The sequence below is a fragment of the Strongyloides ratti genome (genome assembly GCF_001040885.1).
Source record: "Strongyloides ratti genome assembly S_ratti_ED321, chromosome : 2".
NCBI classification, from domain to species: Eukaryota; Metazoa; Nematoda; class Chromadorea; order Rhabditida; family Strongyloididae; genus Strongyloides; species Strongyloides ratti.
The window spans coordinates 14256007-14400185 of NC_037308.1; the positions used below are offsets into that span (position 1 = coordinate 14256007).

Below are 144179 nucleotides of genomic sequence, written 5' to 3' on the forward strand. Positions count from 1 at the left end.
TTCGATGATTAATTTTTAGTAGTTTTAAATGAATATGTTAATTAAAAAGTTTAATATATTAGTATTTTTTATCATTTTTTTTTATTATTTTTCTTCATAAAATAAAAATAAGATATATATGTATACATTTATGAAAAATTTATCAACTACTCTAGAAGCATTCTTTGATTATTAGTATAAAGACATAAATGGGAGGTCCATATACCTTTCTTGAATAAACACATTCCATAGATAACAAATTATGAACTAATATATAAGTGGATTTTTTTTTCTATAAATACCATTTTACTATCCTAGAAAAGGTGTGTTAAAATAAAAGAAGTTTTTTACTATTATCTAATTATGAATATTTATGGAAAGGTTTTATTAATTTTCTTGATTACATGTTACTTATCAACAATCAATTTTGTAGAAAGTTCTCCTATTTTTTTAAAACATCAATACATTGATGGTATGTAAATTATTTATTATAAAAATCGTCATTTATATATATATATAATAAAATTAATTTTTTTAAGGAGGAAGAAGTAGAAGAAATGTTGCTCAATTAGAACGTTTATTACTTCAAATAGTTGAAAATAACAGGGATCATATTTCAATAAGACCAGGATAATTTTACCCATTTCAAGAAATAATTTTGATTATTTTTATATTTAAACATTTTTATATTATTAGAACTACAATTACCTTTACTTTTTTGACAAATATAATTTATTTTTTTCAACAAAAAAAAATAAATATCAAAAAATGAAGCATATATAAAAATATTTTAAAATACCCTGCGGGTGAAGAAATGAAGATCTCTGTTACCTAAATATATATGCATATTAAAATATCTATACAATTAAAGATAAATAAAAATTTAACTATCTATTTTTATCATATTTTTTCATTCAAAATATTTTTTTAAAAAAATAATAATTTTTTTTTAAATTATACATTAAAAAAATAAACTTTTGTCAATAAGGACTAATTTTTGATGACACCAATAAAAGTATCTATTTATATAAAAAATATATATTTTGTTTTTTTTTGCCTAATTAATACTTTATTGTTTTTAAATATTTAAAAGAAAAAAAAATTATTTTGTTATGATGATATAATAATAATATGATTTGATTATTATATATTTCTTCATAAACTATTTTAAAGTTAATATATTTAAAATATGAATAAAATTTTTATTTTAAAATGTTGATAAGAAGTTAAATAACATTTTTTCTTGTTACTTCTTATCAACTTCAATGAAATTATTATTCATAGCCAATTAAAATTTTTATGAAACTTTTATATTTCATTGTACATAATTATTTCAAAATCTTTAAAAAAAACATAAAATTTTTTATTATTCTTTTTTTTTTAATATACAACATATAATATAGAGTAAAGTAAATAATTATATTTATATATTAATGTTTAAAATATTTTCTAATAGATTACAATTTTGTACAAAATCACTAATTTTTTTTTGTCATAAAACAAAATAACAATTGATGACGGTAAATGAAATTAATAATAGAAATATAAACCAAACTTTAAAAGATAAAGGCAACTTTTTAAAGATAGAAGCACTATTAGATGCAGCATTACAACGATCCGTGAAACATGTACAGAGACGAACATCACCATAAACAGGAACATCCATTCCTTTTGGTTGATTAAAAATTAATGCTCTCGGAAGCATTCTACAGGTTGGTGTTGAGATGAATCTATGTGTTCGAAGAGCTGTTTGATTAAAACCATTCTTTACTATTTTATCTGCACATCCTCTTATATATTTGAAACCAATAAAAACTCCTAAAAATATTTATAAAAATAAAAAAAAAAGTTTTAACAAACCAGCTTCAACATTTGGTTCAGCTAAAGTAACACAAAATGTATTACATGAAACTAATCCCATACTTTGCATCAAATGTTGGTCATTACATCTATTTGTAAATACATGTGGTTTCTCATATGTTGCTTGAAGGTAATCCCACGATTCTTGGTAGTTTAATGACATACAACTATAACATTTTAATTGCCTTGGAAAACCTAAAAAAAAAAAATTTTAAAATTAAAAGTAATTTTTTTTTATAAAGTATAAAAATATTTTTATATTATTATTATAATAAATATACTACCTTGTCTTCTAGTATCAACTTTAGAAGATATCATAGGATAAGAACCTGAGTCAACATTTTTTGTATAACTTCTAGCCATATGATGATGTGGATACTCTCCATTAATTGCTTTTAAGTTTCTATTTTTATTAAAATTATCATTACTATAAATAATACTATCACTTTCCATTAATAAAAATTTTCCATGTATCATAAGAAGAAAGATAATAAAAAATATATTAATATTTTTAGTATAAAATATTTTAACATAAGTAATCTCCATAATTTTTATGTCATAGTAGTTAAAAATTTTTACTTTATTATTAAATATAAATCTTAAAAAAAAAAGTTTAAATATAAATATGACAAAATAAAAATTGTTTTAAATTTTACAATGTTAAAATAAATTGTTATAAAAATATTTTGTGGTTTGTAAATATTAAGATAATGTATAATTTAATTTTTATTCTCAATCATCTGTTTTAAGAAAAATAAAATGTTGGACAGGTATGGGAAGAAGTATGTGATTTGTAGTAAAAGATAAAATTTAACATCATTTTATTTGATTATTTATTATAGTAAAAATCAGAATTTAATGATGATGATTGACATGAAGAAAATGATGTTAAGAGGAAAATATTTGAGTGATAAAATGATTAAAAAGAAACTTTTACTAGTTAAAGTCTCTACCTATTGATGTAGAAATTATTTTAATGAAAATATATAAAAATGTTTTATATATTTATAAAGAATAAATATAATTTTTTTTTTTAGTTATAATTATTCATTATTGCTAATATTTGCAGAAATCGTATTCTTATATTTTGTTGGCAAAATAAAATAAAAACTGTAATATTTTATTAAGGAAAAGAAATGATAAAAAAAAAGAAAAAGTTTAATGATGTAAATTAAATTGTGTGTGGAAATATTTTAAAAAGGAAATGATTTTTATAAAGAAAAAAAAACTTTAAAAATGAAAGTTAGTTATTAAATATAAAATTAATTTTTTTTATTTTTATTAAATAGATAATTATTAATATAATATGTTAAAAAATTTAATATAAAATTTTAAATAGTTTATATGAAACATAGATTCATTCTCATAAAGTATTTTATTTATATGTAACGTAGGTTTAATTCATTATACTTTACTTTTATATTATATATATATATATACATATATATATATATTATAATTAATATTACACAATGAAGTTTCTTTTAATATTCTATGCATGATATGTTATTTGCCATGAAAAAAATAATTTGTAATCAAATTTTTATAACTAAATAGCTTATTAATTAAAGTTAATTTTGAATTAATTTAATCATTTCCTACATTTATTGTTAATTATTAGTATTCATAGAGATAGGAAGTTAAAATAACATATTATAAAATTAATCAAAAATAAAAATATATATATATATATATATACATAAATATAAAGGTATGATAAAATAAAAAAAGAATTTTTTAATAAAAAAAAAAAAATTTAATCTTCATTAATGGCAATTCAAAAATTAATATGGTAATCTTTGGTTACCTTTAATAACAATAGATAAAATGTATTTTCTTTATTTTAAATAATTTATTTTTCTGCCACCGTAGTTTAATTAAAATTATTTGTAAAGTAATAAATAATATAATATAAAAATAATTATATGAAGGAGTACATAAAATAATTAATTGCCGGTAGATCAAAAGAATACATTAATCAATTTTAACAAGATCTGTCAAATATTTTGACTGTACCACAAAATATGTGTATATATATAAAAATATTTTAAGATAATTTAAATAAAAATACATATAAATGTTTTAAAAAGAATTTTAATGAAAACTACTAGAAATTCTTTTCAGAGATTATGGTAAACATTTATATATTAATACTGAATATATTTTATCAATAAAGTTTATTTTAAGTTTGATTACTCAATTACAATATTTTCATTTATTCTTTTACAAAAAAGAAAGTAAATTGAAAAAAAAAAATTTATATATATATATTCTTCAAAACAACATTGAATTTATTTTATATTAAATATATATATATATATATATATATATATTGCTTGAAATAAATATTGGATAAAATTTAAAAGTAATGATATAATATATTGGCATTATCAAGAAAATGATAAACAAGTTCAACATCTTATTTTATAATCTATCTTTCTAACTTTTAGGTTCATGAAATAAAGATAAGTGGGTACTTGAGAAAGGTGTAATTTAATTTACTCAATATATAAATATTAAGCTCGTTTATATTTTAAGATAAAATAAATTGATAAGATTATTTTAAAATTGTTAAAAGAAAATTAGAATGGTAATAAAGAATTTTATAATAATCAATTCTTATAAAAAAATTATTTTTACAAAAACAGTTATAATATAACATTAAATATATTTAATTCAATTTTTATTTTATTTTGGTTAATGTTTTAATAAATTCTATTTATTAATATAGGATGATTTGTACAGAAGTTAGGAGGATACATTCTCGTTAATCTTCATCAAATGTAATCTTACTAATATCTTATTGTATCTAAAGTTTTTGTGGATTATACTTTAAGATAGTAACCGTCTATAATGTTGTGGTAATAGGATGTTCAGTAGTTAAGAAAAAGACAAAGTCAAGTTAAACTTAAGATGGTGATATTGTATAACATAATCATGAGGAGCAATTACTCGTGGGATTTTACTTTGATACACCATGTTTTGATAAGAAAAAATGATAATTGTATAGTAAAAGTTAAACAAAAGATATATTTATATATATATCTTTTTAAAAATTGAAAATAATACTAGAAAAAAATTTTTTTTTTAGAAAATATATTTATCTTAATAATATTTTAATAGAAAATTTTAAATTATTTACCTGATAAAATGAGGTAAAAGGTTTTATAAAAGAAAATATTTACGTAAATAATATATTAGAACAAATTAAAATTTAAGTAAAAGAATAGAAACAAATTTTAAACTTTATTATCATTAAAAATTTTAAATTAACAAAATTAGTACATTTAAAGGTAAAAAAAAAATTATGTTTTAATATTATTTATTGTAAAAAATCAAAATACATTAATTGTTTTTAAATTACAATTTCATAAAAACAATAATAAAAAAAAAGTTATATGTATATAAAATTTTTATTTAAAAATTAAATAAACAACTATAAAATGTTTTAAAGATACATTTTATAAGAAAAAATAGAATATGAAAAAGTATTAATTTTGATAATATAAGTTTATTTGACAAATTAAGTGGTTTACAAAATTGACGTAAATTTGATAAACTATATTGAAAATTAATATATTTTACTTTTAAAACTTAATATTTTATGTAAAACTATTAATTAAAATATATGTAAAAGTTTAATAAAAAAAATATATATATATATCAATTGAAATAACATTTTAGAAGGTGAAAAAAATATTTTTTTTTTAGTAATAATCATAAATGAAAATAGACATATAAAATAAGTTTATTATTTATGTTATATATTTAAAAATAAATACTTTTTACATAGGTTAAAAGGATAAGATAAACAAATTTATATGTAACATTACTTAACATCTATATATATCATGGAATCAGGGAATAAAAGTTGAAAGAAAATATTAAAAATAAATATAAAAGAAAATAAGAAATAAGATAATTTTTCTTTAATGTCCATTATATTCTTAGTCTATAGATAGATATATATAGTTAATATTTTTAAGAAAAATGATTTAAATATATAGCATCATATTTCATTATTTCATGTTTATTAATAGATGTAACATAATAATAATTATAAAGATCATACAATTATATATAAAATATATAAGAAAATTGATACACAATTGCCCTTTTTTGACTTAAAATCAATGGAATACTTTAAAATATCATGAAATATTTTAATATCACATTAAATGATATAATGATAGTATTACAATTGTCACAAAATATAACTTATAATTCCCAGAACAACATTTTATCAAAATCCTTTCCGTATAACAACAATATGAAAAATGATCTTTATATTGTAATTTTTAAATAAAACTATATAAATAATGATTATCTCTTTCTCCCCACAAGACCTATTAATTCATGATTAAATACTTTTTTTACTAAAAAATTTTAACTATATTTTTAAAAAAAAAAATTTTCAAAAAAAAATGTATATGAAAAAATTTATAACACCATAAAGATATCATATATACTTTTATATGAGATAAATAAAAAAATTTTTTTTTTGTTTTTAAATATAACTTACTATAAAATTTTTTGTCAAAATTTTTTTCTTCAATTTGTCCACCGTTATTTCGGATGAATTGCCTTGCTTCCTCCTCATCTAGTATTAAATTTTTTTCATAATCTGTCTCATCTGATGAACCAAAAAATTGAGGTAAATGTGATTTTAGAAGAAAAATTAATAATAAAATTATAATAAAACTTTGGCATACAGTTACAACCCATCTTTTTTTTTTATTTTTTTTAATTTTTTTTTCTACTCCAGATGTTGGGTAATTAAAAAGAATTGACTTGATAGAACTTATAGTTAATTTTTTTTCATCTATAGGTAAATCACCATCTATTGATGATAAATCTTTTTTATCCTCCTCATCATAATGATTAGTAGTTGGAGTATTATAATATGAATAAGATTTTTTACCTAATAAATAGGTTTTTTCATTACCATTAGTATGGATAGGAGAGGAAAAAGATGGTGTAGAAGAAATATCTCCACATGATTGTGAATAACTACTACTTTTTGTCAATTTTATGACATATGTACTTGTGGTTGGGATGTCATAATATTCCGCATTTGTCATCTGATAATGCATATTTTATATGATTTTTAGTTAAAAAATAATAATAATAATATAATTTTCGATGGAATAAAATAAAATATTAATAAATAAAGATAATATATATTAAGGGAGAATAAAAAAAATTGATAATATTAAATATTATTTTAAATATTTTCTTTCAAATCTTCAAGATACTTAGATTTACTTGATGTACTCTAGAGGAATATTGTGAATATAATATCAATGAAAACTTTAATCTTTATTTTTTTTTATAAATCCTATTTTAAAATAAATATATTTTTTCTTATTCAATATTTTAATAAATCTACCCTTGTTTTAAGGAATGGGTGATATTAAAAGTCATTAATATCTCTCTCTCTTTTATTCTTTTATATTATATGATTCCGCCCTCTTAAAATATTTGAAAATTATAGATAAGTCAAAAAAAAATGTATATATAATTTTTTTTTGTATAAAAAATTCCAAATAAAAAACCTTAAAAGTGAGAGTGATAAAAAAAAGATAAATAGAGTGTAAATATCTTAAATAAAATGTGACAAATAAAAGAAAATAATTATATTCAAATCAAATAATTACATATTATTGTCAGTTTTAAACTTGTAAACAGAATATCTCCAAAAATGAAAAAGAAAATAAAGTTTGATTGAGTAGTAAAGGAATATAAAAATACATGTATTTATTTATTTCAATAAAATTTTTTTTGTATAACCTAACTTAAAAAAATAAAAAAAAACTATAAATAAATTATTAAATATATTTTAGGGTATAAATAAATTATAACAAAATTTAAGTTAAAATGCTTATTAAATTTTTACTTTTTTAATTATAAACAGATGAATATTTCTTAGTATAACCATAAAAATATATATATGTTGTGTTATAATAAACTAATTTTGTTAAATTTTGTAGTTAAATAGTTATACATATTTTATTATAAACTTTTTATTCTCCTAATAATATTATAAATATATTGGAAGAAAGAATTATATTAAACATATTAAAAGTTTTTTCAGGTATGTGTCCGTTATATTCAATAATAAAGGGAACAAACAAATCTCCTACATCCTTTATATTATTAGGATAAAGTTATAAAAAAAAAAAGTTATGTATTAAATATTAATAAACTTATATATTTTAAGAATTAGTAAAAAAAATTTTTTTTATAGTACCATTTATTTTTATAAAGTTTTCCAAGTATATTTATGTAAATAAAAATTTTTTTTCTAACTAACTAAAATCACTTATAACTAGTGAATATATATGCGTATTTTTTTTTTAATTTTCAAAAAAATAAACAAAGTTAAAAATGTAAGACAGTGATTAGGGCAATTAACTTGGAAAGTTAAAAATGGAATAAAAAAGAAGATAGGAAAAAGAGATAAACATGAATTTTAAAATAATGTTTAGAGATATACAGAGGTCAGTTATAAGAGTTATTAGTAATTTTTAACTAAGCATGATACAATAATAAACGAGAATAGAAAACTTTTGGGAGTTGTTAAATTTGAGTGTTACAACTTCTTTTATTTTGATTTTTATTGTATTATAAATAAAATTTTGAGTAAATATTTTAGTATTATATAATACTAAAAATGATTTTATATATAACAACAAAATAAAAATAATAATATTAATTTTTTAAAATAGGTAAAAATAAAAAACATTATAACAAAATTTTATCTTAAATGATGAGATATAGTAAATTTTTATCAAAATAAAAAGTATAAATTTTATAGATCTTTTTTTTGGGTTAATAAAACTTACTTTCTATCATTTCTTTTTCAAGTTGTGCAGAGATCTTGTTAGCGACAAACACCAAATTTGCAAAAGGAAGCATAAGACCATTATTACTATTTTGGACATTTTTTTTTAACATTCCAATAGTTTCAATTTTTACATTTTCCTCAATCATACAAATCATGCAAAATTGATAAAATAATAAAAGTACAAAAAAATATTCATAAACATTTTTAAGAAAACGGTACATCAGGTGGTATTAATACAATACCACTTTGATATAAATTAACTTTCTAAAAATTATATTAGTTATTTTTAAAATTTTTTAAAAAATATTATATAAAATTAAAAAAGGATATATATTTATGTAACAAATTACATGAAACAACTAAAGCAAACAATTAATTAAATATAGATATTTCTATTAGTTAAAAAAATTATGTTAATTAAATTTTTATTGTAAACAATATTATAAAAAAGTGTGATTTTTATTAAAGCATGTTAATTATAATAACAAAACTATTATTAATTATAAGTAAAAAATAAAAGGAAATATATAATTAAAAAATAAGATAAATTTAGAAGCAGATTTAATAAAATAATAGTCAACAGAAAATAATGTAAATTGGTAAGAAGAAGGAGAAAAATTAAACTAATAAAAATTGTTAAGAAAGTACAAATATTAAAACAAAAAACATTAGATAGTTTTAAAATTTAATTTTATCAAAAAAAAAACAAGAACAGTAAAAAAAATGATGTGATCAATAAGTAAAATAATAAAAAAAAAAATATTGTTATAGAAATAAATAGAGTATATAATATTTTCGAAAAAGCTATTTAAAATTGATAGAAAAAAATTATTTAGTTAATAAAACAAAAAATAATCAGATCTTAAGATAAATTTTAACAAACTTTAATATCTCCTATGGGGATGTTGAAAAGTACATATCTTGATTTAGAGAAAATATTTCATCGAGAAAAGAAGAATTTGAATAATATGTTACTTATATTTTATTAAAATATTCAACATTTTGTTTTTAAACAATATAAAAAAATATATATATAAATAAAATCTCTATTATTATATAGTTTGTTTAAGATGATGCTTTAAAGATATGTCAAAATAAACAATTATTTTTCATGATAAAGTTTTTAATGCTACTGGTAGTTTACATTAAATGCTGTGCTAATTTTTTTATCTTCTAAATTATTTATTAAAAAAAAAATTTGTAGATATCAAGTAAATATATATATAAAAAGTGATTTATCAGTAAAAAAATAAAGATTTAATTTTTTAAAAAATATAAAAAAAAAAGTTTAAAATTTAAAAATTTTATTTAAAATGGTTAAATAAAAAATTTTTCTATTAATAATATGAAATAAATGTAGTTTTAAACTTAAATAATTAGTTTTTAATAATAAAATAAGAGAGATACTAGTTCTAATTTAACACCTGAAGGGAAATGAAGACCAAAATAAATTTGACTAAATAAGAGTTAAAATAAAAATATTGAACCATGAAAATATTATTTATCTTTTCCCTAAGTATATTCATACTAATAATGCTCTTTTAAAAAGAAATATTTTAAGAATAATTTTGACAACTTATTTGATGAAGTGGTGATATAATAAGTATTAAAAAGTTATGATATTTATGATAATTTTTAAAAATAAAAATCTTTCTTTATTACAGAAATTGTTATCATAAAATTATAATATAATTTTCTTAGAAATTGTATATATTTAAAATATTCTTTTTTCTATTAAATACATACATATATGCTCAATTAGAATCTGAAATGGGAATAGAATAATGGTATTCATCTATTTTCGTAAATGTTATTTTATTAGAAAAAAAAATATATTCCAGTACAATTATATTATATAAAAAAATAATTTTTAGTAAATGTTTTTACTTATTTATCATTTATTACCTACATATTAATAATTAACGAAAACTAATTTATTTAAAATGCATAACATTTACTTCAACAACAATATTCTTTATCATAAGATAAAATTATTATATAATAAAATACTAAAAAATTGAAAAGTAAAGTATAAAAAAGATATCTTATCAAAATAATATACTGATTTTCTTATAACAAATATTTTTCTTATCTAAAGTTCAATAAAAATAAAAATTATACTTTAGGAACTCAAAGTTTTTAAATAATGAATCATTAAAAAATGTATTTTAGTGATAAGACAAAAAAAAAGTTATAAACAGTTATTGTCCACAAGTTTTAGGTATAACAATATTTGGGCACATAATTATCTCAGTTTTCTATAATATTTAAAATTTTTAAAAGCAAATTTAAGACAATTTAAATATTGTTAATAAAAAAAAAATGGTTTTTGAATGAATTATAAAATTTTTTTTTTATATAATAATTTTAAAATATAACAAAAATTCTAAACAATTTCATTGGATAAATTTTTTTTACAAAATAATTATATGAAAAATTTAGAAATAAACGTTTTTGTAATAAAATTTTTTTCATTCAACAGTTATACTAATTTATTTATTTTTTAAATTTACCCAAACAAAAATAGATAAAATTAAAAAGTATACTGTTTCTATTTATTTTTACTTTTTTTCTCTTTTATAAACAAAATATTTCACAATGTTACATAGTATATTTATATATTTTTTGAATAATTAATTAATGTTTTTTCTTAAGTAAAACTTTAATCTTTATGAATCAGTTATTAAAAATATATCAAAAAAAAATTTTTTTTCTACATAATTAGAGGTTAAAATATAAGTAGAAAGCATATATAAAAACTAAAAGTACGTATTGTATTTGATAGTGGTTTAAGATTATAATTAGATATATATACAGTATATAAAATAATTTTATCTCAAAGGAATTTCTAACTTTTTGTTTAATTAACATAACAAGGAGATAAAATTATTTTTTCAAACAATTATTTTTGATGAAAAGAATTTTTGATAAATGATATTAATAATAGCAAAATGAATTTTTTTTTAACCAATATTAAAGGAGAAAATGATATTTTAATAAATAGAAATCTTTAATTTTTTATTTACTGAAAAATTTTAATAATAAGTTTTTTTTAATTACAAAGTTTTGTCATTGTTTTTAAATTATTTATTATAAAGTTTACTTTTTTTTGAATGTAATTTAAGTTTATACTTAAGAATACCTTCAAGTATATATCTATAAAAATTATTTTGATTTGAATTTTATTTTTATTATTGATTTGTTTTTTATTTATGTTATCAATTTACCTAAATAATAAAACTAATCATAAATTAAATTAAATATTCATGCTAAGTTTTATTTTTTCATTTAATGACACATGATATATATGTATAAAATTCGACAAAAAAGAAAAGTCCCTTAAACTTAAAATTTGAAGTGATGTTATTGTTTAATTTATTCTTATAAAAAATATAATATACTAAAACAGAATTTTATATTTATTAGATTACATTTTATAAAACTAAAAAAGAAATACATCTACAATTAAATATATTGGTTTTATTTAAAAAAAAATAATGTAAGATTAAGAATTGTTTAAAACATTTAAGTTTTAAGTTTATTTAATTATAAAAAAAACAATTATTATATTAAATATTTGTTCATTTAAAATTGTTAGTTAACTGGTAATATTAACATTTTATGGAGGATATGATATATTAAAGTACTTTAACATTATTTAAAATAATATATTTGTTTAATTTTTAAAAAAGCAACAATTCAAAAGTTCAAGTTACTTAAGAACAAAAATAAATGATACATTAAGATGAAAAATCAAATACTTTAAAATTATTTCAAAATGCTGATAAAATAAAAATTACCATAAAATTATTATTGACAATAAAGTACAGTTGTTTATACTTATAGAGATAAATTTTTGCAACCCATTTTAATATAAACAATTTTACAACTATATTTTTTTTATGATATTCAAGTAACAAATTGATTCTTATAAATTATATTTTAATAATAGTAATAAAAAAAGAAAGTTTAATTAATAACTACATTTCATATTTTTGATATTTATTTTAATTAGAACTTATATGAAATTAAAGAATGATTAATAACTTTTATTTATAAAAAATGATTTTTAATTTATTAATTACATCATAGAAATTGGTAAAAAAATTTTTAATATTCTTACATTTTTTTAGTAGTAAAAGTAATTCTTAATGTATATCAACTAAAATTTATTAACTTCTTAAATTTTAAAAATTCATAAATTGTTGAATAAATTAACAAACAATATTTTCAAAAAAAATACTATTTTTTTTTTTTTATTTATTATAATAATAATAATCAAGTTTGGATTTTCAATAAAAATTAAGAAAATATTATTTTTATAATTGTATAATACTTTTTTATTTAGTTGAAAGACATTTTACCTTAATTTAGTAAAACATAAAACTTGTATTTATTTTTAAAATTTACTAAATACTTTTCTATGTTTTATAAGAAAGAGACTAATTATATTTGATATTATTATATATCATTTAGTATATAATAATTTAGTACAAAAATTAAAACTTTTTGAAATATACTACTAAATGAAAAAGAAGTTAAATTATTATATTTTTGTAACTAAATAAAATAAATATAACCAAAATAGTAATATTAAATGGGATATTTATTTAAAAAATTATTATAAAAAATTTTTTCAAAATTGTCTGAAAATATACCCCCCTCCTTTCATTGTTTTTTATGATATCATAAAAATATCTACTACTATATGATACTTTTTTAAAGTAAAATTTATTTAAAAAAAAAAAAATAAATTAATGATAAATTTATTACTTAAGTACAAAAAAATATTTAATAGAATGTTTAATTAATTAATTATTATTCAATACATATATTTTAAAATTATTTTTTTTTATTTTTTACTATATTATTGTTTGTATTTGAAAAACATATTTTATTTAATTCCTCCTTTATATATTTAATATTCCTTAATTTATCTTTCATATTTTCTTTAACATTTTCATTAAAGACAGAATAAGTTTTGATAAAATATTCAAAAAATTTACAATTAGTATATTGATTTGAAGTTTTTACTGGATAATTAGTAAAATAATCTATAAATATAAAGATTATTTGTTTAGATAATTTATCTTTTAATTACCTAATATGTTAGATTTCATTGTAAATGTATTTTTACCAACAGTTTCCAGCAAATATATTTTATCAAGGGAATTAAGATAATCTTTAGGAATACAATAAGCAACAACAGTCGTTTCTTTTTTTCCTATTTGATTTTTTAATGCATTTGCAATATCATTAATAAGTGAAAAACTTAATTGTTCTAGACAAAATTTTTGAAAATTAATACTTCTTGGATATTTTAATAAACAATCAGTAAATTTTTTTCCTTCTAAATTAATTCTTTTTAAAATTTTATCATTACCAATTTTTATATATTCTTTACTAGATTTACCAATAAATTCTTCATTGCTTAAAGATAAATTTTTAAAAATTTCACAGTTACCAATTATATTATCTAAAAGTATATATTATAATAAAACAACATTATTTATTATTTTTCTTACTTGATTCATTAAAAGTAAATCTCCATTCATTATTAACAATAGTAGCATTATTACGAAGTAAATTTTTGATAATATCTTCTTTTTTAAGAATAAATAAAGCTTGACTGAAGATGAATAATGTTAACATACATGCTGACACAAAAAACAAAATAAGTAATGCTTTTATTTTTTTAAGAATGAACTTATCCTTTTCAGAGATTTCATTTAATGAATTTACAGATTCTAATTGAATATACGATTTCATCCTAAATAAAAAAAAAAATTTTTAATAAACATACATCATAAGCTAAAAGGTAAAAAATAAAAATGAAAAATGGTTTTAAATAATAAATTTTATAGATAATAATTATTATTTTAGAAACATCAAAATAATATTTTTAATAATTTTTTTAATTATATTATCACAAAAAAAAGATCATACAAATAATTACAGCTTATGTATATATATATATATATATAATTCATAGGTGGTTCTTAAAAATTCCCAGATGAAAAGCTTTTTATAATGAAGAAAAAATATTTAAAATTTATTTAATTTTTCAATAAAACATATTAATTTAAATGTTTCTGTAAAAAAAAAAATTTTTTTTAATAGTTACTACTGAGATTTAGCAGGTGTTTAAAATATAACAAGAATAAAAATATTTTTAAAAAAATTAAATAGTTTGTCTCAATTAATTATTTTCAACCATAAAAATATAACTCATTAAAAATTTTATAATTTAAATAATATTTTTTTTTAAAATAAAACTGTAATATAAATTAATTATCAACAAATGTTTTTATGGAAATATAATATTAGAAACATTATAAGTGATATATAAACTATATTAAAATGCTTATATTAATTAAAAAAAAATATTGTTTTGTTTTGCGAGAAAAAAAAACATTTTATATACATATAAATTATTATATAACGTTATATAAAAACTTTTATTTCAATATATTTTTTAAAATAATATATCATTTAATAAAGTCTTCCAAATTCTATTACATCAACAAAAAAAAAGTACAGTTAAGAGGAGAATATAAAAAAAAGACTTCATCTTTATTTTAATTATTTATTTTTCGTTTAGAATAATAATTATAATATAAATAACCTTTATTATTATTAATTTTTAATTATTTTTTAATTATATCTAGATCAAAATCTCCATACCCAGTTAATGTTAAACATTTATGATGATATTGTCTTAAAGAATCTCTATGTCCTACAGAAATATATTGAATATTATTTTTATTTAAAATTTCATACATTTTTCCTTCCATAGCAACTCCAACAGCATTTGTTGATTCATCCAAAATTATTAATTTAGGATTTTTGATTATTGCTCTAATAAATACTAATCTTTGAACTTCTCCTGGAGTTAAATGATTTATAAATTCAAAGTCGGGCTTCTCATAAATATAATCTAAACGTTTAATTGTAGTAAGAAGATTAAGATCTTCAAATAATTGAAATAATTGTTTTTCTTTTTGTACCATATCTGGTGAATTAGCATCATAAATTGATGGAAATAATAATTGTTGATATAATGATAAATGTCCTACCGGTAAATATGAATTTTGTGGAATTATTTCTATATCATTAATATTAAATTTTGAAAAAATTTCACCACTATTATTTTTCCAAATTCCAATAATCATACGAAGTAATGAAGTCTTACCTGTTCCAGAAACACCATTTATTAAAAGATTTTCATTACTATTAAGTATTAATGAAAAATGTTTTACAATTGGTTGTCCATATTGTGTCGTCAATGATACGTCATTAAAAATATAATTAATATTTTTATCTTCTTCCTTATAAGGTATTAATTTAGAATATTCATTATTTTTCATATTTTTACATGCTAATAATAATTGTTCTACTCTTTGTAATATTCCAGCTGTATCACCAAAAACAATTCCTATATCAGTTAAACGGGTAAATGAATTAATAAGATATATATAAATAAAAGCATTATTTGATATAATTTTAGCTAATGTTTCAGTTTCTGTATGTAAATATGATTGAAATAAAATAAATGGAATAAATTGTAAAGCATATCCAAGTATTCCACCAGTATTATCAAAAAAATTTTGCCATATTAAATTTGGAATTTTCCATAAACAATGAATAAATTGTACTTTAATTAATTTTTTAAATATATAATTTGATTGTATTTTTTCAAATTCTTGACATCTATATAATGCAATCTGTTCACTATTATCACGTATTGAAACATGTTTATAACGATAATTTCCTTCAGCTTTCTCAACACGTGCTGTATATTTTGCCAATGGATTAATTAAAATTTTATTAACAATTGTTCCAACAATAAAATAAATATAAATAACAAGTAATCCATATATAGAAACAGTTTTATATGTTTGATAACTATAATATCCTATTATAAATGGGCAAATAATAGCTGGTGGTAATATTTTTTCTGATAAATTTTTACACATTCTTTCAACATCTTGTGTTATTCTTTGATCAGGATTATCTATTTTTTCAAATGAATTATTTATTAATTTATATGCTGTTATTCCTTTAAAATATCTTTTATGAATAGCATTAGTAATATTTTTTCTAAATGTTAAATATAATAAATTTATAGATAATGATGTTAATGCTAAAATTATACTTTTTCCAAGATAAATTAATGATGCTATACAAATTATTTCCCAAAATTGATCAGTTTGTTTTTTTAAAAGTACATAAAAAAATTGTCCTGGAAGCATTCCAATAAAATAAATTGCCACTTCACCTAAATAATTTTATCAAAAAAAATTTTTTTTTTTATCTAACATATTATTTAAACTTACTTATTATGCTAAATATTAATGTTATTATAATTAAAATAAATGATTTACAATCATTTTTTGGAAAAAAATGGTAAAGTAGATGAATGAATGCTTTTAAGAATTTTCTATCAAAATAAAAATCGTCATTTTGTTGCATTTTTTTTTTCAAAAACAAAAATTAAATAGAAATGGTAAACAAAAATTATTATACTTTATAGTGAATTTTAAGTAATAAAATTTAAAGATAAATTATATAGTTATATGTTTTTCAATGATAAGTTTTATTGCTTTTAAAGTTATATTCAAGTATAATATTGTTTTACTTTTTAATATGATATTATAATTATGATTATCTTAAATTTTTTTTTATCAAATACATTTTAAAATTTTTTTATAGATAACATTATCTTTATTATAATAAAATTATAATTAAATTAAATAAATGTATAAAGAAATAGGTTAGATATAATTATACAATTTAATTTAAAAAAATTCTATTGTATAATTATTATGTCCTTTTAATGTTAAACATTGATCATGATGTCTTATTAATGAATCTCTATGACCTATTGAAATATATTGAATATTTTGTTCTTTCATAATATTATACATAATACATTCAATATCTGAATCAACAGAATTAGTTGATTCATCAAGTATTATAATCTTTGGATTTTTAATAATACTTCTTATAAAAACTAATCTTTGAATTTCTCCTGGTGTAAGAGTATTTAGAAAATCATTTGGTAATTCATCAAATATACTACTACTTTTTTCAATTAATTGTAATAATTGTAACTTTTCAAGAAGACCAAAAATAATATCAACTTTTTGATTAATCTCAAATGATTCTTCATTATTCAAAGATGGAAATGTTATAAGTTGATATAATGACAAATTTCCAACTGGTAAGTAAGGTTTCTGTGGTATAATCTCTATATCATCAATTGAATATTTTCCTAATATTTCCCCTGAAGATATTTTCCATAATCCTGATAATACTCTGATTATTGATGTTTTACCTGATCCTGATGGACCTCTAATTAGTAAATTTTTTTTATTTTCAATTATTAATGATATTTCTTTAATTATAACATTTCCTTCATATGAGCTAATATTAACATTGTCAAATTTATACATTATTGAATCATTTTCATCAATTAAATTTATATTATTATATCTTATTCCATTTATATTGATACATGTATCTAATAATTCATATACACGTTGAAGAAGACCAGCCATTTCACCTGATATTAAAGCTATATCAGTTAATCTTGTAAATGAATTAGCTAAATAAATATAAATAAATGCATTATTTGAAATTATTTCAGGTAATTTTTTTGGATCAATATCTTTATAAGAATTAAATAAAAAAATAGGAATATATTGAACACCATATGAAAGTAAAGCACCAAAATAATTAAAAAAATTTTTCCAAAATATATTAGGAAATCTCCAGATACATAATAAAAATTGTGTTATTAAAAGTTTATCTAAAAATTTATTTGTTTCAAATTTTTCAAATTTTTGACCTTTATAAAATGATATTTCTTCTATATTATCTCTTATTGTTACTTCTTTATATCTAAAATTTCCTTCACATATTTCTACTCTATTTGTCCATTTTGCTATTGGTGAAATAAGTAATTTATTAATTATAGTTCCAATTATAAAATATCCATATATCATACCACAACCAAATCCTCCAGCAGTTATATATGTTATATATGTATAATAACCAATAACAAATGGACAAATTAAGGTAGTTGGAATGATAGTAATTGCTAAATCTTTAGACATTTTATCAACATCTTGTGTAATTCTTATATCTGGATTATCAATATCATTATGACATGTATACATTAATTTATATCCTGTTATATCATTAAAATAAACATTATGAAGAGCATTTGTTATATTTTTTCTAAATATTAAATATAAACATTGTGATGTGAAATCAATTAATGCTATTATAAAACTTTTAAATAAATACATCAATGACCCAGTTATTATGATTTCCCAAAATATTTTGGTATTATCATTTAATAAAGCTGAATACATTTGTCCTGGAATCATACCAATTTTATATCCTATCCATTCACCTTAAATTTATAATTTTATAAATATTAAAAAAAAATATATATATATATATATATATAACTTACTTGTTAAACCAAGAATAAAAATAAATATAATAATACATTCTGAATACCAATTATTTTTTGGAAAAAAATATGGTGTTAAATTAAAAAGTGCTTTTAAAAATTTTAAATCAAAATAAAAATCTTTTTTTTTATCCATTTTTAATTTTTAAAAAAAAATCTAATTTTTTTTTAGAAATATATTTGCTTTAGATAGATGAGATAAATTTTGATATATAAAAATTTCTAATAAAATATCTCACGTATAAAATAATGATACATTATTAATAGTACCAAAAATGTTTTTCATTTCTTTAAAAGTTTTATCAATAAAATGTTTTAACTAAACGATTTTTATAATATATCTGGTGATAGGTGTATCAAATTGTGTTATTAATTATATTAATAGCTTAAAGAAAGAAAATTCCTCTAATATACTTTATCTAAACTATTATATATGAGTATCAAAGTATTGTTATAATATCATATTCACTTATCTTTTTTTTTGTTTTATGTTGAATATTGATTAATCAAAAATTTAACATTTAATGTTATAAATAAAAAAATATTTTATTTAAATATATAATAGTCTTTAATTTTTTTTAACTTAAAATAAAAAATTTTTAAATACCATACTTTTTTTTAATTTAAAATCAAATAATTATTATGTTTTTTTTGAGATTATATTTACAGAATGTATAAATATAGATCAAAGTCTTTAAAAATTCTATAATTAAAGGAAATAAAATTTTTGTTCCAACCTTCTATATTAATTATTTATAAAAAAAATTAAGAAATAGATCAGCATAAAATTTAAAAATTACAAATATCTTTTTATATTTCATAGTAATTTAAAAGTATAATTCTTAATTTAAATTTGGAAATATTTTATAATACTATCATACTAATGATTTATTTAAATATTTCTATTATTGTTTTTTTAATTTATATAATTTTTTTAAAAAAAATTTTATCAATCCAAAATAATATTCACAATTTGGAGTATAATTTTAACAAATTTGTAAAATATCTTAAAGAAGAAACTCAATATAAAGAATGTCAATTTAAAAATTTTTCTATAAAAACAGGCTTTTCAGAATTTAAGAAATCTGATGAACATTATGATTGTAATAAAATTCATAAGAATATGTTATTTAGTTTTAAAAATAATACTTTAAAATATAAAAAAAGTTATTTCAATGGTACCTGTAAATATAGGTGTATTTTTCCTAATGGTGATAAAAGAATTAAATATAATAAATGGAAAAGTATTAAAAATGCTAAACCTGATTGTGATATTTTTGAAGTTATTTGCAAAAGTTTAACAACAAAAGAAATAATTTTTTATGATATATTTTTACAATTTGTTAAATTAAACATTATACCAAATGAAAAGGTTAACTTTTTAAAATCATTTTATCCTATTGATAAAGTGAAACATAATTATAATGTTCATCTTATTATTATAGATTCAGTGTCACATTTTAATGCATTACGTGGATTTTCAAAAACATTAAAATATTTAAAAGATAACTATAAAGGAGTAATATTTAAATATCTTAATAAAGTTGGTTATGGTTCCAAACCAAATGGTTTTGCTTTTTTATTAAATAAAAGAATAATAGATTTACAAGACTTTGAAACAGATAATTTTATTCCATCAGATTTTGACAATTCAACTGATCCTTGTAAACAATATCTTGATAATCAACCATATATAGGTAAATATTATCGACAATTAAATTATACAATATTATTTAATGAAGACTCATATGAATCAATTTTTACAATGAATGATTGTAAAGGATTTTTAAAAAATATTCATCATCATACAACAAGACCATTTTTACATAAATTAAAATTATTACAATATGATTCAAAATATAAAAATAGTAGATTTTTTAAAAGTAAATGTTTTATTAATCCTGATTATCAATTAGAATATCTTAAATCATTTATGGAAGCTTATAAAAATAGAAGACAATTTACAATAACATGGTTATCAAAATTTTCTCATGATAATTTAACAGGACATTATGCATATGATAATTTATTTAAAACATTTTTTCAAAATAACAAAAATTTATTTAATAATGGTTTTTTAATATTTATGGGAGATCATGGATTTAAAATGGGTTTATATAGAAATACTGAATTAGGTAATTATGAAGATAGAAATCCATTCTTATTAATAGCTCCCCCAAAAAAGTTAAGAACATCAAGTAGTGAAGTTTATAAAAATTTAATGTTTAACTCAGATAAACATATTTCACAATTTGATGTATATGCTACACTTTTTGATATTGCAACTGAAGGTAGTAGAAATAACTTTACTAATATGAAAAACTTTGATTTTAATAATATTGTCAAAAATGATATAATAAAAGGGTTAAGTTTATTAAGAAAAATTACAACATCACGAAATTGTTTAGAAATGGAAATTACAAGTCAATATTGTTTATGTTACAATTATCATCATAATCTTAATAAGAAACTTTTAAAAAAAATTAAAGATAAATTTATTAATAATGGTAATATACAATTTAATATAAATTCTGTAATAAGATATATAAAAAATAAATTTATCAAACATTTAAATAATAAAATTAAATTAACCAAATCTAAAAATATATGTGCTAAAATTAAAGAATCAAAAAATGGATTATTTGATATGAAATATTTTGTATCAAAGAACAATACATTAGTATTTTTTATCAAACAGGAAGTCAAACCAAAAGGTATATATGAAGCATATTTTGATGAAAAAGGTAACCTTCTTAATTTAGCGATAACTAGAATTGACCAATATTCTAAATATATTAGAAAATGTAATCCCTCTCGAAAAATTGAAAATTATTGTTACTGTAAAAATAATAAATAAATTTTTTTTTTACCAATATTACTTAAAAAAAAACTTATTTACCTTGATATTTAATTGACTTATATTTAAAAATTGTTCTATATTTCATTATTCTTACTATAATTTAAATATCACATTTACATTTAAGTTTATTGAATAAAATGATACATTTACTATTTAATAAATATGTATTATTCATTATTTTCTATAATTCTTGTTTTACAATTAGGTAAGTTATTGATATACAATTTAATATAAAATTAATTTTTTAAATAGTTACAAAACTGATAATAAAACATGTGAAATAAGAGAATATTCTATTAAATCAAATTATGGTGAATTTTTAAATCCAATTAAATTTCCTAAATGTAAAAAAACTTTTTTAAATAATTTTTTTAAATTAAAAAAAGGTGCATTAAAATATCAAATGGGAAATTTTATTGGAAATTGTAAATATAGATGTAGTGTAGGAATTTCTGATACAAAAATTGAAGTTGATGAATGGATTGACATAAATAAATCAAAACCTAAATGTGATGTTTTTGAAGTTAATTGTTATGATAAAAATACTAAAAAGTTATTATTTCAAGATTTATTTCTTCAATTAGTAAAAATAAATAATTTTAAGAAAGAAGAACCAACATTTTTAATTGATTCATATCCATTAAATGAATTAAATGATAAATATAGTATACATATAATTCTTTTGGATTCAATTTCACAATATAACATTGAACGTGGTTTTGTTAAGACACTAAATTATTTGAAGAAAACATATAAAGCATTTAATTTTAAATATCTTAATAAAATTGCTACAAACTCACAACCAAATGCTTATGGTTTTTTGATGAATAGACGTGTTATTCCATTATTAAATATGAAAAATAGTAATGTAACACCATCTGATTATGAAAAAATAGGAAAATCATATTGTAATGAATATTTAGATAATGAACCATATATCATAAAATATTATCGTCAACTTAATTATAAAATTTTAATTGGAGAAGATGGAGATGAATCTGTATTTGCATGGCAAAGATGTAAAGGTTTTAATACCTCATATTCTCATCATACCACAAGACCATATATGTATCATTTAAAAAATAAAAAAAAATCTATTTATATAGAAAATTTTCATAAAAAATGTTTAAAACGTCATTCATTACATTTGGATTATTTATCATCATTCTTAAAGACATACAAAAATTCAAAAACATTTTCATTAACATGGCTTTCAAGTATTTCTCATTCACATATTACAGGACATTATCAATATGATAAATATTTTCAAAAATATTTTAAAAAGAACAAACAATTTTTTGATAATAGTTTTTTATTTATAATGTCTGATCATGGATTTAAAATGGGTAATTATCGTTTTACTGATATAGGTGATTATGAAGATAGAAATCCTTTTCTTATTATTTCTGTACCTAATGATTTAAGAGATGAAAATAATGAAATTATAAAAAATATGAAATATAATATTAACAAACATATTTCACATTATGATATATATGCTACATTACTTGATATTGCAACAGAAGCTGGAAGAAATAATTTTAAAATATTAAAACAATTTGATTTAAATAAAATTATTAAGAATGATAAAATTAAAGGATTAAGTTTATTAAGAAAAATTGAAAAATCTCGAGAATGTTTTGATATGGAAATTTCTGGTGAACATTGTTTGTGTAGAGAAAAATTTTATACATTTGATCAAACATTTTTACAAAAAAAATATAATATTAATGAGGAGGATAGTCAAGAAATTTTTAATATTATAATAAAAAGAATTAAAAATAATTTTTTAAATTCATTAAATTTTATGATTAATAGAGGTAATGTAAGTAATATATGTATGCCATTGATGTTAAAAAACAATGGTTTATTTATAATTAAATATAAAGAATTACAAAATGGAAAATTATTTTTTTGGATTCGTCAAGAAGTTTTACCAAAAGGAATATTTGAGGCATATTTTTATGAAAATGGTGAAATTGCAATGTTATCTCATTTAAGAATTGATCCATATAAAAAATATACTCAACCATGTATTGGACCAGGTGATTATGAAAAATATTGTTATTGTAAAAGTTTACTTGAAAAAAGACAAGAAAAATAAATATTTATTGAAATAATTTTCTTATATTCACTTTATTTAAAAAACAAAATAAACTACATTGTATTTATTATGATACAAAAAAGGTTATCATTATAATGTATAACTATAAAAATATATTTTTATACTTTTTTTGTCATTTAAAATGTAAATTGATGATGATAAAATATATAGAAATTAACAAAAATTTAGTATAACTTTATCATTTATTCTATAATATTATTTTTTCATAATACTTTTATTATTACTAAAAAATTATACCTTAAATGATAAATGAGATAAAAATTATATATTTATATAGATTTATAATAAAAACAATATTTTTAACATTATTTTATGTAACATTTAAAAATCAAATATACATGTTTAATCAAGCTTATATGTACAAATACAGTCATTTGTAGAAAAATACACTTTGCTTAAAAAAATCCAATTATCTTTTATCAAAAAATAATTATTTTAAATGGCAAAAAAAAATATTATTAATAATTTTTAAATAATATATTAATATAACAAAAATAACATTTATAAGAAAAAACAACTTAAAATTAATATAATATAATATACATAATTTTTTATTAAAACATTATCTTCCATTTGACTATTAAAAGGATTGTTCAAATATTGTTAAGTATTAACAAAATTTTATATTTTTAATTTTAAAATAACAAAAACAATTTAATTGTTATTATATACTTTTATAAAAATGACTATATATACCTTTAAAAAAATGTTAAATAACTATTTTAACAAAAGAAATAATATTATAAAAATCAATTAATATTCTAATATGATAAATAAAATCTACCTTACTTTTTTAATAATGTCTATAATTCTTTTTGCTAACTGTGTATGTTAATATTAAATTTAATTTTAATTTAAAATATTTAGTATTCTGTTGAGGGAGAAAACATAGGAGAGCAAGAAAAACATGATTTAGATATAACTAAACGTGCCAATGAAATATTGGAAAAAATAAATTTAAAAATTTTAAAAAAAGATCATATAATAGATGAGGAGCCTGAAGAATTTATGGAAAAATCAATGCATAGTAATGGTTTAAATTATGATACAAATTTATTCCAAGGTGATGTTATTCTAACAAAAGAACAAGCAGAAAAAATGATTAATTATGCAATGAAAAAAGCTGAGGAAAAACATGTTGATACTTCAAATATTGATACTGAATTAGAAAAACATTAAATATATTTATTATTAATGTGATTGTCAAATTCAAGAATATTGAAAAGTATAATAAAATTTATTATTATTTCAATTATTTAAAAAAAAAACTATAAAAATGTTTTTTATTTTTAAATTATGACTTTTTATATATTCAAGTTCACGTTTTTATTTTATTTTGCATTAAGAATATATTCATCATATATTTAAAAGTATTTACTTTTTAAATAGAACTAATAAGTGCATTTATTACTGATAATACTATATTAATAAACAAACGATTTAATAGATGCCATCAAAAAATGACATTGGAAATGACATCAATACAGAAATTATGTCTAATAAAACATTAAATTAAATTTACTACAATTAATAAATTAGTTTGCCTATTAATATAAAATTCAGATACTTGAAATACAATTTCTTGATAAAACTTTTGAAGTTAAATGTATAAAATAGTTGTTTATTGTGATCATAATATACAGTTTGTATAATTAATTTCCAAATAAGTTAAGAGTTTTTTGATTAAATTGTTTATTTAATACTTTATACATTTTCATTAATTAATTGATCAATATAATAACAAGTGTCTTTAAATAATTGATTAATAAACTTTAGTAAATTTTAATATATGAGTAAAACATTATAATTTATATTTTTATAATTTTTTTGTATAAAAAAAACATTAAAAGTAACTTAAAATAATAGAAATTTTAGTGATATTATTAACCTTATTTGAGAAAAAAAAATTTTTTTTTTACTAAAATGAAAATTAATTCTATTTTTCTATCATTAACTGTCATCATTTTATTTATAAATTGTGTAAGTTTCTAAAAAACTTTTTTTTTTAAATTAAAAATTATAGGATTTTTATAAAATTTCTGACCAAAATATAAACAATTCTTCATCAATTAATAAAACTTCAAGTGGAATAAATGAAAATTCAACTTCAAGAGATAACTATTTAGTTCAAGATGAAAGAAAACAAAATGATATGATTGTTACTCAAAAAGTTAATTTAATATTAAATAAAATTGAAGCAGCAATTTTAGAAAAAGAAGGAAAAATAATTAAACCTATTATAAATAATAAACCTGAATTTGACAATCAATTTCCAGAAAGAAATGTATATTATCAAGGTGATATCATTCTTACAGAAGAACAGGCAAAAGAGTTAATTGATTGTGCCATAAAAGAAGCTGCAAGAAAAGGTGTTGATGTTTCAAAAATTGATATAAATATTGATGACAAAAAACCAGAAAAAAATTTGGATAAATTAAAAAATTGATAATTTATACTATACTTATAAAGCAGAATGATAATTTTTAGAACATAAAATGCTTTATAAAATTGTTAATTAATGATAAAAAAATCTAAATGAGTAAATGTTATCAATAAATATGGAAAAAAAATTTTTTTCTTATTAGTTAAAATATATTTAATAACATTTTGTTTATTATTATTTTTATTTCAGATATTTGAACAACAATAATACTATGATAAAGCTATTAAAATATTTGTTTGGTTTTTGAAAAAAAAATTTTACTTTATTAAAGTAAAGGAATAAAAATTTAAAATTAATATTTTTTTAAACTTTTAATATAATAAAAATGAATATATAAAATATGTAAAATAAAAATAAAATAATCATAAAATATATGATTTAACTTTTAGCCATGATAATTGCAAAGTATGCATTATTATTATTTTCTATTGTCATACTTACTAATTGTGTAAGTTTATTTTATCTTTTTAATAATTTACACTTTTTTTAGGAGCTTGAAAAAACTTTCTCTTATAATCAAACAAATGTGACAATACCATCTTCAAATGCATTTTCGTTAACTATGAAAAAAACTTCATCTGAAGTTCATTTAACATCTACATTTAATTACTTACCTGAATACATTATAAATTTATTACAAAAACTATTTTTTCCCAGAAATAATACTTCAAATGAAAATAACCATACATCAAAAGGCAATAACAATGAACTAATACCTGATTACGTATATGAAACTTTTCCTATTAGTATCATACAATCAAATACAATAAATACAACTACTACTAAAAAAGTTGATTCAACAACCACTGTTACTACTACCACTACTACTAAAAAAATTGATACAACAACCACTGTTACTACTACCACTACTACTAAAAAAGTTGTAAAAAAAACAAAGACACCTTTTATTGAAGATGATAGCTATGAAATAAAACTAACTAAAAATGCTACTAAAATACTTAATGAAATTGAAAAAAGAATTTTAATAAAAGAAGGAAAAATTAAAACTACAAAAAAGCCTAAAAAAAAAACTAGCAAAAAATCTAACAAAAAAAATAAAAAATCTAAAAATAAATCGACAACAGTAGTGCGTCCTTTGGAAGATCCAAATTTATTTCAAGGAGATATACTTCTTACAGAAGACCAAGCTAAAGATTTAATACAAAGTTCCTTAGAAGAAGCCAAAAAAAAGCATGTTAATGTGAGCGATATAAATCTTAAGTCATTTAAAAATAAATTAAAATAATTTTTGTTGCTTTTGTCAATTAACATGTTCTTTTTTTTATGACAATTTAACATTTATTGATACTTCATAAAGTAAAAACAATATCTAAATATATTTTTTTTAAATATTATTTAAAATTTTGTTAAAACTATTAAATTAGTTTTTTTTTTGTTATATAAAATTTACAATCAATTTGTAATCCATTTAATAATATTACTATTTTATTTTATAAAAATGTGATTGAAAAACATTTCCAAAGTAGAATGATAAATAAAAAGTACTGCATAATTAAATTTAGTAATATATTGAAAAAAATATCAATATGACAAATTAATAAAAGATAAATACAAAAATAATATAATATAAAGTACAGGAATATATATATATTTTAAAATAAAATTATAATACTATTTTAGTAATTTTGTTAATTATATTTTATATTTACTTTTTTTTATTTACTTTAAGCAATTGTTTTAGTATTATTAAAATTGCAACTTAATGTATAATTTATATAATTGATAAATTGTCAAATTTATATAAATAATTTTTAAATAATTTTAGATGTGATAGAAATAAATTAATAATTATTAATAAATATACTTTTTTTAAACAGTAATTACTAAAAAATATTTTTTAATGTGTTTTTTAATTTTCTATACATATAATTAATCTTAAAAAATTTGTAATTCAAACAATTATCAAGAAATAAATAATTTTAAAGCACATTGTACATTTATTTTAAAATTAATAAATTTCAATAAATTTAAGTATTTATACTTATTAAAAAAATTTAATTAAACTTATACAAAATATGAAGTATTAACAATATTTAAAATAATGAAATATTTATTTTTTATTTTTAAAGTAATTATAAAAATTTTGTTTTTTTTTTTGAATATTTAATATTTTATGTTTAATTAAAAATAATTAAATGTTATAACTTAGTAATTTTTTCTTTTTTTTTTTGAACTTTTATAAGTAAAAAGAAAAATAATACTTGATTTAACTTTTATCTTTTAAAAAATTAAAAGTAGATATAGATACAATCATAAATTCATTATTTATATTCGTGATATTCCAAATTAACATAATTATTGTCTCTATCACCATAGTAAATTAACAATGCTTGACTAAATGTTGGAATAATTGTTACATTTTTAAAACTACCACATAAACAAAGTCCAGTAGAACCTCTGTCATGACGATATTTAATTTCCAAACCAGTGTTGTCATTACATGGTTTTTTATCTAGTGTTAATCCATTAACAACATGTATAGCAACTTTTGTTCCTGGTTTTGAGGTAATTGAAATATAACACTTAGCAATTCCTTTTATAGACAATTTTTTAACTTTTTTTGTTGCTTTAAGCCATAAATTTGCACACTTTCCAAAACCTTTTTGTGTTTGTGTACAAAATTTTCCAGTATATCCATTAGGACATAAACATTTTCCACAATCAGGATTAGGATATCCACCATTTTTACATCCTTTCAATTTTTTGACACAACGATTACCACAATACATATCATTAAGTTTTTTAAGATCATTATGTGAAAATTCTCCTCTTTGACCAACCATATTTTCATATTCAGGTTCTGCTAAAATATTAAATGCTTTTTTGCCTTTTTTAGCTTTATAACTTTGTGATGGCATCATAATTGATCCAAAGTCAAAAGCAGTATTTAATATACGAGTTTTAGTACCATCTTCTCTTTTATAAAATGATTTACCATCATCTTCAAGATTATCCCAAAGCATTTCTACATATTTACCTCTATCATAACGATTTATTTCAGGTTGTAAACCAAATGCAAAAGCAATATAATGTTTTACACATCCTGTGTTTTTCAAACATTCGTCATTTAAATATACATATGCCAATCTTTTATTAAAAGCATAAGTAAAATAACTTTCATTTTTAGAATATCTAAAGACCATTCCATTTTTATCTGGATAATCTTCATGTTTTGTAAATTCAAAACAAGTATAATGCCATATGTGTTTAAAAGCTGTATCAATATCTTTTGTAAGTTTAATTGCTTTATCAATGTAATAATTAAAATTTGAAGTAAATTTTGGTATAGATTTTACATCAACTGATCTTTTTACTCTTTCTGCGTTGATATAGTTTCCATATAAACTCTAAAAATTTAAATAAAATATTCAAAATTTTGACTTACAATTATTCCAAATAAAAATAAAAATATAAAAACTAATGAAAACTTATTATTCATTTTATTTAATAAATTTTTGTGGATAATTTTACTTTAAATATGTCATTTTGTTGTGATAATTTTTTTATGTAAATAATTAATTTGATTTTTGTTAAATTTTTATCTGTCAATACAAAAAAAAAAGTTTTCGTGTAGTACTTTTAGGTTATGAAAGCACTTTTATCTCATTATAAAAAAATTTTACATAATTATTATAAAAATTTTTTATTCATTTGTATAAAATTTTTATTTATACCAAAAAATTATATCTATTTTTGTATATTTAAACTATTTAAATTGATAAAAATTTTTTTATATAATTTTTTTTTATTTGCTATATTAATAATATATTTAATAATTCAATTTACATAAAAATTTTTTTTAAATATATATAATATACAATATAAATTATTATCATATCAATTAATATACCCATAAAATATGATTAAATAAAAAACTGATACTTTTGAAATTTGAATTCAATGCAACTGAGTAGAATTAAAATTACTAATTTAAAAAAAAACGTTTTCTTTTTTTTTAAAGAAATTAATTTTTTTATATCATTATAATTATTAACTTTTTTTTTTAATATAGTTTTATAATAAATAAAAATATTTTATTTTCTTATATTTATGTTTTATACTGAATTAAATATTTTTTTTTAATATTTATTTTTTGATAACAAAAATATAACATGATTTTAAAAAGTATGTACTTTAAAATCATTTTTTACTTTTTTTTTGTGTTTTTAAATATTTATTTAAATGTTATTTTGATTTTAAAATTTGTATTAATCCGAAAACAATTTCTTCAATAAATTTTTGATATAGAAAAAATTTTAAAATTAATGGTTTTCTTATCATGTAAAGTAATAATATAATTGTTTGAGTAATCATTGGTTGTAATCTTTAATTTTACATAAATATATTATTTATTTTTTTTTGATTTTGCTATCATTAAATAATGATAATAATTTATAAAAATTTAATTTTTACTTTTCTATTTAATCATCTTATAAGAAATTTTAAATTCATGATCACTTTCCTTTCCATTATAAATAATCACAACATTTTGTTTTGTTTTAGGAATTGTTATATTTCTATACTCACCACAAAGACAAAGTCCCATTGCACCTTTATCATAACGATGTTTAATTTCAAGACCCATATATTGTGAGCATCGAATTTTATTATTTGTTTTTACATAATCTACTGTTATATCAATTGTAGTTCCTTTTTTAGAAGAAATTGAGAAGATACATTTACCTTGTCCTTTTATATTTAATATTTTTTTATCTTTTGATGCTTTTAAAGAAGTTTCACCACAGGGACCTTGAGAACGTGCAATAATATTACAATGTCTACCCTCAAAACCTTCAGGACATACACATGCTTGACAATAAGGATGTGGATAACCCCCATTAAAACATGGTTCAATTTTTGTAATACAAAAATTAGGACAATAAAAAGAATTAATTAATTTAAGATCATTATGACTATAATCATTTCTTTGACCAATCATGTAATCATAATATGGTGATAATTTAGAGTTAAATACTGGTTGACCATTTTTAGACCCATATGTAGTATTTTGAAGCATAATTGAACCATAATCAAAACCAGTATTAAAAATTTTTGTAGAATAACCATTTTCAGCATTATAATATTTAGTATATAAATTATCAAGATTTTCTTCCATTATTTTTATAAATTTATTTCTATCAGCACGAGAAGAATCTGGTTGTAATCCAAGTGCTCCAGCTAAAAAATGTTTTAAACAACCTAAATCTTCTATACATTGTATTGTCAAATTAACAAAAGAAATATTTTTATCATAATATGTAAAATCAATACTATTTTGATTTGATTGCATAAAATTTATCCCATTAATGTCAATCTTATTTTCTATTTCATTAAATTTTAAACATGTATAATGTTGAAGGTAAGTTAATGATTTTTTAATAATATCTTTATTTTTAATTTCATTTGATATATAATATCTAATAGGATTACTATATAAAGGATTTTTTTTAATTGCTATTGATCTTTTATTTCTTATTAAATATGAAATATTTTGACTATATATCTAAAGAAAAATGCTTTAAATTAATAATAAAACTTACAAATTGAATAAAGAAAAATAAAATAAAAATATTAATATAATTTTTATACATATTTTAAATATGTTAACTAAATAAAAAAGAAATCATTCATTCATTATATATTTATAATTAAAAGTATTGTTAAATAAATAAAAATTTTTATAATTCATTCTAAAAATATTTAATATAAATTGTTGTTCAAAATCAATTTTATATTATATGATAATTTTAATTAAATGAGGAATATATTAAATAAATATAATATTATCAGAATATTTTTCATTTTTGTTGGTGAATATTTTTTTATAATAAAAAATTTAATATATTTTTTATTATCAATTACTAAATATTACATAAAATTTTTTAATTCACCATATTATAATCTATTTTACTAATTTAAAATTTATAATTATAAATTTATTATATAAGTTAAAATTTCAAAAATCATATAGAAATAGACATATTTACAATATATATATTTAAAAAAAAAGCAAATTAATTCTTGTTTTTCAATATATAATAAATTTATTTAAAGTATTATAAATATTAATGTGTTGATAAAAAAATTATCACGCTTCTAAGTACTTTTTTATATAATTAACAAGAAAGATAATTTTAATTAAGAAATAAAAAATCAAATTAACTTGTTTCTAAATTTTTTTATTAATCAGTACAAATATTAAGTTTATTTTTTTAAATATATAATTTGATAATTATTTTTATATTTATAAAAAAAAACAATAAAGTTAGAAAAAGTTAAAATAAAAAATTTTCTTTTATAATTCAGGTTTAGAAAGTTTTTTTGTTAATTTTGTTATCTTTAAAAAGATAAGTTAACAACAATTATATTTGTTTTCTATTAATAAAAGTAGGAAGTAAAATATAATTTAAATAATATTTATAAGGCAATGTAGTGTATTATAATTATATAAAAAGTAATAATAGTTTTAAAAGTAATTTCTAAGATAAATATGTGCAATTAATTGTTTTATCTTGTTTAAATAATATAAAAGATTAGTAGTTAATGTAGTTATACTTAATAACATTATTATAGTTTTTAAGCATTTATTTAAAACAATTTTTTTTGATAAAATATTATTTTTTTATTTTCTATTATTTCAAAAGTTATTCTAAAAAAAATTTTTCAATATTACTATACAAGTATAAAGTTATGTTAAAAATATATAAATTTTTTTTTTCTATTATTATACTAAATATAATATTAACTAAAAAATGTATTCTAGAAAAAAATGAAATTAAACAAAATGCTCTAATACCAATTCCTATGATATATAAAAGTTTTCCAGAACAAAATAAATTTGAATATAAAATAGCTAATAAATACAAAATAGGAATATGTTTAATTGGGAAGAATTTTAGTTCAATAATGATAAGAATTTTTTGTAGTCTTAACAATAATACTAAAAGAAAATATGGAATTGAAGGATGTAAAAAAAATAACTATTTTAATAGTTTAAATGATTTAGAAAAATTTTATAAAATAGGAGGTATTAAAAAATTATTTAAAAAATATAAAATGTTAATGATTATTAGAAATCCCATAGATAGATTAATTAGTGGATTTATGCAATTATGTTATTTTAGAATCTATCTTAAAAAAGATCAAGATTATTGTTATGGATGTAGTAAAAATTTAACATGTTTTATTTATAGTCTTAAAAGTGATTTATTAAATGTTGTTGATAAAAAGATTATTCCACAAGGATTTTATAATTATCACTTTTACCCTCAAACATGGTATGTTTTTTTTTAAAACTTTGAAAATTAATTATATTTTTTTAGGCAATGTGATTATTATAAATATAAATATAATTACACATACATTAAATACTCAAAATCAAATAAAGAAATATTTTATAAAACATTAATTAATTATTTAACTATGGTACATGTTCCAACAAAACATATAAATTACTTAAAAAATATACTACACTCTATAGTGACACCACATACTACAATAACAAAAAATGAAACAACATTCAACAAAAATTATCTTTATAACAGTCAAGATTTACTTATAAAGTTATGTGAAATGTTTTACTATGATTTTATTGAATTTAAATTTGAAATGCCTGATTCATGTTTACAAAAAGAAAAAACTTAATAAATGTTTATAATTAAGATATTATAATAACTTTTTAATTATTTACAAAAAAATAATTTATCATATTTTATTTTTACAAATAAAAAAATATTTAATTATAACTTTTAAGAATAAAATAATTAAAACATAAGTAATTTTTTTAGTTAAAAAACATATTAAATATAAAATGATTTACAAAGTAAATACATGAAATATTTTAAAAGTAAATAAAGATAAATATAGCAATTATTAATACAAATTTATAATATTAACTACTATTAATTAATTTTATTTTAAAAATAAAACTTTTATAATTAATGTATTGCTTTTATCTTGATTTGTAATATAAAAAGTTACTAAATAATTGTACAATCTCATTGAAAAATTTAAAATTAGTAATATGTATAATTATATATTTTTATTAAAAATAATTATTAAAATATTATCTTATGTTTTGGTTTAATATTTTTTTTTAACTTAAACTTATTTTGGTTCTTTTGGTGGTCTTGCTAGAACTCTTCTATACATTGCTACTAATTTACTATTTTTTTTTAAACTATTATAAATAATTAACATTGAATCACGCTCTGATAAAAAAGTAATATTTTTGTGGTTACCACAAAGACATACACCTCCTGTACCTTTTTCAACTCTATATTTAACTTCAACTCTTTCATCTTCATAACAATTATCTAACTGTGGCATTCTTGATTCGATTATAGTAAGTTCAATTTTATATCTTCTAGTAGTTTTAATTGAATAACTACATAATACATCTCTTTCTGCTCTTAGTGATTGCCAATAATCTATAGGTATTAAATTTGTTTGACCACATTTTCTATAATTTTCTATATTATTTTCACACTTAACACCACTATATCCTGTTGGACAAATACATTGACCTTTTATATCTAAATCTTTATTACTTGGATTTTTATATCCAAAATTATTACAAAAATATCTAAGTTTTGAATCACAATAATGAAATGCTAAAACTTTATAATCATTAAAAGACAAACCTTTAGATTGTCCCATAGAATATTGATAATATTTATAGAAATCTTTTGGTATAAATACTGATCTATTATTTTTACTAAATGCTATAGAAGAAAAATGTAATCCAGACATAAAATCATATCCTGTGTAATATGTTTCATCATCACCTTTATCATATTTTACAACAAGTTTTTTACCTTCATCATTTATATTATCATAATTTATATCAATAAAAAAATCTCTATCATCACGATTTACTTCATATAAAAGACCAAGCATTCTACCAATAAGTATTTCAATTATTCCAACATTATTTTGACATTTTGGTGAAATATAAATTGTATTATTAAAAGGTAATCTATCATTAAATTTTGGTACACTTGGAGGAAAACAATAATCATTTGTAAATATAATGTTAAATCCTTCTGAACTACTTACTGATAAAAAACTACTTTCAAATGTTATACATGTTTTATTTTCAATTCGTTGTATTGCTTCAATAATTACTTCGAAATTTGTTATTAATCTATGAATATTATATTTTATAGGAAGATTCCATTTAAATCTTCTTTGAATAACAGCTTTTTTATTTCTTGTTAATTTATCTTCCTCATTTTTACTCTAATTAAAATATTCTTAAAAATTTATAAAAATTTATAATACATACATAATTTATATTATTTAATAATATTAAAAAAAGAATTATATTAAAAAAATGTTTCATTATAGCATAAAAAATAAATGTTGTCACTTTGAGTAACAGTAATTTTTGTTTATTATATATATTATTTTATAAATAGAATTACAAATATTAAATATTTGATTTATTATTAAATTGGATAATTATTTATTACTTATTAATATATTATAAAAAATTATTTTTTCAAAGCATATTGAACTTTTTATGAATCAAATATTGATAGTTAATAAATTTTTTAATCATGTTGCAAAATTTGTTTTCGAAATATGTGTATTTTAAGTTATATAAATATTATTTTTAAATGCCATTAATGTACTTTTATTCTATAAATAATTTTTCAAATTTAAAATGATATTATTTTAACTAAGTTAAAAAATTTATAAAAGCCTAACGTTCAAAAAAAAAAAAAAATGAATTTATATAATATTTAATTATTTTTGTCAACTTTTTCTTAATTAACTTATTGGTTGATAAAAAGAAATAAAAATATTAACAATAGTAAAAAATTAAAAAATTTATAACTTGAAACTTTTATTTGTAATTTTTGATACATAAAATTTTTAATAACATTTAAAATTATTTTTTTAATTGATAAATCACGGTAAATAAAATATCTTAGAAAAAAATAATAATAATGTGGTAATTTATTTTTTGGTAAATATTGACAAATGTTTAAAATTCGGTATTTTTAAAATTAATTTTTTAAAATCATTGTTCAAACTAAAAACTGGATATCTATTTTTAGGTTAAAAAAATAAAAAATTTTTTTTGTTATATCATTTATTAAAAATTAACCTCTAATATTATATAATATATAAGCAGAAAAATACTAAATAAAAAAATAAAATATTTTTATATGTAATAGAAAGTTTAATAAATAATTTAATTAAACAATAAAAATAAAAATATTTTTATTTAGTAATTATTTGTAATTAAACTTTTTTTTTCTTTAATTTTTTTTAAATTTATTTATTTTTTTTCCACTTGATTCTCTTAAAACTTTATCGAATGTTGCAGTAAATTTATCGTTGCTACTTAGACCATTGTAAATAATTACCATAAAATTATTTTCAGATGTAATAGTAATATTTTTGTATTTACCACATAAACAAGCTCCTCCTGCACCTTTATCTTTTCTAAATTTAATTTCAATTCCTATTCCTGGAGAACAATATTCATTTGTTTTTGTTGAAATTTCTATAATAGTTAGTTTAACTTTTAGTGGACGTTGAAATTTAATAAAATAACTACATTTACCAGTTCTACTAGCATAAATCATTTTACCTATAGAAGATTCATCTAAAACTGTTTCCCCACATGTTCTATCATTTCTAACGTTTTCTTCACATGTGCTTCCGCTAAATCCAGATGGACAAATGCAATCACCCCAATCATAAAAACCTTTATAGGCATAGTTTACATCTGTATATCCACCATTTTTGCAATTATAATGTATTTTTTCATGACAGTATTTTAATGTTAAAACTTTATAATCATTAAAAGACAACCCTTTTGTTTGTCCAATAGAATTTTGATAATATTTAAAAAAATCTTTTGGTTCAACTACTGGTTTTCCATTCTTACTAAAATTTTTAGGAAAATATTGTAATGCTGATAAAAAATCATATTCTGTACCATATGTTTCTGTTTCACTTAAATTATGTTTTTTAAAAAGATTATCTACTCTTGCAAGCATATTTTCATAATTTATATTAACATAACTATCTCTATCATAACGACCAACTTCATATATAAGACCAATCATTGTGCCAATAAGTCCCTCAACAAGTCCAACACTGTTTTGACATCTAGGTGCAACAAAAATATTATTTTCAAATGATTCATCATCTAATTTTGGTCCATATGGAGAAAAACATGCAGTGTATGTTGGTATAAAGTTAAAACCAGAGGTACCTTTTATATACCAATAATGTTCTTTAAATTTTATGCATGTCTTATTTTCAATGCGTTTTATAGCTTCATAAATAGCTTTTCTTTCATACAAAAAATAATGAATAAAATATTTAATTGGAAGTTTCCATTTAAATTTGGTTTGAACAACAGATTTTTTTTTTCTTGATAAATTATCAATTTCAATTTTACCCTGGTATAAAAATGTCTAAAAATAAGATTTTTTTTAAATAAACATACATTAACTGGAATACTTAGTATATTAAGATATAAAATTATATTATAATAATTTAACATTTTTGTTCATTAAAACTATTAAAAAGAAAGTTGCATGACATTTTTTTTTTATCTTTTGCATAATTTAGCTTATATAGATAAAAAATATACATAAATAATTACCTATTAATTTTAAATATTTATTAAACATCGAGAAAGTCTAATTAAATAATAAAAAAAAATCTACTTTTAAAAATCCTTTGTTAATAAAATTTTTTTTATAAATATTAGTTTTGCACTTTAATATTTTATCACATGATTTAACTTAACTAATTGTGGATAAAGTTATTCGAGTTTCTTTAATTGTTTGAAAATTTTGGTTTAATCATGCCAAAAAAAAAGTCTATGTCAAAAAAACTTGAAGAAAAAACACAAATAGAACAAATAAAAAACAAAAATAGAAATTTTAAACTCTTAATTTTACTACTACCATTAAAATCTCAACCTAGAATTCAAGGCAATGCTCGGGAATAAACTCAAAATCTATGCATTTTACCACTTAAGCTATCAGTGTTTAATTTTCTAAAAAAGTTAAATACTTTATAATATATAATATATATAAAAAAAAGAATCATTGAGTAACTAAAAATTAAAAATTGTTATTCATCAAAATTTTACAAAATTTAAAAAAAGCACATTTTTATTATTCAGGAAGGTGTAAGTATACTCATCCGAGTTATTTTCTACATCAGAAATATGGCGAATGAATCTATAAACGGTCTTTTTAAATTTTATAAAAAATATATATTAATTAGTATATTTTTCATAGTTTAATTAATATAATTTAATCTATTTTGGAAATTTTTTATATTTTTTTTCTTATATTTGAATTGAAGTATTTGATCAACTTTTTATTTTAATACAAAAATTTTTTGAATTATTATAAAGAATTAAAATTTTTTCATTTATATTATTTTTAAAAATATTAATTTAGAATTCATACAAATGATAATATTAATTTTATTTTTATTTAATAAAGATAAAGAAAAATATTATTTGAATATTTTATTCATAAGTTAACATTATACTTGATTTGTTGAATGATTGTATTAAATAATTAAATTAATTCTTTTATTTTATTAAATGTTTTGTTTTTTGAATCATCGATTACATATTACTTAAAAAATTTGGATAAATATTAAATTTTATTTAGTATAAATCATGGTACTGTTAATTTCTTTTTATTTGAATAATTTTCATTGTAGTGATAATAGATTTACCAACATTTATTTTTAATGTCTTTTTACTTAAGACATTGTAATTAAATTTATTTTAAAAAAGACAATTTATTTTATTTATAATACATAAATTGTAATTTTTATGTATTCAAAATTAATTACAAATCATACAAAAATGAAAAAAACATTTATTTAATTTTAGCTGCAGATTTTGTAACTGATTGGTATCTTATATTAATTCTGTTAGTTTCATTAAATCCATGATATACAACTACAGCAAAATTATTTTCTGATATAAAAGTAAGGTTTGAGTAACTACCACATAAGCATACACCTGATACACCTTTATTATCTCTATATTTAATTTCAACTCCCATATTTTTGTAACAATGTTCATTTGGCTCTGTTTCACTTTTATCAATTATGATTTTTACTCTTTTATTTTTTAAAGATTTAATAAAATAACTACATTTAGCAATTCCTTTTACATTAATTTGTTTAACACAACTCCATGCACGTCTAAATGTTGTTCCACAAGCACTGCTACTTTTTATTTGTTTTTCACATTTTGAACCAGCAAATCCTGATGGGCATAAACATTTTTTAGGATTATTTGGATTACGGTATCCATTGTTTTTACAGTGATTTTTTCTATATATATCAAAACAATATTTTTTATTCAAAAGTTTAATATCAGAAAAAGATAAACCATAAGGTTGACCCATAGAATATTTATAATATTCATAAGGTTTTTTTGGTTCAATAACTACTTTGCCATTTACACTGTAATTTTTTGCATAAAAATGTGTTCCAGATAGAAAATCATATCCAAAAGTCATAGTATCATTTTTTTTATATGAAGCTTTTTTGTAAAATAATCTTGTTCTTTTATCTAAATTACTATAGTTTATTTGAACATATTTATTTCTATCATCACGATAAATTTCAGGTACTAAACCAAGCATTTTACCAACTAATTGTTCAATTTTTCCAATACTATGTTCACAATTTTCTGATATATAAACGTAGTTAATATGTTTTTCATCACCAAGTTTTGGTCCAGAAGAAGATTCACATAATGTATGAGTTCTTAAGAAATTAAAACCACCTGTACCATATACATAAAAAATTGCTGGTTTGAATCTAATACATGTATTGTTTTGAATTCTATATAAAGCTTCATGTATACTTGTATAGTTTTTAGTAAAAGGCCCAATATAATATGGGATTGGAGATACAAATTTATGATTAATTAAAACAATAGATCTTTTATTTCTTTGATAAGAGTTGACATCAATAAGACAGTTACTTATTATTGCCTTAAAACAATAATTAATAAAACAATTTTATAAACTTACAAATATTATAATATTGAATAATATAAAGGAAAAAGATATTTTAGAAAAAATAACCATTTTTTAAATATAATTTTTTCCTGATTACAATTATATTTAAATAGTATAAATTTAAAATGAAATTATTATTAAAGTACAGCTATATATAGTTTTAAATGAGTATTTTATTTGTTAAATATTTCATAATTAATATGAACTTAAGTGCTGACATATATTTAAATTAAAATTAATGTAAATAAGTTTTTTGTAACACTTGATTTCTTGTAATCTTGTAAATTTATATAAACATTGTATTATCAGTAAAAAAATTTTATTCTACAAATTAATTATTTGAAAAATTAAAAACAGTATTAAAATATTTATAAAGAGTTAAATGATATGATATGAATTTAAAGAATGTTTGATTTTTATTTAATTGTGAAAGTTTTACTATTAATGATAGATAGAAAAGCATTACAGAATTGGAATATATAAAGAAAAAAATCTAACTGAATCTTCATTATTTATTTAGTTATAAAAAATGTGTTATTTTAAATGAATATTACTAAAATATATTTTCTTTTTGACATTTTCTGTATTACTAAATATTATCTATTGGTTTTAAAAGAAAAAACAAGGTTGAGATTTTTAAGATAACTAAATTATTATATTATAATTTTCTTATATAGGTAAAGTTAAATAAAAAAAAACTATTTCACTGAAGAAAAAATTATTAATCTATAAAATTAAAGTTTTTATTACAAAAGTATTCAAAACAGATTTTTCAAGATAATATTTTATGATGATAAAAAATATTGTAAATAATATTGTTAAATTTTTCTACTCACAAAGATATTTTATTAAATTAAAAGTTTGATTTAATATTTATTTTCTAAGATTTTACAACTATTTTGCAACAAAATTTTTAAAAAATATTTTTTCTATATTAAATTTATTTAAACTAAAAAAAATGTTTTATCATGTTCAAATAATCGATCATTTAAAAAGTAAATAAATAAAAAAAATATTCTCATTTTTAAAATTACAATAATTTATTTTATAATGAAAAAAATTATTCAACAAGAGAAAATTAGACATTTAAGTTTTAATGATGTTAACAATTGTTCTGATAGATATAGTTATATTGATAAAATATATTCAAATATTGGATTAAAATATAAAAAATATTTTAAAAATTTATTATTTCAATATCCTTATTTATAATAACAATTGATTTATGATTATTATAACATTATGATGTTAATATATAAAGTAATTCACACGTTTCAATAATTGTATCAAAAAAAAATATTCTTTTAATTGTTAAAGCAGTAAAAAAAAAGTTGAATTTTAGTGATTATAAACCAATTTCTAAAAATAGTAGTTTTATAACTGTTAAAAATGTATTTGTCGACAAACTTTTTATTGAAAGAAAATTGGGAAAGTAAAAAAAAAATGGTGAAGATAAAGAATATGGTAACATATATTCAAAAATGGATAAAGTAAAAAGTTATAAAAAATTTTAAAATTTTATTTTACAACTTATCTTAAAAAATTAAAACAAAATACAAAAATAAAAAAATTTACCAAAAAAAGTTAAATGAAATATAAATCACATTAAAATGATACAGGGTTAAAAATTAAATTTACACGAAATAAAGATTTAACAGGATTATGTTTGTATGGCATACATAATAATATAACACTAATACTTTAAAATAATGCAGTTTTCAAGTATTATACTAAATAGACGTTTTTAAAAAAGTTAATTTTGAAATATCAGTAAATTTTATAGAAATAATTACAAATGATTTTTTTTTATTTCTTAAAACATTTTAATTTTGTAGTTAACGTTTAACATTATTATAAATTTCTTTATTACATTTTAATACTTCTGAATTTATAAAAAAAATTTTCATAAAGAAAAGTATTATAAACTGTGATTAAAATTTTAACAATGATATAGTTTTAAACTAATATTAAAATTATTTTTTTCTTCATTTAAATATTTATTGTAATTTTTATATAGCTTATTCTTATTACATATCTCCCTATTTTAAACTTTTTAGATAATTTTATTTAATATCAAAAGTAGAATTTTTATTACAATATTAAATCTGACAAAAAAAGATATTTTAAATATAAATATTAAGATATATATAAACGTTATAATTGTATTAAATTGTAAATCAAACGTTATAAGAAATTTTTTTTATTATACTACTAACATTAATATATAAATTTAATAAAAAAAATTAATAAAAAGTATAATAAAGCTAAAAGTATTAAGCAAGTATCATTTTGCTAAATTTTTTAAATTAAAATAAATATATCAAAAGTACAATGGCAGAAAACATTTACAAAATATATATTATGCAAAATTTCTAGGCATTCGAGTTAAAAAAATTAACTTAAAAGAATTAATAAATTATAGATATAAAACATTAAAAGTGTAAAATGTTATAATGAAAAATAGCCACAAATAGCTTATAATCTCTATTTTTTATATGAATCTACATAATATTAAGCAAAAAAAATTTTTTATTTTTAAAAAAATTAATTTTTTACACTTTTAAATTGAAGTTCAAAAAAATCTGTATTTGATTTTCCTGCGTAACGTAATACAACTTCTCTTCCTTCTGAAATTATAGTGTAATTCGTTGTTCTACCACAAAAACAAGCAGGAGACAAAGCTTTATTTTTAAGAAATTTAATATTTAAACCTGATCCTGGTTCACAAACTTGAGTCAACAGTGATTTTGCTTTTTTAATAATAATTTCAACTTTTTGATTTTCTTCTGCTCTTAAAATATAATAACAATCAATGATACCTTTCATTTTTAATGTCTGATAATTTTTTGATGCAAGATTAATTTTATTTCCACATTTTTGTGGAGATTTTTTTACAAACTTGCAAAATGGTGGTTTATAAAAAGTTGGACATTTACAAATTTTACAATTATTTGGATTTGGATATCCACCATGATAACATGTTATTTTTTCTTCATTTTTACATTTATCTTTACAATAACGTTTATTTAAAAGTTTTGTATCTAAAAAACTAAAATAACGATTCTGACCAATTGACATTGTATAGTGTTTATTCTTTGCTTTCATTGTAAATTTATTTTTTTTACCTGATATATGACCATTAAATCTTGAATAATGAAGAATAGAACCATAATCATATTTTATTCCATACGTTTCTTGCTCAATAAAATTTCCCATTTTAAAATTATGAAGACGTTCTTTATTAATTTTATTATAAAATATTGTTACGTATTGATCTCGATCTTTTCTTTGTTGTTCGTGTAACAAACCCAATGCATGTAACATTTTATGAATAACACAACCGACTTTTGTAGGTTTTTTTGGAATTCCTATTTGTAAAGGTATGACAGTTGAAACTTTTCCAACAACATCAGCATAATAAGTGTCATTTGAAAATACAAATTCTATTCCAGATCCATTGAGTAAATTATCTTTTTCAAATATTAAACAAGATTCTTTTTGGAAACTTTTAACTGCTTTATCTATTAATGATTCATTTACATTTTTATTAACTTTATATTTTATTGGAATTTCATCAAATCTTCCTATAGTATGATCTAAAGCTGCTCGACGTTTTCTAGATAATATAAGATTATTTTTATTAAACTTTAAACTTAATACATTCTATAAATAAATATTATTTTTAAAAAAAAGCTTAAATATAAACTTACATTTTCAATTATGTTAAAAATTATAACCAATAAAATTATAATATCAACTAATTTTTTCATTTTTTTATTGAAATACTTTTTTTTTAAAGAAAATATCTTTATAAATTAGTATTAATAATAAACAAGAATGATTTTTTCTTATTATCTAAAATAAGTTTATTATTATGACTAAAAAAAATATATTTATAGAAACAATAAATATATTATTATTAACAATATTTGACTATTAACAAAGTGATAATTTAAACATAATATTTGTTAATAAATTATTTTATAATTATTGGAACAATTGTACAGAATTTAAATAATAGAATCCTAAATAATTGAAATAATTTTACACTTTATATTTACATTGAATTACACCTGATATAACACTGAAAAAATAAATTTTTCAATCAATTTGTAAAAAATTACGTTTATAGTTTATTTGAAAGTAACTAAAAACGTTATTTTTTTTTGTAGATAGAATCTATTAATTATAAAAGAAAAATTTCAAATCAGAAATTAGTATATAATTAAAAAATATGATTTGAAAGTAAAAAATTTTTGTTATGATACCAACAATTATTGATTAATTATAAATTTGAATTTTTTTGATTGCCTTATTTTATATTTAAATTGTAGCTTTTTTTTGGGTTAAATATTATAAATTTGAAATATCAAAATTTTATATATATATTTTATAAATTTAACTATACATTTTGTATAAAACTTTATGAAAAAAAATTTCTTTATGGTATAATTCAAATATTATTAGAATTTATTACATTAAGAAAAATATATCATCCAAATAAATATTTTTTTAAAAACTAACATTTGTATCTAAAAGTAAAATTTAATTTATTTTCGTATTAATTATAAACAACAAATAAATTAATTAATATTTTAAAAATTAAAAATATCTTTAGGATTATAAAAATGTTGTTTCTTATACAATGTTTTAAGTAAAAACATCAAAAAATTATAAAAAAAAACTTTGTTTTTATATATTTATAAACTGTAGTTTTAAATACTTTTATATTGAAGTACAAAGAAATCTCTAGCTGATCTTCCTGCGTAACGTATTATAACTTCTCTTCCTTGTGAAGTAATCTGATAATTTTGGATATAACTACAAAAACAAGCAGGAGATAAAGCTTTATTCTTAAGAAATTTTATATTTAAACCTGATCCTGGTCGACAAATTGGAGTTGACAATGATTTTGCTTTTTTAATAATTATTCTAACTCTTTGATTTTCTTCTGCTCTTAAAATATAATAACAATTAATTATACCTCTCATTTTTAATGTCTGATAATTTTTTGATGCAAGATTAATTTTTTTTCCACATTTTTCAGGAGATGCTTTCACATATTTACAAAATGGTGGTTCATAAAAAGTTGGACATTTACAAATTTTACAATTATTTGGATTTGGATATCCACCATGATAACATGTTATTTTTTCTTCATTTTTACATTTATCTTTACAATAACGTTTATTTAAAAGTTTTGTATCTAAAAAACTAAAATAAATACCTTGACCCATTGATTTATGGTAGTGTGGGTTTTTAGCTTTTATTGTTGTTTTATTTTTTTTTCCTTTTATATGACCTGCTTCTCTTTCATAATGAAGAATAGAACCATAATCATATTTTATTCCATATGTTTCATTACCAAATATATAATCTTTTATAAAATTACCATGGTATTTTTCATCAACATTATCAAAATTTATTGTAACATATTCATCTCGATCAACTCTTTGATGTTCATGTAACAATCCCAATGCATGTAACATTTCATGAATAAGAAATCCTAATCTAGCAGGTTTTTTTGGAACTCCTATTTTCAAAGGTATAATTTCTGAGATTGCACCTAATGACTCAGCATAAAATAATTTTTTAGAAAATATAAAATCTAATCCTGTTTCATTTAATGTTTCAACTCTTTGAAATCTTAAACAAGATTCTTTCTCAAAACTTTTTATTGCTCTTTCAACTAATGATACATTGACATTTGTGTTAATTTTATATTTTATTGGAAATTTTTTAAATTTTCCCGTATTATGTTCGAGAGCTGCTCGGCGTTTTCTAGATGAGATTAAATTATTTTCATTAATTTTTAAATTTAAAACAATCTAAAAAATAATATATTTTTATATCATTTTTTTTAAATAATTTTATTTACTCAGAGAACCATAGAAATGATATCTAATTTATTTCCAAAGTTGGATGATTTTTTTAGTTTTAATAGATTAAAATTTTCCGACGTGGTAAATAATTTAGATGACTTCATTTACAGTCTACTGAGTATAAACATACATTTTCAGCATTATTTATTATAAAAATAAGTGTTATTAAAATACCAAATAACTGCTTCATTTTTCTGAAAAAAAAAATATTAATAATACTTAAATTAAATATATTTATGTAATGTTATAAAAAGCAAAAAATTTTTTTGTTTTTTCAAAATGATATAATTTTGTTATTATAACTATAAAAATATTTTTTTAAAAAACTTTATTATTACTATAAATGTTTGGCACATTATAATTTATATATGATATTTGTTTAAAAAGTCATTTTTTTTATACATTAACTTTACATATGCTGTTTGATATCAATTATTTACATATTTAAATTTGTTAACTTTAAAAAATTATTTTAATATGTCATATTATTAAATTTTATATTTCAACTATTGAAACAAACTTATTAACAAAATATAAAGTAGATTTACTTCTGTTGAAATCAAGAGTTGGAAACTTTGATTTGTTTTCTCAATTTTAACTTTTCAATTTTTGTTTGTATTTTCAAACACAATTTAATTTATAATTATAATTTACTATTTTATAGTATTTTTCAGAATTTTTTTTGTCATCTGTTACTTTTATATCATTCTAGAATTATTCAATCAACTTTTGGTTCTTTCAAATTAAAAAAAAATTTATTCTTTTAAACATTTTTTAATTTTATTTCTAAAAAAGTATTATATTCATTTTATTTAGTCAGTGTTTTTTTTATTTATATAAATAGTAAAAATAAATAAAAACGTCTGTGTCTTTTTGATGAATAAAATTTAAAATTTTTTGTTAATGTAATTTTTTAATTATTTAAAATAAATCAATACAAATTTTAGAAAAAAAAATTTTTTTTATTATAAAAACAAATTTAATTTGAAGAAAAAATTAAATTGAAAATGTCATTATATACCAACAAAAATGTAGTAAGAAATTATTGTAATTTATTTAATTCTTCTGTACTTAATTTTTATTTTATCAAATGGTGTTTTTCCTACATATCTCATAATTACAGTGTTATGTTCAGAGTTTAATTCTTTTATCATATCACGTCCACAAAATAATGCTCCAGAAACAGTTTTGTCGGCAAGATATTTAATTTCTAATCCTGAACCAGGTTGACAAACAAATTGATCTGGTATAGATAATAAATTAACAATTGATAATTTAATTCTAAAACCTGGTGGTGCTTTTATTTGAAAATAACAACTTTTTTTTCCTTTTGCTTCAATAAATTTATCTTTATCAGTAGCAAGATATTTAACATTACCACAACTTTTGTCTGACTCTTTTACTTTTAAACATAATACTCCTGTAAAAAATCTTGGACATTTACAAATTTTACAATTATTTGGATCTGTATATCCACCATTAACACATTTTAATTTTTTAGGACATATATGATTACAGTAATGCATATTAAGACGTTTAGCATCATTAAAACCATACTCTGATCTTTGTCCAAATGTTTTAGTATAACTACTATATCTTGGTAACATTGCTGGTTGATTATTAAATGATCCAGCAAATCTATCATAATGCATTACAGAACCATAATCATATTTTGTATTGTATGTTAATGAATTTGATGGTGGTTGCATAATAAAATTTGATGCAACTTGTGGATGTATATTTTGAAAAAGAATAGTAAGATAATTATTTCTATCATGTCTACACATTTCATGATCTACTCCAAGAGCATGAGATGTTTCATGGATTGCAGCTGTAAAATAATCACATGTATCTCCTAAATATACTTCTTGTGGTTTGGAATTTGAAATTTTTCCAACATATGATCGACAACCAGTTGAAAGTTTATAAAGTAAACCACCATTTGTAAAAGTATTAGTTTTTCTAAATCTTATACATGTTTCTTTTTCTAAAATTTCTAATGCTTTTTTAACTGTAGTTTCATTTACTCCTGTATCAATTTTGTAGTCAATTGGAAAAGACCACTTATATGGAACATTACTATAAATAGATTTTTTAACTCTTGTTTCAATTGATTCTAAATTGACATTAATTTTATTTTCAATTTGATTCTAAAATATAATTTTTTTATTAAATATAATTATTTATACTTACATTTTTACCAAGTATTATATTAAAAGAAATGGTTAGTAAAAGTATTGTGAATATAAAATTCATAGCTTTTTTTTATAATAATTTAATTTATTTTTTGTTTTTTTTATATACTGAATAATGATACTTATATTTTTCACCTGAAACAATAATGTTATGTGTTTTTAAAGAAAAACAATATCAAAATATATTCTAATTTATTTATCTAGAGTAAAATTTTCATGTTCTTTAAATAAATCTAGGATAAATACTTTATTATGATGTCGAAAATAGACAAAAATTTATACATAAATCAAATAAATAATATAACTATAGTACATTTTATGTTTTTATTACTTATAGAAACATTGAAATTATCTATAATTTAAAGAAAAATAACTTTTATTTTTTTAACATTTATTAGTTCATAAAATGAAATTTTATATATTTAAATCTATATTGTTTAAATAAATTAAATAATTATTTATTGTTAAAAAAAATTAAAAAAAACAACAAAAAAAAAACATTAATTATATTTTAGAAAATAATTCCTGTTTAGCTAATGACATCAAATGAACTTCATCTGGACCATCAGCTAAACGTAATGACCTAGCACTTATATAGAAAAAACTAAGAGGTGTATCTTCTGTAAGTCCCATTCCACCATAAGCTTGTATAGCCCTATCAATAACATTCAATGCAATTTTAGGTGTAGCAATTTTAATCATTGCTATTTCTTTTAATGATTTTTTTGATCCTAAAATGTCAATCATGTTAGCAGCTTTTAATACCAATAAACGTCCTGATTCAATTTCAATTTTTGACATTGCTATATCTTTTTTTATCATATCATGATTATCTAATGTTTTTCCAAATACCTTTCTATATCTAATTCTATCTTTCATTAATTGTAAACTTCTTTCAGCATGACCTATTAAACGCATACAGTGATGAATTCTTCCTGGTCCTAATCTTCCCTGAGCAATATCAAAACCTCTTCCTTCTCCAAGTATCATATTTTTTTCATTTACAATAACATTTTCAAAGACAACCTCACCATGTCCTGATGGAGCATCAAGACTTCCAAAGACCATTAGAGGTCTAATAATATGAATTCCTTTTGTATTCATTGGTACAAGAATCATTGACTGTTGAAGGTGTCTTCTTCTCTTTTCCCATCCAGAAAGACGTCCCATAAAAATACATACTTTACATTGTGGATGTAATACTCCTGTTGTAAACCATTTCCTACCATTTAAAATATAATTTCCATTACCATCTTTAATAATAAAACTTTGAATATTTGTGGCATCTGATGAGGCAACATCTGGTTCTGTCATTGCAAAACATGACTTAATTTTTCCTTCCAATAATGGAATAAGCCATTCTTTTTTTTGTTCATCTGATCCATACTTAATTAATACTTCCATATTTCCTGTATCTGGAGCATTACAATTAAAAATTTCAGGTGCAAATGGTGACATTCCCATTATTTCACATATATGAGCATACTCAACATTTGTCAAACCTTTTCCATATTTAGATGTTGGATCAATATTTTTTGTAATAAATAAATTCCATAAACCCATCTCTTTTGCTTCATTACGAAGTTTTTCAATTGTAGGATTTATTTCCCATTGATTTTGACCAATTGAATGTTGAGTAAGTTCTTTTTCAATAGGAATTATTTTATTAAAAACAAATGATTTTACCTTTTCATAGATATCTCTACTTCTTGGAGATAAACCTTCAATTGATGTTGGAAAAATACCTACTTTTTCTTTACCTTCTAATTTTTTACTATCTTTAATAATTTTAAGAGCAAATGAACTAATGAGACTTGGAGCGGATGAGAAACCTTCAGCTAATGGAGAACTAGCCTGTCCTTGCTTAGATCTTGTATAGATACCTTGAGATATAGCAGCAAAACGGAAACAAACAAATGAAATATAAAATAACCATTTTTTGTCAGTGCTTACTAATGATTTATCATAACATTTCAACAATTCATCAATATTTGGAATACCATTTGTATGAAAACTACATTCTTCATTCAATCCAGGAAGTGCATCACGCATCATTTGAGGAAGTTTTAAATTTAAACCACCAGTCATTTGAAAACTATTGTAATGTGCAAAGGCACATGTTGCTAAATCAGATAATGGATCACCTATTGTACTCATTTCCCAATCTAAAATTGCAATAATTTTATTTTTAGTTGGATGGAAGATTAAATTATCCAATCTAAAATCAGAATGAACAAGTGTTACTCTATCTTGAGATGGAATATTAGATTCAATCCATTTTAAAAGTATTTGTACCTCATTATTTTTATCTTTACAACCATTTGCTAATTCATAATTTTTCTTCCATCTTTCTAATATTCTAATCATATAATTTTTTTCTTTAGATCCAAAATCTTCAAATTCCTTTATATTGACATCAATACTATGAACTTTTTTTAATGTTTCTATCATTTCTTCATAAATTTCTTTTCTATCTTTTGGTGAAAGATTTGGTAAGTTAGGATCAACAAAAAGTCTTCCTCTAACATATTCCATTAAATAAAATGGTGAATCAAGTAAATTTTCCTCATATACATAAACTTTTGGTAATGGCAATTTTCCTTGTAAAAGACTTAATATTTTATATTCTCTTTCTATCATATGTGCTTTAGGTAATAATTTACCTGATGGTTTCTTTCTTAGTACCAATTCTTTTTCACCAAAACGTAAATAGTATGTTGGATTAGATTGTCCATGTGAAAACTTTAATATATCTAAATTATTTGTATTTATTTTAAATAAATTTTGTAAATATGGTAAAAGAATATTTGTATCTAACATATTATTTTTATCAATATTTACAACTCCAGGAGTATAGTTTCTTAAATTCATTTTTAAAATTTCTTCCATTTTTAATATTGTTTTATCAATATCTTCACATTTTATTGTAATCATTCCTGTAGATTCTTTACAACTTTTTAAATTTCTTCCTAAATCATCAATAAAAATTACTTCATTTCCTTTAAATTTCATCTCTTTTAAAATATATTCATAAATTTCTTTTTCAGGTTTTCTCATACCTAATTTACATGATTCAAAAATATAATCAAATAATTTGAGATCATTCTTTACTATTGGTAATGTTTCACTTTGTCTGGAACGATCATAATAAAAGTTATTTGTTAATATACCAACTTTTATTCCTTTTGATTTTAATACTTGTATTGCTATTCTAAATTTGTCATTTATTTTTATTGGTTTACTATTTTTAATACCAAAAATATGTCCAATTCCATCAATCTTTTCAGTTGGATGTTGAATATTATAAAAATGAGTAAATAATGGATCAAAATCTTCTGTTGTTATTAAACCTTTCTCAAGATTATGAAATAACTCAACAACATTATGTGATAATAATGTTTTCAAAATATTATCACTTTTTATATTAGTAGATAATTCATCTAAAAAAAAAAATATTTTTAAGTGATTATGATAATAAAAAATATAAATATTTATATAGACATACCTTTTCTCCAAATTTCTGGAGGTGATGGTATAAGAACACCACCAACATCAAAAACAACACAATTTATTGGTAACATTTTATATAAGAAATAATTATGTTAAGAAATATCTTTATATACAATGTTTTAACCATATGATAGGCACTATATAGATTGCTACAATATAGTTTGTAGTCAATCATACTACTATCAAAAACCTTGATTATATTAATATAGACAAAAAGTTATTTTAAATTTATAATTATAGAAGATAGATAAAATATTTAGATAAACATAAGTTTAGGTTAGAAAAAAAAAAGAAATCTTAAGTCAATATTTTTTTATATAAATTATAATATATTTTAAAATTTAGTTTATATTCAGGAAGTAGTTACCATTGTATAAATGAGAGCGTAAAGATAGTAGAAAAAGGAAATAAGGTAAAATCCAAGTTTTATCCACCCTTCTTTGTATGCTAATCTTAATTCATTTGCTTTCATTATTGTTGTTGGATCATATATTCCTGGAGTCGACATTCTTGGACGATTAAGATACCTATTAATATGGTATGCTAAAAGTGGTACATTCCAAATTATTGCACACCATTGTAATGTTATTAAGAAAAGGAAAGTTACACCTCCTTGAATGGCATATTCTGGAAGAACCAACTAAAAAATATAATTAAAAAATAACTTTTTTTTTTTCAATATTTAATTTACATTATTTAGAGATCTACATTGATCAATAGGATTTTTGTAATCAGTTTTTAATTCATCAATTGAAATAACCTAAAATAAAATTTAATAATTAAAAACATATATGTAATTTTACAACATACAATCATTATAGCCATAAAAATTCCAAATCCAACAGCTAACATACCAATTAAGTAAGCAAAAGCAACAAATGTAAATGCCATTTTGGTCCTAGAAAAGATATATTAAAAAAATGATATTATAAAGATAAAAAATTATTTGATTATTTTCATTTTTTGTTGTTAAAAAAATGGCATCTTGAAACATTTTTGGTATTATGTTCAAGTAGACAAAAATTACCAAGGTGGAGTTTTTTTTTCTAACTATAATTGTAAATCATAAAAAATATTATATATTTTCTTATATTTAAAATTTAAATCAGTATTAATATTTTAATTTAAAAAAATTGACAAATTTTTGTTAAAAATATGTATGAAAAAAAAGCATAAATTAGTTTTATATTAAAAGATTATTATTAATAATATTTTAATATTTATGTAAAGTTGCGAGAAAAAATAAAAGTGAATTTATTGTAAATATATTATATCACATTAAACAAAAATAAGATTAACGGTGAAAATGAGCATATATATAATGATAGATTAACTTGGTTTATCTATATATTTTTATTAATACAACAATTTTCTAAAATAATCTTTTTATCTTTTATAAAATGGATATTTTAGTAATTTGTATATATAATACTAAAATGTTTAAAAATATTAAGATAGTTTTACTATAAATTAGTTATAAAGTATCTTATTTGTATATGTTAATTTTTCAATTATTCAAATATTATTTTGATATCAGAATTTGTTACAACAAAGTTATTTAAAATATTTGTATGTTTGATTTATAATTTATTTATAGATAATGAGATAAGTAAAATAATAATTTATTAATTGAAAGAACTTTTGTTAATGTATTTTTAATATTTAAAATTAACAAAACAATTATTATTATTAGTATTTTTAAAATTTTCCTCAATAATTACATTTTATTTTGATAAAGATATTAAAAAATTTTTGTAGATATAACATTAAGTTAAACATCCGTAACTTTATCTTTCTAAATTATATCATTTTCAAGAAACACCAATATTTTTAGGTAAAATAAGATGTAGTTTTTATCAATTTAAACAATTATAAGTAACATTTTTACCTGATAAGTTGTTTCTGTATAAAAGACAGAATTTTTATATTATTGTATCCTTTTTTGATAAGGATACTAATATAGGTTAATATAAAAAGATTAAAATTTAATAAATTTTTTATTCTTACTTATAATAAAAATATGGAAACATTCCCTAAAGAAGTTCAAGAAATTATCATTGATACTCTCTTTGAAATGGGAGAACATGCTTCAGAAGTAACTTCTGTCATGGAAAAAAGTGATAGACCTAAATTATTTATGGTAGATGGAATATTACAACAACCTTTTGTAAGTAAGAAAAATTTAAGATCAGCAAGAAAATTAGTTCCAAGAGATGATGATGTTTTTGTTGTTACTACACCAAAATCTGGTACAACATGGAATCTTTTTATATGCTTAAATTTGCTTAAAATTGATTATATGGAAGGAACTCAAGGTTTGTATAAAAATATGTTTTTAATTATTTGTTTTTTTTTTAAATAGAAATGTTTACTGATGCTCCATTTCTTGAAAGTTTTCCTTTAGAAGTTCTTGATTTATTTCCAGTACAAAGAATTTTTAAAACACATTTTTTCTATGATTGGATACCAAAAAGTAAAAAAGCTAAATACATTTATACTGTTAGAAATCCAAAAGACGTCTTAATTAGTTATTATCATCATATAAGAAATATGAAAATAAATGATTGGGAGGATGGTGATTTTAATGTTATGTTTGAAATGTTTTTAAATGATGAAATTGAAAGTGGTGGTTATTTTATGCATGTAAAGTCATGGCTTCCTCATATCAATGATGAAAATGTTTTATTTTTAGTTTATGAAGATATGTGTAAAGATTTGAAGTCAAATATTATTAAAATTGCCAAATTTTTAGGTGGTAATGCAAATAGAATTTTAGAAGATTCAAAATTACTTGATAAAGTTGTTGATGTATGTACTTTTAAGTCAATGCATGAAAAAAATGAAATATTTTCAAGTGATATTACAATGTAAGTTAACTTTTTTTTATATTAATATAATTTTTAGGAGGACAAAAACATTCATCAGGAAAGGAGGTTCCAAAAATTGGAAAAATTATTTAACAAAAGAACAATCTGATTTAATTGATAAAAAGTTTTATGAATACTTTAAAGGAACAATTTTAGAAAATTTGTGGATTGATGAAATGTCATGGAATTAATTATTCATCTATTGAACATATTGTTTTTTTTAAAATTAATAAAAAAAAATTTAACATTATATGTAAAAATTTTATTTTCTACCAAAATTATTTTTTTCACATTAAATTACAGAAAAAATAATACAATATTACCTTTCAGTAGACAAGTTTTTAATCTGATAAATAAACTTCCGTTTTTAAGATATAAATTACTAGAAAGTGATATTTACGATAAGATTTTATTACATATTATTGAATAAAAGTAATTCATTGTTAAAACCATATTATAAAATTAAAAAAAATATTTTTTAAAATAACTGTTTTGTTTTAGATTGTGATAATTTCAAACAAAATAAAATTATATTGTTTATTTGAATTGAAAATAATAATTAAAATTCAACTTTTATCAAAACCTAATTTTATTAATACATACAAATACTATTGTAAAATATTGAGACATAGTACCGTTTAACTTTTATTCAGTGATAAATTTAAAAATTACATTTATTATATAAGTTTTTTTTAAACTTATATAAATCATAGTAACATTGAAAATTTTTTTTTACAAATAAATTTTAACATAAAATTGTTTCACTTTTTTTTATTATACTTTTCAGTAATATATAAATCTTATAAATAATTTTTTAAATGTTTAAAAGAAATTTGTGGCTGGAAAAAGACAAAAAAAAATATAACTTTTTAAAAATAATAAAATGTAAAAGTTTGTAAAATCTTCAATGAAAGACAATGCTTGTAAAAAATTTTTTTAAAAGACATTTTAAAGTTTTTTTCATAATTTTTTAAGTTGTAATAAGAAAAGTATAAACATTAATATTTCATTAAGTTGAATTTATAAGATATATTTATAAATCGTATATTGATAATACAAATTGATTTAAAAAATTAAATCAACTTAGATTGTGATTATTTAGTTTAAATTTATCGTAAAGTACATTGTAACCTAGATTTAAAATAAAATATTGATTTCTATTAATTACATAAACTTTAGTAGCACTATTAAAGATTACATCATGATACCATTTAAAAAATTTTTATGTATAAGAAAACTTGATTAAATTGGATCATAAATAATTTTTTTTTCAATTTCTGATTCAATCATTACAAAAAAAACCATTTACAGAAAGTTTTTAATGATTTACTAATATAAAAAAATGATGTAAAAAAAACTTTTTTTTAATAAAGAAAATTAAAATGTCTTATTTTGTTGAAGTTTGCAAAAGTAATGTTACATTTTGTTTCATATTCTTAAAAAAGTCTAAATTATATTTTGTTAAAAAATTTTTAAATTTTTGTATAAAGTAATTTACTTTTATTAAAACTTAACCACATTAAAAAATTTTTTTTGATTCTTTATGATATTTAATATTAAAACATCAAGTAATTTTACGACGAAAAAAAACATATAATTAAGTTATATTTCGTTGATTTTTAGTATGCATAAAAATATTACAATAAAAAAGTTGACTTTTATTTTAAAAAAAATTAAGTTATTTAGTATTAGAGATGAATAATGTTAAATGTCCACAAATATAGTTATTTATAAAAATTAGATATTTTTTACAACGTTTATTATATAAAAACTAAGAAAATTTATTTTTTTTTTGTTAATGGGAAAAGTAAAATAGTTTCACTTTATGACATTTCTAAACTGTACGATACAAATTTTTATGCAAAAGACTATAAATGATAATATTTTAAAAAGTTATTTATATAAAAAAAAAACATATTTTCTAGTTTTTTTTTTCAAAATAATAAAGAAATCATATAAAAAATGTTAAGTGTTAAAATAAAATTTTAAAAAAATATATCATTACTTTAACAGGTCTGATATGCTTATATTTCTTAAAATTTAATTGTATAAAAGATAAAAAGTTTTAAATAAATATAAATAAAAAAAGTAAAAACATTTCTATACAAACAGGTCGTAAAGTTTTCACTTTTATTTCAACTATTACTTTTAAATATAATTTTAAAAATATGTCAATTATTTAATGATATTTATAAATATATTATTTACATGATGTTAAATTTGTAAAAATTGAAATATTTTAAAGAAAAATTAAGAAAATTTGTTTATATTGCTTCAAAAAGTTTTTAATAAAACTTTTTTATATTTTTGATAACAAATTAGTCACTAACTTTTAAAAATCACCTTAAATAGTACATTGATATCATTATATCTGATCAACACCATAAATTAGAAACCAAGATACTATCAATTATAATTCAACATAAAATAGTATTGTTTAAATTTTTTAACAATTTTATTTAAAAGGATATTTACTTCTTAAATTATTTAAAGATTCCAAAAAAGATAAGAAAATGGAACATGAATTTTCATTTTTAAAAGATTATTCACTTATATCCTGTTTAAATTATTTAAATATTCAACTAAAAATATTTACGATCTTTGTTGATTTCAAATCACTAAGAACTAATTTTTTTTTCAAACTTTACTATTTCTTTTTTTGGAATATAAATAAAGTTTTTTGAAGATAAGTTGTTTTTTTAATATGTTTAAAAACTTTCTAACATAAAATTATAAAAAACAAAAAATTCAAACTAATTTCTATTTATTTCTAATTACCTAATTTTTAGAAAATTTTTATCATTCAAAAGAATTTTGTACCTCATTTAATTTTATGATGAAAAAAAAAATATTTTCAACAAGTGATAATACTATTAAACCTATTCTACTTGCTCTTATACTTTTTCTTTTTGGTATTTTATCAATAAATTTAATACCACCAAATCTTTATAAAAATGAAATTAATATGTATGAAAGATCTTTTGCTAGATATCTTCTTAATGCTATTGTTACCTCAAGAAATTTTATAAAAGAAGATGATAAAATTTTAATTAATGAAACTTTAACAAAATATATGGGTATATCACCAAAATTAATTGGTATTGTTCCACCATTTATTCCAATAACATTACGTGATCGTATTAGAACTGCACCACAATATAATTTATTAGCTTGTAGTTTACATAAACATATGTCTTCAATGATATCACCAGCTATGTGTTATCTTAGAAATGAAACTGAATATATTAATGAATATGGAATGGTTATTGCTGATAATAATGATGCATGTATAAATACTCGTGAAAAAAAAATAAATGCCTGGTTTCATGATATTAAAACAGCATTAAAACATGAATCATCTCCTTTAGATAAGTGGAAATTTTTTTCATTTTCACGAGATCCTATAGAAAGATTTATTTCTGGATTTACAAATATTTGTATTGATAATAGGTAAATAATAAATTAAAAATAAATAAATAATTAAAAATATTTTAGTATACAACTTGGAAATAAAACATGTTATGATTGTGGAATGAATCTTGAATGTTTTATTGAAACACTTTATAAAGATATGATAGGATATGCTTCAGGAAAACAATTTATGCGTTATGAAGTAGCAGCACATTTTTATCCTCAAAGTTGGATGTGTGATTATTTTCAATATTTTAATAAATATAAAATTATTCCTTATAGTTCTGTTACAATTAAAAACAAGAAATTTATAGATAGTTTAAAAAAATTATTACAAGATTCTAATGTTCCATCAGTATCAATTAATTTTATAATTGAACAATTTGAAAATACAAAAACACATCATAGAACTGTTGGTAAAAAAACTAGAAAAGATATTGAAAAGCAATTACGAAATTCACCACATTTAATGGATAGATTATATCAAATGTTTTATTTTGATTTTATTTTATTTAATTATGATATACCTAAAGAATTTATATGGAAAGGCCCAGATGTTGTACCTCCTGATACTCCGTAATACTTTTTTTTCCTCAATTTTTTTTTTATTTTCTGGTATTAAATTTAATAATTAATAGTATTGTTTTTGTATTATATCTTTTTAATCAATCTATAATTAATTGTTAGGTAAGATAGTATAAAAATCTAATAATAATAATGATCTTTATTATGATAACCTAAAAAATATTATACTATATATACAATATAAATATATTAGTTGTCTAGCATATTATTGCGTGTAATTTATACAAAATAATCAAACTTCTTTTTCTTTAACAATACTATCAATATTTAAAATAACCTTAACTTTATAACAATAATTTCATAATTCTTTTATTGAATTTTATATATTTTTATCTTAGCGAGAATTTGATTTTAATGTACAACAAAATTACACATAATTAATTGTAAATAAAAAAAAATTTGGTAAAATGATATATTTAAATGATAATGTTGATTATTTTATAAAAATAAGATAATGATTTAGAAATATTTTTTTTTTAATAACTTAAAATATTTTACCACTTTTCTTTTATATTTTTATTGTAAAATATTTTTTATAAAAATTTTTAAAATAAATTTATTATTCATTTAAACTATTAATAAATGTTAAGCTTTTTAATAGAAGTTAACAGATATTTTTTTTTTGCAGAAAATTGTTTAACTTTTTATAAATTTAGTTAATATGGTTAATTCAGATATACTAAATTTATTATCATTTGGTGTACTATTGTATTTTTGTTTTAAGATATTTAATATATTAAAAAGAATTTTATATCCATATGTCATTGCATCTCCAATTGATCTTAAAAAAGCTTCTGGAGGTGATTGGGCTGTTGTAACAGGATCAACTGATGGTATAGGAAAACAATATGCTATTGAATTATCTAAAAAAAATTTTAATATAATTTTAATATCACGTAATCAATCAAAATTAGAAGATGTTAAAAACGAAATACATCAAATATCTCCAAATGTTGAGATAAAAACAATTTCTTTTGATTTTACAAATACATCATATAATGATTATGAAAGTGTTATTTTAAAAGAGTTAAAAAATTATGAAATTGGTATTTTTGTTAATAATGTTGGTATGGCTTTTGAAATTCCTGCTATTATTCATGAAACTGAAGGTGGTTTAAAAAGAATTAGTGATATATTAATTGTTAATTCTTTACCAGTAACAATATTAACAGCTGAAATTATTCCACAAATGTTAAAAAGAAACAAAGGAATTATTGTTAATGTAGCTTCATTTGTTGGTTATTTAAGTCTTGCAGAATGGAATGTATATTCAGCATCTAAAAGATATATGATACATTTAACAAGAATTCTTCAAAAAGAATATTATGGTACAGGTATTATTTTTCAATGTCTCTGCCCATTATTAATTGTTACTAAAATGTCAAAAGCAGAGAAAACATCCATTTTTTCACCATATCCAGATGAGTATGTAAAAAGTGCTATAAAAACTATTGGTCGTGCTGAAGAAACTTCTGGATACCTACCACATCAATTACAGACTGAAGGAATAAATTTATTACCATCAATAATTAGTGATTTCTTTACAAAAAGAGGAAATGATGAAATAAAAAGTTACATGAAAAAACAAATTGTTGAGTAAAAAAAAAAATTTTTGAATTAAAATGTTCTGATTTTAAATAGAAATATGTGTTAAAAAATATTTATGGATGATCATTAAGTAACATCTAAATAACATTAAAAAAATTTTTTTTCTTCTTATATTTTATGATGAAAATATTATTTTTTTAAGATTTATTAAAATGAATAAAGTAAATAACTAATATTTACAGCCAAATTATATAATAATTAAAAAAATATATATATTTTAAACATAACACTTATAATTAAACATAAAATATTTGTTAACAGTTAAAATTTTATTAGATACAGTAAAACCATAAATTATAAATGTGAAAATGTTTAAAAAAAATACTTTTTTTTAATTTCTATGTATTTTTATTTACACATTTATATAAGAAATATATCTTTTTTTTTTATAAATGTAAATATATTTAATAATTATTACGAGTTATTGCTATAATGTTATAGCTTTTTTTAGTGAATAATTTATTTATAATGCATAAATCTTTTTTGTCAAAATATTTTATTGGAGCTTTTTTATGTTAAAATGTTATCATTATATATCTCAAAAAATGATTTCTTTTTAAAAAATTCAACTATTAAAAGTTAAAATAATTTTAAATATATTATTTTATAAAATGTTAATAAAAAATATCTTTGTAAATATAAAAATTTGTTGTAAATATTACTTGCCAAATATACTTTATTATTTTTCATCTAAAAGAAAAATATGTTTAAAGTTATTTTTTATAATTATTTTAATAAAACTATATTATTTATGGCATAATATATCCATACTTTATAATTTTAATACCAAAATTATTAATAATGCATCGGTAAATTTTTAAAAATATAAAATACTTATTTATAGTTTATAATTCTAAGTTGGAATGCAAAATTATTTGAAAATTTTGGATATTGTTCTGAAACAGAATGTTTTTATACTGATGATAGATCATATTTTAGAATTGCGGATGTCGTACTTTTTAATGATAATTTTTATAATCCTATATTTGATGGTAGTAATATCCTTGAAAGGTCAACAAATTATACCTTATTTGTTAATGTTATTTCAGAAAGTTATGTTAATATGATAAAAAAACCATATTCATTGTTATTAAATTATCCTTTAAATTATTTTAACTTAACATATACTTATTTAACAACTGGTGACATATTTTGGTCATATGGATCAGATAGATGGTATTTTAATAATCTTTCAACTTCCCAAATTTATGATCAAGTAACTGAATTAAACAGAAAAATTTCTAATAAGAATAAAGATGTTCTTTGGATTGTCTCAAATTGTAATGCTCTTTCTGGAAGATCAATTGTCATTGAAAATCTTTCTAAATACATAAATATAGAACAATTTGGTGAATGTAATAATAAAAAACTATCATTAACAATTAATCAAAAAAAAAATTTTTATGAAAAATATTATTTTTACATTGCTTCTGAGAATAGTGATTGTAAAGATTATATAACAGAAAAATTTTATGAAAGAATTCTATTTACTTCAATTCCTATTGTTAATGTTAGAGAATTTTATACTAGAAATGATGTGCCACCAAATTCTTTTATAGCATTTGATGATTTTTCCTCTCCAAAAGAGATGGCAAAATATTTAAGATATTTAATTTCTAACAAAACAGAATATGTAAAATATTTTTCATATAGAAATAATGGTTGGTTTCAAAAGCAATCAATAGATTATAGATGTTCCACTTGCCAAAAATTTAAAGATTTTATTAAAAGTGGTAAAAAAAGAATAATACCAGATATATATAAATGGATGGATGATAATAATTATTGTCTTAAAAAAAATTATATTCCAAAACTTTGGAAATTGTTGTAGATTTTAACACAATGAAAAGAAATATTCTAACATAATTATATTGATAAAATAATTTTCTTCATTATATTAGATTTTTTATTTACATTTTAATTAGTAATAAAATAATTTAAAGAAATAGTTTTTATTTTATAATAAATAATGTCATAATATTTGTCTAATACTAAGGAAAATAATATTTTTAAAATTAAAATAATTTAGTTTTTAAATATGTCACTTTTTTAATTTTTCAAAAGGTAAATTATGTTTTTAATTAATAAAAGTAATATATATATAAAATTGTTTTAATTAAAAAAATTTTTTTTGTTTAAAAAGTCACTTATAATTCATATCTAAAATTTAAAACATGGAGATAACAAATATAATTAAACTATAATTATGTAAAATTATATTAAAATTGGTTTCAAAATTTCTTTAAATTATTTGTAACCACTTATAATAAAACTTTTTGATAATTACTAGAACTTTATATTATGTTAATTATTGTTGAATTTGATTTTTTTTATATTATGTTTATTTTATACAAAATGTGTAATTTGACATAAAGAAATATTCTACAAAATATAATTGTTCCAAAAACTAGTAAATTAATATATTTTTTTATAACACTAGTTTTTTGTAATAACATATTTTGAATGAAATAGGTTAAAAATAAATAAATGAGGTGTATTTCATCTATTAAATTAATAAAAAAAAAAATAAGTTCTTTATAAATTAATAATTTTTCATGTTTATAGTATCCTTGAAAATTTTGTATATAAGAAAATAAATTTTTACATTTGATACACAAACTTATAAATATTATTTTAACTAAAAATTTATAACAATGAAATTTAATACTATTGCTATATTTGTTGGTGCCTTAGTTGTTGCTGCTGAAGGATTCTTCTTTGGAGGCTTAGGAGGAGGTGGTGGTGGAGGTGGAGGATGTTGTTGTCAACCTCCACCACCACCTCCACCATCATGTGGTTGTTCATCTGGATGTGGAAAATAAAATAAATTATAATTAATTTTATTAACATAAAGCTTTGTAAAACTTATACAATAAAATGTTTTTAAATATTATGTTAATGCTAAGTTACATATCTCAGTTAAATTAGAAGTTTCTCTTTTTATTTTTTGATATTTTATTAAAGGACTTCTCATATAAAAAGTTTCATCTATTTCTTTGTTAAATTCAAAATATTTTTTTTCATATAAATATTCTACCCAACATGTTGAACCACCAGCATCAAATTCAGAATAAAATTTATTACCAAAAAATTGTGGCCATGATTTTAAATCATTTAACATTTCAATACCTAATAGACATACTCCATGTCTAATATGTTTTGTAGGACATCTTTTTCTACTTGTATATATTGATCTTCTTGTAAAATAAAAATAACTAAATTTTGAATTTTTAGAACATTTATAATGTTGCCATCCAGGAATATTTAATTCAGGACTTGTCATTATACTTGGCCAAAAAATTTCATCCGTATAAGGTAAACCTGAATTTAAAACATTTATTAATGTTGAAATATTTAGTACATTAACAATATAATCAACTGATTCTTTTGGTAATGATGCTTCTAAAAATCCTTTTTGAATTTTAAGTTTTGAATTCATGATTATTAAATTATTTAACCTTGAATCTTCTAAAATTTTAATAATATATAAATTTTTTAGTAAAAAAATTAAATACCTTTTTTAAAAATATTTAAATCTTTATATTTTAAAGAAACATTTTTTAAAACATTAATAGGATGACTTGTAAAAGAATTACCAAAATCCATATCTATAGATCCATTATAAACTTTCATAATTTGAACTAATTCATAGTTAGTTTTTAATGGTACATCATCATTCTATAAATTAAATTATTAATGTAAATTTAAATTACCTGAAGGATAAATAAATATTTATAATTTGTTCCATTTAAAAGTTTCATACATTCATAGTTATATAAATTACCATTTTTACCAGTGTGATCCATAGGATATTCTTTTTCTACAATATAAACATTTGAAAAACATTTACCAAGATTTTTTACTTTATTTTTGAAATCATCTGTTGATTTTTTATCAATTGCATAACAAAATTGATTTTGTGGAGCATACATAAGTAAAAAATATTGCTCAATTTTTAAATAATCCTAAAAAAATATTATGATAAATATGTATTAAATTACTTTATCATACATGAAAAACATTTATTGCAAATGCCAAAGGATATTCAGATTCTTCTTTTGTTAATGGTTCATCAGGATAGTAACCTCTCATTTTTATATCATTACATGTTATTGGAAAAGATTTTGAAACAAATTTGTAACTATGTCTATTATTCCCAGCATCTTTTATGTACTTAATATCACCTCTTAACAATTTTTTACAATCTAAATCTACAAGATATGGTGATTTCCATAATGTAGGTATTGCTTTTCCTAATTTTAATGAATATCTTAATTTATATTCTTTTTCCAAAATTTCAGATGTTAAATAATCAAGATATGATTCTTAAAAAAATTTTATATGATATCAAAATATTCTTACCATTAGAATAATTAATTGTAAGTTTTGTAGTTTCTTCTAAACCACTTTCTATAGAATTACTTTCATAAACATTTATATTTAAATTAATAAGATAAAATTCAAAAAATATAATTATTATTACAAAAAATGTAAGAAGGTAATATTTATTGAAGTACATAAAAGAAAGAGTTAAAATAAAAATATCTAAAATTTAAGATAAATTAATAAAAAAAAAATATTGATAGATTCAAAATATTCTTAAAATTAACTAATAAATTATAATATAAATATAATACAATATTATAATTTTTTTTTATATTTTATTAGTTACTTTAATTGTATTCATTAAATAAAAAATTTTATTCAAATATCAAATATATATTTTTAAATTTATATATGTCTATATATTTTATTTAAAGTATATTAATTCATATCATTGGCAATATAAATTGTTTATATTTATACATATAAAATAGTTAAATTTTTATAATATTTGTTAATATAATTCATGTAATATTTTACAATAATTTTAAGTATATTATCTTTTTTTACATACTATATATTGTATTATTATCCTTTATTTTTGTTGAATATCATTTAAATAAATTAAAAGGTATTTATCTCTTTAAGTAAAGAATTTATTTTTTATTTTTTTTTTCTCAAATAATAAGTTATTTACAAAAAGCTATGATGTCATTATACAAAAAAAAGTTATAATTTTTTAATTTAAAAAAATATTTTTTATGATAATTATATTTTTATCAATTTGAAATACAATTTTCTTGAAAAATAGTATAAAAAAAAACAATTATTAGTAACAGCTTATTTTAGTGAAAAACTTTTTTATGATAATTCAATATAATAAAGATAATACAATAAAAATCTATTGTAATATTAATAAACATTGATCTTAAAAATTAATTTTATATATAAGGAATAGAAATAAAAATAAGAAATTTTTTATATAATTAATAAAAAGATATTAAGTTTAAAAAATATTTTAAAATTTTATCTGGTACAATAAAATAGAATTAATTTAAAAATCTTTGTATCTATCATAAAAAAAAAACATTTAACATTGAAAAATAAATATTAAAATAAGTTTATTTTTCTAAAATTTTTTAAACTAGTTCAATTTTTTAAAATAATTTTTTTTAACACCTTTCTTTTTTAATAATAAAACGTTTTTAAAAATTGAGATTACATAGTTATTAATATAAACTTTCGAATTTATATAATTCTTTTATGTTGATTTTTAATTATTATTTTTATATGAAAGTTAAATAATTCAATAGTTACTTTTTTCTTTAATTCATTAAATAATATATATAAATTTTAGTGAAATTATTTAAATATTCCTAATTTTATTGTTATTGCAGATGATGATACTTTTAAAAGAATAATTGTTATTAGTATTATTTACTTTATAAATACAAACAAATTCTTTTTAAAAGATCTAATCTTATGTTTATTAAATATTAGCATTTGTTATCATGTTTATTTTTTAATAAATTATTATAACAATTAAAATCATAAATAAACTTTAAACTTTTCTATAAAACTTTGTTTAATTTTATATATTTTAATAAAAATTTTACACCTTTTTATAATCTCAGGATTTATATATTTGTGTATAAATTTTTATCTTTAGAAAAATAATAAAAAGTAACTGTATAAATTAAAAAAATTTTTGTAATATTTTTAATTATTATAATTCTTTTAAAATTATTAAATATAATAAAAAAAAGATTATATTTTTTATAATTAACTTTTATAATATAATTTAAATTTCTATTAAAATTAATTATTTATAATTAAAATATAATTATATTAATTAAAAAAAATGTTGTTTTATTTATACGATAGCATATTGTCAATTAATTTAAAAACAAAATATTTAATAATAATAATGTAGTGTCAAAAATTAATAAGATTTTTGTTAATATTTTGTTTTCTTCTTGGCCTATAATCTTCTTTATAAATAGTTGGAAGTTTAAAGCTTGTTACTCTATCCACACGTGTTGATAGTTTAAAGAAAAATTGAAATATATCATTTCTTAATTGTTTTGATAAAAATATTAGTAAATAAGGTTGAAGTGAATTTAATATAGGAATAGAATAAAAAAAATAATCATTTATCATATTTTTTAAAATACTATTTTTTGTTTTGATTGCATAAAATCTTATTGAAATTTGTATAGTTGTTATTAAAAGAAAAATTACTGCCAAAATCATAAAAACAACCATAGTTATTTTTGTACTATATCTTCTATTATCACCTTTTTTGAAAATGTGATGATATTTTTCAAAAATTTTTATATTCAAAAATATTGTTATTATGAATCCAGTAATACAAAAAGTTAAGAGAACACCATTATTTATTAAAGAAAAAGTTGAATCTGGTGTTGTAAATTGGTGTGAATTTATTGATGAATCATATATATATGCAGTTTTTGTAAAAAACAAATGAGTAAATGCAAAATAGCATACAACTACTTGACATATAATAATTATTAAAGCTACTTTAGCGTTCCAGATTCGAGAATAATTAATAGGTGAATATAATGCATAAAAACGATTGATAGAAATAATAATGTTTCCAGATATTGTTAATGTTATAGTTTGAAAAAATAAAAATTTGTATGCTTGAGATACCCACACATTTTCTTCAAAATATGTATGAAGACACCCCCAATAAGCAACTTTTCTGAACAGGAATATTGATATTGATGATAAAAAATCAAAAAATGCATTAAATGTAAAATGTACAGTAAACGATGGTTGGAAATAATTGGAAGGCTTATTAATTTGACTTAATAAATATATACATATAAAAATGTTAATAAAAATACTTATAACTTGAAAAAGTAAAATAATAAGTTCATATATTGGTATCATTTTTTTAAAACTATAAAGAAATATCTTTTTTAATAAAAAAAATTACCTCAAATTTTAATCCATCTCCGCACCCATTTAATGTGTCAACAACAGAAACAAAATTTGTTTTATTATTTTTTTTCTAATAAATAATTGACAAGAGAATAAAAATATATAAAACAATATGTTAAAGTTTATAGACATCCAATTTTTATTATATAGCAAAAGAAATAATTATGAATACATTAATTATTTTTTAATTTTTATAGCTTTAAATAGAAATTCAATCTAGAAAAAAGGGTTTTATTTATCTTTTTAGTTTATCAACGGTTCTTTTAACGAACAATTTATGTAATTATTTTAATTTATTTTTTTTATAATTAGTTTTTCGTCATATTTTTTTTTAAAATAAAATGATTCAAATTTTTTTTCCATAATAAAGTAAGGTATAACAATATAATATAAAAGCATTTTTTTTAGGATTAATGTACTAGTTAAAAAAATGTTGTAATGTTGATAAAATAAAACATATTATTTTACAAATATCAAAATATATAATTTCAATTTTTTTTATATTACAATTTTATATAAAGTACAGTTAATTATATAATTAAAAAAAAAACTAAATAAAAAAAGTGATTCTATTTATACAATACTTTTTTTATATACCTTTTTTTTTCTTACTTCTATGTTTATTGTCAATTCATGTATAATAAAAAACAAAATATTTTTTAAAAATGAAATAATGAATTAAGTTATTAAATTAAATAATTTTTTTTAAAAAAACTAGCAAAAGATTTAAAAAAAAAAACTTGTATATGTATTAAAAAAAATTATTTAAGTTATAAAAATTAATTTATTATTTAAAGACACAAAAAGTACTTCCGATGCCGGGAATCGAACCCGGGCCTTGTGGGTGAGAGCCACAAATCATAACCACTAGACTACATCGGATGAATGGGTGGTTTTAATTTTTAACAAAATTTCTATTTAAAATAGCTTTTTTATATTTGTATATCTCGGAATTCTTAAATATTTATACTTAAACTACTTACAAAACATATTATTTAGATAAAAATAAATATTTCAGTAGTATTTAAAATGTATTTTTTTATATATGTAGAACGATTTATAATGAGTCTAAAAAAAAACTATACTTATTATTATTATAAAAATGAATGTGTTTACTATTTTTTTTTAAGTTATGGATGAACATAAAGTGTTAAATATTCTTAAAGATAGTAAATCTAAAGCTAATTTTTTATCTTTAATGTACTATTTTGACTTTGTCATAGTTTACTTTTGATGTACTATGCTTTTAGAAAAAGTATATTTTTTAATATTACTTGGTAATTTTTTTAGGTACAGTTGCATGTTTATTAATTTAAACTATAAATAATCTTCAAAATATAAACTAGTGAAAAATTAAAAAACTTTCTTTTTAAATATCAAAATAAAAGTTATGGTTTTTCAAATGTTTTAATGTAGCAATTTCGAATACTTAGGTATTATGACTTTTATTAATACATTTAATTATTATATATATTTCTTTAAAACTAGTTAGATTAGAAATTAATCTTGATTTTACAAACTAATTATTTATTTTTTAATTCATTTTTGGATAAAAGAAGGTACATTTAAAATGAAAACAAAATAAATATCTAACTTTAGCAAAATGTTCATACTTAAAAATGAGAAAAATAGTAACTTTAATGGAAATTTAATAATTTTTTTTTATTTTTCAGACAAACTAATATTTATTACTCATACTATTGTTTATAAAAAATTTATATTATCAACTTTTTTTAAAAAATAAAATATTTACAGAAAAAAATCTTTACATAAATTAATAAAATTAAAAAAAAATGTATTCTTTACAAATAATATTTTTTTTTAAAAAGTTCATTATTTTCGATGTAACTTTTTACCGAATGTATCATAAATATCCAAGTAAAATCTATAGAAATTTTTAAAACACAAATAAGTTATAAACATTTGCATGCATTTCATTTGAAGTACTCATAATATGCGTTTCAAATAGTAAATGCCTGAAATTTCTGAATAAAAAAAATAGTATTGTACATTTTTATAATTATAAGGAAATGTAGAAAAAACTTTAATATCATCTTTCTTTTAGCTGCACTTAATATATACAAATATTTTTATTTCTTCCGTAGAGATTATTTTTTTCAAATAAATGATAAGGAATTCTAATTATTTAAATATAAAGTATAAACATTAAAGAATAAAGAATAAAGTTATTAAAAATTTACACTCATCTTATTGACGTAGATAGATTAATAGGCAAAATGATATGCAAAAGAATATCCTGAGTTTTATAAATACACCAAACTTCAAAAAATTGCAAAAAGAAACTCTCTGGCGGGGAATCGAACCCCGGTCTCGCACGTGACAGGCGCGGATACTCACCACTATACTACCAGAGATGCTACTTGAAGAAATCTAAATTACTACCATGACTATTATTAAAAATTTATATTTTGGTTTTAAAAATTATATCAATTTAAATTTTTAATAAATTAGTCGTTGTACTTCCCATATCCTTAAAACTTTCAAAATAAATTTTCATAAATATCTAATTTTTTATTATTATTTAATTGATAAAGATATATCTTAAAGTTATAAAATAAACGTACTATTTTAACATAAAAATTTATTGGCAAATTGTATATGTTAAATAGATATTTAAATTATTTCAACTAAATAAAAGTTTTATTCTTGATAATCCATAATATTGTAAATGAGAATCTTTTAATTTTCTATAGATTTGAGACATTATGAGTTAAATCTAATAATACGTTTTAAATATAGAGATACTTCATAAAGCTTTTGAATCTTTTAACATACTAAATTTAAAAACATTTATTTTTTTATTTTAAAAAAAAATACATATAAAAAACAAAACTACTGTTAATATTTATATAAAAATAAATTGAAAAAAAAGAGAAAAATGTCTTTATCGAGAATCAAACAAGAATCTGCTTGCATGATAAACGGCCATACAGACTATACATATAAAAAAAAGAAAAAAAAATTATTATATAATATAATTATATAAATAATAATTGACATAATTAGAAGAAATTAAAAAAAAAACTTTAGAATTTTTTAAAAAAATATAGTTATTTTATTTAGTTGATTAAATTAAAACTCAGAAAACTGTAGACGGAATTCTATGGCGAAATTTACGATAAGAAATATCCATCTGCTGTATTTCAAAAATATTTCATTGAAAATTCATTATGTTAGAAACAATGTGCAAGTACAGAGGATATATTCCTACCATTGAAAGTGTTGCCCATTTTATATTCAAAAATAGCTAACAATAAACAGACTTTTCACACTAAAACATTTTTGAGTTCTATTAATAAAAGTATATGTTGAAAAAGAATGTAAGTATAGCAAAGGAAATATTTAAAATTTACTAATAAATTTTTTTTTCTTCAATATTTTGATTAAACAAAAGTTTTCAAAGTTTAAGAAGATACTAAATTTTCAAAAGTTTCTGAAGATTAAATTGTTTCCAAAGATTCAAACGATGCTGAAGTTTCAGAAAATGTTTTATAATAAAACATTTTAAAATTCTACAAACGAATGTGTCTTACACGCTAATAATAAAAATTAAAAATATTAACAAAAATTTTATTAAAAAATGAATTTTAAAATAATTTACTTTTTTTTATTTATTAATTTAATATGTTAGTTTAAAATTTATATAAAATTATGTATTTTTAAAAAAAATTAAATATATGTTTAATACTCAAATTTTCGAAAAAAATTTCTAATACAAACGTGGCTGTAAAATAAAGCCATTGTTAATTATTTTAAAAATTTATCCCATTTAAAAGACTTTCGAATGACTATAGTAGTATATTCAATTTCCAAAAAAAGTTGTTTTTCTTTGTTCACATTTTTAGAGGTAAAGTCAGAAATCTAGAATATTTTCAGCCAATTTTTATATCTCTGAAAATAATAATGCTATAGCTATGAAAATAAATATTCTAAATCTACTTTTTAATAGAAATCCAATTAAGCTAATCCCATCTTTATAGGATAAGTATTTGCTGAGATACTGGAAAGTCGGGAACAATGAATATTTTAAAAAAATTTCCGCCCTTGGTCATATCTCGCTTCAAAATCAAGATAAATGCAAGCAAATTTTTGCAATCGTCTTTAAACTACTTTTCATATAGGGTCTACCTTCAAAACATTTTTATATCATTAACCACTTTCGAGATATAAAAAAATGATGACAATGGATTACGCGCGAAAAAGTACCAAGCATAGTATTTCAAGAACGATTGAAAATATAAAAATGTTTTCAACGTAGGGTATATCTTAAATTATGAAAGAAGCCCAGCGCATCAAATTTCATGGACCTGTGACTTCGTTAACTTGAGTTATCACTTTATTCTCAAAACTTTTTTTTTTATCATATTTCTTATCATAACTTCATTTCTAGAAGTCCTATAAAGATATAAATAGGCTAATTGAATTTCTCGTAAAAAATTGATCTAGAATAAAGTATTTATTTTTAAAATTTACAATACTATCATAGAAATCAAAATTTACAAAAAAATATTCCCCAATTTCGCCCTCATCTTTGAATCCTTATAACTCCTGAAGTTTCAATTTTCGAATATTGTTGATTATATTCAAAATTCATCTCATTTCAATAGCTATCGAATGAATATAATAGCATATTCAATTTCCAAAAAAAGTTGTTTTTCTTTGTTAACATTTTTAGAGGTAAAGTCGGAAATTTAGAATATTTTCAGCCAATTTCTGAATCTCTAAAAATATTAATGCTATAGCTATGAAAATTTATATTCTAGACCTACTTTTGAATAGAAATCGAATGAAACTAGTCCCATCTTTATAGGAAAAGTATTTGCTGAGATACTGGAAAGTCGGAAACAATGAATATTTTAAAAAAATTTCCGCCCTTGGTCATATCTCGCTTCAAAATCAAGATAAATGCAATCAGATTTCTGCAATCGTTTTCTAATGAGTTTTCAAATGGGGTCTACCTTCAAAATTTTTTTATATCTTTAACCACTTTCGAGATATAAAAAAATGGTGACAATGGATTACGCGCGAAAAAATACCAAGCATAGTATTTCAGAAACGGTTGAAAATTTGAAAATCTTTTCAACGTAGGGTATGCCTTAAATTGTAAAACAAGCACAGCGCATCAAATTTCATGGTTCTAAATGCTCATTTAGTTGAGTTATGACAATCGTACTTGAAACTTTTACAAGATACATTTTTTTAATATCTTGTGTTCAAAAAAAGATACAAACATGAGAATAAGATTAATCGACGTTTCACAAAACATTGATCTAGAAAAGTTGCTTTATTTTGATATTTTCAATTGTATCTAAGAAGTCGTATTTGTTTAAAATTCAATAATGAAATGCATTTAATATTTATATTAAAAGTGCAAAAAGTAACATTATTTAGGTTCAGTACAAAAAGTAGTGTTTAATTGAGGCTTACAACAATATCTATTTCAGATGAAGTATTGTAAAATTATTTTAAATTAAATGAAAATAATCTATCACAGAATTTACCACATTTATTACTTATACAGTTAAAAGTAAAAATAATGTCTTTTTAACAAATAAACAACCTATAATATTATTAATTCTTTTCTTTTTTTTGTGTTAATTACAAGAAAAAACTATACTATTTTGGATTAATTTTTTATATTTTATTTTAAAATACTATTAAATTTTTGTTAAAAGTTAATGGTTTAATTGAAATAAAAATTTTTTGGCTTTTTATAATTTTTTTACTTAGATAATTTAAATTTATCTTATTTTAATTGGTCGTGATAGGCATATACATATATACAATTAAACAATAAACAAATAAATGCTATAAAATATTATTAATTAAAAATGCAAAGTTTGCAAATAGATAAAATAAAGTGAAGCAAGAAAACATGCATGGAAACAGAATTGTTTACATGTGTACATTATAAGTGTCTAAGGAATACCTTACATTATAATGTTTTTAACTTTAATGAGAGAAATCTGATCAAATGTATGTCAATCAAGAAATTTTTTTATTCTTTTTTATAAAATGTAAACACAATTGTCTTATCAACTTTTTTTTAATCTTATTTTAAACATTATATTGTCAATATTATGTGGAAATGTCAGTTTTTATCAATATTAAAAAAAATTAATAATAGGAAGATACTTGGTTATAAATGACATAAATTTCTAAACAATTTAATTATATAACAAATGATTATTTTAATTACTACAATAAGTCTATTATTTGTTTTTTTTACAAAAAATTTAAAAAATTTGGTATGTTGGTGGAATGAAAGAAAAAGAAGAATTGAATTAGGTGAAAAGATACCTGGACCCAAAACTATTCCAATATTTGGGAATATGTTTCTATTTATGAAAGCACCACATGAAATGAAAAAAAAATTTGATGAAGAAAATAGTATTGGTTTTAAAAATAATGACCCACTTAGAAGATATTGGATTGGTAATAAATTACTAGTTTATTTATTAAAAAGTGATGCAGCCAAAGTTATATTTGATAGTAACATTGAAATATCAAAAGGATCAATGTATGAATTTTTTTCTGATTTATTAGGAGAAGGTTTAATTACATCAGATGGAGAAAAATGGAAAGAAAGAAGAAAATTAATAACTCCAACTTTTCACTTCAATATGTTAAAAACTTATTTAAATATTTTTAATAATGAATCAAAAATTATGGTTAAAAATATTGAAAATTTTGCTTCTAACAAGGAAGAAGTAGATGTTATTAATTATAGTAAAAAACTTACATTAGATATTATATGTGGTAAAGTTTATATTTTAAATTAAAATTACTGTTTTATTTTATAGAAGCAGCAATGGGTGTAAAATTAAATGCACAAAATGATTCAAAAAACTTTTATTTGGAAGCATCACACAATTTGACTGAACTTTTTCTCAATTTTTTTGTAAATTCTTTTAATAGATTTTCACTTTTTTATAATTTATTTGGAGATGGAATTGAAAAAAATAGAAATATTAAAATAATGAATAAATTTACTAATAATGTTATTAAACAAAAAAGTATTGAATTTATGAAAAATAATAATTTACCTAAAGATAATACATTCTTAAGTAATCTTTTAATATTGAAAAATGAAAAAAATTTAAGTGATGAAGATATAAGAGAAGAAGTTAATACATTTATGTTTGCTGGTCATGATACAACAGCTACACTTATTTCATTTTTATGGTGGGCATTAGCTTGCCACCAAGATATACAAGAAAATGTTTACCAAGAAATTTATTCTATATTTGGTAAAGAAGAAAGAGATGTAGAACCAGAAGATTTACCAAAACTTGATTATTTAGATATGGTAATTAAAGAAACATTAAGAATGTATATAATAATTCCTTTATATGGTAGATTATTAAAAAATGAAATAAAAGTTTGTGATTACATAATACCAAAAGGAACTGATATTATTTTTTGTTCAATGCATACTAACTTTAATCCTAAGATATTTCCAAATCCTCATAAATTTGATCCTTGTAGATTTTTACCTGAAAATTCAACAAAAAGAAGTCCTTATGATTTTACTCCATTTAGTGCAGGACCCAGAAATTGTATTGGACAAAAATTTGCCTTAAACGAGGTAAAAACAGTTATGATATGGTTATTAAGATCTTTTAAATTAACAACAAAAAAAAATGAAAATTTTATTAATCATTCTTCTATTATATTTCAAAAAAATAAAACCATACCTGTTATCTTTGAAAAAAGAATATAATTGATTATATACGAAACATAATCTTTTTAATAAAATATGCTGTAAGATTTTTTATCCTCATAAATTAAACTATATTTTTTTTAACTTTAAAAAATTATAGCAAGAAAAGTATTGGAATAGATAAATTATGTTCTTTTGTTAGTATATCCTTTTAATGTTTTATTAACAACTTTGTCAAATACTAACAAATGATTTATCACATTAATTGTTAAGAAAATTTTCAATAAATAAATATATTGTTTCATTTTTTTTCCAATTTTGCTAATTTTTAAATATTTAAAATAACTATTAATAAATACAAATATTTTATTTATTTTTAAAACTACTTGATGAAAGTGAAAAATTTAAAATTTTTTAAAATAGCGTTTGAAGTAAATTTAAAGAAATAGATAGTTTATATATTTATTTTTTTTAAAAAAAAATATAAAAAGAAAATTAATTTTATTAATAACTTTCAAGTATTTATTTTTTATGTGCCTAATTCTACCAGCAAACATTTACGTTACCTTTTTTTTAGTACATACAAATAAGTACTTTAAATTTTTTATTTACATAACTATTTAAAAGTTCAATAAAAGTAGATTTTTTTTTGTTTTTAAACATATGACATTTTTTTTTACTTAAACGTTTAATAATTATTATATAAATATTCATTTAGAAGTATTTGCTTTATCATAATTTTATAATTTTTAAATGATTATTATTGTATTATTACAATTTTCCATTTTTATTAAAACAGTTTTTCCAATAAAATATGTAACAACAAGAAATGGGCCAATAGCAGGAATTGAATATGTAATATATTAATATTTTTTTCTTTAATAATAAATAATATTTTTTAGAAATTATTTGGTAATACTATTTATGAATATTTAGGAGTTCCATTTGCTAAACCACCAATTAAAAATTTAAGATTTAAATCACCTGAACCATTAGATGAACCAACTTGGACTGAACCTTTTATTGCTAATAAACCAGCAAATGCATGTATACAAGGTAAAAATAAAAAAGGTTATGAAGGTATGTATGTTAATATTCCTGAAAGTGAACAATCAGAAGATTGTTTACAATTAAATATGTGGGTTCCAAAAAAACCTAGTGGTGCTGTACTTATTTTTATTTTTGGTGGTGGTTTTAGATTTGGTTCACCTTCTTTAGATATATATAATGGATCTGTTATTGCATCTAAAACAAAATCAATTGTTGTAAATTTAAATTATAGACTTGGAATATTTGGTTTTTCTTATATGTGTTGTGGTATTGATTTTCAAGGAAATATGGGTCTTTTAGATCAACAAATGGGTATGAGATGGGTTTATAATAATATAAAACAATTTGGTGGTGATCCTAAAAAAATAACATTATGGGGAAGTGGTGCTGGTTCTGCATCTGTTACTGCTCATTTATTTTCTCATGATAGTTATAAATATTTTAAAAGAATTATTGCAACTTCAGGAGTAATTACAAATATTTGGGCTAGACATTACTCAACATATATTGATGATACATTACGATTTTTATCTAAAAAATATAATTGTTTTGGTAATCATCGTCATATTTATAATTGTCTTAGTAAATTAAATACAAGTCAATTAGCAAATGAAAGTGATAATTTCTCAAAATATTTAAATGTTCCATTTTCTTATGGATTTAATATAGTAGAAAAAGATGAAGTATTTTTTAAAAAAAGTTTATATGATAAATTAGCTTCAAGAGATATAAAACATAATGTTGATATATTACTTGGTAGAACTAAAAACGAAGGAACTTATTTTTTACCAATAATCAATGATCATAATAAATTTGGTTGTAAATCTAATAATTCAAAATTATTTAAATATAACAAAAATACATGTCAAATGAATAAAAAACATTTACATGAACTTATAAATTCTCTACAATATACTTTAAGTATAAATTCAACTGGATTGAATTATTTAAAAAGACATTATTTTCTAAATAATACTAAAAGTAGTAGAGATATAGCTTCCACCTTTTTATCACATATTGCATTTGATTGTGATATTATTGATTTTGCAAAAAAATGTTCATTTTACACTGATGGATATGTATTTTCATATGTTATTGATGTTAAACCATCTGCAAATAAATGGCCTAACTGGATGGGATCTGTTCATGGAGTAGAATTAGAATATGCATTTGGTTTACCTTACCGAAAACCAAAACTATATAAATCAAAACTATTAAAAATTGCAAAAAAGTTTTCAAATAAATTAATGGAAATGTTTAAAAATTTTGCTAAAAAAGGTAATCCAGGTTTTGGTTGGTCAAAATTTGATCCATACAACATTAAATATAATAAAATAGACTTTTCAATTGCGTTAAAAAGAACTGTTAAAAAGTCAAAAGAAACTATTAAAAATAAGTGTAAAATTATTCGGGATTATACATCTAAATATGTTTTTTATTAATAAATTTACAAAATTCTATTTTTAATATTTGATGTTATTTTATATTTATTATAAAAGCAGAAAAAAAAAATAGTCTATAATGTCATTAAATATTTTTTATTATAAAAATATATTTATTTTTATAGATACTAAATATTAAATTAATTTTTATTTCAATAAAAAACTTATTTATAATTAGTTTGATTAACAATAAAGTATTTAAAAAAAACAATTGATAATATTTTTTAAATTAAAAAAGGAACTTTTTAATTTAATTTAATCTTATCATTAAAACAAAATATAAATACTCAACTTTCTTAAAACGTTATCATAATTATATATATGTATAAAAAAAAAATATTATCAAATAATTCTTAATGTTGAAAAAGATATTTATATGTCCATTAATTTGAAATAACTTTCTATGATACAATATATTTTAAATGTAATTTATCATTTTCTGTTTGACCTGTATAATGAACTAAAACTCTACTATTGAAAGGATTAAGAGAATATTTTCTATAATGACCACATAAACAAAGTCCAGTAGCACCCTTATTATGACGATATTTAATTTCTAGACCCATATTTTTAAAACATGGTCTTTGTACTGGTGTATTTATTTCAGCTACAATAATTCTAATTTTTTTATGTCTATCTGATTTTATATAAAAGAAACAATCTTTAATTCCTTCTATTATAAGTTCACGCATTTCTCTTGTTGCTCTAAGCATTCTTTTACCACAAATAGGTTTATTTCTTCTAATAGTTGTACATTGTTTTCCTGCAAAACCCTCTGGACATCTACAATGTTTACATTTTTTAGGATCTGGATAACCACCATTTGTACAACCTTTTACTTTACGTTTACATGTATTTCCACAATAAAGATCATTAATATGTTTAATATCATTAAAAGCATATTCATATCTTTGTCCAACCATAAAGTCATAATATTTTGACAATTTTGATTTAAAAATAGCTTTACCATTTTTACTTTTCCATTTTATTGGTGATGCCATAATTGAACCATAATCAAATCCAGTATTACGAACCCATGAATCTTTCCATTCAACTTTTTTAATCCAATGTTTTTCACTTTCTGTAATATTTCCCCAAAAAACTTCAATATAATTATCTCTGTCATGACGAGTAATTTCAAGATATAATCCTAAAGCAAGTCCTAATAAATGTTTAACACAACCTTCATTTTGTGTACAATTATATTTCATTTGAATAGTTGTAGGTGCATTTGGATTTGCTCCAATATTACTTACACGATCTTCTTGTCCTAATTTAAAGATTAATGATAATGAATCTGCATTTTTTTCAACAAATTTAAGACATGTTTGTTTTTGAAGATAACTAAAAACATTTCGGATTGTTTTAGATTCAAAACCAACATTAATTCTATAAGGTATAACTTTTGGATATAAAATATTAGTTTTATTGGATGTTCTTCTAGATCTTATTATATTATCATCATTAGTAAAAATAGCATTCTAAAAAAAAATAAATTAATAAGATTAATATAATTACTTACACTTAATGATAAGTAATGTATTAAAATAGTAGATAAAATTAAAATATTATTAAGCATTGTTATTTTGATAAATTGTCCGAAAAAAGTGCCTTTTATACTTATTAGGACAAATATTAAAATTCTTTATTAAATATTAACAATTATATATTTGTCAAATTAAAAGTTACTTTGAAGTTCTATTAGAATGTTTATATTAATCGCACATAAATTTAACTTGAAAATCTATTAATTAAATAATATAATCAAAATTTTTTCTATTGTAATTATAAATTTGTATTTTTTTTTTTACATTTATGTTTTTAATTTTCATTGCAAAATGTTAATTGTAACTATAATTTTTAACAAAAAAAATAAATATATATATGACATAGAAAATTTTTTACACAATCTCATCATTAATATATCTTTTTTTTTGCAAATATTTTTTTTATACATTTTAATAAAATTTTATATTTTAAATTATTTTACAAAAACAACATATATAATAAATTGATTTTTTATTTTTTAAAAAATATTTAAAAAATAAAATTTTGTATTTATTATAATTTTTTAAAGTACAATATATTTGTTTTTTTTAGACTTTTAAAATTTTAATTTACTCTTTGCTAAAAATATATTTATACTTTTATGTATCATCTAAAATATGTTCTTTTGCATTTTCAAGTTAGTCAATATAACATGAAATGACTATTTTTTTTATATAATATAATTATTCTATTAATATATTTTTTTAAAAATATTTATGGATAAAAATTAACTAAAATCATTTATTTATATAATACATCAACTCTTTTTTTATTATTCTATTAATTTATCGTTTGAGAACTAATGTTTTAATATTTTTTTAACATATACATTTATCAACAAAAAAAAAAAGTTATTTTGAGATAAATGTAGGCGTAACTGGTAAAAGCATCAGTTAAAATTATTTATTAATTAAATTTGGTTATTCTATTTTTATCACAATTATTTGAAGAGTCTACAACATAAAAAATATTATACAAATTTAACTTTAATTTCAAAATTTGTTTAAAACCAATTTTTTTACAGAATAAAAATTTATATAAGTGTTGATTTATATTTGATATCAGTACTTATGAGAACATGGAAGACAACGATATTTTGATAATTATTTTATTACCTTAAAATTTTGGTGACTATCTAAATAACCATAAAAAAATATATAAAAATTATTCACGTTATAAATTACAAAATTTTTTTAGAATATATTTTAAGATTTTATTAAAAAAGAAAAATTAAAAAATTATATATATATTATGTTAACTTAAATCATATAAATTAAGTTTTGTTTTAAAATTAAGCAACCTTTTTTATTCTTCTGTATATAAAATGTAACAGTGATTAAATTTTGAACATCTTACTACTAGATGAAATTTGTATTTAATCTTACTTTTTAATAATTTAATTTAATACAATTTTTGTTTTTTTTTATTGCAACTTAATTATTCTAAATAAAAAAATACTTTGATCATATTTAGTATATTTATATTTAATAATTTTTTTATTTTTGTAGTTGAGTTCAAAGTTTATCCCTATTAAAAAAACTTTAAAATGTAAAATAAATTTTATTTTAGAAATTTAAGTAATTGTATAATGAAAAAATAATTATTCTAAGTTAAAAACTAATGTGTTATATTAATAAACAGCTACCTAAAAACTAATATTATAATTTAATTTAAAAAAAGAAAAAAAAACATGTTTTGAATTTTATATTTTTAATCTTAACACTAACTTTGACAATACATTTAAAAAAAACATAAAATTTTTAAAGAATTACGTAATTAGCTAGAAAAAAATTATTTTAAAAATAAAGAAAAATATTTTGATTTTTCATTTATTTATTATATAATATTTCTTTATCAAAGTTTTAAAGATCAACAAAATTTAAATAAAAGCAATACTATAATAGAGAAATATTTTTTTTTTGTTTGTCTTTACTTCGAAAAATTACAAATAAAAAATATTTATTTCAGTTTACTAGGAAAACAATATCATATAATATAAAAAAAAAAACATAATGATTGTCATTTATATTTTAATTTTTTTATATATAATTTATTATAAACTATAAATAAACTAAGATAACTTAATAAAAAATTAATGACTTTTATAATTTCTTTATATCAAAAATATTTTTAAAAGTTATATTTTTAATAAAATATATTTATATTAACTTATAAATAATAATAATAAAAAAAATTTTTTTAATGATTAAGTATACTTAACACTAGACAAATGAAAATAATACATAGATATAAAATATTTTATCATACTCTTTCAATTATACCACTTCCTAGAAAATTTGATCCTGTTGATGAAGCAATGCTTCTTTGTATAGCATTAGATATTGTATTCCAATGAGTTAAACACAAAACTTGACCAGTAACTATACTGAAATTTATTGTATAAGTAATAGTAGATAATGCAGGAGTTGATGGAACTGGCTGTACAACTCCATTTGAACAATTTTGTGGTTGAACTCGTTGCATAACTATGTTATTTAATACATAATATGTTCCAGCAGCAGCAATTGTTCTTTGATTGTTATCTGGGCATGTTTGTGGAACTATATCTGCATTAAGTAAACCAAATTGATTAACTAAAACTCTATGTGAAACAAATGGAGAAAAATAAGGATTTAACTGATTTATTGCTTCATTAATAGTATTACTTGCAATATTTACAAGATTTCCAGCTAATGATGAAGCTGTAGGATATTGACCACTTACACGAGTAACATTTGTGTTATATGTTAATGATGGAGAAGGTTCAACCTGATATGTTATCGTGGCAGTGTTAGAATATGGCTGGCAATTAAACCCAACACATGATAAAATTATTTTTATTATAAAAGCAAAAAAAATTGAAATTAATATTATATATTTAGCCATATCTTATAAAGATAGTCTTATTTTAATATTTCTTTATTTTTATATTTAAAATTTTTTTTATAAAATCATGATTTAAAAATTTATAACAATTACCCACAAATATTAAACTTTTAAAATAATAGGATCAATGATTTTAATAATACAATAAATGTTATGATTAATGAATAAGATTAATTTAAAAATAAGTATGATAAAAGTACATACTAATATATATTAAAGTGTAATTCTTTAATATCTAATATATTGTTTTTAATTTAAAAAAAGATCAATTGTTTATTTAACATAAATATTTCTAATATTATAGTTGTTATTAAATTTTGTTTTGTTATTCTAATTACTCATTTTTTTTAAAAATTTATTTATGTATGAAATAATAACTATTATAATTTTTATTTGTAAAAAAATCAAACTTTAAAAACATATTTAAACAAATGTATTTGTTGAATATTAATAAAAAAAAATAAATGCATATTTTTTAGATTTTAATAGATATTAATTTTACTAAAATTTATAAAATATTTTATAATCAAAAAGATATCAATAACAAATTTATTTACATTGTTTAATGCCAAAAATTAAGATATAAACTTTAAAAATTTAATATCTTTTCTTTTTTTAAAATAACTATTTTCAATTATCTAATAGTCATTGAATTAAAATGACATTTGATAATTTTTTTTTTGATTTTACTTTTGCATATCTCAATAATATCAAAAAAAATTTATTGAATGAAATGAATTTATTCATACACGATGACATAATATATTATTAATATGACAATTTTTTTTTATTTTAAAAATTCAAAAAGTTTTTTGTATAATTACAAACTTAAGTATTTTCATTAAATAAATTGAAAATATAATTTTTATTAACAAAAATGAAAAAGTATTTTATTTTAAAAAAAATTAATAAAAAAAATGTATCTATTATATCATGAACATAATATAAATTATTATTTTGATATATATGATAATAAATGTAAACTTTTTGTTGTGATTTGTGGTATAAATAGAAAATCAGTGGTAAAAACTTTTCCAAAAATAAACATAAATTCTCTATTATAATAGTCAAGTACACTAAAAACATCAGATGATTTTTAACAAACATAAAATGATTCTCTTTTTTTACTACTTAATTATAAATTTTTTTTTGAACTTTAGTTTATCCCTTTAATTTCTTCCATGTATCCATTAAAAACTAGATCCACCTACGCTTTTCATCATTTGTGAATTAAAACCAATAGATTCAAAAGTTAGCTTAATACATTTTATTAATTTTTATTTTGACAAATTTTTATATTTCATACATCAAACTTTTTTTTTTATCATAAATTTATTAATATGCTTAAAAAAATGAAGAAATTTTTACACATAAAATTTATTCTAATGTGACATTTTAAAATATTTTATATATATATTTTTTAAAATAGTACAATTTTTTTTTTTAATTTTTAACAAGTTATTGGACGTTGCTTTTTAGATAAATAAAAAATCTATTTGAATTGTACATATTTAATATAACATTTTTACAATGATAACGCATATGAAAAATACTATCAAAATTCTATTTTAAACAATATGTATATTATGACATTTTTTAAAAATATCTCTCTTCTAAAATAAATTAAATAATATTAAATGCTGTCAAAACTTTTTTATTATTATCTATTTAAAAAAATCTTTTTTTTAAAATATATATTTTATACTTAGTAATTTCAATACAATTATACTCAACTTTATATTTTTTTTATATGAATAAAATAAAAAAAAAGTTTAAAAAGATAAAATTTTTTTTTAAACAATAACTGTAGTTAGTCATATTTAAAGATAAAACTAAAGCAACGAAACTATTGTGACGTCAAAAAAAAAAATAACTTATATGATTTTAAAAGAAGAAATAAATGATAAAATAATCTTTTTACTTTTTGCCAACTATACGATTAACAAATTATTTTATAATATAAAAAATATTTTAGGTTGGGTAATTTACTCAAAAACATGAGGGACAAATTTTTTAGTAGATTATAGCAATAAATTTTACAACAAAATGGTGGGTGGAAAAACTTAAAAATTATTATTTGAAATATATATAAATATATATAATTGACCAAAAATTATTATAGTAATATTAAATCTTAATAATAAATTTTTATACAAAATTTTGTCAATATTTATTCAAATTCTTCATTTATATTCGTGTAAAATAAAACTTTAATTTTAGAAAATTTTGGATTGAACTAACATTAAATTATGATGTAAATGTTATAAAAGAAAAATTACTTTTATAAAATTAAAAAAAAAAATATTTTTAAACGTTAACAATAAGATGTTGAGAATTTTTTTTTATCAAAAATTTTTAATTTATTTAAAATTATATGCTATCACATACATTTGTTAATTTAAGAATATTATTAATATGATTCTTTTTTTATAAGTTTTATTTTTTTATTACTTTTTTTATGTTATATTTTTTTGTTAAAATTTCTTTTTGTCTTATATTTAAATTTTTTTGGATAAAACTTTATATATTATTAATTTATCTGATTCAAAGTTTATTAAAAATGTTAGTTATATCGAAATATTCGATAATCTTTACAAAAAAAAATTGGTCGTGAAAACAAAGATTACCAAGTTAGAAAAACTTTTTATTTATATGATAATGATATTTATGATACACTCGATAATAATTTTGATGCTTTCTTTTTAAAGTATGATGAAACTTATGTATAAAATGATGTAATAAATGGATTTTAAAATTACTGTAAAGAAAAAATAATTTATTGATATTATGGAAAAGTTAAGAAAAAATGTTGAAGAAAATTTAAAAGAAAAACTTTTTGCTTTTACTAAACAAAAAAATAATGACAAATGTAATTATGATCTACATGAAAGATTAGTTTTTAATAAACAAAAAAGAAAAAAAATTTTAATATTGAAAAAACTTTTCTAAACAGTTTAAAAATTACAGATGACTTTGAAAATTCTAATGTTATTTTAATAGATAAGAAAATTTAAAAATTGATAAATATAATAAACTTTTTACAAATGAAGGTATTTTAGCAAATTAAGAAAAAGATATTTTAATTAGTAATAATTTATTTCGTGTTAGAAATTTAGAATTAGATGTAATTAAAAGTATAAAGAAAGTTAAATAAATATCTGGAAATTTTTACCTTACTTTAAGAATTATATCAAAATTTGTTTGTTAAGTGCCATTAATTGTTTAATTATATTTTATCACACATCCAAAGAAAAAAAATAAATTTATTAAAATGTAAAATACAAAATTTAGCTAAAAGAATATTTGCTTTGGTTATCAAAAAACAAATCAATTTTTTTGTTATACAGTCAATTAAAAAAAACATTGTATTAAACAAATTATTTTTTTGCCACATGAAAAAAAATTTAATTATATCCAATGTATTTTTTCCAATGAATAACTCAAAACGTAAAATAAATTTACCTATATCAAATAATTTTGATAATGAAAGAATTGCTTTAAAAAATAATAAAACAAATTTAATAAAATTATACAATTTAGAAGATAAATTAAATAATCAATCTTTATATGGTACAAGTTTTTTTTAATGACTATGATATAACGTATATTTTTGGTAGCAAAGATATTGTGATATCAGAAATAAAAATATATGTCAATTTTGTCATTTAAATTTATTGGGCAAATTGTTATTAAAAAACTTTGTATTAAAATTAAACAACATCTAAAAGAACTTTAAGTGCGTCAAGATGTTTTGGTTGAAGAAATATTAAGTATTTCTTAAAAAAATATTTATACAATACTTATACCAAAACAAGAGTAGAAAAAATTTTATATGTAAATAGGAAAGAATTGTATATTAGATTAAGGACATATTTAGATTGTTTTGAAAATATCAAAAATGATTCATGTAATATAGATTTTAAAAAAATTTATATTAATAATATTATTGAAATAAATGAAAACCATCCAGATGATTATTTTTTTAATGAATAAATTTTAAACAATTATCCAATTGAAAATACATTCAAAATCAAAAAAACATCTGAGAAATTTTATGATAAAACATTTGACGATATGTCATATAATGAAAAAGTAGCTAATGATATAAAACAAATGTTTTATAAAAAAAAAAGATTGATCTGAAGACATTTGTATCAATATCTTTATGACATTGATATACTCAAATAAACTATTTATAGCCAAAAGAAAATGCGATGTATCATCAGAAAATGTAAAAAGATGGTTTTTTAAAACTAAAAAATCTTTTAAAATATGGTTCTATAATTAAATTAACTAAAAATAAATATGAAATTTTATCAACTTGCATAAAAATTATTGAAAAACCTTTTAATACAATTACTAATAAAAAAAAGAAAATTTATTTTTGTTTCCATGGAAAATAGCAATTATAATTTACCAGACAAAAACTTGACAAGTAATTTTGTATCGGTTGATTAAAATAAAAGTTTCTTTAAAAGAATAAAAAACTGCTGAAGATTTTTTAAATGAATAATTTAATTTACAATAAATTAAATGTTTTTTGACACCAAATAATTTTATTGATAGCTGTTTCAAAAAAAAACACGATAAAAGTTATTTTAATTCATCATAGTTTTTAATAAGTGATAGTATTTCTTATTGTTCTTTGACTTTCATAGCATCTAACAATACTTCAGATATAATTAATCGTATTAATATTGATAATAATTATTTAAAAACAAATGAAAAAAGCTAAAAATTTCAAAATAATTGTCTATTCTATCACCTTTATAAACAATTATGTCAACAAACTACATACATAATGTAAATTTAGAACAAATAAAAGTTTTATGTATAGCATAAACTTATGATACTAATCCATCTTAAAATTTTACCAATTATAAATTAGTAAATTAACAATATTAACAATTCAGACAGTTTAAACATTTTATTCAAAAAAAACAGATTACAAGTAAATATATATATTTGTATGTTAACCTAAATTGATAAATTGTTTTTTAATAATTACCTAATACATTCTCCAAGTAATAAGATATTTAAAACTAGAGTAAGAAGATGTGTTTTAGAACACACAAAAAGAAAAGATTTTATATTTATTACCAATAAATTTTTTAAAAAATTATTTAATGATAATTTAATATTTAAATAATGTTTATTGCAATCATGAAAAATAACTAATATCATTTGTAAAATTTTGCAAAATGTATTTAAAAATTTTAATTTTCAAATTAACATTAATATTTGCAAAACAATTTATATTTAATTTTGATAATTTAACATTAAGTAGAATATTAAATTAAATTCAAACATAAAAATCAAGCACATTAAAAAAAACTATAAGTTGTATCATATTAATTTTTTTAATATAAACCATATAAAAATTAATAATAATAAAATAAGGATTCTTATTTTTAAAAAACTAAAATATAAATTGTTTATATTTATTTAAAACTAATATTTATATTTCACTTTGCATACAACCTAAAAATATATTCCAAATATTTTTATTTTATTTAAGTTAACAAAAAAAAAAAACAACATTTCAAATAATAATATATAAATGGGTCGAGATATTTGATTTCATATTTAAAAAATTATAAAAATTTTACATTTGAAAAACTGTAAAATTTAATTAAAAATGAAATTAATAATATTTATTAATATATTATTTATTGTGCTTTCAAATTTAGTTACCTCTATTAAATTTGCCAAATTGAAGCTTCAGGTAATTAAAAAAAAAAAATTAAAAAATAATTTTATAGTTTTATCATCAACATAATTGTTATAGAAGAAATAACAAAGTTGGTCCTTTAAAAGTTAGCAAAAGATGGGCATTTTCAGCACAAAAATATGCTAATAAATTAGCTAGACAGAAAAATGGTCTTCATCATAGTAATTCAAATGGAAGATATGGTGAAAATATTTATTGGTTTTCTACAAAGAAAGGTGCAGGAAAAGCAGTAAAACTTTGGTATAGTGAAGTCAAGCATCATAATTATTCAAGTAATAAGATGAATGGAGCAACAGGTCATTTTACACAAATTGTTTGGAAAAGTACCAAATATGTTGGATGTGGAGTTGCTGCATCAAAAGGTAATGGTGTTTTTGTAGTTTGTCAATATTATCCACCTGGAAATTATGATAACAAGTTTTTGAAAAATGTATTCCGACATAAAACATTGAAACCAAAATGTTAATTAAACTTATTAATGTAAAACCTTTAAATTTGATAAAATGTATACGTTGTTCTATAAGTTTTCAATATTTTACCAACAAATTTACAATATTTAATAAAAATTAAAAAAAAATTATAGTTTTTATTTTATTAATTATTTTTTAGTACAACTTTTAAAAGTTTATATATAATTCTTTTAATCTAGTAGTAATAATTTCTCATAAGAAAATATAAATTATAAAAGATATAATTATACTGATGAAATAAAATGTTTGGAAATATTATTTTAATCAATTGATTTTTATTTTAAAATTAAAGCTTGTATTTTATTTTATAATTATAAAAATGTACTTTTTGTTCTATTTAAAGAATTGTTTAAACTTTTATTTACTGTTAATGAATTGAATTTGAAATAATAATTTAAGTTCTATCAGTAAATTTTTTACTAAGAAAATAATTATTAATAATTATAAAATTATAATAATATAATGTTTATGTTAGATTAATCCAATGAATAATGAAGGAAATAGATTATAAATAATGTAGTTTAGGAAAAAAAGTTTCAGTTTAATCTAGTCTTATTAAATCCTGAGTTTATACTGAAAAAATTTAATTGATAATTTTATAAGTTATAAATTTGTTTATTTATCTTATTTTTTACTACTAAGTAGTCAAATTAAGGTTTTAAACTTATTAAGATTTTTTCTTGTTTGTGTTTTATACAAGTGTTAAGACATAAATACTTTTATCTATAATTATATCTTTATAGATAAAAAGTTAAAAAAAAATTATATAAAACTTTAATCTTTAGAATATTTTTGGTATTAATAAAAGTTTTACAAGTAATTATAAAATAAATAAAAATAATGTCAAAATTTTTTAATATACTATTGTTAATATATTTTGAGGTAGAAGTTTATTTGATATGCCATTTTTTCTATAGTAGACAATTTATATATTAAGATTTTATTATTGTTTCTTCACTACAATCGACTAAAGTTACAATAATATGAATTTAAAATAACTCTATAGTTAAATTAGTGGTCACTAATTAATTAAGTTATTTTTATAAATATTTTATCTTTTTCTGTGTAAACAATTTAAATAAATAAACTTTGACAAAAGTAAATTTATAATTTCATATTAAAATTAGGGAAAAAAAATAATTTTTTAATATTTAGATTTTTTTAATTATATGTTTATCAATTTATAACAATAAAATAAAAATTTTCACATTTTTTCTGAGTTAATAAATATTCTTTTATAGTTTTTTCAAATAATAGAAAACTTATAATATTCAAATAATACGTACACTTGTCTTTTAGAAGATAATTTATGATCATTAAGCAACATTATTAATAAATTTATATTTTAAAACACTTTCTGTTTACTTTTTTCATGATACATTGTGATTTCAAACAAATAATTTTTTTTTTTTGAAATTTATAGAAAAAAAATTGTACTTATCCTTTTTTCGTTGTAAAAAAAAATTGGATTGTTAATTTTAAAATAAAAACATAATGTTGATGTTACAAATTAAAATAATTTGTATTACATGAGATATATTATTAAAACTGGTAAATATAATATTTTTCAAATATAAATTAAAAGTAAAAATAATGAATTCAAAATGTAAATATATTAATACTATATATAGTATTATTACTTAAAAATATTTCATTTTGGATATTTTTTTAAATGAAAACATTAATAAATCTCATATTATTAAATATCATTCCTTTGATTTATTGCGGAGGATATCGTGAAGTTAAAACAAAATACGGAAAAATAATAGGCCGTGTAAATGTAAAAAATCTAAATAAATTATCTTTGTTTATTTTTTTTTTTTAGGTTATAAACAAGAAACATATCACACATTTCTTAGGTATACCATATGCTAAACCACCATTAAAAAATTTAAGATTCAAACCTCCACAACCATTAAAAGTACCAGCATGGAAAACAACATTTAATGCTAGTATAAAAGCACGATCATGTATGCAATATGTTCAAAAAACAGGATTAATTGGTTATGATATTACAATCCCTACAAATAAGATATCTGAAGACTGTCTACAATTAAATATTTTTGCACCTCATAAAACAAATATGCCTGTAATTGTTTTTTTCCATGGTGGTGCATATAACTTTGGTTCAGGATCACTTTTAATTCACAAAGGAGAATTTCTTTCAAGAAAGACAAATCAAATTGTTGTAACTGTAAATTATAGACTTGGAATTTTTGGATTTGCATATTTAGAATCTGGAAGAGCTATTCCAGGAAATATAGGACTTCTTGATCAACAAATGGCTTTAAAATGGGTATATGAAAATATTGCAAAATTTGGTGGAAATCCAAAAAAAATTACAATTTGGGGACAAAGTTCAGGTTCTGCATCTGCTACAGCACATCTTTTTGCTCCTAATAGTACTAAATATTTTTCTAAAGTAATTGCTAATTCAGGTACTATATTAAACTCTTGGGCAACAATTAGTGATTCTTTTGCTGAAAATAATACAATTGCTGTGGTTAAACTTTTAAAATGTAAAACAAAAGATTATAAAAAAATGGTTCAATGTTTACAAAAAGCACCAGCAGAAAAAATACTTCAATATTCATTACAAGTTAAACAAGATAACCAAGAACCAGTATTTTATTCTTTTGCACCAGTAAAAGTAGATAACCTATTTTTCAGAGGAAATGTTTTACATAAATTTGCACGATATGATATGAATAAAGATGTTGATTTATGGATTGGTAAAACAGCTAATGAAGCATCATATTTTATGCCATCAATTCTACGTCCAACCTTCTCTAATTGTACTTTAAATCCAGCAAATATGTATGATTCACTAGATAAAGCTTGTCAAATAACAGATTTAGAATTTAAAGGCTTTTTCTATAAATCAATGAGTTTATATGTTAAAAATCAGACCCAACTTAAACCACTTTTAGATCAATACTATAAACTTAATTTAAAAACTCCAAGAGCTATGTTAGAAAGATTTTTGTCTGATATTCTTTTTGATTGTGATATTATACGTTTTACTCATACTTATGCTCTGCTAACAAAAAAAAATGTTTTCTTTTATCATTTTGAGAAACGTTCTAAACTTAAAGCTTTCCCAAGTTGGATGGGAGTTTATCATGGAACAGAATTAGAATATGAATTTGTTTGGCCTTTAATACAAAGAAGTAGATATCCAAAATCATTTTATAGTGAACACAAATATGCTCATTTAACAGCTAAAATGTTTGGAAGATTTAATCATCATGGTAGACCAGCACCATTATTTAGAAAATACAAACCACAATATCCTGTTGGAAGCATTTATGATGATGTGTTAACTTATAATGGACCAAAACGTTTCAAAAAAGTCAAAACAGCAACATGTAGTCAGATTGGAGAATTAATTGATTTATTTATCTTAAATCATAGCACAGTAGAAGATAAAAAAAAATGATTTTTATATAATTTTAAAAAATGATAAGTAAAAGTATTATATATTAATATGATCTTGTAAAATAGGATTATTTTTTAAATTATAATTTATTAATAAAGAAACATTTTTCTTTGAATAAATTATAATAAACATTTATAAAATAACATTAATTTTTTTTATATGAGATATTAAATTGTTTTAATAAAGAAAGACATTTCAATATAATTTTTAATAAATTATGTTTTATTTTATTGATAATTGTTATAAATTATATAATAATATTTTTTTTTTTTTTATAAAACTTATATTTTTATTAATCATTGATTCTAAATTATTACAAACAAAAAAGTACATTTAAATTAAAAAATTAAAATATTTTTATAAATAATAATTGTGTAAATATACTTTTTTATTGATATTAATATTACCTAGATATATGCCACTTTTACTTAATACTTAAAATACATCATCAATTTTTAAATTGATAAAAAAAACATATGATATCATTTACTTTTATGTCATTATAATTTGTTTGTAGAATTAAAAAAATATTTATTATAATATTATAAATCAAAAAATTATTCTTATTATATCTTTTGCACTTTATAATTTATTTTTTTAACAATATTAAAAGAGTTTTAAAAAAATTTTGGATAAAGAAATTATAAAACTATTGACGAAGAATATTTTTTTAATCTTAGTTTAAATTTTTATCTTATTATACAATTTTTAAAATGCTTTTCTTTTTGAATAAAAATACTAAAAATAAAAAATATTCTATTTTTTAAGTGTCCAGTTATATGTATCTTAATAATACAACTTTGATTTATATAAAAAATGGGCTGAATTGTACAAGTGGAGACCCCTCAAATAACTTCTTTAAAAATAGATTTTTTTGGTTTTTTTTTTACAGAGTTGTTTATTTTTTAATTTTCTATATTTCTAAAGTGAAAAAAAGTTTAACAAAAAGTTTTTTTTTTTTGAAAATTTTTTTTTGAAAACTTTGAAATTTTTTTACTTTTTTATATTCCTTTATTACTTTTAAGCCATATACAATAAAAAAAGTTTAAAAAATTTTTTAAAAAAAGAGATATTTGAGGGATCTCCACTTGTAAAAGAGATCCCAATTTTTTTTTGCCGCATTTAAATAACAGCTTTGCTTTGAGCAATTTCATTGGACAGCCACATTTTTCACAGTCCATATCCTTTTTTGTAATTCCTTTATTTTGTAGAAATTCTAGTGCTGCATTTTCATCGAAAAAAATTTTTGATAAGCTTTTTACTGAAGAAATTGATGCCATTTTAGTTTTTGTGGAATATTTTGCTTATTTTTGTCGTAAAAAATTAATATTTGATCAAATTCCAGTCTCTTTTTTTTTATATTTTAGAACATTATTTTAATAATATTTAAATTTCGATAATTAATAGGTGTTTTTTTTATATTTAAATTTTGAAAAAAAAAAAGTTATTTATGTGGAAAAAAGTATTTTGTTTTTATTTTTTTTACTTTTAGTGCCAATAATGATTTAAATTTACTTTATTTGCAACATTCTAATACTAAAAAAAAAGTTTTGAAAAATTTTTTTTGAAAACTTTGAATTTTTTTTACTTTTTTATATTCCTTTATAACTTTTAAGCCATATACAATAAAAAAAGTTTAAAAAAATTTTATAAAAAAAGAGATGTTTGAGGGGTCTCTACTTGTAAAAGAGATCCAAAAAATGATTTAATTAAATATCATTTTATCTTTATAATAATATCACATAACATATTTTTTTAAACATTCGAATGAAATAATTATAATAAATAAATTTTATTATTTTAAAAGTATTCATTGTTATAAATAAGTCTTCTTATACATTTTTAATTCTTTAATAATCATATATTTTACATTTTGGCTTTAAAAAATTTAAATGATATGTTTTGATAAATAATTCTTTTTTTTCATAAAATAAATTTATAATATTAATATTGAAATATGATATTAAAATGAAATTAATAAAAACATTTACAAAAATAAGATAATAGACAAATATATTTAAACATTGAAGAAAAAATGATTAAGAATACTCTTAAAACTAAGGATACATAAATAAGATATTAAGAATGTAAAAAATATTGTTTAAAAAAGTTTTTTAATTGATAAAAAGATATTATCATCTATTATTGAAGTTTTGAATATATTAAAAAAAAAATCTGAACTGTGTTACCGGTTGTTTTCAAAAAGTTTTATATGCATTACATTTTGAAATAATATTAATTGCATATATGTATTATTTTACTTGAAATTATAGGTTAAATTTTTATAATAATTTTTTTTACAAAAATCATCTTTTCAACATGATTCTAAAAAATCTTTTATCATGTTTTCATTTGACTACTAGAAAATCTAACATATAATATTTTAAATATCACAAAAAAATTAAAAATACTATGAGAAGAACGATAAAATTTTATTAATATTTTGATGTAATACAATAATCTACTAAAAAAAGAAACATTGTAAATTAATACTTTGTTTAAAAATTTCAACCCAACTACACTATCAAATTTTAAAACTTTTATAAAAAATATTAACTTATGTAATGGTAAAAAAATTTTCTTCCTACATTTAATTTAAAGAAACTAATTAAAATTTTAAATGTTTCTAGAAAAAAAAAATAAAAATAATAGACATGTAAACAAAATTCATACTATAAAATATCAGGTGAATAAAACTTTATTTTTCAAAATATTTCTGTATTATGGTTATTATTCAACCAAATTTTTACGAAAACAATATGTTTTATAAATTTAATAATAAAAACAAATTTTTACATGGAATTTTCTTATAAATAAATTGAAATTAAAAAATTTTGATCAAATTTTTAATGTTTTTTCCATAAAAATTTGGTTTCTTAACACAGTTATCACAATTATTGTAAGTCACAATCACTTTCTTCATACTAGGAGGTGCTATAAAACATTGAATTGGTGTAAAAAAACAATTTCTTGAAAAATGATTAGTTTTTCTTGATTTTTCTTCAAATGTCTCAATATAATTAGATTTATATTGATATGTAAAAAATTTAAGTTTTCCATTATTAATAACTTTACAGGATATATTTATAATAAGGAAAACATTGATCAATAAAATATGTAGCTTAAATGAATTCATTTTGATTTGTAGAAAAAATATTAAATATTAATAAGTATACATAACAATTTTTTTTCCATATTTATATATTTTTTTTTTTAATTTAAAAACAAGATTATCCATATATCTCCATGTTTTTTTAATGTTTTGAAACAAACAAAATTGTTAAGATACCTATAAAACATTTATGGCAATCTGACTAATCTGTAATATTTTTTTTTTTCAATCATTAAAAAATTTTTTATTTATTATTGTAAAATATTTTTTGTAAGAAATGCAAAAACTTTTTTTAATCATACCTATGATTCATTTAAAAAAACAACTTTTGTACAAAAGATTCATTTGAAGATAGGTTAATAATTTCTATAAGAAGTGTTATAAAATAATTTTCATATTACATAAATGTGTTGTTTTATAATAAAATTTTTTTTATACCAAATTCAAAATTTATCCAACTTTATCATTTTATTAGTAATTTTTTAAAAAAAATATTTTATCAACCCAAATATTTTTTTAATTCATTTAAATCTTTCGGTAACTTTTTGTCAGATGTTACTTTGACAAAATAAATTAAATGTTCAGGATTATTCATCAAAAGATGACAGTGAACTGGTGAAAAAAAACAATTTCTTGACTTTGAATTTTGAATTGTATGTTCTTTATTTCTTACATCAAAAAATTTTTGATTATCAATAAAACCACTCATATAAAGATCCATTAAACTTTCTTTTGTAGTTAAAAAATTAATTGACAAAAGTAGACATAGAAAAAAAGAAAATTTAAATAAAAACATTTTTTTAATGAATATGATATTATTAAATTTTTTTATAACTATAAAAATAATTATCAAAGTAGTAATGATATTGAGAATTTACTAATATTTGGGCGTTTTTATAAGTTTTAATTTTAATTTTATTAGAATCTAAAATTATGTCTATTACAAAATTCCATAAATAATTAGCCTACTGCGACATAAATATAAAAAATTATGTAAACAATTAGTAAATAACATTATAACTTTATTTTCAAAATTTATATATATTAATATCAAAAAAAAAAGAAAAAATTAAATAAAGCATGATTTAAGTTATTTCTAAAGAATAATTTCATTGAATACCATTATTATAAAACATATACTTTTAAACATTTAACATTAAATTTTATCATATAAAAATAATTTAAATCTGGTTTCAAAAAAATAAATGTTTCTTCAATATGCTTCTATATCTTAGTTATAAAGTTCCATGTAAACTTTTTTTTTTATAAGAATGTCAGTAATTATACTCAGTCATACTTTACCTTCTTTATTGTTTTTATTTCTTCAATCAAAAAATATTGTATACATATAAGTAAATATAAAAAAAAGTAATAAAAAAAAAATTGGTCTAATGTAATTATCAAAGAATATGATTAAGAAAATAAAATAATCAAAGTTAATTTAAAAATATAAATTATCCAATTAATTATTACCAAACAAATATTTTTTGTTTTAAAAGTTTTATTGATAAAATTAATATTCTATTATTTTTAAATTTGTTTTAGTATTAAGATAACTATAAATTTTTTTTAGTTTAATAAATTATACTGTAAGTAATAGTTTTGCTAAAATGATTGTAAAAATTATACATGCTATTGATATATATATATTTTTAGCAAGATATAAAAATCTTAATTTTTTATTTAGTTCTGAAAATATAATTTATAAAATAATAAAAAAGTTGTTTTTATAGTAATCATATAATTGTATTATTTTTATTATTTTAAATAAGCTATATATTTTATAAATTTATAAAAAATTATGATGAATTTCTATTTAATTTAAAAAAAATATTTTTATAAAAGTTTTTTTTTATTTAAATAATATATTAGGATTTTTCATATTTAATTATGTAGTTGTTTTAAATAACTTTCTCCAACTATAATCTTATGTATTTGTTATTGTTTTGATCAATTTACGCTTCTTTAGAATTATTTTTTTACAGTTATTTATAGTTTTATTTTTAAGTATTTTCAAAATACCTAAATCTTTGTAGAATTATATCTACCTTTTTATTTCAATTAATCAAAAAAATTTTTTTTATAAATATTTTTTTTAATAACTTTTACAATTTTTTAGACTATATTTTTAAAATTTAAAATTTTGTAAATCTTTACTACTATATTAAATAGTTTTAGTAAAATTTACTTTTTTTAAATTCATTAGATATTAAATTCGTTTGTTTTATATATAAAAAAAATAATAATTTTATATCATAATGATGTAGGTGTTTATTTTTTATATTAAAATATATTATCTTATCTCTAATTACTTCCGTATTAAGTACAGATTTAAAAATATTTTTATGATTATATATTTTAATATTAATTTATTTTCTTCTTAATATTTTACAAATAAAATCTCTTTGAAAAGATATTCTTATTCTAGAATGTTAGTATAATTTTCTTAAGTCAGGATATTTTACCTCCTACATAAAATGTTTACATTATATGAAATAAAAAATTATTAAGTTTTTATTACCCTGAAAAATATTTAATTTATACCATTTTGTAAAAAAAAGAACAAGTTTAGATCATTTAAAAATTTTTTTTCATACATTTTTAGAATAATAATTATATAAATTTTAAAACTTTTTAGTTAAGTAATTACTATACCACACAAATTAATAAATATATTTTCAATTTTGTTGGATAAATAACTAAATTAAATAAAATATTTATTAAGCACATTAAATTTTATAGGATATTTTAAAGTATATAAATAACTACTTTAACATATTATAAACTATGATAAATAAATTTTGTTTTAATTATTTTTGATCTTTCATTTTAAAATATTTTTATAATAAATATAAAAACTTTTTTTTAAAAAAAAATTATACAAAACATATATGAAGGTGTAGATTTTTTTTACTAATAATTTATGTCATTTGAAAATAAATCATAATATTATTTGTTTGAAAACATTTCGATTATTAATTTTTATCAATATACCTCTTTAAATATATTATACAGACACCTAATATTTTATCAATATAGAAAGTTTTATCTTTTTTTTGCAAAAAAAATAAACATTTTTTTATCCTTTGATTAAAAAACTTTTTAAATTAATTTTCTTTTAAAGCATTTTAAATATAAAAAAAAATTAACAAGAAAATATAAAAAATTTTTATAATTTAATAAAATAAAATATAAATATTTGTATTTAATGTTAAAAATTAATAAAAATAGAAAAAATTAAAATTGTCACAAATGGTTATAATTCAATTGATATAATTTTAACGTTATTTATATGTGAAAAAATAAGTTTGATTGGTAGGCAAATATAAACGATATAAAAAAAATTGCATTTGTTTAGTTATCACATAATTTATTTTTTATATTAATTAAATTATAAATGAGATTCCAATATAAATATTATAGAAAAAAAATGTAAAATCTATTTTTTTAATTAAAATGAATTTTTCATTTTTTAATTATATAATTTTTTTATATTCATTTATTCAAGTAACTTTTTCATGTGCACCATTTAATTGTCCAAAATATTCTAATGATGTTACAATTACTTTTACTATTGAACCACGTTTATCAATAACTTATACTCCTGGTAAAAAATATCACTCAGATCAACATTCTTCTAAAAAGGAACTTGCAAAATTTTTAAAAGAAATTATTGATAATGCTGTTCAAGATTTAAGAAATAAACATAAAGTAAATGCTCATCAACTTATTGTTGGTACAAGTGTTAACGAAAAACAATCTAATCTTTTAAATGTAACTATCATAGATAATGAATGTCTTTATGATTGTAATTATCGAAAAAGTTATGCACCCGCTGGATCTTATTTCATGGATGGAAATATAATTAAAAAAAGATTAGAAGATGGTATTTGTTTAAATGGAGAAATTGTTCATGAAAAAGCTGTAAATGCTATATCAACAATTGTTTTTAATGTAAGTGTTAGGCCTCTTGATAAAAGAGTTTTTTGTGTTACACATTGGAATATTTTTGCTGATACAGTTCAACAAAGAATGATAAGAGGATCCAGAGGAAATTTTATTGGTAAATATAAACTTGCAAAACAGTAGCACGTTTTATCACTAAATATTATTTTTCATTAAAATTTATTAGTTTAAATTTTTAAATAACCGATAAATGAAAATTATATTTATTTTATTGTGATATAAAAATTAATTAGTTATTTATTAAGTTTGAATAATATCAGCTTTTTTTTTTTGGAAAATGACAAATTATTATTTATTTATAACAAGAAAAAATATATGCATAAATAATAGATGAATTTATCAAAATTTTTAATTTTAAAATTAATAAATTTTTAATTGATAGTACAAAAATTTAATTGAATTCATGTATCTCTATTATTAGGTATAGTTCTGTTAACACTATTTATTTCAACTTTCCCACGAAATATATGTTTCCAATTGTAAAATATTGAAACTGTTAAAAGAAAGAGTGTAATAATGTTAAAAATCATTGATAGTATTAGAAATTTGTTATAATACCAAAATTTACAATTATTATTATCAATACTTTTTTTGTCATTTATTATAGTATAATTTCCTTCAATCATTTCATTCATAGTATTTTGAATACCGGCACGACGAAACCTTCCATTTTTTTTATTATTTTTACAATTTGGTGGCTAAAATTGTTAAATATATATTAATAAAAAAATTTAATATTTTAATTAACATACAATATATTTTTTACAATTAGGATCAACCTTAGGACAAAGTAATATTAAACATGAAAAATGCATTTGTGAACTTTGTGCAAACTTAAAAACTTTTGCTTCACTATAAACTAAATTTAGTGAACTTGAATAAATCAAATCTGGTAATATATTGATATCTTTTGAACAACCAGTTTCATCAATTATTAAATATTTTCTACTGGATCCATCACCTACATAACATTGATAAACTTTCATTGCAAAAGCTGGATTGTTACATTTCCATGTATGAAATACTTTTTCTCCAATATTTACTTTTCCGATAGAAGGACCATCAATTGAATTTCTATGTAATGAGTAATGACAATCCGGAATTCCTTCTTCATGTATAAGATTTTTATTTGAAAATGTACTAAAATATAGGAATGACGTAAAATTACATAAAAAAATATTTTATTAATAAAAATAATTACCTAATCTCCATTAAAGCATTCAATGATTGATGCATAGCATTATAAACACATTTTAAATTATATAATTTATCATCTTCTGTCAATTTTTGTGGATGAAAACTAACTATAACAGTTATCGTATACTCGACAGACAAAAATTTATCACTCTAAAATAATATTATTAAGGTTTTTTTTTTTTTTAATTTTTTAAATTTACTTTTTTAAAATTCCATACACCACAATCTGATGCATTCAATGGTAATCTATAGGTAATTGTTGAAGAATTCTACAAATAAAATAATATAAATAAATAAATTATAAGTTACCTTAGGATAATAAGAAATACATTTATAAATTCCATCATGACGTGATGGAAAAATTCTTCCACCATTAAAATTAAAAATATCTAATTTAATACCAATTGAATTACTATCACATAAAACAACTGCATTTTCTAAAAAATTAAAAAAAAAAATTATGTATTAGTATAAATTAAAAGTATAAATACCTATATAATTTTTAACTTTAGATGCATATACATGCGAACTATATAATTTTGATTCACTTTTTTTCCATAAAGATGTATTCTGTATAAAAAAAAAGATAAATTTATTAAACAATAATTAGTAATAATAACGAAAACTTTTTAACAAAAAAAAAATAAAACTAACCATATATGGTCTGTTAATCCATTTTGACAATACAATATTGAACATAAATAACAATAAGATAAAATTTGTTAGAAGAAAATGAATACAATATTTAATAAACATAATTAAAAATTAATAAGATAAAATAAAGTTATATTTTTATTTAATATTAAAATATATATTACTCACAAAAAGAAATTTTAAAGTTTCATTATAAAATTAATACCATTATTATTATAAGGTATCTTTTATTTTAATACAATACAAAATTTCTTGTAATATTAGACAATAATCAAACTACTACTACTATTCTTTTCATACCCTCTCTTTTCTACATTTTATTAAACTTTTTGTATCACTTCTTAAAATGTATAGATTATCTTAATTTAGAGCAAATAAACATTTACCCATCAAAGATATATTTTATTTAAAAATCTTCTTTTCCTTAATACGTCCTTTCTTATCAATATCATGATTATTTGTTTGAAATACCAATTATTATCACTATTTATTTTCACTAAAAAAGAATCTTTTATATATTATATCTTCATTTTTTTTATTATTTGTATATCATGAACATTTTCATCTACTTTACTTATAAAATTTTCATCTATCTCATTTAATGTAATAAGGAATATTAAATAACATTTAAATATTCATTTTTTTTTTAAACTTAACATAATAAATTAAAAAATTTAAGACCTTCATTTTAAGTGTTATTATGTATGTATAAAATTTTAAAAAGAAATATTATATTAAAATCATTTTAAAGAAAGCCTTGAATATTTGCAACATAATTGAAAAAAAAACCATTAAAATTTTTGAATATATATTTTATTAGTTAAAAAAAAAAACTTTTTTTTTTACTATAATAATCTTTTGATTGAATATAAATTATTGTATAAAAATAAAAAATGAGTCATAATATTTATAAATAATTTAAAAATAATTGAAGAAATTGATAAATTACCTCAATAAAATATTTTTTGTACATGTAATTATAAAATATGGACTTATAAAAATAATTTGATATACTTTATGATAAAAAAGTGTATTATTGTTTTTTTATATTAATTATTTCCTTCCTTATAATATATTTTCATTAAATATATAATACATAAACTTTTACTTATTTTTATTAAAAAAAAAGAATATAATAAAAATATTAATCTGTTATATAATTATATTTTATTTTTTTAAATATTCTTTTTTAATATCATTTAAATATATTTCATTCCTTTTTCATTTAAAATATTGAAAAATTAAAACATATTTAAAAACATATTTTTGATTAAAGAAAGTGTGAAGATAATAAAAAAAACAAACATTTTTTTTTTGATAAGATAAAATTTGAATAAAAATCTGATATTTATTTCTTCAATTGTCAAAATTTTTATTTTAAAATTTATGTATATCTTCATCATTTCCTTTTTTTTTCAATGATATAAAAATATTTCATAGTTATAAAAGACTTGAAAACATTAAAAAAAAATTAATTTTTTTTTTATCCAAATATATATATCTTTTTATCATGAATACGTGATAGTTACCAAATTGGTCCAGCTCCAACTTTATAATAATATCTATGACTGTGCCAATTATGATATTTATTTGGTCCAGTAAATGTTCCTCTACTCATAAATGGCATATGTGGGGCTGTAAGGAAATGACTAAGAAGCCAATTATGTGGTGGATATCCATTAATTAAATGAGAATTATATGGAGCAACAGATGTTACTGTGTAAGCATAACCTGGTGGAATATCTTGAGGGTATGGAATTACAGGACCATTATTGTTATAAACAGCAACTCTTCCACCATTAGAATCATATGATGATCGTGGTGATTGTATATTTGGTGTATGTTGTGAATATCCACGTGATTGTGGTGAATGATTTGAGTTTACTTTAATATTTAAATTTTCATTTAATTCAGGTGATTTTGTTAATCTTGTTTGTTGATTTCCATAATAATGTGAATTTTGTGAGTTACTTGATATAGGAGATACTTGTGATGAACCATTAGAAAATCGTGAATTATGATCCTATAATTTATATATAATATAAATAAATATAAAAAAAAATTTTTTATATCTTACAACAGGTACTGAATGTGATCTTTGTGGTCTTCTAATAAGATCAGCTGCTGCTATATATCCTTTATCATTTTGTACAGTTGTATAAATTTTTAATTTATTATTAAAGTCTTTTAATGCTTGTCTCATTTCAACATCATTAGTAATAATAATCTAAAATAATTTTTATATATTTATTTAAAGTAAGTAATAAAAGTTAATAGAATAAGAAAAAAAAAAACATTTTTAACATTATTCACAAATAAAATAGATATAAAATAAATTACCTGTCTACTATGTTTATCATTATAAGCAATAGATCCCTCAAAATCAGGACGTTCAATAGATATTTTTCTCATTAAAACATCATATACATTAATAAAATTAAGTTCATCTTTCTTAAAATGAAATTTATACTTACGGCCAAAATGATTCCATGTTATTTTGATATCATCAAAAATTCCCATCCTATAAATAAATAATTTATATAGATATTTATAGAATAATAATTTAAAAAAAAAAGCACTTCAAATTGGTAAAAAGTTTTAAAAATGACAAACTTTCATTTTCAATAAAAATTTATTTTTCTTCATCTCTTATATTTCTTAAAGTTATTATTAAATAGAGGTGGTGATAATTTGCGGTGTTTGACATCATATGTACATAAAATTAAATGTATAATTTCCTACATAAGGCAAAATAAATTAACTTAAAATATAATATTAGAATAAAAAATAAGTACGTAGGCATTTATTAAAGTATGGATCAAATTTATAATAAGTACTAATAATTATTAATAAATTATGAAAAAGTTTTAATATTATAATTATTAATTAAAAACCATTAATATGTTAGTAGAAACATTTAAATAAAATAATTAACATTTTTAATAAAAACTTAAAAGTATTAAAAAAAATACTTAAATTGAAAATATCTTGAGAATGAAAAATATAATTTAATAAAAATAATAATTTTTTTTTTTGGTAAGTATAAGTAAAATATTTTACCTATAATTAAAAGTATTTTAATAATGTTATAGAAAAAAAAAATTAGGTGCCTTTTTTTTAGTATCGTTTTTCTAAATAAATAAATTATTTACTATAAAAAGTTCACTTCAATTTGTATATAAAAAAATTTTTATAGTTTTGTTATTGAAAAATTTAAATATCTTATCAGATTATTTGTACTGATATAATAAAATTCTATTTTGTTATGTTATGAAAAAGAATAAAAAAACAAACTAATTTTCTTCATATTAAAAAAAAGTAAATATTTTTTTAAAGTTTATATTCTAAGTGTTAGATGTAATTTTTTCTAAACAAAGTTCATATCAATAATATTTTAATATATATTTGAACATAATAGGAAATATATATCCTATAAAAAGTGTTGCTTAAGAAATTTTTTTTAATAAATATTAAAATAATATTTACTCATATATTATTACACAAATGATATTTTAGTTTAATGCATCAGTCATAAAAAAAAAGGTGTTGTTTTTATATTTTTTTTATCTTTAATTAGTTAAAATTAATAGGCATACAATTATCATATATAAGTTAATGATATAAAAACAGATAAAAAAAAGTATAAAATGATATTATAGTACTTTTTTTCTAAAAATAATTCAAGAAAAATATTTTATAATGTAATTTATATTTATGATAAACAATTTACCTTAATTAATACATTTTATAAAAATATAAAAAACTAAAAAAAAAAAGATAAAAATAACAAAAAATATTTTTATCGACAAATGACAAATAATTGTATTAGATTTATTTAAAAATAAACTATAAAAATTAATGGTCATCTTTATTTAAATTTATATTATAAGATATAACAAAAAATGGAGGTACACAAAATAAATAACTTAGAATGAAAAATTTCTACTTAAAATATTTTTATTTAGTTGTATTTTATAGTTTTTATTAGTTTACAATCATATATTTTTATAATCATTATATGTATATCTATTATAACCAATAATATATAATAAAAAAAATGATTTATTAAGTCAAAAAAAAAAAAAAATATATGATTGTCATAGATTATTGAATTTAGAAGAATATTATCTTAAAAATTTTTTTTTTTTTGTAAAATACTATATATATATTTTTATGTTTCTGTTTTTATAATTTTTATAAAGTTATAATAAATTTACAAATAGTTAAATACATCAAAATTGAGTTATTAATAGTTTAATAAAAAATTTAAAACATTTGATTAGAAGTATTGTAAATAAATAACAATAAAATTTTTAGGTATAAGAAGATTTTAATAATCATAAGATAAAAAAAAATATAAAAAAGTTAAAGTGATTGTACAAATAAAATTACGTTATTAAGAAAGTTAAATAAATATAATGTCAAGTATTTTTTTACTATTTAAAGATTTGTTAAAAGTATTATAACTCTATTAAACGATTTTTAAACTCTTAAATAATGTTAGTCATAATATATTAGTTAAATGTAAATAGTTAAAAAAAAACAAAGGTTAAAAATTTTAGTTTTATATATCAAAGTAACAACTCTCAAGAGATCATACCCCATGTCATTTTCTTCAGCCATTTTTGAAAGTGGTCTTCCCAATGTTCCAAATATTTTATCGTGAATGTAAGCTTCTCTTTTATGATTGACAGTCATTCTTGACGAAAAATACACTTAACTAAAATACATGACAATACAATGAGAAGCATATTGGAATGAAATATAAAAATTAATTTAAAAAAAAAATACTTTTTAAAAGTATTAAAAATAAGTTACAATAATCTAGAGTTGTCTTTTATTTTGAAAAACTAAAGATCTAAATATTCTTAATAAATTAGAAAACAAAAAAATTAAAAAAAGTAATTTTGTTGCAATAATATGTCAGAAAAATACAATTTAATTATATTTTCATTTCTAAATGTTATAAATACTTTAAGAATGTAAAAATTGAGAAATAGTTATTTAATGATGTTCAATATTGAAATAAATTGAACACAAATATATTAATTTATCTTTTCTTCAATATAACAATGTTAAGTAAAATGACTAGAAATTAAAAAGTAGAAACTTAATTTAAATAATACAAAAAATGAGGAAAATTTATTTTTTTATTCTCTTAATTTATTACTCCACCTCTTTACAAGAATTGATAGAATGAATAAGAAAAGTAATAAAAAAAAAAGATATGTGTTTAAATAAGATAAAATAGTATGAATTTATATTAGTATATACTTTAAATAGAGTAGACTAATTTTTAAATTATTACTAAGTACTATCATCCAAATAAATATAATACAGAAGATTATAAAAAAAAATTTTTTTTTTTTCTTAAAGACAAATTGACATTCATGAAAATGATACAATATATTACTTTTTAAAATTTGTGATTATAAATAAATAAGTGGTGGAAGAAAAATTTAGTTAAATATATAGTATTTATAAGTAGGAGAAATAAGAAAGAAAAGTTAATTTTTATAAAGATACGTGAAAGTAAAATAATCTTAAGAACTAGATTTTTTTATCATTTTTTACAATGAATGTTCCACAATATTTGTAAAAGTCATTTCATCCTCCGCTTTTGTTAAATATATATATATATATATTTAGATAAATACATAAATCTCATAGATTTTATCACCCTCCTACAAATAAAAATACATATAATAAACATTATTTACCTATTTGTCTTTTTGTATCAACAGAAAATGAGCAAATTTTTAAATAATCAAGTGGAAAGTTGTAAATTTATTTAATATATCTACTTTTCTTTTAAATTATCATGAAAAAATATAACAAATAAATTCTTTTAAAATTTTATTTTTTTTCATATTTTTAAATTAAAAAAAATTAAAAACAATAAGCTAATATAAAATTTTATCTTTTTTTTTTATTAATAAAATAATCTATATACAAATGATAAAAAAAAATTTTATTTTACTTAAATCATTAAAATATTCATTTTGATTTTTTCTAGAATTCTTGTTTATACAAAATATTATTAATAATATGATTGTATATATATATTTATATACTTTTCTATTTTATTTGAAAAAAAGATGTATAATGAAAAAAAATAACATAAAATTAATAATTTTTGAGTTATTTATATTCTTTTGAGGATATAATTTGTACTTTATGATGTTACTTTTAAAAAAGTGAATAAAAATTTATATATATATATTTTTTAAACATTTAAATTGTCTACTATTATCAAATTGAATCCACATACATTTCGAAGTGCTCGAAGAAAAGCATCTGCATTTTCAACTGTAAATCCTTTTTTAACACCATCTTCAGAGTCTACAATAACATTTCCTTTCCCTTCCTTATTTCCAGGGAGACCTCTAAAATTATTAATGTTTGTAAAAATATAAATATATATATGTAAAAATAATATTTATTGTAGAAGCCAATTTAAAAAAAAAAAAATGGTAAATTAAATAATGATATTATAATAAAAACAAACCTTTTTAAATCATAAGCCCAATAAACATTATTTGATGTTTTGCCCCAAATTTTAAAACTTCCTAATTTTCCACTAGATTGTTCCTCATAATTAACAATCTTAATATCACAAGTAAAAATTTTTTTTTCTTTCATTGAAGGAAAAAAATATTTTTTTATTATCAAATAATCATATGTTAAGAGACAATATTTATCTTCATAGAATGATTCTTCACTATTAGAATTATACATAATTAAAAAATATATGATAATTATAAAAATTTTTGATATTTTATTGAAGATTCTTTACAAAAAATTTTTTTAATATTATAAATAAATATATAAATTATAAATAAATTTATTTAAAGAAAAAAGTTAAAAATAAAAATAAAGGTATCTCTTGTCACTTTATATATGTTTTCATCCACCTTTTAATATCGTCATTCTCCTTAAATTATTTTTATTCATCAATATATGTAAAAGATGTATAAGGGGATTTTTAAAATACTTATAATTCACATACATCTTAATATCCATCAAATATGATGTTATTTTTTCAATAAAGTTAATGAATTTAATAAGTTGTAAATAATGGCATATATAAAAACAATTAATAAATTCTTTACTAGAAACCATATATATGTTTTTTTATGATGTTATATATACATAAATTAATAACAACTATTAAGTGAACTTATATAATTAATTTTTTTTTTATAATAATAAAATATTTGATTTATATGTTTACAATTATTGAACATTTATCAGATTGAATATTTTAAAAAAAAACACTGAAGTCATATTTACATTTAATATTAAAAATTTTTTTTTTCTTTGAAAATTATTTTTTTTTTACTTATTTAATATAAAAAGTTTTTTATTCTTACTGTAATAAAAACATTATAAATAAAAGATTCTATTTAGTTTAATAAATACCAACAATGTTCTTAAGATGTACTATATAATAATAATTTTTTTTTTGAATAAAAAAGAAATTTAATCATGATTCATTTTGTTATTAAATTTCTATATTGTAAATAAAAAGATTTTATGTTTTTAAATCAATGATTCTTATTATCTTTAAAAATTTTTGAACTTTTTATATTTTATTTTATAATTCTTTTATTAAAAAATTAAACATTCAAAGAATTTTTTATGAAAAAAAAAATTTTTTTATATTTAATAATAGAAATGAAGAAATACAATTAATGGTTAAAAAATAAAAAATAATTAAATAAATTTTTTTAGTAAAAAAAATAATTTGTTTTTAATTTAAACAATTTTGTCTTATTATTTTACCTAAGTTAGTTAAAAAATGTCTATACAATACATAATAATTTTAATTAACTTTAGTTATATTAACAAAATTATGTTTTAAAATAAAAATAAATACTTTATTATAAAATATATAAATGAACCAGTTATTGTATACAACTATTAATATTTTATATATATTTATTATATAATTTCAAATGTAGACAATTTAATTAAATGTGCATGAATAATAAAAATTCAATTAAAAAAAAAAATTAATAGTAATAATTTGGAAATGTGTGTAAGAAAAAAAAAACTATCATCTTGTAAAAATTTTAAAATTATAAAAGTTATTTTAAAATAAAAATTTTGAATAAAAAAAAAACAAAGTAATTAATATCAAGCTGTGTTATTAACAATTAAATTTTAGTAGTCTTTTATTTGTAATGTTATAATATATAATTCAACTATATTATTTTATTTTAAATTAAACTTTTTTTCATATATTAATATCTAGTTTTGACATATTATTTATCTAGTAATAATGAATAGTAAAAGACGATTGATTGAGAAAACAGATAGTTTTGATGTACATATTTAGATGTTTATCTAAAGTTATTTCAAAATTAATTTATAGTTTGATTATTTTCTTATCAATAATGTTTTTAATATTTTCATTAAATAGCTTAAAATTAATATGTTACAGTTATTTGAAATACTAAATATTGACATATCTGTAATGATAATTTTTACTTATTATACTAATAGTAAAATTTTTTATCTTTCTAGTAACTTTATACTTTTATATTTATATGTAATTTTTTTTAAAACTAATTTTAGAATAAATATATTTTAAAAATTACAAAGAAGTATGACTTTTAACAATAAAAAACTTCCAATACTTTCTATGGAAGATGACGAATTATTTCCAAAAAATAAAATATTTGATGTTCCGCAGGCTATAGCAAATTTTGAAATTAAATTATTTGTTGAGGTAAATTTATAATTTTAAATACAAATTTTTTTTTTTTTTAAATTTCAATAGATTTATTGATATATTACATATAAGTATCATTCTTAAAATATTTACATATAATAAGTAAATAAAATACTTGTTTATAATAATTATGTAATTTATAAAAGTATTTATATTATTTATAATTTATTTGTAACTTTTATTATTTTTTATAGTTAAATGAAATTTCAACACCATTATGGTGGTCACGTCTAATCATCTCTTGTAGAGGTTACCTGACAAATTATATTGAAATGGATGAAGAAAAACTTTTTTTAACTGATGATGCTTTTATATTACTTCATAAAGTTTTTGTTGAAAATAATTATAAATATACATCATTAGACTTTATCAAAGCATTATTATATCTTTTTAGAACACCAAAAATATCAGATCATTTTTATTATACATTACAAAATGATTTTGAAGATAATATAGTAATTGATAATAAAAATAATGTTAAATCTTCTTTAGAAATTTATGACGTTAGAAATAATGACGGAATAGTACAACCATGTGAAGTTATATTTGGTAAGAATGATGCTATAAGTATAAAAATGGCTGAAATTCAAAAAGATGGATATTTAATGTTTATGAAAATTTTAAGTATACTTATTTTAAGATTTAAAGAAGAAATGGAACATGGTAAAAAGAAAGGTATACGTTTTGATATTGATAATGAATGGCAACCAGATGACAGAGTCGTTCTATTTCAACAATTTTATTCAGGTAATAGAACATGGATTTTGACTGATTTTGATAGGCATGTCATGAATTATTGGAGACCAAAAGGTGCAAATGTTATTTTTGGTGATGCTTATATTGATAAAAAGAAAAGAAGTGGATTTATGTTATGTGATTATTGTGGAATGCTTGAACAATCAGTAAATCAATTTCCTACTTTTAGGGACATGAAGTTTTGTTCTGAACAATGTTTAAATATGTTATTGGATGAAAAAAAAATATCTATTTAGATAAAAAAAATTTTTTTTTTTTTAAATAAATTAAAGTATTTGTGAAAGTTTTAAAATAATATTTTTACTATAAAATATGTAATGTTATCTAAATATTTTTAAAAATAATATTATTTTTATAGCTCAAAAAAATTTGTATAAATTAAGCAAAAATTAAATACTTTAAAATAAATGTTAATTGTTAAATAGCTTTTTTTAAAAAAATAAAACATAAAAAAGGCCTAAATATATTTTTATTACATTCATTATATTTATCATTAAAAGAGAAAGCAATGAAGAATTAAATAAATTTATCAATAGTAAAAACAACATTAATTTTCGTTAATTTTCTTTTTCAAAATCATATAAAATAAAGGTCAAAATATAAAATAAAAATAATTTATATATTACATTAGAAATATTTAATGTTAAAAACATTTTAATTATAAAATAAATTTTTATAATTAATTTTTGAACTAATAAGTTATTCTTTTTTAAACAAAAAAATTTTAATAATTATATTATTATTTAAAAGAAATTTTTAATGCAATAATATGTTTATTATTAATTAATAAGTATAACCAATCATATAATTTATATTATCAATTGTATTATGATTAATAATTATTGGTATACTCCTCCAAAAAGAATATTTTCATTATGTAAAATAAAATATAAAAATGGATGATCAGCTCTGACAACAATTTTTTCATCCAAATCTATTGAAGAAGATTTAAAAGCTACAATGATACCTGTTGCTGCTGCAGCTTCTGTTCCTTCTTCATTGACATCAATATACACTTTTTGAAGGACATTGTCAATTTTTAAATTATTTCCTGATGATATTAAAGAGAAATTAGCACGATCATCAAAAGCTGTTACTAATCCCATTTTAATTAATGGTTCTTTCCAACTGTGAGATGATTCAGCTATGAACTTTGGCATTGAAAATATTAAATTTGTTTGAGTTGTTGAATTAATAATATTATAAAAATCATTTGATTTAATACTACTTAAAAGTGATTGTAATTTGTTTTTCTCTTTAGGTAATACTAAAATAAATGCACTATTATTATCCAAATATGGTAGTTTTACAACGTGAAAATTTTCATTAGAATTATAGAGTAATTTTCTATTTTTATTCATCATTTTAACTCTTTTTTTTTCTGTTTTTGTAATAAAAAAATCTTCATCTGTAGTTAAATCTTCATCAAATTTCTCTTTCCATTGACTTTTAAAATATAATGCATTCGTTAAAACAGCTACTGTTGACGGATTAATATTATTTGGATTGATTAAATTTTTAATTTTCTGATGAGTAGCATTACTTATAAAATCATTAATTTTCTAAAAAATTAGTTTAAAAAAAAAGTTATACTAATTATACCTTTGCAGAAACTGTAGGATTACCAAAGTTTACACTTTCAAAAGTTGCATTTAAATATTCTTTAGTTTCATTTTTAAAATTATCCTTTATTTTGTATCTATTCTGAATGAATAGTCTATTGGCAATGTAAATATCAGTGTTATTTATTGATGATAAATAAATATCATCAATTGATTTTTTAATAAAATTACAATATTTTGTTTTCTCCATATGTGAAGATAATAAATTACTAAATTCAATTTCAGTTTTCCCACCAGCTCCTATGTAACACATAGTTAAGGCTAATATCAAAGAATATGGTGAAATAGAAATTGCTTCATTTGAATTGATCATCAAATTTAAAGCATTAATAGTAAAATTAAATTGTGAATTTAATGTATTGTTGTATTCTGTCAATACCATGATATTATAATAAGTAAAAGTATACCATCAAATGAATATTAAATGAAAAGATATTCTTTTATATATAAAAATTGTATTGATTATATGATTAAAGTTAAAAAACAAAACAATGAGTCATTAAATATCTGGTCAGTATATCGTTTATTATGCATTACATTTTTTACATTGAGACTTTAAAATGACATAAACTGATTAGTCAATATTTATATTCTAAATTGAAAAAAACAAAAAAATTTTTTCATATGTTTAATAAATTATTTAGTATCTGAAAAAAAATTTTATCATAAAAACATATGATTAAATCAAAATAAAAATTTGTCATATTATTTAAATAATTTTAATTAGATTAGCATATCATCGTTTAAAAAAATAAAATCTAGATAAATATATTTTAAAATTAAAAATATCACTTAAGAAACACATTTATTACAAATACAATTTACTATTTTTTAAAAATTCATATTCAGAAAAATCATGCAATAGAAATTAATTATTCTATTAAACAAAAATTATAGATACAATTAAAATTTTCACAAGATATTGTAAAAGTTACACTATTATTAATTACTTTTTATTTTAATTTATTAAACTCAAAAAGAAAGAGTGTCAGTTGTAACTGAGATTGTTGAACCATATTTCTATCTTGGAATGAAACAGTTAAAATTAATGATATCATAAAATTTTTGTAAATGTTAGGCGAACCTGATGAAAATTTATTGAGTATAAGAATATTTTATTATAAAAAACATATTTGATTAATAAAATCAATAAACTACGTTAATATTATTTATATAATTTCAACTAATCTTAAGAAATAATACGTGATATGTTTGTGTACTTAATTTATTGTCGTTATTTTTTATATCTTTAAAATATGTTACAGATATTATAATAGTTTAAACAAAAATACTATATAAAAAATAATTAAAAGTTTATTTCAAAAATTCAATTGTTTTTTAATCTTTATTTAGAAATGAGATATAGTAAAATAAATAATTTTTTTCTTGATATTCAATGTTTCTAATTTTTTATTTTAATGATAAATCTTATCACACAACCATAAGACTAGTTTCATTTGATTTTCTTTTGAAAGTCATTATATAATAAATTATTTTTATAAATAATAAATGTATCTAAAAGTTATTTTTTGAGTGTAAACTAATTCTAATGATAAAATAGTTCATATTAACGTTGTGTTACTTTTAAAAAAATAATGGTAAAAATGTAGGCTATATAAGAATAGTTATTACTTTTAAAAATAATTTGCCATTATATCATGCTTAAAATATTTCTAGAAATTTTTTTTATATTAAAATCTTATATTTAAATTACTTTTTTTAAAAATTTATTTTTTGTAGAATGTTTTGTAAAACAAATAATTAAGATATACTTTAACGTTATGAAATAAAATAATATTATATATAAAATTATGTTAAAGTGATTTTAATTGATTAATCACGTTAATTTTTTTTTTATTAACCATTCAGGTTTTAATATTTTAACTCTATCAACGGCGTCACGTATACCAAAATATATTTTAGAAGAGAAAGAAAAATTTCTTGCTTCTAAAGTATTGATATTTTCTTCGGACAAATTTAATTGACTAATACTGATTCCAATAGTTGTAATAATGTGAACAAATTGGTCAATATAGCAAAAATCATAAATTCGCCTAAATGTTTCATATATCATATCAAATGATTCATTTCTTTTTATAACTTCATTTTTTAATTTATTAAAATATTCTGGAAGAAATTTATTTTCAATCTCACGTCTTATATCCGGAGCACAATTGACAGCAAGATGTCGTGCTAAGTCTACACCAATTGCACCTTCATAAACCAATTGCCAATCAATGATTCCTTTAACGTCATTTGTAAATCTTCCTTTAGAATCTTTAGAAAACAATATGTTGTTTACCCACATATCTCCATGACAAATCACAGCATTAACTCCTTGCGCTTCAGGAAGGTGATAAATATGATGTAAAGCAATTTGAGGATAATTGGATAATAAGCATTCAAAGTCTTCTTCGATTTCATTAAGAAGGTATTTTGGAATTATTTTTTTGCAATTTTCCCATTGTATCATAACAATATTTTTTACTACTGTTGTTAAATTTACATCTGTTTTATATTGAAGTTTACTTTTCCAATTTTTACCATCAGTGTAAGAAAAAAGTTGTAGTTTAAATATTTCATCAATAACTGATTTTGCTTGATCAATATTATAAGAATACTTGATTGGTATAATATCAGCTTCAGAAGTATCTAGAAGATCCATTATAAGTGCACCAGATTTTTTTAACGGTATTGCTTCACAACAACCATGACATTTTGGAACTTTAAAATCCTTAATTTCATTGACAATTTTTGAATAAAAAAGACACTCTTGAGAATGTAATCTTGTTAAACAATTAATTATAAAATCACAATCATTCGTTTTTTCATTTTCCATACCAAGATCTTCAAGAACAGTATTATGATTTAAAATAGGAATTTTTAAAATAAATTCATAACAACATTCATCATTATTGTCAAAAAAAACAATAACTTTGTAAACATTTGAAGAATATCCTTTTCCTCCACTTATATCATTAAAAGATATCTAAATATAATTAAAAATTTTATTATATTAATAAAAATTACTTTTGAAATTTTTGAATCTTTTCTTTTTAACCGAAAATCTTTTGAATTTGTTTCCAAATTATCAATTACCCATTTATATGTAATTGTTGTATTTCCAAAATTGTTTTTTTCTAAAGATTGAGTTGAAAACAAACTGTAATTTTCCATTTTAATAGAAATATTTGACTATTGTAAAAAATATTTAACAAGTAACAGTAACTTTTTAATATTATTTATATTTATTTATTATTTACTTTCTGTTTATATACCAAAAAATTTTTGCTCAATTAATTTTTGTACAGTGAAAAAAGAAATATTTCGAAATAATAATTAATTGTGCACATACAAATATAATATAAACTGATAATCATATGTGATAAAAGTATTTTCATATAATATTTTTAAATATTGCGATAGTAATATTAAAATATTTTTTATAATATTAAATTTTTATCTATTAATAGAAAATAATTTATATATTACATTATAACTACTAAATTTCAAAAATTTAGTACTATAACTATAAAATTATGATTCAAAAGTAGTTTCAACAAATTAATCATTTTTTTAAACAAAGAAAACTAAATAATTAGATTTTTATAAATTTTTAAAAAAATATTTGATTTAATACTACATAAAAGCTATTATAATTTTTTTTCTTTTTGAGCAAAACTAATATAAATACATATATCAGTGACATTGAAATACGTTAATTTTAAAAAGAAAAAATTTATTTATTGAGTGTAAACTAATTCTAAAGATAAAATAGTTCATGTTAACGTTGTGTTACTTTTAAAAAAATAATAGTAAGAATATAGGCTATATAAAAATAGTTATTACTTTTAAAAATAATTTGCCGTTCCAACATGCTTAAAATATTTCTAGAAATTTTTTTCATATCAAAATCTTATATTTAAATTACTGTTTTCAAAAATTTATTTTTTGTAGAATGTTTTATAAAACAAATAATTAGGATATATTTTAACGCTATGAAATAAAACAATATGATTTATAAAATTATGTTAAAGTAATTTTAATTGATTAATCAAGTTAATTTTTTTTTATTAACCATTCAGGTTTTAATATTTTAACTCTATCAACGGCGTCACGAATACCAAAATATATTTTAGAAGAGAAAAAAAATTTTTTTGCTTCCCAAATATTGGTATCTTCTTGCAATAAATTTAATTGTCTAATACACATTCCAATAAATATAATAATATAAACACATTGGTCAATATAACAAAAATCATAAATTCGTCTAAATGTTTCATATGTCATATCAAATGATTCATTTCTTTTTATAACTTCATTTTTTAATTTATTAAAATATTCTGGAAGAAATTCATTTTCAATGTCATGTCTTATATCTGGATCACAATTAACAGCAAGATGTCGTGCTAAGTCTACACCAATTGCACCTTCATAAATCAATTGCCAATCAATGATTCCTTTAACGTCATTTGTAAATCTTCCTTTAGAATCTTTTGAAAACATTATGTTGTTTATCCACATGTCACCATGGCAAATTACAGCATTATCTCCTTGAGCTTCAGGAAGGTGATAAATATGATATATACCAATTTCAGGATAATTTGATAATAAGCATTCAAAATCTTCTTCAATTTCATTAAGAAGGTATTTTGGAATTATTTTTTTGCAATTTTCCCAATGCATTATAACGATATTTTTAAGTACTGTTGTTAAATTTACGTTTGTTTTATATTGAAGTTTACTTTTCCAATTTTTACCATCAGTGTAAGAAAAAAGTTGTAGCTTAAATATTTCATCAATAACCGATTTCGCTTGATCAATATTATAAGAATACTTGATTGATATAATATCAGCTTCAGAAGTATCTATAAGATCCATTATAATTGCACCAGATTTTTCTAAAGGTATTACTTCACAACAACCATGACATTTTGGAACTTTAAGATCCTTAATTTCATTGACGATTTTTGAATAAAAAAGACACTCTTGAGAATGTAATTTAATTAAATATTTGATAACAAAGTCACAATCATTTGTTTTTTCTTTTTCCATACCAAGATCTTTAAGAACAGTATTATGGTCAAAGATAGGAATTTTTAATATAAATTCATAACAACATTCATCATTATTATCAAAAAAAACAGTTACTTTATATACATTTGAAACAAATCCTTTTCCTCCACTTATATCATTAAAAGATATCTAAATATAATTAAAAATTTTATTATATTAATAAAAATTACTTTTGAAATTTTTGAATCTTTTCTTTTTAACCGAAAATCTTTTGAATTTGTTTCCATATTGTCAATTACCCATTTATATGTAATTGTTGTATTTCCAAAATAGTTCTTTTCTAGAGATTGTGTTGAAAACAAACTGTAATTTTCCATTTTAATAGAAATATTTGACTATTGTAAAAAAATATCTAACAAAAAACAGTAACTTTTTAATAATAATTATATTTATATATTATTAATTTTCTTTTTTATTTATTAGAGTATTTTTGTTATATTAATTTTGATATATTGTAATAAGAAATATTTCGAAATAATTCATTAGAAATATAAAAAAATATTATACAAGCTAATAACAATATATGAAAAATTGTTTGCTTATAATATTTTTAAATTATGCGATAGTAAAGTTAAAATTTTTTTTTATAATGATAAATATTTAACTATTAACAGAAAATTATTTATATATTACATAAGAACTAATTAATCTCTAAAACTTATTACTAAAAATATAAAACTACGCTTTTAAAATAGTTTCAACAAATTAATCATTTTTTATACAAGCAAAACTATTTTATTAAATTTTTTCAAATTATTAGAAAAACATTTGATTTAATACTACATAAAAGTTATAATAACTTTTTTCTTCATTTCAAGCAAAAAAAATGTAAATACATATATCAATGATATTGCATTATCAAAATTTTAGAATGAAAAAAAATTCTTTTTTATCTTTATTTATTAATTTAACATAATTTTTTGTATTTGTTATATAAATATTTTTGTCAGTATAAATTTTTTCATAAAAATTTTCTAATTATTTGTTTTAAAAAAATATAACTTATCTGTTTAAATAACTATTGTTGATAAATTAATTAAATTTTTTATTTTATGATGAGCAGCATTATTTGTAAAATCATTAATTTTCTAAAAAAAATTAATTAAAAAAAATATACTAATTATACCTTTGCAGAAACTTTGGGGTTGCTAAAGTTTACATTTTCAAATATTGCATTTAAATATCCTTTAATTTTATTTTTAAAATTATCGTTTATTTTTTTATCTATCCTGAATGAATAATCTATTGGCAATGTAAATATCAGTGTTATTTATGATAAGATATATTATTATAAATGTAAAAAAATTTCTTTTCTTGTTTTTACGAATCAAAATATCTTGCTTTAACAAATAAGCTTATTAATGTTGAATTTATTACTAAATGTATAAAAATAATTTTTTTTACAGTTTGCTATTTATTAATCAAAAATATTATGTTTCAGTAAATAATGTATAACATAAAGTAAGAATTTTCTTTTTTATTATATTACTAGTTTTTCTAATCATTTAAGCTTAAAGATTTTTGCTCTTTTAACAGCAACTTCTACAGTCAAAAATATTTTAGAATCTAAATTTAAAAAAATTGTTCAATTTCACGTTCTGTTTTTCTTGAGCAGTTAATGATAAGAAAAAGAGCTATAACACAACAAATATTATCATAACAATATTTTTATCGTATCTAGAAATCAAAGTTTTAGACGCATTAATAAATTTATCAAGCATAAACTTAGACATAGTTTTTTTTACAAACTTTCAATTCAAAATCGCTAAATGTTTAAAAAACTTGTCGGTTTTTGATCAAAAGGAAGTTTCTAAAATTTTTTCTCCTAATGTTTACTATTCTTAAGATAAAATATTTGAAGTTTCATAATTTTTTTCAAAACAGATTTAGCTAAATAAATATTTAAACTTTGACAAAGTGCAATACTACACGCTTTTAGTCTCACAATATCTATTATTATTATCCCATCTTGTTTTTGAAGAATTATTGTACTATTACCATAATACAATAAGATTTTTTTTAAATTAATTGCTTTTCGACATATGCTTGTAAAATAAATATTCATTATAATGAACATTTCAAATAAAATTAAGCTTTAAGATTTTATCAATAATATTAACAAAATAATCTTAAAATAACTTTGAAAATTTTTTTTTAGTAAATTTCTCAAAAACAAAATTATATGATTTTTATGTTTCATCTTTAAAAAAAGCTTTTTATTTAAATACTTTTCACAAATATACTTTTTCACTACTTATATAAAGTATTTTAAATAAAAAAATAATATAAAATAACACTTATTATTATCTATCTAACAAATTTTTTGAATCACTTTTTAGTTATACAAAATTTTTGCAATTATTTTATAAACAATTAAATATATTTACTTATATTTTAATTTAAATATTTTAAAATATAAATTTTTTTGACTGTCAATTGAGAGCATTTCTTTAAATATATTGTACTTAATTATGTACAATGAAAAATTAAAAAAAAAATTAAAGGTATTGTAATAATTTAATTATTAATTTGTGTTTTAATTAAAATATACATGCTAAAATGATAATTTATGATTTTGTTTAAATTTTTATATATTTATATTAAATTTATTAATAAAATTTTTATTTATAATTTAAATAAAATATTAATTGACTAAATTGAAAATTGTTTTAAGTACCACTTTCAAAAATTGATTCTTCATACATACTTTTATAAAGAGAAACAATTATAATATCTAAATGATATGATAATAAACACTCAAAACACTTTTCGATTTTTTTAAGAAGTTATTTTAAAATAATTTTTTACAATTTATTTATTGTATCATAACTATAATTTTAATAATTGTTACTAAATTTATGTATCTTTAATGTTAAAATTTGTTTTAACAATTTTTACTTTTACTGTAAAAAAAGTATTTTTATTCAAAATATGAATTTTTTTATTTTTATCAAAAAGGAAAAATAATTTTTATATATTTGTAGCAAATTATTATCCTCTTTTTATATCTTAAAAAAATAGTTAAATACTGTAAAAATAATATAATATTTTAAAAAAATTACTTTTTAAATTTTTTTTTGTAACTTAGAATCTTTTAAATTTTTTTAAAGTTTTTAATTATTCATTTTATATTTAATTGATGAGTTTTCAAACTATGTTGTTATTTTTTGTTTGATATAAATATTTTAGATATAGATATTATATTTTTATAATATCTATATTAATAAATATATTTATTTTGTATTTTGATATCAATGATTTTTGTTTCATTTAAATATTTTACATTAAAATAAGAAATAATTTATAATAAATTTAAAAATAATATGTAAATTTATTTATATATTTAATATTACATTAACTTTTGATATATTATAAATTATTGTATTTTAGTAAAAATAATTATATTTTTATTTGTATAAAACTTTAGCGAATATTATAATATTTTTTTGGCAAAAAATTTCAATTTTTATTTGAATACTTATTATTTTAATTTTATTTATTTTTGTTAAATATGTAATTAAATAAACAACTATTTTAATAATTTTTAAACAGCTTACATCTATCATTTCTTTTGAACTCTTCAAAAATATAAGCATTTCTTTTTGCTAAATTAAGATTTAATATAAGTATTTTCTTATTTTCTCTTGAAAAAGGTACCCATCTTTCATCTGGAACTCCTGTATTAGCAAATCTACCAAACATTTTCATCATTTTCATTGCCACAATTAATTCTAAAGTAAATAATTTTTCATCATGAATTTTATAATTTTTAAATGGTGAACCAAAAACAAATTCTATATCAGAACCAGTTATTACAAAAGGAAGCCATTCTGGCCAATCATAGTTTTTAGGTCTGTGCATAAAACGGTATGCATAAACGCTTTTTACATTTTTTTTTAAAGCACGTTCAAGAAATTTAGCCCAATCACATTCAAAATGCATCTCATGAAATAGTCTTTGTCCAACCAAATATTCCCTGTCACCTACAATTTTTTTCATGGCTGCTCTTGCTTTCTTAAATACTTCTTTATTAATATTGTAATCTTTAGCAACTTTGTCAAATAATTTGTTATTTATGTCAGTTACTAATTGCATAAAAGCTTCTTTTGTTTCGTTATGTTTTTCAAGATGTTTATAATTATCTCTGACATAATCAAAATAAAATAAAGTTCCTTCATCTTCTGTTGTACCTACTAATATATCAACATCTTTTTTCATTTTTAATTTTCTAAAATCTCTTACAAAATACTCCTTGTCTTTAGATGATATTCCAAACATTTTACGTAAAGGTTTATTTTCTTGTTCTCTTAATTTACTTATAACCATTCTTAAAGTATTATCTTCTCTTTGAGCTAAGCACAATTCAACTAATGTATTAGTTTGATTCTTACAATACATGTCATCACTTAATCTTCTAGTCCTTTCAATAAGTTGTTTATGTGAAACTGTAAATCGATGATTTGGGAAAACTCCTGAAGACAAAATAATTCTTTTAAATAAACCTTTACTTGCTCCTGAAAACAAATGAGTAGCAGCTGCTGCCCCACCGGCTTCATGACCAAAGATAGTTATTTTTCTAGGATTACCTCCAAATGCATGTATATGTTCATTGACCCATCTTAATGCCATAGTTTGATCTAAAAGCCCCATATTTCCAGGAATTTTTGTTTTTTTTCCTAAATATGCAAATCCATATGGACCTAATCTATAGTTGGCACTAACTATAATGGCTCTTGCATAAGCAGCAAAATAATGACCTCTGTAAAGTTCTGCTGAAGCAGATCCACGCAGTAAATCACCACCATGAAAGAATACAATTACAGCATCTGAATTTACACCAGGTTTCCAAATATTCAATTTCAAACAATCTTCTGACATATGATCTTTTGAATTATAATAATCAAATTTTGGAATTCCTGTATTAAGAGTTTTTTGCACACATGATCCACTAGACACATTTGCATAAAATTTCAAGTGAGTATCATTTCCATAATGAGGATGAGGGCGTTTTAATCTAAAATAATCTATTGGTGGTCTAGCAAATGGTATTCCGAGGAACTCAGAAACAGTAGTAACTCCTAATATATTCTTTAAAAAAAAAAGTTAAAATTTTTTTATAAACTTACATAAACTTGCTTTGGATAAAAAGTAACACTTGAAATTGGATGGGTATCATTAAATCTATTAGTAAAATTAATCCGTATACTATAAGTTTCACTTGTCATTTCATCGACTTCATCTGTTCCACATTTTGTTATGACCAAAAATGTAAACAATATAATAATTTCATTTAAAAACATATTGAATAAAATAGTTTTTTAATAATGAATTGTATGTTTTATGGATTTATTTTATATATTAAGAATGTTCTATGAATTAGATATCTAAAAGTTCATGTTTTTATAGCTATCTAAACATAAAATGTTAAAAAATCTAGTTTATAGAAATTTTTTTAAACTAATATATAAAATATTTATTAATCAATTAATAAATACAATATTAATTATGTATTTGCAATATTAACACTTTGTGGTATAATTTTTTAATAAATGTTTTAATAATTTATTATTAAAATTTATTAAAATTATTTTAAATATATTCTAGAAAACATTTTATTATCTTTTAAAATTTTAAAAATTTATTCAATTTAAAAAATGTTTTTTAAAGTTAAAAAATAAATTTAAAATTAAGGTATAATGTAAAATAAAACAAAATTAATTTAAAATATTTTGTATATATTAGTAAAGTTTTGATTGGAAAAACTTTAACATTAAAGTAATTTTAAATTCATTTTTTTTTCAAATTTTAAATTTTTTTCTTTTAATTCATTGAAAAAAACATCTTTTTAAAATACACATACGTCCTTTGTAGAAAACTTGTCCTTTTTTAACTTAATTAAAATTTTTTTAAAAATTTAAGAAAATTAATTAACTTACGGTCTACGTTTTTTAAAGGTTTTTTTGGTGTATTCAAATTAGATGAATATAAAGTAATGTTTGTCGGATAAAGGTAATTTGTTGGTTGTGAAGAACAAATGTTTTTCTAAAAAATTAATTTTAAAGAAATAAATGTTTTTTTCTTACAACAGTTTTTTGATCAATATAACTTTTAAGGTAGTTATTCAATAACACATTTGTTTGGCGTTTATCAATTTTCATTGAGTTGTAGATCATCAATAATGAATATCTATCTGATGGTTTTATTGCAGATAACATTTTCACATAAAACTCTATCTTTTCAATATCAATATAAAGTTGACATGGTGGTTTTATTCTAAATTTTCCATTGCAATACAATTTAAATCCTTCCAAAAGAAATAAATTCCATAGTAATAAGTTAAAAAACAAAAAAAATAATTGACGATACATAATTTAAAAAATGCTTTATCTATAACTTTTATAACAAATAAAAATTAATTTAAAAACATTTTTCTTAAATCATATAAAAACGTTCTTAAAGTATTTTTTAAATGATATCAAGATAATAAAATTTTATAAAAAAAATTCATTTAATGTAAAAGAAGTATTTAATTATTAATTAACAAAAAAAAAAGCTAATAAAAAAAATTTTTTTCTAAAAAATTTAATAATAGTTTATAAATATGTTTTCAATACTAAAAGCTTAAGATCACATAGATTTTTTAATTTAAAAGTAAATATTTTTAATTAAAATTTTTTTTATTAAACTTATTTATTTATTTTTTAAGTTAAATTAAAGCATTTAATTTTAAAGTTTTATACAAATTGTTTATTGACATACTTTTATTTAATAATAATTTGAGTACTTTTTTAAAAGTAATCTTTTTTTTTAAATTTACTTAAAATTGATATTGAAATAATGATCATTATGACACTAAGCTATCATATTTATATAATATTTTTTTTATGAAAAAAAATGTATATAAAAAACTTCATGAGAAGACAAAGTTTCATAATTATAAAAAAACAATATCTTTTAATAGTAGTGTTGTAATATCAATATTAAAATTTTTTAAACTTGTTATATGCTGTAAAATAAAATTAATAGACAATAGTTTTACTTTAGTATTTAAATGAAAGTGGTATATTCCAAGTGGCATTGATATTAATATAATAGATATATTTACCTTGTTATTAATCACAAAAATTTTTAATATTTTTAACCATGTAATAATATTAAAAATGTGTAAAAAATATTTTTATTTTAATTTATATAAACTTATTTGTTGATAATGATAAAAAATTAAAAATTATTTTAACTTCTGATTTAAAAAAAAAAGTACTGAGTTTCATTAAACCTAATACAACATTTTCTTTTTTTAAAATTAATAATTTAAAAAAGGTTCATTATTTTTGTATTTAACAATAACAATGAAAATACCAATTCATTAAAATATAAAAAAAAAATATAATGATTATATTCTAAGAACCTATAAACAATACATTTTTAAAAAAATTAAACCTTTTTTTTATACAAAGATTATATTTTTTTACAAAAAAAAAACAATTATTTAATAATATTTTTGAGTGTTTCTTGTTGAATCAAATAATTTCAAAAAATAGAAAATAGATAATATAAAAAAATTTTGTAATTGTTAAAAAATTTATTTACTTTTTAAATTTAAAGAAATTAATAATACATGAATTTCTGTATTCAATAAAAACGTAACAATATGACTAGATAATGATTTTTTTTAAATTATTGTTGTAAAACTATCATTTAAAAATTTATATTGGAATCTTATTATACTTCTCTATATTTAATTTCAGCAAAATGATTACTATCATCTGTTCCATAATATCTTACAAGAACCTGACTAGATATTGGTTCTACGGAAACATTCTTATATGATCCACAAAAAGAGAGACCAACAGCTCCTTTGTTATGTCGATGTTTAATTTCAAGACCCTTTCCATGTGAACAAATTTTTCTCTTTAATATATTAGCTTTAACAACTACAACTTCAACTTTTCTTCCTGGTTTTGACACTATAAGATGATTACAAATTTTATCTGTTTTAATATATAATGTTTGATATTCTTTTTTAGCTGTAAGTTTTTTTGCGCCGCATTCACCTGTTGAATCTTCAGGAATTCCACATAATTTTGTACGATATCCTGGTGGGCATTTACATGAATCACAATTTTTTGGATCTGGATAACCACCATTTATACATCCTTTAATTTTTTTTGGACATCTTTTACCACAATACATATCATTAAGTAATTTGATATCATTAAATGAAAAATCATTTCGTTGTCCTAACATTTTATCATATACTGGATTAAGTTTAGATGAATATGTAGGTTTTCCATTTGCACTAAAATAAGTTCTTTCAAAATTCATGATTGATCCAAAATCAAAAGGTGTGTTTAATATTTTAACACTATATCCTTTAACCTTCTTGTATTCATTAACATTTGCTTTTTCAATATTATCATATAAAATATTTACATAACTGTTTCTGTCCCAACGGTTTTGATGAGGAATCAATCCTAAAGCAAGACCAATATGATGTTTAATACAACCAATTTTACTGGAACAAGTGGTTTCTAAATAAATAACTGTAGGTGCATCGGTACCATTTGCTGAAGCAATTAAATTACAATCAGATGTTTTAAAAATCATCCCTTTATGTTTAAATTCATTTTTTAATTTCACAAAATCAAAACAAGTTTGATTAGAAAGATCATTGAGAGCTGAAATAACTTTTTGAGAGTGTTTTTTGTATGCGATATAATAAGAAATATGGGAATCAAAAGGTAATAGGTCTTTATTTAAAATTGCACGTTTAAATCTTTCATCTTTATGTATTTTTTCTTCTAATTCAATCTAAAAATATTGTTAATAAGTAAAAATTAAAACTTACTCCTAATGTTATTTGAACAAATAAAAGACATAAAAAATAAAATGAGAACATTTTAAATTACAAATTCTAATTAAAATAATCTAACATTTTATAGTTATAATTGTTTACTTTGAAATAATTGAATTTAAAATGTACTTTTTATAATTATTTAAATTTGATTTTTTTTAATAAATCATATTGTTTTTTTTTTCTTGTGGATATTTATTTATGAGTAAAAAAATAGAATAAATCTTTTTTTTATTATATTTAATTTTTTTTAATGTTTATATTAATTAATAATAATTTGATTGTTATTAAAAATCAAGAATCATAAATAAATTTATTATTTAGTTAATTATTGCTAAATAAATCTCAGAAAACCATAGAAATGGTACCCGATTTATTGCTGAGATAAAAAAAAAATTTTTTTTGTTAAAAATATATCAGTTGGCATATCCGGTAAAAAAAAATTTCCAAATTTGAATAAATTATAGAAAACATGCTTATTTATAAAGTTTTTCATGTAGTTTTAAAAAACTGTACATTATTTTTTTTCGCAATATTTCCGACATAGGAAACAACTTGGATAAGTTTATTTACACTTTTCTGAGTATTAAAAAAGTATTTTTTTTTAATATTATAAAATGTTAATAAATATTGTTTTTTAAATATTAATTTTTCAAGAATATTTTTTTCATATATTATATATATAGAATATTTAACATCTGTAGAAAATTAAACACTGATAGCTAAGTGTTTAAAGTCAAATTGTCATTTTTAAATGATAATATTGACAATATTATCTACAGATAACACTTTATAGAAAATATATAGAAAATACAACTATAATGTTTTTTATAATTTTTTTGTTTTGTATTTATTTATTAATTATTTTTTTATATTAAAACCAATGGTTAAAAAATATCAGTAAATTTTTTAAAAAAATATTACCACATATTGTTAAAAAAACTGTTAATATTTTTTATTTTTGTAAACGATAATTTTTTTAATACAGTAAATATTGTCATCTGTAATTGACATTATCTTAAGTTCCTAAAAATTTAAAGCATTGTCAACTGCAAATGTCATTTACATTTTGAGTGAAGTGGTACAATGTTAAAGTTTTATTTTAGCTTGAGTATTTTCTAGGATATATATGAGAATAGTAAGTTAAAGCAGTAGTAATAGGTGAAAGTAGTAGGTTTAAATTCTGTAGTTATATGGTTATAAAAAAAGAAGTCGAAGATTCTAGAATTTTTAATTTTGTTGTTATTTCTATTTTTTCTGAGTTATTTTTGATGCTAGAAGATTTTTTTGGCTTGTATAGGACGGAATTTTTTAACATTGAAAAAACTTGGATTACCCATCTTTCTAAACCTCTAAGATAAGTATTAAAAAGGCTACAAATAAATTTAAATTTAAAAAAAAAATTTTCTTTATTGTTATATAAATTGTAACATATCATATTAAAAAATATTATACATTATTACATTTTACTATTTAAAAAGAGATTCATAAGGATTTCAAAATTGTACTAAACATAAATTATTCAAATATATTAGTAATATTAAAAAAACATTTAAATGATATATAAAATACGTGACAAATAATGGACATTACAATTTATGATCAATATTGTAAACTAAAAAAATTTCAATTAAATTTATATTCCTAAATATTTTTACAATACTTGATTTTTTAATTGTTATAAAAAAAAGTTACTTTTGTTGCGTTTATAAAAGAGATTAATTGAAAAAAAAATCTAAAAGGCAGAAAATTTTTAAAATAATACTTTTATTGATCACAATAAGATTTATTTATACAAATTATAGTTTAAATTTAAAACTATTTAATTATTCTATCTAAAAAATAAGTTTAAGATTTTTATCAAATTTTAAAGTTTTATATTTTTTTTTATTTAAATTATTATTTTTTATCCTGTGTAAAAAAATGTTTTCTTATTAAGTAAAAAAAATTATGAAATTTTAATGATTACGAAAATGTTTTTTACTGTCGATTTTTTACTTTTAAAAAAATTATTGATAACTTTTTTTAAATTATTAATTTTAAAAAAAGAAAATGCTGTATTAGGTTTAATGAAACTTAGTACGTATTTTTTTTTAATAAATCAGAAGTTAAATTAATTTTTAATTTTTCATCATTATCAACAAATAAGTTTATATAAATTAAAATTAAAATTTTTTTTAAACATTTATAATATTATTACATGGTTAAAAAAATTAAAAAACTTTTGTGATTAATGACAATGTAAATATATCTATCATAAAAAATTAATGGCATTTTTACTTAAATATTGAAGTAAAACTATTGACTATTAATTTTATTTTACAACAGCATAATAAGTTTAAAAAAAAATTTTAATATTAGTATTACAACACTACAATTAAAAGATATTTTTTTTATATAAATATAAATCTTATCTTCTTATAAAACTTTTTTAATACTATTTTTTAAATAAAAAAAATTTTTTTATTTTTAAAAATCATATTTAAATGTGAATATAAGAAATATATAAATTTACTTACTAGAAGAGATTTTTTTTAGTTATTTAATTTCAAATATTTATAATTTTATTAATAAAAATTGCGTTTACATATATCTAGTTTTTTTAGTTAAAAAAATATTAAATATTATAATTTTAATATATATGTTTAAAATATTTTAATTAACTTTAAACACATATTTTTTATTGTGTTGCTTAAAGAATAGTAAAAATAATGTGGCTTTAAAAAAATTAAAAATAATAAAAATAATATTAGGAAAAAATATTGTTAAAGATAAAATTATATTTGATACTAAAAAAGTTTAAATTATCTATTATATCAAAATAATGTTTAAAATATATTTTTATGTGTTTTAATAACTTTTTTTAAAATTAATAATAGATATGTTTTTTTTAATTGTTTTTTTAATAAATAAAATACTTTATATTAAAATGAAATTTTAAAGTACATATGACACATAAATGTATTTTTAAAATCAATATAAAAATCATTATTATTTTCATTTTATTTCTCCTTTATTTTTTATTAAATAATTTTTTTCTTCTCTTCGATCGTTTTTATATTTTTTCGCTTTCACAGGGTTCTTTTTTAAAATCAGCAAATAATTTTTTTGCCTTTGCAGCTTTCCCTTTCTCTGTACCAAAAGCAACTCTAGCTTTTACATTAGGATCACATGGCATCCCATAAACAAAAAAAAAGTGTTTACCATTTTCAGGAATCTTCTTACAAGCATTAAAGATAATGTTAACATTTAATGGTTCTTCTCCTGGTGGTATGATGGTAACTGGTGGACGTAGCCTAAAAACATCATTACTCGTACATTTAATTTTAAATGCCTGATGTTCATTAGTGATGTTGTAGACTTTCAAAAGAACGGAGCAGGTAGCATCACCTAGTGATGAAGAAGAAAATAATATTCTTTCTGAAGGTTCAAGTTTAAAAGGAAAATCGTTCATGATAAAAGGGTAAAGCAAATTATAAAGAATAATGTTTATGAGTGTGTTAAGAAATAATGAAATATATATGTTAAAATTGACTATTAAATATGAATTACAAATAATATTTAATTTATATATTTTTTATCACTACATTCTTAAATGTAAAATATAATCATTTTTTACACATGTTTATACCAATAAAATATAAAGTATTTTTATTCATTTATTTAAAAATTTTAATCTATATAAAAATGACGTTTATAAATAAAAAAATGTAATTAATTAAATATTGGGTAAAACATTGACGTTTAAACTAACAAAAACTGTTATATGTTACTAACATCTAAATTTTTTTTTAAATTAAACATTTTGTGATAAAAAAATTTTTTTTTAAATTTAATAATAAAATAAAACATGATTTTATTTTTTAAAGATAAAATAATTATCAAATAAAATAATAATTTTAATTTTTTTTTTGTTGAAAACTATTAATTAGCAATCACAAATTTATAACATACTCTTTTTTAATGGAAATATTTTTGAATTGAGGAAAAACATTAAACAAAGTTGTTGTTTATTTAGAAACCAGAAATTTTAATTTCTTTTATAAAAAAATTGCACTTTATTTTTAATATTTTTTATAAAAATGCACAATAACTGGTTAAAAATCTTTGCCCAATAATTTATTATTTATAAATATAATATCTTTTAACAATCATAACTTTAGATGTATATTTTGTAAAATAAAATTATTGTGATTTAATTTATTGTTTCATATTTTAAAATGATAATTACAATGTATCTTGAAAAAAAAGGATAATAATTTTAATTGTACAGTTTGAATAGTTAAAAAATCATATTTATAAAACAAAAATTAACTAAATATTTATGTAATAGAATGAACATGAGAATATGATAAAACAATATTTACATTTTTAAAAACATTAATATTATTGTTATATTATTAGATGCATTCTCAGAAAATAACTTCAAATATAAAATTTTAATTTTACAATATTTTGTTGTTTAAAAATAAATGTTGTAAGCTTAAAATAAATCTCTTCATGAAGTAATAAAAAAAAATTAAAAAATATTATTAAAATTTTTCTAGTTATAAAGATTATGATATATTGCTTAATGAATTTTAAAGAAATATAATAAACATAACATTTATATAAAATTAATAATAAAAAAATTTGAAATAATATAAAAATCATAGTTAAAAAAAATTTTTTTCATAACAACAAATGTTGATTTAGTTGTTGACAATTACTATTTTTAAAAAAATTCTGAATTTTTCAAATTTAATTACTTGGTATTTTATTGAGTTAGACCAATTGTAGAATCAAAATAGATGCCAATTCTAGAAAAAAAAATTAAAAAGTCAATTAAAATTATCCAATAAAACTAAGTATAAAATAAACTATTAAAAATTTAAAAAAATTGATTGTGAAATAAAAGTTAAAATACTTTTAAACAAAATTTTTAATGTAGATTATATACTATACTAATTTGACTTAATGTAATCATATTTCAAAACAATATTTTGAATCTTAACAAAAAAATTAAAATTTATTTGCCATTTGATGAAGTACTATTTTATAAAATATTTATAAAAAAATGTTAATGTATATTAACAAAATGAATTTATTTACATAATTCATTCAATTTTTATCTGATTTTTTAAACATGTTTTTAATAATAAAAAATATTTTTATGTTTTTAATTATTTTAACATCTTTTCTGCTTGTAAGTTTTATTAGTTATCCTTAATAATTATTTATATAATAAAAATTTTAGTTTTTAAAGAATGAAATATTTAAAAACATAAGAAATAGAGAAAAAAATTTATTGAATATTGACATTTTATTAACATCAAATAAATCTATTTTTTCATTTGAAAGTTATTCAAAAATGAAGATAAAAAAAGAAATGATAAAAAATTATACTTGTGATTTTATATTAAAACGAATAAAAAAAAGAATAAAGGGTAATTTAAATGGAAAATGGAATTTACCAATTTATTATGTAGTTGATCCTAATATAAATTTAAATTTACTTTTCCAAGCATTAAATCATATTCAAACAGAAACATGTATAAGATTTAGAAAAATTAATAAACCACTTGATTATAAACCTGGATTTAATTTTCGTTTAAGTAATAAATGTTTTAGTTTTGTAGGAAAAGTAACAGATTATTACTTTCAAGATATATCTATCGGTCCAGAATGTTCTGATTTTTCTGGTATCCAACATGAAGTTATACATGCTTTAGGACATCATCATGAACATAATAGAGTTAATAGAAATAAATATTTAGATATTGATTTTAAAAATATTAGGCAAGATATATTAAAAGAATTTGTTATTGTAAGAAAATTTAATTCAGAAACATTTAATATTCCATATGAATATGCATCAATTATGCATTATAATCTATATTTAGGTAGTAAAAATACTAGGCCTACAATGTTTCCTAAAATAAAAGCATATAAAAAAACTGTTGGAACCTCAACAAAAGCTACATTTCTTGATCTTAAATATTTAAATTTTCAATATTGCCAACATATTTGTCCTAAAAAAATATTTTGTTATAATTGGGGATATCAAAATCCTAATAATTGTAATTCTTGTAAATGTCCTGAAGGATATTTTGGAGGTAAATGTGAAAAATTATTTTATATAAAACAAAATTGTGGTGATGGAATAATAAACTTAGGATCACAAGAAATAAATCTTCATTTTTCTGGTTCTAAATATTGTGTTACACATTTAAAAACTGATATAAGAAGTATAATTAATATAAAAATTGTAAATGTACAATTATTTCCTAATTTATATTGGGGATGTAAAAATTTTAATTCAATAGAAATTAAGTTTTTAAAAGACAAATCACTTACTGGTGCTAGATTTTGTGGTCTTGATAACAAAATATTTTTTGTTTCTGAAAATCACCATGTAATAATTATTTATAGAAGTAGCATAAGTAATAATTATGCTAATTTATCATTCAATCAATCAATTATAGTTTAAAAAAAGTAAATTTAAAAGTTAAACTCAGTATTAAATAATTTTTTTTTTATATCTAGTAAATATAAAATGTTTAATATTTAAAAAATTTTTTTTACTATTTTTATTATTTATTCTTTCTCAATAAATAGTGGTCTTTTGATAATAAGATTATTTAGTATATAAATCTAATATTTAGTTGTAGAATTATAATAATGTTTTTAATAAAAAAATCTTATAATAATTATTATATTAAAAAAAGTTTCAATATATAAATTTAAAATTTTTATTATTGTTTTATTTTATTTTTAATTAAATTTTTATCAAAGAATTAAAAAAAAAGTTTACATAAAAGTATTAAATTATAAATATATAATTATAAATTAAGATTTTATAATAGTTTAGTGTAATAATTTTCGTCTATTTAGCTTTGTTAACATATTTGTTTTACATTATTAATAATTATATTAAAAAGTTTTATCCTTAAAAAAATAATGATTTTTAAAGTAAACATTAAATAAAATTAAACAAAAATTAAAAAAAAAGAATGCTGTGTAAAATATTTCTTTTGACTTTGGGAGATAAAATTAAAGTAAAAAAAATTTTTATTGAAACAATACGTTGTTAATTTAAAAAAATAAGTAAGTTTAATATATGTTTAATTTAAAAAAATTTTGTCTTGTACTTTAATAATCCATTAATAAACATTAATATATTTAATATTTTTTTTAACAAATAAAAAATAAAGTATAAAAGTTAAATTTAGAAGCATATATGTAATTCAACATATATGAGTTCATATATTTTTTATATTCAAATAATATTATTTATTTATAAAATATTTTTATGTGATTGTTTTCGAGAAGATTGTACCGGTCACAATAATCAAGGGCCATGTTTTTTATATTTTAGACCAGAAGAAAAAGCATTTGGTAAGGTGCTAACAATGTTAGATAAATCAGTAGCTATAACAATTAAAAAAGAAAGTGCTGGATACAAAAAAAATAAAGATGCATTGTTATTTGTTAATGGTTTTATTCTGAGACATGTTGATCAAAATACAATGGTAAGTGAATAAAACAATTGATAAATATATTCATAATTTGTCAATTTTACATTTTTATAAATATTTAAATAGAAATATACTCTTACAAAAATAATTAATTTTAATTTATGTAACAAAATCAATAACTTTATATATATAGAAAAAAATAAAGATAATTTGTATTTTAAAAATATGAAAAATTGCATAACTGTTTTAAACTGATTTTTTAGAAAACAATTTGTCAAAGAATGTCAAATGGAGTTGTTTACAAAAATCCAACAATTTTAATTTTAAAAAGTGATTATGAAAATTCTGGTTCATTAAGAAGGCCCTCAATGAGTAATTATAAAAAATTAAAGTTTTTTATTAATAAATCTTTTATTTAGGTGGCAGCATAAGAGGACAACCTGTTGTTCAACGGCCTAACACTAGATGGATGATGATACAAAGAATGAAATTATTCCGTAGAAATTCAATAAATAGAGCTTTTTAATTTACAGTAATTATTATAACATTTATTTAAAATTAAAAAGAAAAGTTATTCAAAATAATTTTTATCATAAAATTAAAAATTAAATTATGAAACATTAAGAAAAATTAAAAATGAATTATAAATTAATGATTTGTTGAAATAAAAAAATTACTAAATATTTAACTTATAATTTAAAACATAATTAATTTACAAAACTATTGCTTTTAAAAAGATCGGATTTACTTTTAAATAAAATGTGTTCATTTAATTTCATATCTCTTTGATTAAATTTTTCTCATCTAAAATTTTGAAAGATATTCTATATTAATATTTAGTTTTCTAAAGCAATTATTTGAAAACTAATTTTTTTTTATTATATCTGAATAAGCTTTTAAAAATAGTTTAAATATTTTATGATATTTTATTTAGAAAAACAATAAAATTTATATTAATATTTAATGATTACATACTTTTTGTAATTATTTGAAAACTTTAGCTTATAAATAATTTAAGTCAAAAATTTTAATGCGTTCTCTACATAAAAGATATAATTAATTTCCATATACTAATACAGAAATTGTCATTCTAAGGTGACAAAAGTTGTTAATTGATAAACGGTTAGTAAAGTTGTTACTATAGGGTAATCAATTATTTTTTTGATCAGGTACAGATTTCGTGGTGTAGTCGGTTATCACATCTGTCTAACACACAGAAGGTCGGCGGTTCGAATCCGCCCGAAATCATCTCCTTTTGCCGTATTTCAAGTAAGAAAATAATAATTCGTCATTAAAAAGCCTCGTCTTAAAACATTGAATAGAATTTTTGTTTTTTTTTTTCGAAAACAAGGTACAATTCAAAAAACAAGATAAGCGTCAAAAGTTTTTTAACTACTTTTTTATCTTCATTCATTTTTATCAAGATAAAATTACATCATTCTTGAAAGTAATATTGTCAATAAACCATATAAATCTTGATTATATGTGTAAATATCCTTTATTATATGATTACATTTGCACTCCCATATCAATAAGTACATAAAAAAAGAATGACAATCATTAAAAGTTATTTATTACCATATTATTTTTTCACTTTAAATGAGTAATTAAAAAATTTTTTATAATGATAAGATGAATTTTTTTCTTGAATATTAACCAATAAATATTTGACCAATGAAAAATAAAATAAATAACAAATTTATATAAAAGACAAAAATTTTTTTTGAATTAATATCATTTCTTTAGAAATATTTATTAAAATATGAAATTCTTTACTGCTTTTTTTACTTTAACCTTATTGGCTACATTAACTTGTGGAAAGATATTGAATTCAAACATCAAAGTTTTACTTATTGCTGGATCTAGTAGTTGGGAAAATTATAGACATCAGGCTGATATTGGACATGCTTATAAAACTTTGGTTGAAAGAAATATAGCAAAAGAAAATATTGTTGTTTTTGCTTATGATGATATTGCTAATAATCCAATGAATCCATTTCCAGGAAAAATATTTAATCATCCATCATTGAAGGAGGATGTTTATGCTGGTTTAGAAATTGATTATAAAGGTGATGATGTTAATGAAAATAATTTCTTATGTGCTTTATCTGGTGACAAATCTTGCCTTAAAGGTGTTGGTACTGGAAGAGTCGTTGAATCAACTGAAAATGATGATGTTTTTGTTTATTATGCTGATCATGGAGCATATGGAATTCTTGGTCTTCCTAATGGTGTTATACAAAGGGATAATATTATGGCAACATTAAATAAAATGAATCAAGATAAAAAATTTAGAAAACTTGTATTCTACATAGAAGCTTGTGAATCAGGATCAATTTTTGAAAATCTTGAAACTGATGTAAATATTTTTGGAGTAACTGCTAGTTTTGGTAATGAGTCATCATATGCTGCATATTGTAGTGGTGATCATGGATTACCATGTTTAGGTGATGAATTTTCTGTTAATTGGATTGAAAATTCACAAGTAGATTATGATGAGAAATATCTTATAAAAAATCAAGTTGATACTGTTAAAACAAAAACATTGATGAGTCATGTACAAAGATATGGTGATTGTGAAATTCCAAAAGAAGAATTAAAAGATTTTCAAGGAGAATTTAATTGTAATCACACAAAATCATCAAGACCTAAAGTAGGTAGATATGATACAAACTACTATCCAATGGTGTCATCAAGAGATGCTGATATGAAGTATTACCAAAATATGATTAATAGTAATTTACACATTAAATTAAGACTAAATGCAATGTTATCACTAGAAAAACTTGAAAAAACAAAAAGAAATAATGCTAATATAGTTAAAAAAATAACTGATACTCTTGATTTAGATTTTGACATACTTCAAAATCAAATACCAGTATATAATAAAATAACAGACGAGAAACATAATATTTTATTTAAACACATTCAAATGTCATGTGGAAACATTGGAAAAAATACTGATATGATGAAGTATTCCAAGTTATTTTATAACATTTGTTCTCTGAATATTGATATGTCAGATATCTTATCAGCAATATCATTTGCTTGTCAACAATAACAAGCTTCTCTTTTTAACTAAATTAAATTATTTTTATATATCATTATTATTATGATTAAATAAATTTTTACATTATTTAAATGAAACCAAATACATTTTTATATAATTGTTTAAAAGTATTCATACTAATATAAATAAAATATTTCAATAAAAATATTATTTTAATAATTATGTTTATAATTTAAGAATAGTTTTTTTTTTTTTTTAAATATATTAAAATAATTTAGATATTAAAAAATTATACAATTAATCTTTTACAAGGTTATAACATTACATATCATTAATAAATCAATTAATAATAAAAAACTAACTTTTGATAACAATGCTATTTTTAAAGAGCTTTATTACTTTAAATGACTTGATAAAATAAAAATTTTTTAATTATTTAAAAAAATGGAGGAAAATATACTACATCATTGTAAGTTTATAAAAAAAAAATAATTTTATTTTCAGCTTTTTTTCAATGGAATAGTAGAAGATTTCATGTAATTTTAATTTTAATGACTGGTATGACTTTGTTTTATTTTGCCCGTACAACCATTGGAATAAGTATGATTTGTATGTTAAATTCTACCTCTTTTCAAAATGAATCTATTACTAAACATGAAATACCAAAAAAATGTCAATATATATTTAATAATACAATACAAAAATCAAAAATATATGAAGGTACTATTAATTGGAATCAAGATGTACAAAATTCTATTATATCAGCAAATTATTGGGGATCGCTTTTAACAATATTTTTTGCTGGTATTATAGTTGATAAAACATCTCCAAAAAAAACTATTATATTATCAGCAAGTATATTATTAATAACAACTGCTTTATTTCCAATTCTTACTATTTATTGGGATTATAATTTAGTTATTATTTCACGTTTTATATTTGGTATTGGTGATGCATTTTGGGCTCCATCATTTAATCATATATTATCAAATTGGATACCATTAAATGAAAAAAGTTTGGCTGTAGGTATTTATACTAGTGGTGTACAAATTGCTATATTATTAGGAAATCCTATATCAGCATTATTTTGTAATAGTTTCTATAGTTGGCCGGGTACATTTTATTTTTGTGCTACATTAATACTAATATTTATTATTATTTGGATAATATTAATACAAAATAGTTTTGATAATGATAAATGGTTAACAAAAAATGAACATACATATTTATTAAGAAATATGTCAAAAAATGAAACAAATAATAAAGAAAAACATATTAAAATATTATGGTTAAATATTGTTACTTCATTACCATTATTATCAATAATGATTTGTAGAATTAGTGAAATGATATATATTGTTTTTTCAACAACATTTTTTCCCTTATATTTACGTGATACATTATATATTAATATAATAAATAATGGTATTTATAGTGCAGCACCATTTACAGCTCAGATAATTTCTAAAATAACAATTGGTGCAATTATTGGAAAATTACAAAGAAAAAAAATTTTAACATCTACTCAAAGTGTAAAAATTTGTCAATTTATTAGTGGTATTGGAGTATTAGTTGGTTTATTCATTGCTCCTTATATAAATGATTGTACAAATCATTTTCCAATTGTTATATGTTTTTCATTTATTCTTTTCTTTTTTGGTATATCAGCTAATGGATTTTTTACTAGTATTTATATTCTTTCACCACCATTAATAACTACTATTACATCTCTTAATTTATTTGTTGGTGTTCTTGGAGCTGGTTCAACATCATATATTATAAGTTATTTAAAAAGTTTAGATAAATATAATGGATGGAATAATGTTTTACGATTCATTGGAATTATATGGTTTTTAACATCTTTCTTTTTTACAATATTTGGTTCTGGTGAAAAACAAAATTGGATTGAAGAAAGATCAAAAGATAAATATGAAAATAATACATTGTTAAATAAAAAAATTATTAATAATAAAAATGATGAAAAATAAATTATTATTAAGATAAATTTTTTTTATTAAAATTCAATTAAAAATTATTTTCAATTTTATTTTATCAAAATATGTAGAAAAATATATTTAAAGAAAAATTTAAAACAATGTTATCACCAAATAAAATTTTAATATTTACTTTTACACATCTAAATTGTTTTAGTTAAAATTTTATTTTCGATAAAGAAATCTGATAAAAAAATAATATTTTTTATTTATGTCTTGTAAAAGTATATTTACAATGGTATTTATTAAGGTTGTAAATATAGTTTGTTAATCTGTCGGTACACTTTGTTTTATAAATTTAAAAAAAAAAAAAACTTTTTATAAAGTTTAATTTGGTAATAAATTAAATATTACAGAAAATTATTAAGAAAGAAGTGATCCTATTATAATTTTCTTTTACATTCACTTATCAAAATAGACTAAAATAATGATATCTTTATTGTTACTTTGATCATAAAAAAAATCAACATTAAATAAAGTGTTGAAACAAAGTCCTTGATTATATTTTCATATAAATTTCAATAAATGTTTACTTTTATTTTATATGAATAAATAAAATTATTTTACATTGCTTATATTATAAATAAATAAAGCAATTCCTATATTTAAAGTCAAATAAAATATTAAAAGTACAAATTTAAAATAAATTCAATACTTTCTAATTAAAGATTGTTTTTTTCTAAAATTAATTATTTTTAGTTTCCTATTTATTACCTATAAATTGGAATTAAAAATACACGATATATCATACCTACAAATATAATCTTATTATTATAAAGTTTTCAGTTATCAAATTTAAAAAAAAATTGAAATAATTTTAAACAATATTTCAAAGTACAAGAAATATAATATATATTAAAAAAAATTGTAAGTAATATTAACAAAATAAATATAAAACTTATCGTAAGAAAGAAAAAATTAATAGATATTAAAATAATTTATTTTTCATTAAAATTAATATAAATATTTAAGTAATGACAAAAAAAAAAAAATAAATTTTTTGTTCTATATGATATATTATTGAAGATATATTCACTATAGTTACTAAAAAAAAAATTGATTGGCAAATGTATATAAAAGCTTTCAATATTAATTGTAAATATTTAAAATTATAGATATATTAACTTGAACACTTTTTTTTACAGTTCATCTAAATTTTTTTTAATTATATATAATTATATAAAAAATATATTGAAACCTTTTATAATTATTATTTAATATCTACCCAAATATTTTTTTATAATTTTATAAATAATTCTTTAAATTAGGAAAATGATTAATAATATTGTATATTTTTTTTTAAAAATTATAAATCTTTTATTTTTTTTATTTAATTACATTTATATTTAATAATTTATAAATAAAGTTATCCTCATTTTTAAATACGAAAAGTATATTATTAAAATTTTTCACATTACAGGTTTTTTTTATATAGAAAAAAAATAAAGTATAAAAATTAAATATAAATTTATTTTTTCTAAATTAAAATATTTTATTTTGAACTTTTTTTACTATTAAAAATAATTGTATAATTTTTAAAACTACCATTGTTAAATATATTCTTTTTTTAATATAAATTTTATATATAATTAAAAAAAGATTAATAATTTGAATCTATTAATACCACTTTTAAAATTTCTTATCTATTGTTATTCAATTGATAAAAATGAAAATCAAGATATGATACTTATTTTGTACTTTAAGAAGTTACAAGGTTTACATATTTTATTTAAATGTTGTTATAGGTTATTAATATGTCTGAAGAAACTATAAAACATTGTATGTTTTGATTTTTAAACTATATAAATTAAAAAAAAAAACTTAATTAATTTTAGCATTTATTCATATTAAATCAAGAAGATTTCACGTTACATTATTATTAATGGTTGGTGTATGTTTATTTTTTTTTGCCCGTACAAATTTAGGACTTTCAATGGTTTGTATGATAAATTCAACTGCCGTTAATTTAGAAAATTTTAATATAAATAGTAACAAAACAATTGAAATTCCAAATAAATGTATTAAAGTTTCTTTTATAAATAATAGTTATGAAGAAAAAACAAAAAATTATGGAGGAACATTTGATTGGAATATAAATGTACAAAGTTTAATTTTATCAGGAAATTTTTATGGTGCCATTTTAACTATTGTACCTGCTGGTATATTAGCTGATAGATCATCTCCAAAAAATCTTTTATTAATTTCTAGTGCATTTTTTTTTGTTGCTAGTGTTCTTTTTCCATATTTAGCATATAATTATAGTTATACTCCATTAATTATTTCAAGAATTATTATGGGTCTTGGTGAAGGTATATCATCACCAGCTTTTAATCATATATTATCAAATTGGATACCAAAAGCTGAGTCACCTGTAGCAATATCAATATATACAAGTGGTGTTCAACTTGCCTGTTTTATTGGTAATCCTATAACAGCATACTTTTGTGAAAGTACATTTGGATGGTCAGGTGTTTTTTATTTATTATCATTTTGTCTTATCATTTGGTCTTTGTTATGGTATATTACAGTACAAAATAAATTTCATAAAGCTAAATGGATGCATGAAACTGAAAGAATTTATCTTGAAAAATATATGACTACTCATAAAAATAAAGGAGTATCAAAAAAATTTTCAATACCATTAAAATCTATGATAACATCTTTACCATTAATTTCAACATTATTGTGTAATTTTTTTGCTATGATGTATAATTTTTTTGTTACAATGTACCTTCCAACATATTTTAAAGATACACTATATGTTTCTATTATGAATAATGGACTTTATAGTTCATTACCATTTATTGCTCAAGGTATATCAAAAATTGGTTGGGGTTATTTTATGACACATTTACAAAGAAAAAATATTTTGACATCAACACAATCAGTTAAATTAACTCAAATACTTTCTGGTTTAGGAGTTTCTATTGGTTTTTATATTTTACCATTATTAAATGATTGTACAAAACCATACCTATCTGTTGGATGTTTTATATGGATATCAACATTTTTTGGTATATCTGCATCTGGTTTTCTTGTTTCTCATATCATTTTAGCACCAGCAATTATTGGTTTTGTATCTTCAATATTTAATGTAACAGGTATCTTAGGAGCAATATTTTCACCATGGTTAGTTTCATCATTAAAAAATCATAATGATCCAAATGGTTGGGATGTAGTATTATATGTATTAGGTAGCCTTTGGTTGTTATCATCAATATTTTTTTTTCTTTTTGGATCTGGTGAACCACAATCATGGGGTTTAAAAAAAGAATTACATCAAGATGATTTATTATTGAATAATAAAAATAATAAGAACGTTTCATTAATTTTAAATGAAACAAATTTATAATTATTATTATTAAAAAAAAAATAATTAAATTTTCATGAAACGTTTAACCAAATTATGATCAACATATCCACTAAATGATCCACAAATTTCTTGACGAACATCTTTTAAAAACATTATTGTAATTAAAGTACTAATTCCAAAATGAGAAAAAAGAAGAAAATTGCTTATTAAATAATATATATTTGGTATATTTAATAAATCTTAAAAAAAAAATTATTTTAATTATTTTTATAAAAATATTTTTAATTAACTTACAAACTTGTGTTAAATATGTAATAATAGCTGTTGGTGATTGACATAATATTGCTAAAATACCTTGTAATGTTATATTAATTAATATTAATCTTTCTCTTTTAATAACAATAGATTCAGGTTCTCTTCTATTTCTTTTTTTAAAAAAATCAAATGTTACAATATTTAAAATAAGTGCAAAAATTGGAGATAATAATATAACAATTGTTCTCATTAAATTAATAATTATGTTTTGACTAAAAATTTGTTTACCACATATTAAACTTTCAACAATTGTTGAATCAAAAAATATAATATGAATAATTTCAAATAAAGATGATGAATTAAGTATAAGCCAAATTATACAATTAATAGATATACATATTTTAATATTAAAAACAATTAACATTACCCGATATAATGCAAAAATTGCTGGTATTGTAGAAATGGAAGTAATTAATATATATACCAAATGATGAATTATAATACATGTAAAAGTATGAATTTTTTTAGTAGATAAAATAGATAAAAAATACCAATTAGATATTATAAATGCCAAAATAGATACTAATAAGTATTGTATAGCTAATGTATTAACATATGTTTTTATATATTGTCTTTTCTTTAAACTTGTACTATTTAATGAGAATAAAAAATAGAAAAAATTTATTATAAATATAGGTATAAATAATATTTCTAATTCAATAGCTATTGATAAATATCGTATATCTGGAACAAACCATTTGTTTAATATTTCAGTAAAATTGTTATATTTCATTACTACTTTCCATAAGAAATACTAAACTACAAAGTAAATTTTTAATGTAATAAAATAATATGATATAAAAGTATACTTATAAAATTAATAAAAAACCGTTTATTTAATATATTAAATAATGATAATAATTATATTATTATATGGTAAAAATAAATTTCTAAAGTATTTTCCACGTTGACAATATAAAATAGTATAATACTATTAGCTATATTATACAATATTTTATAATATAATAATGACATTTTAAATAAATATATCAATGTTTGGATTATTTTAAAATTACATAATATAGAAAAATTTTAAACAACAATTTTACATTTTATTTTTTTTATTATTAAATTAAATCATAAAAAGAAGAAATAAAATATAAATTAGATAATTTAAAAATATTTAACTAAATTGTTTAATTGTAATAAAGTTTTTTAATTATCAAAAAAAAAGTTAAAATAAATTGTTTAGTAGACTGGAAAAATCAACAGGTCTTTTTGTTATAATAAAAGTAATTTCGTAGTATAATTAATTGAAAGTATAAATTCTTTTTTTTAAATGTTAATTGTTATGTTTTACTAGTATTTTAAAATATAAAGATAAAAAAATATACTTTTTTTTAAAAACTTGTTAGATTTTATTTTAAAGATACATTTTGATTGATTTTTTCACAGCAAAAATGTGAGAAAAAAAGCAATTAAATAACAATAAAATATTGTTTTTCATGAAATATAACTTTAACCACAATTTATTGTTATATGAAAACTTTAATTATAAAATAGAAAATAAATAATTTATTTAACTATCTAAAATTTAATGCAAAATAAATCTTATTTTGCAACATTTTAGTTACCTTATTATAGATATATTATTTAAAAGCATCATAAATTAAACAAGATATTACCATAATATATTATTTTATATAAAAATGATTAAAATAATATAAACTATATCTTTTTTTTTTACCATATTTCCATGGCATATATATATATATATTAAAGCTTACCATCTTTAGAAATAAAAGAAAAGGTAATTATTTATTTTAAAATATAACAGTTTTATTAAAAGTTGTCATAGATATAAATATCATCATGCAAACAAATACATTAACTGGATAAAGAATTTTTTATTAAACAATATTCATAAGAA

General features: G+C 18.7%; 51 protein-coding genes across 51 annotated transcripts; 22 read left to right on the top strand and 29 right to left on the bottom strand.

Annotated features, from left to right (window-relative positions):
- Positions 1-342: 342 nt before the first annotated feature.
- SRAE_2000452200 (Hypothetical protein) lies at positions 343-613 on the top strand (the record flags this gene model as incomplete). The annotated part of the gene is made up of 2 exons (XM_024643402.1): positions 343-451; positions 519-613. The coding sequence occupies 2 exons, from the start codon at positions 343-345 to the stop codon at positions 611-613; spliced, it is 204 nt and encodes a 67-aa protein (XP_024509075.1).
- Positions 614-1471: 858 nt separating this feature from the next.
- On the bottom strand, positions 1472-8841 carry SRAE_2000452300 (Caenorhabditis elegans ly-6-related family-containing protein; the record flags this gene model as incomplete). The annotated part of the gene is made up of 4 exons (XM_024643403.1): positions 1472-1797; positions 1840-2034; positions 6362-6760; positions 8685-8841. The coding sequence occupies 4 exons, from the start codon at positions 8839-8841 to the stop codon at positions 1472-1474; spliced, it is 1077 nt and encodes a 358-aa protein (XP_024509076.1).
- Positions 8842-13528: 4687 nt separating this feature from the next.
- Positions 13529-14455, bottom strand: SRAE_2000452400 (Hypothetical protein; the record flags this gene model as incomplete). The annotated part of the gene is made up of 3 exons (XM_024643404.1): positions 13529-13740; positions 13788-14162; positions 14212-14455. The coding sequence occupies 3 exons, from the start codon at positions 14453-14455 to the stop codon at positions 13529-13531; spliced, it is 831 nt and encodes a 276-aa protein (XP_024509077.1).
- An 878-nt stretch (positions 14456-15333) lies between these two features.
- Positions 15334-17158, bottom strand: SRAE_2000452500 (ATP-binding cassette sub-family D member 4; the record flags this gene model as incomplete). Its single annotated transcript, XM_024643405.1, has 2 exons — positions 15334-16964; positions 17023-17158. The coding sequence occupies 2 exons, from the start codon at positions 17156-17158 to the stop codon at positions 15334-15336; spliced, it is 1767 nt and encodes a 588-aa protein (XP_024509078.1).
- Positions 17159-17484: 326 nt separating this feature from the next.
- On the bottom strand, positions 17485-19305 carry SRAE_2000452600 (ATP-binding cassette sub-family D member 4; the record flags this gene model as incomplete). Its single annotated transcript, XM_024643406.1, has 2 exons — positions 17485-19106; positions 19170-19305. The coding sequence occupies 2 exons, from the start codon at positions 19303-19305 to the stop codon at positions 17485-17487; spliced, it is 1758 nt and encodes a 585-aa protein (XP_024509079.1).
- A 987-nt stretch (positions 19306-20292) lies between these two features.
- SRAE_2000452700 (Protein of unknown function DUF229 family and Alkaline phosphatase-like, alpha/beta/alpha domain and Alkaline-phosphatase-like, core domain-containing protein) lies at positions 20293-22026 on the top strand (the record flags this gene model as incomplete). Its single annotated transcript, XM_024643408.1, has 1 exon — positions 20293-22026. The coding sequence occupies one exon, from the start codon at positions 20293-20295 to the stop codon at positions 22024-22026; it is 1734 nt and encodes a 577-aa protein (XP_024509080.1).
- A 406-nt stretch (positions 22027-22432) lies between these two features.
- On the top strand, positions 22433-24133 carry SRAE_2000452800 (Protein of unknown function DUF229 family and Alkaline phosphatase-like, alpha/beta/alpha domain and Alkaline-phosphatase-like, core domain-containing protein; the record flags this gene model as incomplete). Its single annotated transcript, XM_024643409.1, has 1 exon — positions 22433-24133. The coding sequence occupies one exon, from the start codon at positions 22433-22435 to the stop codon at positions 24131-24133; it is 1701 nt and encodes a 566-aa protein (XP_024509081.1).
- Positions 24134-24953: 820 nt separating this feature from the next.
- Positions 24954-25333, top strand: SRAE_2000452900 (Hypothetical protein; the record flags this gene model as incomplete). Its single annotated transcript, XM_024643410.1, has 2 exons — positions 24954-24980; positions 25022-25333. The coding sequence occupies 2 exons, from the start codon at positions 24954-24956 to the stop codon at positions 25331-25333; spliced, it is 339 nt and encodes a 112-aa protein (XP_024509082.1).
- A 744-nt stretch (positions 25334-26077) lies between these two features.
- Positions 26078-26600, top strand: SRAE_2000453000 (Hypothetical protein; the record flags this gene model as incomplete). Its single annotated transcript, XM_024643411.1, has 2 exons — positions 26078-26134; positions 26178-26600. 2 exons carry the CDS (start codon positions 26078-26080, stop codon positions 26598-26600), a joined length of 480 nt encoding a protein of 159 aa, XP_024509083.1.
- Positions 26601-26988: 388 nt separating this feature from the next.
- Positions 26989-27843, top strand: SRAE_2000453100 (Hypothetical protein; the record flags this gene model as incomplete). The annotated part of the gene is made up of 2 exons (XM_024643412.1): positions 26989-27045; positions 27088-27843. The coding sequence occupies 2 exons, from the start codon at positions 26989-26991 to the stop codon at positions 27841-27843; spliced, it is 813 nt and encodes a 270-aa protein (XP_024509084.1).
- Positions 27844-28879: 1036 nt separating this feature from the next.
- Positions 28880-30057, bottom strand: SRAE_2000453200 (Astacin-like metalloendopeptidase; the record flags this gene model as incomplete). Its single annotated transcript, XM_024643413.1, has 2 exons — positions 28880-29965; positions 30004-30057. 2 exons carry the CDS (start codon positions 30055-30057, stop codon positions 28880-28882), a joined length of 1140 nt encoding a protein of 379 aa, XP_024509085.1.
- Positions 30058-31035: 978 nt separating this feature from the next.
- Positions 31036-32209, bottom strand: SRAE_2000453300 (Astacin-like metalloendopeptidase; the record flags this gene model as incomplete). The annotated part of the gene is made up of 2 exons (XM_024643414.1): positions 31036-32121; positions 32159-32209. 2 exons carry the CDS (start codon positions 32207-32209, stop codon positions 31036-31038), a joined length of 1137 nt encoding a protein of 378 aa, XP_024509086.1.
- A 1471-nt stretch (positions 32210-33680) lies between these two features.
- On the top strand, positions 33681-34262 carry SRAE_2000453400 (Sulfotransferase family-containing protein; the record flags this gene model as incomplete). Its single annotated transcript, XM_024643415.1, has 2 exons — positions 33681-33895; positions 33941-34262. 2 exons carry the CDS (start codon positions 33681-33683, stop codon positions 34260-34262), a joined length of 537 nt encoding a protein of 178 aa, XP_024509087.1.
- Positions 34263-34724: 462 nt separating this feature from the next.
- Positions 34725-35961, bottom strand: SRAE_2000453500 (Astacin-like metalloendopeptidase; the record flags this gene model as incomplete). Its single annotated transcript, XM_024643416.1, has 2 exons — positions 34725-35858; positions 35905-35961. 2 exons carry the CDS (start codon positions 35959-35961, stop codon positions 34725-34727), a joined length of 1191 nt encoding a protein of 396 aa, XP_024509088.1.
- A 925-nt stretch (positions 35962-36886) lies between these two features.
- On the bottom strand, positions 36887-38145 carry SRAE_2000453600 (Astacin-like metalloendopeptidase; the record flags this gene model as incomplete). Its single annotated transcript, XM_024643417.1, has 2 exons — positions 36887-38056; positions 38089-38145. The coding sequence occupies 2 exons, from the start codon at positions 38143-38145 to the stop codon at positions 36887-36889; spliced, it is 1227 nt and encodes a 408-aa protein (XP_024509089.1).
- Positions 38146-39490: 1345 nt separating this feature from the next.
- Positions 39491-40717, bottom strand: SRAE_2000453700 (Astacin-like metalloendopeptidase; the record flags this gene model as incomplete). Its single annotated transcript, XM_024643419.1, has 2 exons — positions 39491-40621; positions 40661-40717. The coding sequence occupies 2 exons, from the start codon at positions 40715-40717 to the stop codon at positions 39491-39493; spliced, it is 1188 nt and encodes a 395-aa protein (XP_024509090.1).
- Positions 40718-43192: 2475 nt separating this feature from the next.
- Positions 43193-44418, bottom strand: SRAE_2000453800 (Astacin-like metalloendopeptidase; the record flags this gene model as incomplete). The annotated part of the gene is made up of 2 exons (XM_024643420.1): positions 43193-44311; positions 44359-44418. 2 exons carry the CDS (start codon positions 44416-44418, stop codon positions 43193-43195), a joined length of 1179 nt encoding a protein of 392 aa, XP_024509091.1.
- Positions 44419-45363: 945 nt separating this feature from the next.
- Positions 45364-46720, bottom strand: SRAE_2000453900 (Astacin-like metalloendopeptidase; the record flags this gene model as incomplete). Its single annotated transcript, XM_024643421.1, has 2 exons — positions 45364-46476; positions 46661-46720. The coding sequence occupies 2 exons, from the start codon at positions 46718-46720 to the stop codon at positions 45364-45366; spliced, it is 1173 nt and encodes a 390-aa protein (XP_024509092.1).
- Positions 46721-47582: 862 nt separating this feature from the next.
- SRAE_2000454000 (Astacin-like metalloendopeptidase) lies at positions 47583-48786 on the bottom strand (the record flags this gene model as incomplete). The annotated part of the gene is made up of 2 exons (XM_024643422.1): positions 47583-48680; positions 48724-48786. 2 exons carry the CDS (start codon positions 48784-48786, stop codon positions 47583-47585), a joined length of 1161 nt encoding a protein of 386 aa, XP_024509093.1.
- A 443-nt stretch (positions 48787-49229) lies between these two features.
- SRAE_2000454100 (Aminoglycoside phosphotransferase domain and Acyl-CoA oxidase/dehydrogenase, central domain and HAD hydrolase, subfamily IA and Acyl-CoA dehydrogenase/oxidase C-terminal domain and Acyl-CoA dehydrogenase/oxidase, N-terminal and middle domain and Protein kinase-like domain and Predicted HAD-superfamily phosphatase, subfamily IA/Epoxide hydrolase, N-terminal domain and Acyl-CoA dehydrogenase/oxidase, N-terminal domain and HAD-like domain-containing protein) lies at positions 49230-52306 on the bottom strand (the record flags this gene model as incomplete). The annotated part of the gene is made up of 2 exons (XM_024643423.1): positions 49230-52165; positions 52231-52306. 2 exons carry the CDS (start codon positions 52304-52306, stop codon positions 49230-49232), a joined length of 3012 nt encoding a protein of 1003 aa, XP_024509094.1.
- A 281-nt stretch (positions 52307-52587) lies between these two features.
- On the bottom strand, positions 52588-53126 carry SRAE_2000454200 (Protein cornichon; the record flags this gene model as incomplete). Its single annotated transcript, XM_024643424.1, has 3 exons — positions 52588-52875; positions 52927-52995; positions 53046-53126. The coding sequence occupies 3 exons, from the start codon at positions 53124-53126 to the stop codon at positions 52588-52590; spliced, it is 438 nt and encodes a 145-aa protein (XP_024509095.1).
- A 1129-nt stretch (positions 53127-54255) lies between these two features.
- On the top strand, positions 54256-55293 carry SRAE_2000454300 (Sulfotransferase 6B1; the record flags this gene model as incomplete). Its single annotated transcript, XM_024643425.1, has 3 exons — positions 54256-54550; positions 54598-55102; positions 55140-55293. The coding sequence occupies 3 exons, from the start codon at positions 54256-54258 to the stop codon at positions 55291-55293; spliced, it is 954 nt and encodes a 317-aa protein (XP_024509096.1).
- Positions 55294-57935: 2642 nt separating this feature from the next.
- SRAE_2000454400 (Sulfotransferase family-containing protein) lies at positions 57936-59093 on the top strand (the record flags this gene model as incomplete). Its single annotated transcript, XM_024643426.1, has 2 exons — positions 57936-58552; positions 58598-59093. The coding sequence occupies 2 exons, from the start codon at positions 57936-57938 to the stop codon at positions 59091-59093; spliced, it is 1113 nt and encodes a 370-aa protein (XP_024509097.1).
- Positions 59094-59759: 666 nt separating this feature from the next.
- SRAE_2000454500 (Estradiol 17-beta-dehydrogenase 12) lies at positions 59760-60698 on the top strand (the record flags this gene model as incomplete). Its single annotated transcript, XM_024643427.1, has 1 exon — positions 59760-60698. The coding sequence occupies one exon, from the start codon at positions 59760-59762 to the stop codon at positions 60696-60698; it is 939 nt and encodes a 312-aa protein (XP_024509098.1).
- Positions 60699-61507: 809 nt separating this feature from the next.
- Positions 61508-62537, top strand: SRAE_2000454600 (Alpha-(1,3)-fucosyltransferase C; the record flags this gene model as incomplete). The annotated part of the gene is made up of 2 exons (XM_024643428.1): positions 61508-61515; positions 61565-62537. The coding sequence occupies 2 exons, from the start codon at positions 61508-61510 to the stop codon at positions 62535-62537; spliced, it is 981 nt and encodes a 326-aa protein (XP_024509099.1).
- A 1059-nt stretch (positions 62538-63596) lies between these two features.
- Positions 63597-65225, bottom strand: SRAE_2000454700 (Glycosyl transferase, family 14-containing protein; the record flags this gene model as incomplete). The annotated part of the gene is made up of 5 exons (XM_024643430.1): positions 63597-64174; positions 64222-64384; positions 64570-64671; positions 64718-65031; positions 65069-65225. The coding sequence occupies 5 exons, from the start codon at positions 65223-65225 to the stop codon at positions 63597-63599; spliced, it is 1314 nt and encodes a 437-aa protein (XP_024509100.1).
- An 8974-nt stretch (positions 65226-74199) lies between these two features.
- SRAE_2000454800 (Cytochrome P450 4V2) lies at positions 74200-75740 on the top strand (the record flags this gene model as incomplete). The annotated part of the gene is made up of 2 exons (XM_024643431.1): positions 74200-74776; positions 74821-75740. The coding sequence occupies 2 exons, from the start codon at positions 74200-74202 to the stop codon at positions 75738-75740; spliced, it is 1497 nt and encodes a 498-aa protein (XP_024509101.1).
- A 693-nt stretch (positions 75741-76433) lies between these two features.
- SRAE_2000454900 (Acetylcholinesterase) lies at positions 76434-78172 on the top strand (the record flags this gene model as incomplete). The annotated part of the gene is made up of 2 exons (XM_024643432.1): positions 76434-76535; positions 76583-78172. 2 exons carry the CDS (start codon positions 76434-76436, stop codon positions 78170-78172), a joined length of 1692 nt encoding a protein of 563 aa, XP_024509102.1.
- A 401-nt stretch (positions 78173-78573) lies between these two features.
- Positions 78574-79751, bottom strand: SRAE_2000455000 (Astacin-like metalloendopeptidase; the record flags this gene model as incomplete). Its single annotated transcript, XM_024643433.1, has 2 exons — positions 78574-79653; positions 79695-79751. 2 exons carry the CDS (start codon positions 79749-79751, stop codon positions 78574-78576), a joined length of 1137 nt encoding a protein of 378 aa, XP_024509103.1.
- Positions 79752-81982: 2231 nt separating this feature from the next.
- SRAE_2000455100 (Hypothetical protein) lies at positions 81983-82606 on the bottom strand (the record flags this gene model as incomplete). Its single annotated transcript, XM_024643434.1, has 1 exon — positions 81983-82606. One exon carries the CDS (start codon positions 82604-82606, stop codon positions 81983-81985), a length of 624 nt encoding a protein of 207 aa, XP_024509104.1.
- Positions 82607-88244: 5638 nt separating this feature from the next.
- On the top strand, positions 88245-88803 carry SRAE_2000455200 (CAP domain-containing protein; the record flags this gene model as incomplete). Its single annotated transcript, XM_024643435.1, has 2 exons — positions 88245-88331; positions 88369-88803. 2 exons carry the CDS (start codon positions 88245-88247, stop codon positions 88801-88803), a joined length of 522 nt encoding a protein of 173 aa, XP_024509105.1.
- Positions 88804-90479: 1676 nt separating this feature from the next.
- Positions 90480-92246, top strand: SRAE_2000455300 (Acetylcholinesterase; the record flags this gene model as incomplete). Its single annotated transcript, XM_024643436.1, has 2 exons — positions 90480-90587; positions 90633-92246. 2 exons carry the CDS (start codon positions 90480-90482, stop codon positions 92244-92246), a joined length of 1722 nt encoding a protein of 573 aa, XP_024509106.1.
- A 3611-nt stretch (positions 92247-95857) lies between these two features.
- SRAE_2000455400 (Hypothetical protein) lies at positions 95858-96079 on the bottom strand (the record flags this gene model as incomplete). Its single annotated transcript, XM_024643437.1, has 1 exon — positions 95858-96079. One exon carries the CDS (start codon positions 96077-96079, stop codon positions 95858-95860), a length of 222 nt encoding a protein of 73 aa, XP_024509107.1.
- A 2735-nt stretch (positions 96080-98814) lies between these two features.
- Positions 98815-99447, top strand: SRAE_2000455500 (Hypothetical protein; the record flags this gene model as incomplete). Its single annotated transcript, XM_024643438.1, has 1 exon — positions 98815-99447. The coding sequence occupies one exon, from the start codon at positions 98815-98817 to the stop codon at positions 99445-99447; it is 633 nt and encodes a 210-aa protein (XP_024509108.1).
- Positions 99448-99725: 278 nt separating this feature from the next.
- SRAE_2000455600 (Zona pellucida domain-containing protein) lies at positions 99726-101220 on the bottom strand (the record flags this gene model as incomplete). The annotated part of the gene is made up of 7 exons (XM_024643439.1): positions 99726-100022; positions 100077-100464; positions 100526-100671; positions 100722-100790; positions 100831-100958; positions 101013-101091; positions 101176-101220. 7 exons carry the CDS (start codon positions 101218-101220, stop codon positions 99726-99728), a joined length of 1152 nt encoding a protein of 383 aa, XP_024509109.1.
- Positions 101221-102700: 1480 nt separating this feature from the next.
- On the bottom strand, positions 102701-105873 carry SRAE_2000455700 (Hypothetical protein; the record flags this gene model as incomplete). The annotated part of the gene is made up of 4 exons (XM_024643441.1): positions 102701-103198; positions 103253-103402; positions 103516-103696; positions 105776-105873. 4 exons carry the CDS (start codon positions 105871-105873, stop codon positions 102701-102703), a joined length of 927 nt encoding a protein of 308 aa, XP_024509110.1.
- A 1528-nt stretch (positions 105874-107401) lies between these two features.
- Positions 107402-107817, bottom strand: SRAE_2000455800 (Hypothetical protein; the record flags this gene model as incomplete). Its single annotated transcript, XM_024643442.1, has 2 exons — positions 107402-107561; positions 107684-107817. The coding sequence occupies 2 exons, from the start codon at positions 107815-107817 to the stop codon at positions 107402-107404; spliced, it is 294 nt and encodes a 97-aa protein (XP_024509111.1).
- Positions 107818-109822: 2005 nt separating this feature from the next.
- On the top strand, positions 109823-110904 carry SRAE_2000455900 (Hypothetical protein; the record flags this gene model as incomplete). Its single annotated transcript, XM_024643443.1, has 2 exons — positions 109823-109909; positions 110107-110904. 2 exons carry the CDS (start codon positions 109823-109825, stop codon positions 110902-110904), a joined length of 885 nt encoding a protein of 294 aa, XP_024509112.1.
- A 603-nt stretch (positions 110905-111507) lies between these two features.
- On the bottom strand, positions 111508-112672 carry SRAE_2000456000 (Serpin domain-containing protein; the record flags this gene model as incomplete). Its single annotated transcript, XM_024643444.1, has 2 exons — positions 111508-112230; positions 112271-112672. The coding sequence occupies 2 exons, from the start codon at positions 112670-112672 to the stop codon at positions 111508-111510; spliced, it is 1125 nt and encodes a 374-aa protein (XP_024509113.1).
- A 1455-nt stretch (positions 112673-114127) lies between these two features.
- SRAE_2000456100 (Protein kinase-like domain and Uncharacterised oxidoreductase Dhs-27 family and CHK kinase-like domain-containing protein) lies at positions 114128-115129 on the bottom strand (the record flags this gene model as incomplete). Its single annotated transcript, XM_024643445.1, has 1 exon — positions 114128-115129. The coding sequence occupies one exon, from the start codon at positions 115127-115129 to the stop codon at positions 114128-114130; it is 1002 nt and encodes a 333-aa protein (XP_024509114.1).
- Positions 115130-116349: 1220 nt separating this feature from the next.
- Positions 116350-117683, bottom strand: SRAE_2000456200 (Protein kinase-like domain and Uncharacterised oxidoreductase Dhs-27 family and CHK kinase-like domain-containing protein; the record flags this gene model as incomplete). The annotated part of the gene is made up of 2 exons (XM_024643446.1): positions 116350-117495; positions 117537-117683. 2 exons carry the CDS (start codon positions 117681-117683, stop codon positions 116350-116352), a joined length of 1293 nt encoding a protein of 430 aa, XP_024509115.1.
- A 3217-nt stretch (positions 117684-120900) lies between these two features.
- SRAE_2000456300 (Acetylcholinesterase) lies at positions 120901-122666 on the bottom strand (the record flags this gene model as incomplete). The annotated part of the gene is made up of 2 exons (XM_024643447.1): positions 120901-122454; positions 122493-122666. The coding sequence occupies 2 exons, from the start codon at positions 122664-122666 to the stop codon at positions 120901-120903; spliced, it is 1728 nt and encodes a 575-aa protein (XP_024509116.1).
- A 525-nt stretch (positions 122667-123191) lies between these two features.
- SRAE_2000456400 (Hypothetical protein) lies at positions 123192-123581 on the bottom strand (the record flags this gene model as incomplete). The annotated part of the gene is made up of 3 exons (XM_024643448.1): positions 123192-123256; positions 123303-123408; positions 123450-123581. 3 exons carry the CDS (start codon positions 123579-123581, stop codon positions 123192-123194), a joined length of 303 nt encoding a protein of 100 aa, XP_024509117.1.
- A 1507-nt stretch (positions 123582-125088) lies between these two features.
- Positions 125089-126265, bottom strand: SRAE_2000456500 (Astacin-like metalloendopeptidase; the record flags this gene model as incomplete). The annotated part of the gene is made up of 2 exons (XM_024643449.1): positions 125089-126177; positions 126215-126265. The coding sequence occupies 2 exons, from the start codon at positions 126263-126265 to the stop codon at positions 125089-125091; spliced, it is 1140 nt and encodes a 379-aa protein (XP_024509118.1).
- Positions 126266-129275: 3010 nt separating this feature from the next.
- Positions 129276-129674, bottom strand: SRAE_2000456600 (MSP domain and PapD-like domain-containing protein; the record flags this gene model as incomplete). Its single annotated transcript, XM_024643450.1, has 1 exon — positions 129276-129674. The coding sequence occupies one exon, from the start codon at positions 129672-129674 to the stop codon at positions 129276-129278; it is 399 nt and encodes a 132-aa protein (XP_024509119.1).
- Positions 129675-131588: 1914 nt separating this feature from the next.
- Positions 131589-132689, top strand: SRAE_2000456700 (Astacin-like metalloendopeptidase; the record flags this gene model as incomplete). The annotated part of the gene is made up of 1 exon (XM_024643452.1): positions 131589-132689. One exon carries the CDS (start codon positions 131589-131591, stop codon positions 132687-132689), a length of 1101 nt encoding a protein of 366 aa, XP_024509120.1.
- A 766-nt stretch (positions 132690-133455) lies between these two features.
- Positions 133456-134203, top strand: SRAE_2000456800 (Hypothetical protein; the record flags this gene model as incomplete). Its single annotated transcript, XM_024643453.1, has 3 exons — positions 133456-133731; positions 133941-134049; positions 134097-134203. 3 exons carry the CDS (start codon positions 133456-133458, stop codon positions 134201-134203), a joined length of 492 nt encoding a protein of 163 aa, XP_024509121.1.
- A 1236-nt stretch (positions 134204-135439) lies between these two features.
- Positions 135440-136738, top strand: SRAE_2000456900 (Legumain; the record flags this gene model as incomplete). The annotated part of the gene is made up of 1 exon (XM_024643454.1): positions 135440-136738. The coding sequence occupies one exon, from the start codon at positions 135440-135442 to the stop codon at positions 136736-136738; it is 1299 nt and encodes a 432-aa protein (XP_024509122.1).
- Positions 136739-137238: 500 nt separating this feature from the next.
- SRAE_2000457000 (Sialin) lies at positions 137239-138675 on the top strand (the record flags this gene model as incomplete). The annotated part of the gene is made up of 1 exon (XM_024643455.1): positions 137239-138675. The coding sequence occupies one exon, from the start codon at positions 137239-137241 to the stop codon at positions 138673-138675; it is 1437 nt and encodes a 478-aa protein (XP_024509123.1).
- A 1760-nt stretch (positions 138676-140435) lies between these two features.
- On the top strand, positions 140436-142033 carry SRAE_2000457100 (Sialin; the record flags this gene model as incomplete). Its single annotated transcript, XM_024643456.1, has 2 exons — positions 140436-140460; positions 140517-142033. 2 exons carry the CDS (start codon positions 140436-140438, stop codon positions 142031-142033), a joined length of 1542 nt encoding a protein of 513 aa, XP_024509124.1.
- A 24-nt stretch (positions 142034-142057) lies between these two features.
- SRAE_2000457200 (Hypothetical protein) lies at positions 142058-142499 on the bottom strand (the record flags this gene model as incomplete). Its single annotated transcript, XM_024643457.1, has 2 exons — positions 142058-142233; positions 142289-142499. 2 exons carry the CDS (start codon positions 142497-142499, stop codon positions 142058-142060), a joined length of 387 nt encoding a protein of 128 aa, XP_024509125.1.
- Positions 142500-144179: the final 1680 nt, after the last annotated feature.